The following is a 143,563-nucleotide window of genomic DNA, read 5'->3' as shown; positions in this document are numbered from 1 at the left end:
GAAATAAGGAAGGCACTCTGGAGTGTGGATGGGAATAAATCCCCAGGCCCTGATGGTTTTAATGCCAAATTTTTAAAAACTTCTCGGGCTATTATCCAGAGTGATTTTGTTAAAGCAGTTTCAGATTTTTTTCAAATGTTCAAAATTACTGGGTCAAGCTACCAGCACTGCAGTCACTCTGGTGCCTAAAGTGCCTAATCTCTCGAAGATGGTTGAGTACAGACCAATCTCCTACTGCAATATGCTCTACGAATGTGTCACGAAGATCTTAGCGAACAGATTTAAAGTTATTTTTCCTGATTTCATTTCAAAAAATGAGTGTGCTTTTGTTGAAGGAAGGAAAATAGGAGATAACATTATGCTTGCACATGAGCTTGTAAAGGGATATCAAAGGGAGTGTGGCAAACCAAGATGCGTAGTGAAAGCTGACATAATGAGTCTTTTGTGATGCAGCAGTCTCCTCGGGTCCCTCATTTATGCAGTCTTCAAGGTTCACCTGAAGAAGAAGAAGAAGAAGAAGAAGAAAGAAAGAAAGAAGACAGATCTGAAACGGGATGGAAGTCAAGCCGGGTTGAAACGGGATTACTGGGAGCAAGACAGGTGGATTTAAAATCGATCCAATAGGAATGTGCCATGTCATCGAATAAACGGCCACGTCGCCGAAACGGACGGCGTTAACTCCACTTAACGGCTACTTGACGGATAGGACCACTGGTATCACTTTTCCAAAACTTTTAGAACCAGTGCTGACATTTTTTCCAAACTTTTAGGACTTGATTTTTCGAAGTGAAACTTTTAGGACTCAATGTCAAAAAATACCAAATAATTAGGACCAACAGTGTCATTTTCCCTTCTGGCATATAACCAACGCATGTTAATATCTCTATTTCTTCTTGTGTCTTATATGCAAAATTTATTAAGAATTATAACCGAAAAAAAAATTCAAGAATTTGATATTTTTCTTTATATATAAGAGCATGTCCAAATTGGGTGTAGCCCGATCCCATTCCGGAGCATGTCCATTTTCACCGTCACCGTGCTGCTGCTGCATGTCCCATTTTTCAAGGGGCCCAATTTCGGTGGACGTGGCACCAAGGTAGATCCCAAAAATAAGACGTGGGACCGATCATAGAACATGCCGTAAGTTCTTTGGGTGAAAACTAAAATAATGGGCGGGGTTTGTCTTATTACATGGTCCCTAGCTTGGCCTGCACAGTGAAACCAAAACCAAAAACAAATGGACCCCCGATACATTCATCTATTTAATATTTGAATATTATTCATGAATTATTATTACCTTAATTTTTATCAGTTCCTAAGTAGTTAGTGATCCTGTGTTCACTCACATCTGCCACGGATATCTGTACTTTTTTCCCCAACAAGAGAACAATGCATAGTCAATCAATAGTGATTAATCACTAAATGCTTCCCATTAATTAATTTAAATTTTTTCGTTGTACGAAGATAAAGTCTATCCATTACGAGAGAAAAGTATACTATTAGTCCAGTAGGTTTGATCACTTTTCTATTTTCATCCCTTTTTTTTTCGTTTGCATCCTTTACTTTACATTATTTTTCTATTTTAATCATTCCATTAACCTTTCCATTAAATATATTGAGTTGGTTGCCATGTTAGTGACATATCATCATTTGTTTATTTCATCTTCCTCCAATTTGAAGCAAACAAAGCAATTGAATCTAGCTAGTGAAATTCTTAGCGGGTGAATTGGGACATTCACCTTGTTCCTCTTCCTATTTATCTTAACAATTTCTCAATAAAAAATTCAAAAACGCAAAAAAAGAATAAGAGGAAAAAAGTAAATAAAATAAAATAATTAGAGAAACAAGAAGAAGACGAACAACCACGATATCTCTTCATCTACTTCTTCACAGATCCACCGAAAAATTGACTTGGTGATTTCCTGTACTCTATATTATACATAAGTATTTTCAATAGTCCACATCTAATGCAAAGAATTTCTACTCCAAATTATACATTTATGGAAATTCAGTTTCACATCGCACTTCACCAAAATTATAAAAAGGAGAAATGGCAAAGGAACAAAATTATAAAAAGGAGAAATGGCAAAGGAAGAAGTTGATTTCAAACATTCCTTCATGCTTCTCGAATTTTTTTCGCGAATACTTTTAAGTGGATTAATTACTGCCTGCTCCTTTGCCCCTTTCAAATAATTTTGGTGTTTCTGTTCGAAAAGTAATTGTATTGCTATTTAGCTTCTGCTATGTCTGATTCTGGACTAAGAGGAAGAAGAGACGTCGCTGCCATTGCTGTTCATCTTCTTCCTTGTTTAATTTTCTTTGTTTTTTAATTTTAATTTCTCTAAGAATTTTAAGATAAATCCTGAAGGATACTAGGATAAATGTAATTGGCTAAGATTTTTTAACTCGATTCATTTCACACCTTCCAATTGCTAGAATTTTTTTAATTGGAGAAAAATGAAACAGTAAAAAATTAATAATGTGTCGCTGACATGGTAGTCAAAGTAATCCAACTCAGCATATTTAACGCAAAAGTTAACGGAAGGATTAAAATAGAAATACAAAGTAAGATAAAGGATGCAAACAATAAAAATTAAAAAAAATGACAGAAAATAAAAAAGGGTAACCAAACTTACGGAACTAAAAGTATACTTTTTCCATCCGTTATTAACATAGACTGTCAATTTCATTGCCCTCTTGTGTGATGGTATCTGGAGCTTACAGTGTGTAGTTATTGGACGTGGCCCACATGTCACCCGGAAAGAAAAGAAATGTGTAGCGAATTTAATCCTATTTATATTTTTTTCAATCCAATACTCAAAACTCTTTGATATATTTCCTTTGTAAGGGAAACTCATAGAATTAGATAGTACTAGATGAAAATTCGCGCAACTGTTTATTAAAACTGGAATAAATATTTTTATTAAAAAAATTAAATCAAAAAAATAGTTTGAAATAGAAATTAGTTTAAAAATTCACTGGAGGCGAACCCGCACAATGTTGCGGGTTGGAAAGTTTTCTTTAATTTTTTATTCATCTTAATAGTTTGTGTAATAATTAATATAGAGCATAACTGAAATTAATAATTAAACCATTTATTTATAAAAAGTATAAACTCCCTATTAATGGTAAATAATATATGTTTTTCAAAAGATGATATAAGTTTATCATATATGATATCATTTTTCTTCTTATTTTATGGTATGTGTTTTCAATGTTTGAATGCGTTGATTCTAAATGTACTTATAGCTTTGCTCTTAAAAGAAATAGGTACGGATAAAATTTGAAAATAATATTAAGTAAAGGAAGACATGATGAACTTTAAAAAAATGAATTTGGTTGTAATTTATTAATATACGAAAATAAATTAACAACGAAATTAATTTTCATCGCCGGGTCTTCTTATATTGATAAATGGAGAAAAAGTACTACCTGTAATTCAAAACATATGCGTTTAATTAGCGTAATTTCTTAAGAAAGATACAATATAGACGAAAAATTTTTGTGTCGATTCATGAATATTTATAAAAAAAAATTAAGCATAAGATATATGTATAGCTTTAAAAAAAAGTAAAATAGATTAAAAGAATAGAGTAAAATGATGGGATAACTGGTCAACCATAATATTGATGGGATCATTTGATTCAGTTGGTCAATTACGTTACACCACTATTTTGTTGGGCCAAGATTAAAAATATTGGAACAAAAGAAGGAAAATAAAAGAAAAGGAAAGGGAAAAGGTTTCACATTCACATAATAAAATTTGAAAAAGAATATTACATATATTGTAATTAGTATATATAGCACTTCTAGTACGAAATTTCTTTTAATTTTTGTAAATAGAAGTTGGGATAAATGTATTTTTTGGGAAATAGTCCAATTATAACAATCAAATCATTTGACATAATGGGTTGACCGGATTACATAGTATTTTTACTCAAGTCAGATTTGTAAACACTAAAAAGGCATTTTCGACCTAATGATCGAATCATTTGGTATAATGCGTTGATCGAATTACATGTAATCTTATTAGGGCTAGATTGAAAAACGCTGAAAAGGCGTAACGCGTTGACCTTATGATCGTATCTTTGACATAATGCGTGATACAATTACATGGTATCTTCTTCAAATTGGATTTAAAAACGCTAAAAAGGGGAAATTTTTTAAAAATGAAAAATAAAAAAGGATTACGACCGGTTCATTTGGCGTAACACGTTGACCGGATTACGTTATACTTTATCTGAGTTAGATTCAAAAACACTAAAAAGGGGTGAAATTTATACCTAACGATCGAATCATTTGGCATAACATGTTGACCAAATTACGTGGATACTTATTGGGGTTGAATTTGAATTACTAAAAAAGCGCAAAGTGTTGACCTTACGATCAAATCGTTTGGCATAACATATCGATCGAATTACTTGATACCCAATCGTGAGGTATAACTCGTTCATTGAATCATGTGATAACTTTTGCGGATCGGATTTAAAAACGAAAAAAAAAAAAGAGTGGTGGGGGCTGCGGGTGGAAAAACCAACCCACTCGCCCCTACAAGGACACATACCCAAATGATTTCTCTGTATAATTCTACAAACTGAAATTCAACCAAAAAACAAGAATAAATAAATAAAATTGCTGAAAGTTAATGAAGAAAAGATCTCTATTAAATTATGAAATAAAAATAAAAAAGTAATATTCAAGTTATATAAATTAGAATAGTCTTACCGTTACAGAAATGATGTCCATAATATAACTCGAATAGAGATCCTGTCAAAATTATCAATATCAAAATTATCAATATCGAGTAAAGTTCATTTAGCAAATCAAAGTTGAATCAAGAAAAAGAAAATTTTGGAAAAAATTATTAAAACAATCAAAACATCATAGCAAGTAGTTTGAAATTTGTATTAAAAAATTCTTTCTATGAATCAGAATTCAACCATGAAAAAGAACTATTCGGAGAAGAAAGTGAAAAAAGAGATTTGGAATTATATATAGAATATTGTTCAACTTTAACCGATTCTTGGCTTGGTAGATGACTATGTATATACACAGAGGTTGAATTTGTCAAAAAACAATAATTATATATTTAATATATTTAATCTATATATATACTAACCATTATAATCTATATATTTTTAATTGAAGTGGCAACTATATATGTGCTATCTATATATTTTTTGTTGCGGCAACTATATTTTTTATATTATAAATATAGCAATGCAAATTATCGTAATGCCTTTATTGAGCTATATTAGAATAATCTAAATGTTGAAAGATGTATATGTATCATCTATATATTCTATTGTATATTTTGTTTCATTGTATATATTTCTTTGTGCCTTATGTCATATTTTATTCCCTTATGTGTATTTGATTGTGCCTTTATATAAAACATTTGTATATTTACTGCATAATAAATAATTAAATTTCCTTAATAAGAATATAAAAATTAAGTGATTTCCTTTCTTTATAAGAATATAATAATTTCCTTAATATAAATCGATGACCTAGCAACATAAGAGAGCTCCGTCTTTTATTTTTTTATGATAGGACGTCGTGAGAATTCGGCTCGTACTTTGTTTTCATATATATATATATATAGATTTGGGGAGGGGCAGGGATGAGTTAGAAAACCCCATTAAAATGAGTACTTTAAAAGTATATAAAAAGAGAAAGAGAGCTTAGTGTAGTACTTGTAACATCATCGATTAAGAAGTCAAGAAGGTTTGGATTCAATTCTCAATGATCAGATTCCATTGACAATATATTTGATGCTTTTTTTTTAATATATATATCCTAATAGTTCTATAGTCTTCCTTATAAAACAAAAGAGATGTAATTTTTTATTGTATGTTACTCCATATTTCACCATGTATTTATACATGTCTACCCAAAAATTATCCCTCATATCTTTTGTTTTTTTTAAGGAAGGGCATGAGTCTAGCATAATGATAAAAAACAAAGCGAAATAAAGGGATATATAAGCTCACCTATAAATGACTGAACTCATTTCGGTTTCTAGTCTGATACTTTGATTTTTTTGGATAAAAGAAATCCATGTATAGATGAGCACCGAAATTTAGAATCTCAGAATAATTAAATATGGGGCTAACCGAAATTTAGAATCTCAGAATAATTAAATATGGGGCTAAAGTTTGCTATAGTCAAACTCATTTCCTTCAATTTTTGATATTGATGCCTCAGATTTATCCTTCAGGTTCACGAAAGACGTACATAAGCGAACGGTCCTCACTTTGTGCTCAAATTTCGGAAAAGACATATGCCAGGAAGTTCTATGGTCCTGGAAGAACGGACCCCGATCCCTACCCCCCCGGCCGATGGATTTCGGTGGGAGTAAATACGGAAAGGTGAGGGCAACATCTTGCTTTACTATAATTTACATTCCATGAAATCAGGCCGCCGGGCCAAAGAGAGAGAGAGAGAGAATAATGGGAATAATGTCCAGCGAAATACGGGCAGCTTTTTGGCGCTATATGTGGCAATACTTGTTGCCGCTTTCCTCAATTCATTCACCTCTCCTCATCTATCACTGGATTTTCTGCTGTCTTTTACGCTTCTCTAGCTTCTCTTTAAATTCAGCCAACTCTCCTCATTTGAAATTCAGAGCAATAGGGCCCCTGATACATTGGAAGCCATACTCTTAAACGGTTGCCGTTAATTATTGCAACCTGTGGTAAATCATAACAACTAGAAGATCGCATGGAGAGTGTGCATCCATTCAACCATATGGTGAGTCCAGGAATTCAAGTTAAATATGAGCATTTTTCCTATAATTTTACCGTGCATGCATGTCACATACGATATGATACATATTTTAGTTGATTTTTTCTCTTTTTAACTCTTTATTTTTTATAGAATACATATATTGTGTGTGTGTGTATGTATATGCCCATTTTAATATCCACAAGGTATCCGTTCTGGGCTTAGTATACTTATAATTGCACCTGAGGGAGAGTTACGTTAATCGTTCGGTCTTTGTTAATCTTTTCCCCTAAATATTTTATGTTTGTCCTTGGGTCCGCTTTTGCTTTGGATCTCATATTAGATCCTTGATGGGCAAAAAGTCGATCATTAAGTAATACAACATGTTAGATTCCGAAATTCATGGAACCTCAATAACAATTAAAGAAGGGAAAAGGAAAATAAAGACTCTGGTCGTTCTTCTTTTATGTTTGTCGAATACTTATGTATGCCTTTTCATCAAAGTATGGAGAAGTTTTATGGATTCACCTTATCGCAATTGTTAGAAGTATGTTGCGTTGCACCCATGTGAATTTCATGAAATTGATTGGATAATGGACACCACATAGGTTTCATTCTATTTTAATCATTACGTGGATATATATACTAGGTAAATAAACTTAACTCATTTGTAAATATATCATACTTTCGTCTAGATGAACAGATTCAAGCAAATAAATCCCAATACAAAAAAAAAAAAAGTTTGCCACCCCCTTGCGCTACTCATCACTCAAATTATTTCTCTCTCTCTCTCTCACACACACAAACAACTTTAAGAGCCTAGAGAACCTGCCAAGTTTGATGTGTATGCCTTAATTGTCTCTTTGGTACAACACTAAAAGTTGAAAAATTGGTTCGAGCATTGTTAAGTTTTGAAATGTAAGTTTGTAAACACCTTAGCTTGAATGGTGTTAAAGATGTAATGACTTCTCATATACTAATTAGGTCACTTGTACTGCCACGGTTTGATCATAAACTGATGAATCGGTTGAACTAATTTTGCAGGGCAATTGTTAATTATCTGGATCAGACTCAAAGCTATATATGCTATGATTTGTAAATGGTAATTTTAGACCTGCCTGGCTCCCTGAATGCCATCTATGAAGAATTGCCAAAGTAGGGGTTGGCTGCCTTCCTACTTGGCATAAAGGGAGCCATGCAGGTCCTAGTATAATTTTTATCCTTTTACTCCTTATCCTATCATTTCATTGTCTATTAATTACTCTTGAAGCAGAGTACGACAACCTTCTCAACAACGGTACTGTTATTGCTCCAACAATGGAAGTGCGGTGAAGATATCATGTCAGGTTGGTTTGAGTATTCCCTTTAGGGCCAACGGCGGATCGTCCGGATTAGAATTGATATTGGAGAAATCAGGGCAAGAGATTGAAGGAATTATGTTGCTCCTCTTTAGTTCCATGAGAATGGTGTATGCTTCTTGGTTGGGTAATTTTCAACTGTTTATTGCACTTGTATGTATCTTTTTTGTTGTTGTTTTTATTTTATTTTTTATTTTTGTGAAAGTGTGAATCCAGCACACTGCCATAGAATTATAGTCACTCTTAGATAAATGTTGTCTTGCTACTTTCTCAATTTGTGTCAGTCAATCAATTTCGAACTTTATGTCCTGATGAATAAAAGTCCATCCAATCAATACTAGTAGAGGTTTCTCACATCAAGCCTAAAAGACTCGAAAGATCCAAAGACTCGAAAACGAGAACAAAGATCAACTGAAGACAAGGAAATGCAATCGGTAAAATGTGCTGTGGTAACTTGAACAGAGACGACGCAGCAAAAGTGTCGCGGCAACTGCCGTGATGTGCCACGGCAAGTTTGACTGAGAGTGAGAAAATCTTCCGATTCAAATTCCATTTCGGTGCGATTTCGTTGTAACTCAAAATCTTTTCGAAGGAAAAATCTTCTTAAGTTATCTTGTCCATATCCTTAGAGATATATATATATATATATATATATATATATTCTAGGATATATTCTTAAGGATTTTTAGAATATTTGATATTATGGAGGTGGGTCTTGTAAACTCTACGGGCCGTTTGGATTCAGAGTTAAAGTTACTTTGATTTTGATTTTAATTTTGATTGTGGAAAAGGACAAATGAAATGTAGTTATAAATTTGACTTGGGAAACGTGTGTTTTTGTTGTGTAGTGTGTTGAGTTAAAGTTAAAGTTAAAGTTAAAATCAAATTCTTTGAAAACAAACAGGGATAAATAGAAAGAGTCTTAGAGCACTGAGTATAGTGAAGATCGTGAGAGAGATCTTAATGTAAGACTTCATGTCGGTGAGAGTGAATCGGGTTTGGGCTTGGGAAATACAAGTGTGACCTCATTGTAATATCCTTTGTGCGATCTAGTGGATACTCTTAATTCCGACAAATTATTCGTGTGCCATTTCTATTTTGTTTTTCTCGTTTCATCGAAACGGTTGAATTGCCTCTAGGTCATACCAAGTGGCATTAGAGCGAGGTTGAAGATAGCGGCTCTAAGGTTCAACGTGGAGAAATTCGATGGGATGAACAACTTCAAACTGTCACGAATCAAGATGATGGACCTTTTGGTCCAACAAGGACTAGAGGAAGCACTGAATGGACAAGCTAGCCTGCCAGAGAACCTGTATGAGGGGAACAAGAAGTCGATTATGGGCAAGGCACTGAGCTCCATATGACTAAGCCTCTCTGATAAAGTATTGCGGTGGGTATGCGACAAGGACGCAGCGCTAGAAGTGTGGGAGAAGGAGTGAGCGTTGTATATGATGAAATCATTGAACAATAGGTTGTACATTGAGCAAGCTTGTACCAGCAGAAGATGAGTTCGAGCACCTCCATGAGTGATCACATTGACATGGATTGTGATGGATCTTTAGAATGTCAATGGCAAGGTTGAAGATGAGGATCAAGTCTTGTTGCTGTTATGCTCTTTTCTGAAGTCCTATGAGATTTTCGTTGACATTATGCAGTTTGGGAGGACCAATATCATCTTGGAGGACGTCACAATGTCATTGAACTTGAGAGAGTTTAAGAATAAGGTAAATGAAGTCTAAGCCCAACGAAGCGATGCTGAAGGGCTTATTGCGAATAAGAGATCACCTGAGAAAGGGTACCATAGCATGGGCAAGTCGAAAGGCAAGAAGCTGATTTGTTGGCATTGCAATGAAAAAGGCCATCTTAGAAGGGAATGTCCCCAAAGGAGCAAAAAAGTGTTGGCAAATAGAGGCGCGGCTGATGGGAGCAAAGGAGAAGGAGAACTCCTAATTGTTGTAGCTGATGAAGGGACTGTCAGATCGAACTGGTCAAGTATTTAGATTCTTGATTCTGGAAGTACCTACCATGTGTATCATGATAATAATTTGTATACTACTCATCAATTGATTGAGGATAGTAAAGTTTATATGGGCAATTGTCAATCATGTGAGGTAATCGGGATTGGCGAGAGTAGAATTATAGTCCATAATGGTAGTGAGATGGTTCTATTTGATGTAAGGAATGTCCCGAAGTTAAGGAAAAACTTGATCTCTCTTGGTACTATTGAACGGTCTGGATATAAATACAGGGCCTAGGACGGAGTCATGAAAGTCTCAAAAGGTGCTCTCGTAGTGATGAGAGGTGTTGTTGGGAGGATTGTATGTCTTGCAAAGTAAAACAAATTTCACGTCAGCAAGGACTCTCGAGGAAAAGTACAAGGATTTTGTTGGGTACAAAAGGATGAACCAGTGTGTGGAGTGCACAACGGTTGGCAAGTCCTCGAAATCCCTCGTGAAAAGATATGTTGTTTTTTACAAAGCTACCCCGACCAAGCAATGTAAGAGCGTATCATGAGTGAAGGTAGAGCCTTGTGCGAAGGCGACTGTCACGACCCGAAATTTCAGCTAAATTTCCCTTATATTTCTTTGATACCCGTTACCACATAACTACTAACATAAAACAGGTTTTCAATGGACTCTCAAAAATATAAAACTAAGCTCTAATATGTATATACATCTCAAAAGGGAGTAATTTTCTTTCCTCAACCAATCACTAAACCAAAACTAAACATAAATTTCAGGTCGTAACATATTCAATTACATTCTATGCAAAAAGAATATCTATCAAATAACTAAAGTCTCTACCTAGTTCTCCGAGCTGATCCCCGACATCAAAAAGTGATTCATCCGCGCAGCTAGACGCTTATCTGGAAAAATATATGCAAGGTGTGAGCTGCATCTCAATGAGTACTATATTCCAAAGCAAAATGACTTATTATTAAATAAATATTTAATTACAGACAACCAAATATTCAAATAAATAATACAATCACATCCAATCTAATTATCAGCTCACCACACACATACACAGTGTATATATAAATACAAATCAAAATAATAATTATTCCCAATATAGTAACTAAATTTAAGTTTTACTAACAAGACACACAACTCTTCTAATTATTTATTTAATATCCAATATCACATAAACATCAAATATCCATTCATTTCCACAGAAACTCATAACACAATCACTTGACAAGTCAAACTCTAGCAACAACACAGCTTTCATAGAATAATTTTAGATAATCACAACAATCATCACATTTTCAGCAATCATACCAGACAAACAATATACAATACAACTAATTAATATAGCCATAGGGTTGCATTCCCTCGCAACAGAGTTATAACGGTACCGTGACCCCGCACATCTCATTCATATCATCCTCAACTCTCAATATTCATATCTCATAAGCGGGGGCCGCCTATTAACCTCTGGCTGTAAGAGTTGACCTCAATTTGTATTCCGCCGAGTCTTAGCGGCCTATCAAGTCCCTTTTTCTATTCCGCCGGGTCCAGCGGCCGATCAGGCCCCTATTTATATTCCGCCGGGTCCAGCGGCCGATCATGCCCCTATTTATATTCCGCCGGGTCCAGCGGCCTATCATGCCCTATTTGTATTCCGCTGGGTCCAGCGGCCGATCTGGCCCATTTTGTAATCCGCCGAGTCCAGCGGTCCCATGGCTATAGTCAAACCACAATCACAATCATGATCACTTATAACCATACCATCTCACGTTGTCAGCACCCCATTTTGGCTCACCGATTCAAATTACATTATCAGCAATGATCCAAGCTATGACTTGAGCAGAGTACACAAAAACGGCTCAACAGAGCGGAAAATCATTATTCATCCTCAAGTCGGCAAAATTGAGCAAATGACCCATGGATGTGACAGAAGGACTCCAGGGATCACCAAAAGGCAACAAAGCGACCAGAGAGCTCAACAATGTCCAAAACCGGCATTTTCAGTATATCACACGGACGGTACTATTTTCCGATAGTTCACTTGATCGTCGGAAGATAGCCAATATTAGACTCCAAAAATGCACTCCAATGCCAAACAGATGAAAAGTGTCCCCAAAGGCATTTTGCAAATCATCTGCTCTATACAGAACAATTTTCTGTATACAAACAACTTTTCAGTGGAAGTCCAAAAATACCGGTTTCTCGGAGAAAAGTTAATTCCAAATATCAGACGCGGTCATGCCCCACAAGCATACAGAGCATGAGCAGTGCTTCGGATTGTCTCTTAGAAGTCACACAGACACTTCAAATGACTTCCGAGCGGCAAAACTAGCATACACCTCTTCCAAAGAGCATAGCCGGAGACTAGTCTAATGGAATTACGGCAAACGAAGTTCATACCACATTACCCTAAAAACTCTAGCAGACATTCACAATTGGGCAAAACAGACAGCAAAACCCTTTTCAGTTTCCCGAGTAACCTCCGAGGAGCGGAAACGGGCATTTTCAGTGAAAATACATATCCGGAGGTCCTTTTTACGGAAACTTGACGCCGGATGTCTACCCTACACCATGCTAGCCTTCTCAAGGCTCAACGTGAAATTGTCGAAATAAATCACACGACTCATCTAGACCTCCCGAGCAATGCTTTAGAGGTCTCAGATACACTTTTCAAGTCCTTGGAGATCTAATCTCGACAAACAGAGATTACAATAATCTCCGAAGTACCCAAGCAACTCAGAAATCATTCTGAGAAATCCAGTTTCGGCCTCCTAGGATGTCTCCGGCCCCACGTTAGCATTACCGGCTTAAGGGACAATTGTTCACGTTGTCTGACAATTTATGTCAAAACGACCAACGTGAGATGCAGATACAAGATATGCTGTCAGAAGCGGACAACTTCGCTTTGGTCACCTGCAATGAGCAAAACCGGCTTTCGAGCCTCATATGGACCCGAGGCATTTTTCCACGAAAAGTGTCAATCTTGGGCTTATTAAATCCGTTTTCTCGCATATATCGACAATTCGACGTTCAATTTGAACCACGAGCTTCGAATGCGCGATCAATCGAGATTCGAGCTTCCTCCTGACTCAACTCCAACCCAAGCGGGACCCACGACATCTTCTTCCCTTTTGCTCAAGACAAAGCTAGCCAAGTTGCATACAAAATATCTAGTTTTCTCCTTCTTGCGCTCAACCATCACTATCCATGCATTCAATGCTCTTAACTCTTCTCCATGAAGAATCCTTGGATGACATTCATCCTTATCTTGCTTAGAAAATTCGGATCTCCCTAAGCCTTGCCTTAATCAAGCTTTTCTTCACTTAATTGCTCATTAACTTTGCCTATATATTGCTCCAAAGTGATTAAGCTAATCACTTCTCCTCTTGCACACTCTCTCCAAGCTTTCTCCCTCAAGAAAAGCTCTCAACTCCATAGCCAAAACCAACAAGCTTCAACACTTCAAAACCAAGAGAGAAAAACCGAAGAAAACCCGAAGAAAGTTATGAGTTTTCTTAAGTCGAAAGCCGATGTTCATCATCCCGATTTAAGTTCAAAAATTCTCAAACTCCATGGACCACATGTTTTGGACCCAAGGAGTTCATTTATGAACCTAGTTTTTTGGTTTGAAGTCATTTGCTCATCATTTCAGGTCATTTAGGTGATTTCGGGTGAAGGACGTGCTCTCGGGTGAACAGTACACCCGTAGCCGCACAGACGCGCACGCCCAGGCGCCCGCGCACGCCCGTGCGCCTGCCCGCGAGCCCCGCGCGCCTGCCCGTGCACTCCAGCCGCACGCCTCGTGCGCCTAGCTCCCCGAATGTGCATGCCTTTGCACCCGAGCACTTTTCCAAGCGTTCAACCGAGTCGCCCGACTCTCGAACACTTCCCCGACTCTTTCCTCGTATCCCGAGGCTAGTTAAAACTTTCTCGACTTAGAGAAGTTAGAACCTTTTACATTATTTGCATGGCTATGGAGTAATATGGCGTTTTATGCATATTTAACTTGCAAGACTTAATTTTTATACACTTTCATGTTATATTATGCATGTTCATCATCATATAACATGTTAGCATGTCGGGAAATGTTTGGATCGACCCTTGGAAGACCTTCCCGACCCGAAATAAGCAAAAGAGCTCTCGGGTTTGCCTCAAGAAGAGGTGACCGAGGCTTGGCTTGCTTTCCTCGGGTTAAGATCGGCCTTCTTAGCCCGATCCAAGCTTGACTCCCGAGTTTTCTCGTGTTTTCTTACGTGCATGAAGTCGGTATTATTTTATCGATTCCTTAAATAACTTGTTTGTGCATGTTTGCATGTTCGAATGCGTTATTCAAATCATGGCAATACCAACTTTCGTTTAATCGTGTCGTTTATCATGTTTGTCATTTAAGCATGCGAGAAATGATTCGAAACGAGACGGAGAAACCTCGTGGAACCCCATTCGGGTCATGAGACCTCTCGGCTATCTCCAAGGAGAAGTAACCGAGAGCCTCTTAGACTCGTATGGGTTGCATGAGGCTTCCTCTTCCCGTTTTGAGTTCGTTCTCGGCTTTCGTGTAATTTGCAATTTACATTATCGTCGCAATATCGCATGAAAATGTCTTTTCAAAACAAAGCATGCATGGATTCGGGTATCGATGACTCATTCGGGTCCATTCGGTTAAGAGGGTAGTTTCGATCATTGGACCAAATTATCCTCGATCCTTATGGAATCGTCTTGGTCTTCGAGTCGCGAATCGTTTTCACAATTAATGCATTCGGCACAACCCTTAAGCATTAATTTCACGAACGGGTTAATCGGGACGCTCACGTGATTAAACCGACTTCACAATGATAAAGTTTACACGAATCGACCATTAACTGATAACTCACGTCGATGAGTTGTCAAATGACGTTGGTGCCCTTTTCAAACTTATCAATTTCAAAACCCGAAACGCGCGGTCCGATATAGCATGGACGTTTGAAAAGGGCTTATGTGTCTTAACTTGAGTTTTTACTTGATTCCAGGTAACTCAGGTCAAGATACAGAAGATCTTTTTATATCACTTCCGGGCAGATCGACCGGTTCTTTGGTTTTTTCGGGGTTCTTGCACAACCCTGGACGATCCAGGGAACTGGTTGACACCGGCTACAGGCCGAGGTGGCCCACACTACGATGTTTCCCCTTTTCTGAAAACAATTTTCAAATAAAGGGCAAAATCGTCTTTTCACAATTCAGCGACACCCTTAGAGTTAGCATGACAGAAACACTACAGTACGGGATAAGAACGGACTACCTGTTCAGGTGCAGGTTCATCTGCATAGCCTTTTCTTGTCTAACTGATGAGTTTCTATCATCCTAACATAGACTCGGGTAACTAGAACGGTTATCTCTGTCAGAAAACACGCAAAATGCTAATTAACATTTCACTCGACCTAACCAAACACTAGATAATGGTTAGGAGGAATTCTAGATTCCAAATCTAGAGTCAACACACGAGTTTGGCTAATTCAATGGAAATTCAGTGTCACAATACAGAACAACTGTAAAAGTAATCCACACACATGAGATTTAACTCTCTTTGTCAAGTTCTCAAAACAAAGCCGAATGCTAAAACATTGGCACGTGCTTGTTTGTCTAGGGTAGGATTTGCATGCCAAAATACCCCGGATTAACAACTTGTTAAAACACGTACACTCGATAATAACAAACACCTTGTCTGTTATGTAATTGTTGCGTGTTATCTTTCAACACTTGTTTGCCATATGGGTCGAGCCTAATCCCTAGGCCGAATAATATTAGGGTTCAACGCCCTAATCATCGAGCACAGGGTTCAATGCCCTAATCAACACTCACAGGGTCCAACGCCCTATTCAGTGAGAGCGTCCATTGAATTTCAATTCTTCGGTCTTTTCCCTAAACTCACGCTGAGTTAGAGTGGAATAATAACCGAACGTGAAACGACTGGAATTCGACCCTTTTGTAATTTGTATTTATTGTTTTCGAGAGCGTTGTAAGGATTTTATTTTGTACATTTATTTTGTAAGAATTCCAGTCGGTGAGCGAACGGTCCGAGAGTCGAATTAATCGAATCGGTTTAATGCTTGCCCAGATACAAGTAAATCCAAGAACTCGCGGTTCTGGTTCAAGCAGGGATTAAACCTCCATGGTTTGATGAACTGTATCGCAAGATTGTGAACCAACTCCCCGACATACGGGTTTACTTCTCTCTCGGCTTCTCAACCGACATCGTTTAGTTTACCGAATCTCCGGTGTCAAAACGTTTGAGCCGAGTGCAACTTAATTCAAGCGGAAAATAATAAAACATGCAAGCCTAGCAAACCAGAGTACCGAAAGGGCGTGCGGGATATAAGCCCGCACGTAACATGAGCCCCCGAACTCGGACTTTCCGGTTCCGCACAGATCAATGCCTTAACAACAACTAGGTGTTCCATACCCCTAGACCCCGGGTAACTTATCCACCCTCGACCTTCGGGTCGTAAGATGATAAGTGGCGACTCCTTCTCTCACGCGTGTCCGTCACGCGTCCCCATGGGAAGGTGGACACTCCCAAGCCGCGCGATCCAAAAGTGCGCATTCGGGCCCCGACGAGAGTCCACATTCGAGTCCGTACACACATCATACATCATTATATCCAAGCATAATCCCAATCACATCACAATGGCAGCACATTACCATCACATATCTCATACACAACCAGTAAACTCAATCACAACGCATTATCTCAAATCAAAGTGAAACATACAAGACAATACCTCTCAAATTCCATCACGGAACATAGCACGACCAATTCATTAATCTAACTATCACAATATTCATCTTATCAATTTATATAATTAGAACGCATCATTTCACAAAAGACTAGAATATTAACATAACACACATACATATATATATATATATATATATCATTTCATAATGGAATAAGGTACTCACCTAACACCAAAAATTATTCACCAAACTTGACCTTTAGGATGCACAATATTGGTGCTCTAAGCCCCTATCAATCATAAATATAGTTTAGAAATTAACTTAGATCTCATAAATTATATTATCCACTGGTCCTCATACCAAATCACATCACAATGACATTAAAGGATCGAATAAATCTAAAATAGAATGCACCATTAGCATCAACCACCAAACACCCCATATAAAGAATCATCCTCTTAGAAATTCTCTATCCTAGCATATTTCATACTTTACAGTTTATCAACCTTAGTCAACCTATATAAGCTAATTATTAACTTAGAATATTGATAACCCAAAAATAGGTACAATAGGTTTAGTGGCCACATCCAAATACAAAGAGAAAGACAGCAATAGGTCATCCTCTACCTCTCTCACCAACTCATGTCGATATCTCTAGCTCTTCACGCTTCCCTTACTTCCATCTCACAATTCAGTAAAGCGCATACGAACGACAACTTTAATGAAAAATCAACTCTCGGTACAACTACTAAATCAGCAAGAACTGAGTAAATATAATTACATTTCAGCAGCATTAACTTGTCATAGCTAAGTTCACTAAACATTTAAATGAGCTAGTCTAAACTAATCCAACAAGTTCTCTAATTTATTCATCCAACTAATTAGTTGTTTTGTATTTCACAGCAAGAGCATAATTAAATAAATTAAGCTCAATCAAGAAGAATATTATAAGTCATCCCACGAATGGCTTTCTACCTCGAGCCCATTACACTCTTCACTGGCCCCGTTCTATTCATTTCTCTTCACCAAAGAAGCATAGACCGGATTCAGCTAATCGGCCACTTAAAGCAAACCAACATATATCATGATATAAATAAATAACTTCACTCCATGTGTGGATGTATGCAATCAACATCACTTGTTAACACGCATTTGACTCAACTAAGCGACATTTACCCAACTAAAAATGTAAAATATTAGTCTCAAGCGTTCGTAAAATAACATTTCGAACTTGAGAAGACGTAAATCAACTTAACAAACACCAACACTGACCAGCATGGTCAGCGTTGGACTCAAGGAAAGAAAATTCAATAAACCCACACATTATGAAAAATATGATAATTAACATTATTATTTCAGAAAAATCCCAAAAATTTACCTAAAATAGTAGATTCAGACACGAATCTATACTAACAGAAATCACTACAATCCGATGTCTGAGCTAGCTGGATGAGCCTCCCGAAGTTGCTGGTGCGGGCTGTTGCGAAACAGACCCGGACTGAGCAATGACCCAACTTCGGAAGCTCAGCTCTCTCTCTATAAAACTCCGAATACTATACTCTTGGAGTCTCTGGAAAGCTTATAGCGTGGGCTATGTTTTAGAAACAAACGGCACGTCAAAACATGAAGAAATCAATTCAAAAATGCAGGTCGAAGTTGACATTTCGTTATGATTTTCAGAAATTTAAAATCGCGATAACTTTCAAACCGTAGAACGAAATCCAATTCCGTAAAAAGCTACACATTTCAGATGATCAGAGGAGCTTGACCATATCAAATTTTCGAACTAATAACATCTACACATCAATCTGCCATTAACGAGCTTCAACCAAGCTTTCTTCCCAACCAAAATCCTTTGCTTAACAAGCTCTAAGGTCACGGTTGATTCTAGAATTTAGATAAATATATCCTTTAATGTAGTACCTAACGGAGTCCACCAACATGCAGAAACATTAAGTTGGTCCATGAATTTACCTATTTCAAATTTGCAACTCAACTGGCTTATTTTGTTTCATAAAAGAAACCGCATAAAAGCATCAAATCAAAACAATTCCAACAACACCAACTTGAACGCCATGGATGAAAATTTTCGATTTTGAGCTCAACTCCCTCTTAAGTCGTTCTCCTGGTCTCCATTACACTCCCGCATTCCCTATCCTCATCGCCCTCTTGACTTCCCTCGTCACTCTTCTTCGTAAGTTGCATCCTCGAGCTTTCTCAGTCGAGTTCTCGCTCCCTTTCTCCCGCCCTCTTGTTTTCTCACGGACAGAGCTCTCCCTCTCTGTGTTTCTCTCTTGCTCCGTTTCTTTTTCTTCGTTGTTCCTCTCCAGTGAAACCGAACAGAGAAGGAAGGGAAAAAAATAAATAAATGGATACTAAGGCGGTGGAAGAAGCTTGGGGGAGAGATGAGGGCCACGTGGGGTCCTCTGCTTCCCTTTCTTTTTATTTTATTTTATTTTATTTTTTGCCCCACTAACCTGATTATAATATATATATATATATGAGCATGTAAGTATATGTATGCTATTTGATATAAAAATGGGACTCTCACAATCTCCCCCACTAATAAAAATTTCGTTCTCGAAATTTATTTAAGGAATTAAAATAAAGATTATTAAGATTCATAGCACCCTCAGGTCCCCAAACAGCTTCTGTACTAATTCCTCCATAGCATCTTGCTTCCGCTGCCACTTTGATAATTCAAATGATCTGTAGTTAGGAGCATACCAAAAACAATGCACAAGGCCTGATGAATATGCCCCCACGAGACAATTCCTCGCATTTTTTTGTGAAGTTTTTTTTCCCTTGTTCTACGGAATACCTACTGCCATGTAGCGAAAACAGCCTTGGTCCAATATAAGCTTAATATAAATTCCCAATATGGAAAAGTCAAGAGAATCAATACAAATAGGAATCATATATAGCACAACCTTCAACACGACAGATCGAATGAGTATACAGAAGTCAAAACTTTAATCAATGTCAACCCAAAAGAAATAAATATTAAATATTACAAGTTAAGTAGAATACATGCAGAAGAATACTAACAATAACTTATCTCAACCTCAGTCAAGGGCGATCAAAATATCCCACTACATCACGGAAATCAAACAACACCAGTTTAAGAATAAGAGCTCTCAATCAGATGAAACTCTCACTCAAAAGAACCACAACTCATTCAAGGTCAAACATATATACTAACACCAAACACTATAATTAGGACATTAATCAAATAAGTCACTCATGCATCAAATCTAAGGTTCGATATCAGCAAATTTGTTTCACCTCAAGAGCAAAGGAATATACCATTAGATTACTAACAGTAAGAACAATCAGTCCCTAACATATATAGTCAAAAAGTGGTAAAAACTTCTTGAGAGCCGACCTAAGAGATCATTCAACTACAGAAACCAGAACCCTTTTCCTTTACCCAGATCTCCAACGGAAAATTATTTATTTTGATTCCAAAGAAACATGCAAAGGTTCCAATTTGTATTCCTTAGCAAAAACATAAATTCCTCAAAAATAATCAAAAAGTACAAAATAGAAAAATCATAACAAAAGGTATCTGAAATCATCAATAAGTTTCTCGGGGATCAACCGATAGATAAAGTCTACAGAATCTCCTAACCTAGGCTCTGATACCAAAATTGTCACGACCCGAAATTTCAGCTAAATTTCCCTTATATTTCTTCGTTACCCGTTACCACATAACTACTAACATAAAACAGGTTTTCAATGGACTCTCAAAAATATAAAACCAAGCTCTAATATGTATATACATCTCAAAAGGGAGTAATTTTCTTTCCTCAACCAATCACTAAACCAAAACTAAACATAAATTTCAGGTCGTAATATATTCAATTACATTCTATGCAAAAAGAATATCTATCAAATAACTAAAGTCTCTACCTAGTTCTCCGAGCTGATCCCCGACATCAAAAAGTGATTCATCCGCGCAGCTAGACGCTTATCTGGAAAAATATATGCAAGGTGTGAGCTGCATCTCAATGAGTACTATATTCCAAAGCAAAATGACTTATTATTAAATAAATATTTAATTACAGACAACCAAATATTCAAATAAATAATACAATCACATCCAATCCAATTATCAGCTCACCACACACATACACAGTGTATATATAAATACAAATCAAAATAATAATTATTCCCAATATAGTAACTAAATTTAAGTTTTACTAACAAGACACACAACTCTTCTAATTATTTATTTAATATCCAATATCACATAAATATCAAATATCCATTCATTAGCATTCCACAAAAACTCACAACACAATCACTGGACAAGTCAAACTCTAGCAACAACACAGCTTTCACAGAATAATTTTAGATAATCTCAACAATCATCACATTTCCAGCAAGCATACCAGACAAACAATATACAATACAACTAATTAATATAGCCATAGGGTTGCATTTCCTCGCAACAGAGTTATGACGGTACCGTGACCCCGCACATCTCATTCATATCATCCTCAACTCTCAATATTCATATCTCATAAGCGGGGGCCGCCTATTAACCTCTGGCGGTAAGAGTTGACCTCAATTTGTATTCCGCCGAGTCTTAGCGGCCGATCAAGTTCCTTTTTCTATTCCGTCCGGTCCAGCGGCCGATCAGGCCCCTATTTATATTCCGCCGGGTCCAGCGGCCGATCATGCCCCCATTTATATTCCGCCGGGTCCAGCGGCCAATCAGGCCCTATTTGTATTTCGCTGGGTCCAGCGGCCGATCTGGCCCATTTTGTAATCCGCCGGGTCCAGCGGTCCAATGGCTATAGTCAAACCACAATCACAATCATGATCACTTATAACCATACCATCTCACGTCATACATCATTATACCCAAGCATAATCCCAATCACATCATAATGGCAGCACATTACCATCACATATCTCATACACAACCAGTAAACACAATCACACCGCATTATCTCAAATCAAAGTGAAACATACAAGACAATACCTCTCAAATTCCATCACGGAACATAGCACGACCAATTCCTTAATCTAACTATCACAATATTCATCTTAACAATTTATATAATTAGAACGCATCATTTCACAAAAGACTAGAATATTCACATAACACACATACATATATATATATATATATATCATTTCATAATGGAATAAGGTACTCACCTAACACCAAAAATGATTCACCAAACTTGACCTTCAGGATGCACAATATTAGTGCTCTAAGCCCCTATCAATCATAAATATAGTTTAGAAATTAACTTAGATCTCATAAATTATATTATCCACTGGTCCTCATACCAAATCACACCACAATGACATTAAAGGATCGAATAAATCTAAAATAGAATGCACCATTAGCATCAACCACCAAACACCCCATATAAAGAATCATCCTCTTAGAAATTCTCTATCCTAGCATATTTCATACTTTACAGTTTATCAACCTTAGTCAACCTATATAAGCTAATTATTAACTTAGAATATTGATAACCCAAAAATAGGTACAATAGGTTTAGTGGCCACATCCAAATACAAAGAGAAAGACAACAATAGGTCATCCTTTACCAATCTCACCAACTCATGTGGATATCTCTAGCTCTTCGCTCTTCCATTACTTCCATCTCACAATTCAGTAAAGCGCATACGAACGACAACTTTAATGAAAAATCAACTCTCGGTACAACTACTAAATTAGCAAGAACTGAGTAAATATAAATACATTTCAACACCATTAACTTGTCATAACTTAGTTCACTAAACATTTAAATGAGCTAGTCTAAACTAATCCAATGAGTTCTCTAATTTATTCATCCAACTAATTAGTTGTTTTGTATTTCACAGCAAGAGCATAATTAAATAAATTAAGCTCAATCAAGAAGAATATTATAAGTCATCCTACGAATCGCTTTCTTCCTCGAGCCCATTACACTCTTCACTGGCCCCGTTCTATTCACCTCCCTTCACCAAAGAAGCATAGACCGGATTCAGCTAATCGGCCACTTAAAGCAAACCAACATATATCATGATATAAATAAATAACTTCACTCCATGTGTGGATGTATGCAATCAACATCACTTGTTAACGCGCATTTGACTCTACTAAGCGACATTTACCCAACTAAAAATGTAAAATATTAGTCTCCAGCGTTCGTAAAATAACATTTCTAACTTGAGAAGACGTAAATCGACTTAACAAACACCAACACTGACCAGCATGGTCGGCGTTGGACTCAAGGAAAGAAAATTCAATAAACCCGCACATTATGAAAAATATGATAATTAACATTATTATTTCAGAAAAATCCCAAAAATTTACCTAAAATAGTAGATTCAGACACGAATCTATACTAACAGAAATCACTACAATCCGATGTCTGAGCTAGCTGGATGAACCTCCCGAAGTTGCTGGTGCGGGCTGTTGCAGAACAGACCCGGACTGAGCGATGACCCAACTTCGGAAGCTCGGCTCTCTCTCTATAAAACTCCGAATACTATACTCTTGGAGTCTCTGGAAAGCTTATAGCGTGGGCTATGTTTTAGAAACAAACGGCACGTCAAAACATGAAGAAATCAGTTCAAAAATGCAGGTCGAAATTGACGTTTCGTTATGATTTTCAGAAATTTAAAATCGCGATAACTTTCAAACCGTATAACGAAATCCAATTCCGTAAAAAGCTACACATTTCAGATGATCAGAGGAGCTTGACCATATCAATTTTTTGAACTAATAACATCTACACATCAATCTGCCATTAACGAGCTTCAACCAAGCTTTCTTCCCAATCAAAATCCTTTGCTTAACAAGCTCTAAGGTCACAGTTGATTCTAGAATTTAGATAAATATATCCATTAATGTAGTACCTAACTGAGTCCACCAACATGCAGAAACATTAAGTTGGTCCATGAATTTACCTATTTCAAATTTGCAACTCAACTGGCTTATTTTGTTTCATAAAAGAAACCGCATAAAAGCATCAAATCAAAATAATTCCAGTAACACCAACCTGAACGCCAAACGCCATGGATGAAAAATTTTGATTTTGAGCTCAACTCCCTCTTAAGTCGTTCTCCTGGTCTCCATTACACTCCCGCATTCCCTATCCTCATCACCCTCTTGACTTCCCTCGTCACTCTTCTTCGTAAGTTGCGTCCTCGAGCTTTCTCAGTCGAGTTCTCGCTCCCTTTCTCCCGCCCCCTTGTTTTCTCACGGACAGAGCTCTCCCTCTCTGTGTTTCTCTCTTGCTCCGTTTCTTTTTCTTCGTTGTTCCTCTTCAGTGAAACCGAACAGAGAAGGAAGGGAAAAAAATAAATAAATGGATACTAAGGCGGTGGAAGAAGCTTGGGGGAGAGATGAGGGCCACGTGGGGTCCCCTGCTTCCCTTTCTTTTTATTTTATTTTATTTTTTGCCCCACTAACCTGATTATAATATTTATATATATATATATGAGCATGTAAGTATATGTATGCTATTTGATATAAAAATGTCACTCTCACAGAGACATCTTGAAACAAGATGGAGTTTGGATACTCGCGAATGTCTTAAGCTCGGCCTATGGTGATAGGAACTGTTTAAACAACATCGTCTGATGTGAGGCGACAACTCATATAGAATGAGCTTACTATATACTGGCAGGGAAAGCATTTAAAACTGCTAAATGGGATTGAGAACTTGTGATTTTAAAGAATGTTGAAATCATGGCAAAGTCAGCTTGTCTCAAGGTTAGTGAAAGTTCTGCTGAAATTCCTACGAAGCCTAACACCTTTGAGAAGTCCAAGGGGGACTTGGACTTGTTCGGGGTGCGCAGATGTTAAGGTAGAGCTTGTGAGGGCTGTGGTTGAATATAGAGTTTGCAAAGCTAGATGGTGGTTTGGCTCGAGGTGAGCTAAGGTGGATATTTGTTGGAGGTGCCTCGCATCAAGGCTAAAGGACTCAAGAGCCCTGATGACCCGGAAATGAGAATGAAGATCAACTTAAGACAAGGAGGCGTAATCAATAATGCCGCAGCAACTTGAACAAAGTTGATGTAGCAAAAGTGGTGCGATGTGCCGCAACAAGTTTTGCCTAGAGCGAGAAGATCTTGCGATTTGGTTTTCATTTTAGTACAATTTTGTTGCAACTCATAATCTTTTCAAATGAGAAATTTTCCTAGGTGGATTTGTAATATCCTTAGAGATAAAATATTCTAGAATATTTTCTTAGGGATATTTAGAATCAATACTATGGATGTGGGTCTTGTAGACTCTTTAAATTGAAACAGTTTTGGGGCACTTAGTACGGTGAAGATTGTGAGAGAGAGCTTAGTGGAGACTTCATCTCAGTGAGAGTAAATCAGGTTTGGACTTAGGAAATACGAGTGTGACCTCGTAGTATTCTTTTTCATGCGATCTAGTGGATATTCTTTATTCTACCAAATTATTCGTGTGTCGTTTATATTTTCATGTTATCATTTGATCGAAATGGTCGAATTGCTACAAGATCATGACAAGCAGCTACTGTGATAGTGATCACCTGAAATTTGGCTTGTCTAATATTACATGCTCCATCGTTGTACCTTTTCATCTCTATTCATTATAGTGGCTTATTATTGCCAGCACATTTGTGCGCTTAATTTAAGAGTTACATTCTTATTTAGAGCGGCAACTTCTCTAAGTCTTATCCTTGGGAACTTTGTGTTTTGGAACTCTGCACTCTTATGATTTAAATATTTGTGTATCAACTTACTTTGATAATGTTGCAACAACTTGAAAAGATAATTCTCCACATTGAAATCCGAGTGCCTTCATGTAATCAATAAGTTTCATAAGACCTCTGTATCTAAGCTTGTTTTTGTCAGTTGACTTGCCTCTTTCTCTTATTGGACTTATATAGTGTTTGGTCCTTTGCTCTTCATGGCATATATACTAAACCAATTTAATATATATGCTATCTCAATAATAGAATGACATAAATAATGCATGTGCAACACACTTGCCTATAACACTAGTTATACCTAAAAGCATAAACTCTAATTGTTTTTTCTACATATTTCACAAATTATTATTTTTAGACATAAATTGACCAAATTTCGTGATACTATCAAATCTATCATGACTCAGATGTTTATGCATTCTAGCTAATGTGTCAGTTATTTTTCCGGTCTTCAAGCTGAAGTGGCACTGCCACGTCATCAAAATGTTGTAAACTTATATTCTCTATGTAGTCTCCGTCACTATTAAGTTGGGTTCTATATGGCGACAAAGTTTAGGAACTTTGTGTTCATTCATATTCCCTATTTCTTTGGCTTTGGAGATAATTTAGTGGTGAGAATTTCACTTATTAGCATTTATATTTAGCTAAGAACTGCAACACCCATCAATCAGTATTGGATGGATAATGCTCTTATCGGATTTGACGCGATGCAATTAGTGTGCGAAGGATTGTTCTATGTTTTCTGAAAGTACAATATTGTACCTTCATAAAAACTTTGATTTCACCCATCGATCAATATTGTATTTTTTGGATCATTAATGAGTCAAAAAATTAATTTTCTATATTTTTTGATGAAATGTGGGCCAGCCCACAAGAACAATGTAATGTTGCATGTTGTTGGGTGTATTTTACGATGCAAATCATTGACAATGTTTTACTTTAGAGCCTCGAATGACTTTAAATCTCATTTCTTTATTTTCTTCAATTGTGGATCCCCATTAAATTCATCTTCTTTTTTAGGTTGACAGACACTCTTTCATACCAGCTACGTTGATTTCCACCCTAATAAGAATGTTGACTTTTGATTAGTTTACAAAACAGTTTGGTTATGGAGGGGAGTTTAACTCTACTTCATTCTATTTAATTCCATTTTACTTTTTTACTTTATTCAATAACACAGTAATTACTTTTTTATCATTATCTTCAATATAATAATAAATTCTCTCACGTACTTTTTCTTAACTATTATTATAATTAATTTTTAAATATTAAATTCTCTCAACTATTCATTATATTTCCTCAATTTAATAACACAATCATTACTTTTTTATTATCTTCTTCAATTTAATAATAAATTCTAACACATATTTTTTCATAGCCATCATTACGACCCCACATAAATAAAAATAATAATATTTGGAGTGGAGTTTAACTCCACTCAATTACCAAACGCCACCTAACTGTTGGAGGCCATTACCACTTCTTAGTCAATTACTTTTGCTTTGAGGATGGAAAATCATGGTGTGAGGCTCCTCGAATTGGATTGTGGGTTTGTATAGAAACTCTTTCCATAACCCTCCATAATCCAACCCTTCATCACTCGTCATGGCCTGCAATCCAAACAGCCACTTAACGAACCAACATGTTATTATCTCCTTTTCTCTTTTCGATTTGTCACCAGTAGGGTTGTAAATGAGAAAAGATGATTTGCGAATGGTTCGAGCCTAGCTCAATCTTAACGAGCTCGAGCTCAAATCTGCTCAATTTGAGCTCGCCAATCAAACGAGCCGAGCTGAGCTCAATGGTATTCGGCTCGAGAAGCTCGCGAGCCTAAACGAGCTTTTATTTTATATAATAATAATAATAATAATAATAATAATAATAATAATAATATCGTTGGATACTTGGACTATATTCGATGATATTATTTGTTGTGTGGGTTCTAAGATTAGAATTATTAATTTTGTTTTGAAAATGAGCCTAAATGAGCTCGAGCAAATTCAAGCATGTACGCGTTCAAGCTCATGAGCCCATATGAGTCGGGCTTTAGCAGCTGACAAGCTTTAAGAAATTGAAAAATATGATTTCTTTACTTTTTCTAATTTTAGATATCCAAAATAACTTTTAACAAATCATTATCAATCACATTAATTTTTTTCGATGTGAACTCTGGTACCTGAAAGTCCAATTAGACCCCAACCAATCCAATCGATCCAAGTTAGCCCACTAAGGGGTAAAACACTCTCAGCGTGAATGATCACATTAATTTTAATACACTAAATGAAATATTGTATGTTGTGATAAATTCTCTTGCTACAAAAGAAATTGTCAAAAGAAAAGTATATTGTGATAAAAATGTTAAATAATACTCAATGAAGTTTCTTAATGCATATACGTCTCATATATGTAAGTAAAACATATATGTATGTACATACATATATCTTCAATGTTACGTGAGCGCCATAGATCAAGGTTCTTACAATTACTAACATATATGCATATACATATTTTTAGTATCGTGACACGATAAACGCTATAACCAACATTATATAATGTGATAATTATATTTGATTAGATATATAAGTTTGTCATTATAAGTTATAAGATAATGTGACCATACTTTCTATTGTCACGATATATTAATTAAGACGAGCTTGTCTTGACAAAACTCGCAATAAATCGCCGCTACTTTCGCGACATAAAATCTTATATGTTGTTGTGAAGCTTGTCCCCTGGTCTATACAAGAGACTTAGTTCGAGCCTCTCTAACGGGACTTCTATATCTATATATGCCCACTTATTTCCCTTCTCCTATCCCGTGTGAATCCCACCGAATGGGTCTCCTTTGTAACCAAGAAAAGAAAATAGCGATGTTACATTTCACAATATCCTCACAGTGATCTGTTTCATTTCAGTATTTAGTGTTGAAGCTTAGTGTAGTAAGTGTTTCCTTTCCTTAAGGAGCTTTTGTTGGACGCTACTACAGTCAAATCTTAGGAAAATTACATGAACGAAACTGATCTTAAGCATGTAATTCGAGGTCTTGCTATAAATTTTGACTCAAACAGTATGTAGATTGTCTATATTTCTCAGAACGCATTTATTTACATGAATGTAGTAAACTTGTTTGCATCACCCTTTTCAGTACCTTCCTTTTGTAGATGCTACGACCTACTACACCATATACTTAAGCCTACACCTCCGACTTGCCACAAATCCTATGCCTACCATCAATGTCTTGCTGCAAACAATCTCGTTTGAAATTGGTGAAGCTCATCTTAGAATGACAAGGTACATGGCAATCCATACATAATATGTAGTTATTGCTCATGCATTTCATCAACCCATCACCATCAGCCAAAGGCGCCTTCATATGCTTCGATCTCCCCCTTGATCCGCTACTCCCTGATACCCGTTCATTAGCATACTTTAGCACGTCTCTCTTCGACATCAAGTAAGAGCGCTCACCATATGGGTAGAAAATCCTTTCCCTTGGTGGAATAGATGCTTCTCTTATTTTATCTCTCATATGTGACACTTTGTCTAGTTCGAGAAACTTTTCACAGCTCACGATTGTCAATTGAGAATCACATTAGTAGTTAGGACATTTCGAGGCCACTCCTTCAGTCAACTTCGTGTCCACATGCCCCTTCATGCAAATCAAATAGAACATGTGGAGGCACTCATCCACGGTGAGCACGAGAGATGCATCTACCTCTTCAAAACATATCATACACAACATCTTCTCTTTAGGATTTTCTCTGGTATCTAACAGTCATGTGAGTGGGAATTGAAATTTAAAAATTAGCATAAGCAAGGACTCAAATGCTACAGCCTAGGGATTGAAAAGCGCACAAAATAGGGACATGGACTCAAATGAACAGATTGACAAAACAAAAGGATCCCACACAGTGAATGTACGGAGAAGGAAATGTGCAAGTTTTGATAAAATACAAAAACCAAGATCAAGATCGATCAGCAAGTATGTCAAGAATCGATATGGGCTACTAAACATAAAATCAAGCAAAGAGCCACCCCGTGAAGTTACGTAAGCTTCGTCTTTTCTATCAAGGAAAAGTAACCAATCCTTTCTGGCCACTAAACATACATGTATGTCATTCATTGTCGTAGCCCAAGTAGGCATCCTAAAGAGGAAACTATCACTGTCATCCCTCTACTTGTACAATGCCATCAATTTAGTCCCTATACTAATTTTGCCACCATTTTAACCCAACCGTTTTCATTCCGCTTATCAATATGGTCCTTGACGTCAACCGACTTAACGAAATGCTCACGTGGATGCCTAGCTAGACCTGACGCCGTCAATGAAATTGTTTTTTACTCCGGAGGCACAAGCCATGCATGAAACGACACCGTTTTAATTACCTCTAACCGTACAACGCTTGAAAACACCACCGTTTTGATTGCCCCTTCTCGAGCAAAAGCCCTAAAATCGAACGGACAACCCTAATTTTCCAAATCGAGCTTCTGATTCTGAACCCTAAATCCCAAAATCATCTGATTTTGAACCCTAATTCCCCTAATTCCCATATTCTTCTAATTCCGAACCATAATGCCCAAAATCCAACCCCTTTTCTATCGTTGAAGACGACGTTGGAGCTGAGGATGAGCAACCAGTCTCGATCCGACTCTCCTTGGAGGAATTCAGGAGGTTCGTATGAACGGAGCAGCTCGAGCATCACCGGAGCACCAAGATTCTTCCGCAATTGCGGCCGAAAAGCTGTGAGGATGATTAACACCAATGCAAACCCTGAAAGGCCATTTTTTAGATGCCCATTTTGGAAGAACGAGGCAATGTGCTGTGGCTACTTTGAGTGGAAAGATCAGTTGATGAGCACTCCAAATTTATCCCATGAACAGAGAGTGGTTAATCAACTAAGGAGGAGGACTGTGCATTATGAGATAAAGGTGAAGAAACTTACTTGTGTATGTTGGATTTTGGCAATGCTGGTGGTGATGTTGGTGATGTTGCTGGCCATTGTCGTTCAAGGCTGTGGTATTCTGAGGATGGGTGCTGTTTGGTTAGGCTTGAATGGGTAAAATAGGTTGCTGCATTGTGATGTTGGTGCTTTGGTAGTTTAGAAGTTGTTGTTAGGGTTCGTCTCTTGGAATAGTTGTTTTGGTTTTTGCTGTTGGTAGATGTTCGTGGAATGTTGGAATAGCTGTTTGCGACTGCCGCAAATGAGGCAGTATATTATTGTAGCCATTCCAACTGTGTTATATGTAACTTATGACGAAGTAATGGAAATCGATTATTTGGTGCATATTCTCTTCTTTTACCTATTCTCTTCTTTTACCTGACTAGTTGTAATTCCAATGGTCTGCCCTGCATTATTCTGACGTTTTAATTTAACCTGGACAAATGCAAATGCAATTGCAATGTTTTAATACTTTTACCCTAGCAAATGCAATGTTTGAATGGTCTGTTGTGACCAGTGTGTTACGATTTTGTTATGTTACCTGGCAGTGCATGTTCTGTTCATTTGCCAAAACTCTATTATGTTACCAGTCAATGACTGTTATGAGCAGTGTACTACATGTCTGCTGTATTACTAGCCTCTATGTTACCAACTTGTTCCGGTTCTTTTGTACCAGTTTGCTACCAATTTTCAAATGGTCTGTTGCCAATCAATTTTGGTCCTTGTATGCTAGCAGTTTGCTATGAGTTTGTTACCATTGATTGCTGCTCTGTTACCCGACCATTTACCATTCCAATTTGCTAGCTTTTTACTGTTATGTTACCTGACTATTTGCCATACTATTACTGTTCTGTTACCCGACCATTTGCCATTCCAATTTGCTGCCTTTTTGTTGTTCTGTTACCTGACCATTTGCCATACTATTACTGTTCGGTTTACCCTACCATTTGCCATTCTAATTTGCTGCCTTTTTGTTGTTCTGTTACCTGAGCAGTCAGCCTATTTGCTGTCAGCCTACCAATGTTCTGTTACTTCTACCTGACCAAATGCAAATGAGGGAGTTTATTGAATACAGAAAAGAACATGAACTTAATGTTGTCATTCCAATGGTGGGTCATATACAAAAAGGATTTGTCAGCTTATAAAGAACGACACAAAATGCATAACTTGCTAAGTCTATTCCTGATCTTGCTAACCTGACCATTTCCCATAACTTGCTAAAGAACCCAAACCAACAAAAAAACCCCCAAATTAACTTGCTAAGACTACTACTTATCTTTCTTATGTGCTTTCCTACTTGTTCTCCAATCAGTGTTGATTTGCTTGCTGGACTTTCCTATTTGTTCTTGACTGGAAGAACCCATCTTCTTCATCATACTCCTAGTGACCCTACTTGCTGCAAGGAGAGTCTCCCTAGTGACACTTTCTTGGCTAGGTCTTATAGAAGATGTAGGCTTGATTCTTACTGGAGCATTTGGTGCTTGAGGTGAAGGTACTGATGGAGATAATGCACTGTTGAATTGGGACAGTTGCAGTTGAGGACTCAAAGAAGGAGAAGCAGGCTTGCGTGGAGGTGGTCTTATTGCGGGTGGAGATAGGAAGCTAACATGTGGAGAACCATATGATGCATAAACAAATCTTGGAGGTCTGTACAATGGTGGTATTGTTGCAGGTGGACTTGGGAAAACTTGTGATGGTCTGACCTGTAGAGTTGATTTACTCTGAGGTGTTGGAATGAATATAGGGGCTTCAACTACAAATTTGCCTTGCACCTCAACAATGTAAATGTATTCAACCAACTATTGAAGTACTCATTCAACCTTTGCTTAAATATATGCATTTGCTACTTACCTTGTCATGTGATGGTCTGATCTGTTCTAGTCCTTGGCCAGCAGTACCCGTGGACTGATGAAGCCGAGATCCTGGTCCATCATTATCGTTGATAGATATTCCCTGAAGAAAATCTCGTTAAAAAACATTTACACCAATCAATTTTACATATTACATTCATGTACACAAGATAGAGCCTTACCTTTTCCTTTGGGTTATTTTTTGCCATCTTCCCTTTCTTTTCTTTTACTGTTGTGCCAGTGCACCTCCTACTATTATGGCCCTTTGCACCACACTTTCCACATGTTTGGGGTTTGCTCTTCTTGGCCTTGTAAGGATTCTCTGGCACATCATTGCCCTTTCTTCTTTTCTTCTTAGGTCTGACACCACCCCGAGTATACATTGGAGATAAGATAGTCTCGTGGTCAATCTTATCCCATTGATTTTCTCCCCTAACCGGCATGATGAATGGCATATATGTTGTTTGCCATGTCTCTTTGGAGTAATATTGGTGGACATAAACTTCAGGGTCTATATTGTTGTAACGTAAACATGCCACTGCGTGTTGACATGGAATCCCACAGAGGTCCCATTCTCTGCATGAGCAACTCCTCTCTTTCAAGTCCACCACATACTTCTCATGCTGGCTAAAAATATGTTGAACTTAGAATATTGTATTGTCTGCATCTCCAGCCCAATATGCATGCCATGAATTACTGCCAACTTTGCATTGCTCTAGTTTGCTCTGAGCAGCAGGAGTGATAGGACCCTGATACTTAGCCACTTGGTTTCTGTTTTTGTTCATCTTTGTCATCATATATGTCCTTATATCTTCCAGCAATGTCAATATGGGCTTGCCACGAAACTTCACAATGGAACCATTAAACTGCTCGCACATATTGTTGAGCAAAGATTGATTCTTGCTCTTAGTAGGAAATGCTGCCCTTGTCCATGAGGTAATAGGCAGATTGCTCAAATAATTCCAAGCAGCCACATTCAGTTCTTTTACCTGAGCAAAATTCCTTTCAAAATCTGCCATTATCTTAGATTTAGCACAATCCCACACTTTACTTCTCAAACCTGCATTGGGCCAATGTTTCCAAATAATGGCTTCCAAGTGCTTAACACAAAACCTGTGATTAGCTTGTGGGCATAACTCATGCAATGCTCCTTTAAGTCCCTGCAAAACCAAAGCATAGCTAGCTTAGAAATAACATACCAACATTTAATAATAGCAAAAAATTAACAAACAGTTATTGACAGTTATTGCTTTGAACTCCCATCCATTTACCTTCTACATATCAAAGATAAACTCCCATCCATGTACACTTGGGTGCCCTATATCCTCAAAAAGTCGTGTAAGAAAGAAAGTCCAAGTCTCCTTTGTCTCCTGTTCTACTATAGTATATGCAATCACATAAAATGCATGATTTGCATCTTGCGTGACTGCTGTTAGAAGCTGGCCTCCATAATATCCTTTCAGAAAGCATCCATCAAGACCAATCAAAGGTCTGCAACCACTTAAGGCCCCTCTCTTGGTTGCATCAAAGCAGATGTATAACTTGTCAAACCTTGCAGGAGAATAAAGGTCAGGTCTTTCAAGTCCTAGCTGAAGAGTCGAACCGGGATTGCTTCTCCTAAGTTCTTCACAATAATCCCAAAGTTTTGTGTATTGCTCTTTCTCTGATCCTTCTATAAACTCCTTGGTAATATGCAAAGCTCTGTATAGCTTAATTTCTGCCACCTGAATATGGTATGTGGTTGCCATGTAGGCATAAGCATCAGCTGCAGTCATCTTGGGTGTTAGTCTTAGGATATCCACAAGCTTCTTTGCAACCCATTGCCTGTCTGCTTGAGGGAGTACCAGCTTCCTGCTGCATTTATGGTTTGAATTAAAATATTTCACCTGGTAACACCCATAAGCTTCTGCCCAGGAACATAATATCTCCCAATCACATTCCTCACCACAGCACCTAACCTTGCATCTCACTTTGTCGTTTTTCGAAAATTCTATTGGTCTTCCTTGTGCAATAGTGTAGTTTCTCAAAGCCTCCTTAAACATATCTAAGTTGGGAAACAACATGTATAACTCCAAATTAACATTACCCAAGCATCAACTTGTCCCCCGATGTAGGCCACATGTGGTTCAGTTTGAAGGACACCCCCACGATGAAAAACTAAAGTGTAGAACTCGAAGCCATCTTGCGCTACCATACTCTGTTCAAAAATTGAAAACATAGACAAACACAGTTAAACACAATAAAGCAAGGCTTCTTTTACCAAATAAACACAGTTAAGCACAAAACCATCACATGCTCTGCGGCCAAAGAAACTGGACAGTAAAGCAAGTGTTTCATATTAGATCAACACAGTTAAAACACAGACAAACACAATTACAAAAGATAACATAAAACAAAACCCTCACATGCTCTACAGCAAACGAAAAAGGCAAAGGAAAAGGAAAAGGAAAGTAAGCATTTTTTCAAATAAACACAATAAAGTAAGTGTTTCTTATCAGATAAACAGACTTATCAATTCATAACTACCACATTGACATCAACAAAGCAACCACATTCCAGTCCGATGAAGAATCTGGGACCACAAGCACAACTCCTTCACTGACCTTGATTTCTCCAAAGGCGACAGACACCACAGAGAGAATCCGACTACTTTCTCCTCTCGAGCAATTTTGCTACGAATATGTACACGGAGATGGTTATCAGAGCTCTTCGTCACCCAAATTTTACACATCTCCTTTGTTCATTTCGACAATACAAAGCTAAAAATTGAACAGGACCCTTCACTGACCTTGATTTTTCCAAATGCGACAGACATCACAGACAAAAATCGATTACTTCCTCATCTCGGTGCTGCGAATTTGTAGATGGAGATCAGAGCTTTCGTCACCCAATTTTCGCGCCAAGCATGCTTGGGCAAAAGCTTGCCTGTTGGGATGTCTGCTTAAAAACGGTGCATTTGAAGCTCTAGAGTAAAAAACAATTTCGTTGACGGCGTCAGGTCCAGCTAGGCATCCACGTGAGCATTTCGTTAAGTCGGTTGACGTCGAGGACCATATTGATAAGCGGAATGAAAACGGTTGGGTTAAAATGGTGGAAAAATTAGTATAGGGACTAAATTGATGGCACTGTACAAGTAGCGGGATGACAGTGATAGTTTCCTCCATCCTAAATTATTAGTTCTGGATAAACTGGGTGTAATATGCTAGGCATACTCTCGCTCTTGATAATACAAAAGATTTAGATTTGATTTTTATTATGGGAATGACCATATCCCTTTTATCATTTAACAATACCAAATTCTTTTTTTAGTTTATAAAGGAGATCTACAAATCTAATAAAAAAATTATAAAAGGGATATGGTCATTCCTATTACAAAAATCAGATCTAAAACTGTTGTATTATTGAGAGCGAGAGTATACCCAGTAGACTACACTCTGTTTATCCAAAACCAATAATTTAGGATGCCCATTTAGGCTGTGACAATGAATGACATACGTGTATGCTCAGTGGCCCGAAAGGATTGGTCATTTTTCCTTGACGGGAAAGACGAAGCTTACGTAATTTCACGGGGTGGCTTTTTGCTAGATTGTATGTTTAGTGGCCCATATCGGTTCTTGACATACTTGCTAATCGATCTTGAACTTGGTTTTTGTCTTTTTTTCAAAACTTGCACATTTCTTTTTCCGTACATTCACTGTGTGGGATCATCTTGTTTTGTCAATCTATTCATTTGAGTCCATGTCTCTATTTTGTGTGCTTTTCAGTCTCTAGACTATTTTATTGAGTTTATATTTCAACCATTATCTCCATTTTATTTAGCATTTGAGTTCCTACTTATGCTAATTTTTAAATTTCAATTCCCACACATATAACTATCAGATACCAGAGAAAATCCTGAAGAGAAGATGTTGTCTGTGATATGTTTTGAAGAGGTAGATGCATCTCTCATGCTCATCGTGGATGAGTGCTTCCACATGTTCTATTTGATTTGTATGAAGGGCATGTGGACATGAAGTTGACTGAAGGAATGGCCCCAAAATGACCTAACTACTGATGTGATTCTCAATTGATAGTCGAGAGCTGTGAAAAGTTTCTCGAACCAAACAAAGTGCCACATATGAGGGATAAAATAAGAGAAGCATCTATTCCATCAAGGGATAGGATTTACTACCCATATGGTGAGTCCTCTTACTTGATGTCGAAGAGAAACATGCCAAAGTGCACTAAGGAATGGGTGTCAAGGAGTAGCGGGTCAAGGGGGAGATCGAAGCATATGTAGGCGCCTTTGGTTGATGGTCATGGGTTGAGGAAATGCATGAGCGGTAACTACTTAATTTGTATTGATTGCCATGTACCTTGGCACTCTAAGATGAGCTTCACCAATTTTAGACGAGGTTGTTTGTAACAAGACTTTGATGGCAGGTCGAAGGTGTAGGCTTGAGTATCTAATGTACTAGGCCATAGCAGCTACAGAAGGAAGTTTTAGAAAAGGGTGATGCGAACAGGTTTAATCCATTCATGTAAATAAACACTTTCCGAGAAATATAAACAATCTACATATTGTTTGAATCAAAATTTATAGCAAGACCTCGAATTACATGCACAAAATCAGTTTCATTCGTGTAATTTTCCTAAGATTTGACTGTAGTAGCGTCCAACAAAAGCTCCATAAAGAAAGGAAACACTTACCATGCTAAGCTTCAACTCTTTGTACAGAAATGAAAGAAATCACTGTGAGGATATTATGGTAACATCGTTGTCTTCTTTTCTAAGTTACAAAGGAGACCCATCCCGTGGGATTCACACGAGATAGGAGAAGGGAAATAAGTGGGTATATATAGATATATAAGTCCCGTTAGAGAGGCTCGAACTGAGTCTCTTGTACAGACCAGGGGCCCAAGCTTCATAACAACATATAAGATTTTATGCCCTGAAAGTAGCAGTGATTTATTACGAGTTTTGTCAAGACAAGTTCGTCTTAATTAGTATATCGTGACAATAGAACGTATGGTCACATTATTTTATAACTTATAGTGACAAACTTATATATATGATCAAATATAATTATCACATTATATAATGTTAGTTACAACATTCATCATGTCACGATAATGAAAATATGTATATGCATATATGTTAGGAATTGCGGGAACCTTGATCTATGACGCTCACGCAACATTGAAGATATATGTATATATATACATATATGCAGCGTATATGCGTTAAGAAACTTCATTTAGTATTATATAACATTTTTATCGCAATATACTTTCTTTTGACAAAATTTCTTTCGTAATAATAGAATTTATCACAATATACAATATTTCATGTAGTGATAGCTTAGTATTAGCTTAAAAATGTCTCATATAAATATCATATTATCAATTAATCTAAGAGAACACTTTGATAGATCAGTAAATTTACTTTTTATCTCATATTTATATTATTATTTTCATTTATTTCTTTGATTAGTATTATTTATGGCATGTGACTCCTAAATTATCATATGATTATATAGTAGGTAGTCATAACATTGTTTGCTACATCATGTTTTCTTTTTTTTTAAATAAATATGCGTCTTGATATTCAAAAACCCACTAAGCGCTTATAAAAGTCTTCCAATCATGAGTTTCTCTATTCACAAGACTCAAATTCAGGTTTTTGTACAAGGGAAATAAGTACCGAATCATTTCAATCAATCCGTATTAGTTTTTTTTCTGAGATGATTACTCTAATTATGAAATTAAATTTTATTTATTGCATTTATTACACAATATGATTTGCATTGAAAACATAATTATATTTAGGATAGCTGTTGTTTGGTCTTCTCATAGCGAAGCACGAGTGTTATGCTAGTAACATATCACAGCAAAGTACACAAACTAAAATATACTAAAATTAAATTATACATAAAAAGATATAACTAAAAGAAACTTTGAAACTCGTGAACAATACAAAAAAAATTAGAAATTTAATAATAGACAAGAAAAATTACATGTAAAATGAAACTTGGATAATTTCACGAACTACTAGAGTATGTTTCTCTTTGGAGCCCTATATTCCACCCCCTTAAAAAGAAAAGGTATGTTTTTTCTATATTATTATGATCTTGAGATATGCATATTTTGGAAATTATAAATTGAGAATACTCCTCCAAAATTTGGCTTGAGTCCGAAAGCTAAAATTTAATAAATTTCAACAAAAAAGAGTATAGAGCAATGGTGCACGCCTTTGCCTGTTAATCTAGAGATTTCAGTTTTGATACTGATGAAAGATTATTCATACCATTTTATTAACTATTGGATTTCACTTTCATTGTATTATGTCATAGATCTCCTTTATAACAGAAAAAATAAATGAAATTCTGCGTAAACATACACAGTTGAGTGGAGAGAATGATCAGGAACAAATCTATCATAACAAAATAACTAGTCGCTAGACCTGCGTCTATTTTTGGTAATAAATAATATTAAATATTGATAGGATAAAATTTAAAAATAATTTTTCATTTTGTTCTTTTGTATCATAATGAATTTATCACATATTTGTTAATACAGTGGATGTGAATGGATATTTGATTATGAGCTAAGGGGAAACTCGGGGAAACTCATGAAAGACTCTAATTGGACGAGAGAATATGGTAATATAGAAGGCCCTCTAACTATGCATGTGTCGAAATAATAGGCAGTTAATTGGATTAACCTTAGTGGAAACTCTAATGTAACTAACTCAAGTGGCCTTGATACCCATGAGTTATATGATTGGCGAGATGCAGCCAATATTACTAGAGGGAGTTGTTTTCAGTTGGGGATTTTCGTTTAAAGGAAAACTAGGAGATAATCTTCAGCAAAACCTATCTTTTAGGGGAACGAAATCTTCAACAAAATTCTATATCCAACAACTTAAGCCAACAAATCAAGCTTGAATGATAAAGAAAAAAAAAAGAAAAAAGAAAGAAGATGTGATTGACTACGGAAGAAAAACAATCCTACACTTTCAAAAGGTTATTTCTTTTAAATCTGATCAGTTAGTTGAATCCATTCTAGAATCTTACCAATACTATCAAATGCCAAGGCTTCACATTAATTAGAACTCAATGTGGACAAATGCGCCACAGACCGATAACAAAGAAGCACTCCAGGGACTGTTTCTTCTTGATCCATCGTCATGAATATGACTAGTAGACCGCAGATGTCTTTATTGAGGAGAGAATGTCGTCTTGCTTCCATTGTCTTCCTCTTCCTTGCTTTATTTCATGTCCCAGCATTTGCAGCCAAAAAGGTTTGCTTTACGTATCCCTGTCAAGGTACTTTGCTTCTTAATATGCCTCGTAGTTATATATTTGGCTAGCTATCATGGATTTGAATAGAAGATCCTTTTGGTAGAAATGGTTCTTGCTGGAGGCCAAAAAAAAAACTTTATGAAAATTTAGCTTTTTCCAGAGACTACTTTAGTTTGATCTCTCGGATCCAATCAATGGAAGCATAATGCTTCTGCCAAATGGATGCATTTGGAAATCGTATGTGAAACGCAATCCAGCTTACGTACACGTGAATGAATAAAAAATAAACAAGAACATATCTAGTCTTGAACATTTTAATGGAGAGGAGATTTCTAATTGATTTGCATGTATATGCTAATACTAAAGTTTTTGGCGAGAAGTTATCCTGGTTTGTGTATGTGGTTGAAGTCATATATCGTGTACATGGGATCACATCCCCATGGCCGTGATGCTTCCCCTGAAATGTTCGAGAGGGCGACCCAGTCTCACCATGAATTCCTTGGTTCATTTCTTGGAAGGTACTTTTGATTTATATATACTAGGGAAATAGCCCGCACTTTGTTACAGGATAAATTTGGGTGCACTCGTGAATAGCCTATGATATCGTGCATTTGAATCAATAATAGCCACTTTGAGGCAAAATTTAATGTATTGATTAGAGACATTATAATGGAGAAATATTATCACACCCCAATAACATTAACTTTATCATTATTTTTCTTCTAATTTTATATAAATAAAAGTGACGCGTAATATATTATAAAAAAAAATGCATGTGAGTATTAAAGCGGTAGCATGCTCTATTTGTTGCATGATTTGACCTATTCTAGTTAATTGTGTAGAGGTAAAGTTAAATGAGGGGTATAGAAAGTTCGCAATGAAAGGGCAAAAAAGGACAGGTGGCGTCCTCTCCTTGAGATGGACCTGTTTTTCATTATTTTTAATAAAATTAATGATGATGGTGATCATAATAATAATTCCTTTATTTTGTCATATATATATATATATATGCCGATCATCATATAAATTTTTTATAGTCACCAGTGCAAGTCCACTGAGTTGCTGCAAGTCGTTGTTTTAGTGGTTTCTCATAGTAAAAATTGGTCGAGCTCTTTTTTTCTTCGCATTGTTTGGTAAAGTCATTCATTAATTTGAAAGAAAACATTGGCAGAGCAAGAGATAATTTGTTTGGTATTACTTAGACGGCCTGTGCAGATAACCCAGATAGCATACATGTATGTATACATATATATATTTATACGATTTATATTCATATATATAGCCTGAAGTGGTTTTCTTTTTTCTTTTTCCATAATTTAATGCAGTCCCCTTTTTTTTTTGGGTGAACTCTTTAATGCAGCCATAAGAAGGCAAAGGAAGCAATTTTTACTCATACAATAAGCATATCAATGGCTTTGCAGCCCACTTGGAGGAGGAAGAAGCTGCTGAAATTGCAAGTAATAGATCTCACTGCATACTACCAAATGTTTCCAATCTTTCTTAGATCAATTTATTAAAATGATGTTGATAATAATAATTCTATCATATTCCTCCGAAACCTAGGATGTTTTGACATACTTAACATTTGATTCGACACTATGTACTTCTTCCTCATTCAATGGGTGATCAGAATGTGTGACCTAGAATGTTTTGATTCAGATATATACCAACAACGACATCGACAGAAGGTTGTCCAACTGATTTATTGTTTTGTTTGGTCGATTATCTTTCTGTCCTTAAGTTTATTTATTTAACCTGCTTCTGCTCCCCCAAGCCTTTTTCTTATTGTAATTTCATGATATTTAATTAGCTAATGCTCAAACTTATGCATGCACAGATCACCCCGATGTTATTTCGGTGTTTCCAAACGAAGCGAGGGAGCTGCACACGACCGATTCATGGAGCTTCATGGGATTAGAGAACAAAAATGGGCAGATTAGTTCTAATTCTGCATGGAATTTGGGGAATTTGGGAGCAGACATCATCATCGCTAACATTGACAATGGTTTGCTTCTCTACCTTCCCAGTTTGAATTTTTTTTAAAGTAATTTCGACCTGCTGCTTTGTTTTTGTTCTCAATTTTTTCTCTCAAGTGTCAAAAACTTTGCTAATCGTTACTCAACTTTCTTTACCCGATTTTCTAACGAAACGAATTGTGAAAATATAGTTCATACATAGGGCAAATTCTAAGCAGCCAATAAATTGTCTAGGCCATTTCATGATTTTTTTTTTATTACAATAGAAGCCCATGAGTCTAATACAATGAAATAGACATTTTAAATTATTTTATACATTCAACTTGGCTATTTCAAACTAAATTCCTTAAATTTCCAACTTTCTCAATTTGTCCTAAACATTTTGGTACTGTAAAGTGGGAATCTCATACACGATGGTTATGCGGCTTTAATTAAGAGTGATCTAAAAAGATCATTTTGATTTTTCTCTTTGTTTTTCAATATAAAAATGCCCATACATTCCTTGATGTTATGCGAACATGGCAGGCCAAAATTATGGCCCGTTTGGTTTTGCAATCAAGTTTTTAAAATTTTAATTTTAACTTTAACTCTAGTCACTATACAACAAAAATCAACAATACAATTATTACTTTTCCATTTTTTTTCAATTTTTTTAACCATTCAATTCAATTTTTAATACTAAATTCTCTCAACTATCCATTACCTTTTTCACAATTCAATAATACAATCATTACTTTTTTTCAACTATTCATTACTTTTTAACACTTTTTCTCATAATTCAACAACACAATTATTACAATCTAATTAAAATTAAAACTTAACTCTACTTAACTCTAAAACCAAACACACCATTTAGTGTTTCCAATGTAATTTCTCTTATTTCTTATTTCTTTTTAATTACAAGGGAGGTCCATTACAAGGGAGGTCCATGAGCCTGGTATAAAGAAATAGAAATCCTAATATCTAATAAATGGACACGGTGATTATAATGAGTATCGAGCCTGAAACCTTTTAATTTCTCTTATTTCTTTTGGTGTGATGTACTAAGCCATATTGCAGTTTTCTCGTGATTTTAGTGTAACCAAACTGAGCTTTGCTGCAGGTGTCTGGCCCGAATCAATGAGCTTTAGTGACCATGGCTATGAACCCGTTCCGGCAAGGTGGAGAGGTTATTGTCAAGATAGTGCCTACCATGGAGTTTCTTGCAACTTCATGAGCTATCTCAATGGGTCTGTTTGATGAGATTTTTTCTTTCAACAATATTTCGATTGTTAGTACAATAGATAAGGACGGCTACCACAAATAATACTGCACCCATGATTGTGATATATCTATTGCTTCTTGTTGCCGTATGGTGATGATTTTGATGATCTTAGAGGGGTAAACTCGCTTCTCATTGCTGTATGCAGGAAGCTCATTGGAGCGAAGTACTTTAAAGAAGGCTATGAGGCAACGCATGGGTCGATGGACCCGCGGATGATGACCCCACGTGATCAGGATGGGCACGGAACTCATACCCTGTCAACCGCTACCGGCAACTTCGTTCCTGGAGCAAGTGTGCTTGGAGCGGGCATAGGCACAGCCAAGGGTGGGGCCCCATGGGCCCGTGTGGCCTCCTACAAGGCATGCTGGCCCCCTCTAAAGACCGGTACATGCTACGATGCGGATGTGCTGGCAGCTTTTGAAGAGGCAATCTATGACGGGGTGGATGTGCTCTGTGTATCGCTTGGCAAGGACCTCGTAGACTATTTCAGAGATTCGTTCTCCATCGGAGCTTTCCATGCAGTGAAGAATGGGATAGTTGTTGCCTGCTCGGCAGGCAACTCTGGCCCTGATCTTGGCACAGTCATGAATGTCTCGCCATGGGTAATTACTGTTGGAGCAGGTACACTCGGCCGGGAATTCGAAGCGTCCATAGAGCTTGAGCTAGAGACAAGGAATGATGATTTGTATTTCAAGGGGCTAAGCCTCTCCAAGCCCTTGCCAGAGAGGAAATTCTATGACCTAATCGCTGGTGCACATGCTCGAGCCGCTTATGCTTCCCCTGATGACTCGTAAGATGAAAATCTCATTATTATACATGATCCATTTATAGATATACATATTTTGATTCTAGTTTGACTACCCTTCTTGCTATAGAATGGCATTGGACAAACTCTCTCTATAATACTTCTTTAAGTATAAAATTGTTCGATGCAGGGAAAGGCTCTTTTAGTTTTGTCGAACTATCTTGTCATGTATAAACTATTTAAAGTATGCTAGTTTCCCATGGATTCGATAATCTGCTCTAAGCTACTGTATAATTTAGTTCTTGAAGTCGTAATAATAAAGGCACTACTCATCGTTTTGCTTGTGGTTTAAATGTTGGATAGCGCCTTTTGCAAGCCAGGAACGCTAGATCTTGAGTTGGTGGAGGGTAAGATTTTGGTGTGCGTAACAGGCCAGATAGACAGAATTGAACAGGGTCAATAAGCAGCTTTAGCCGGTGCTGCCGGAATGATTCTCTGCAATAATTATGACTCTGGTAATTCAGTATATGCTGAACCCCATGTCCTTCCCACGACACACATCAGCTATGAGGACGGAGCCAGTGTTTTTGCCTATATGAACTCGAGAAGGTATCTAATGCCTCTTACTCTCTGTGAGTGCTCGGCTATGCTGCTGTTTAACTTTATCAATAATTAACAAAAATATCTTTGTTATGGCAGCTGCGGGTCTGCTTTTCTCACATCTCTTGTTCTTCTTTTAACTAGTACCAGTGGCTTGCTAAGTTAGAAACCATATCACATTTTATAAGCTAATTAGATGCCTTCTCATATATCAGATAAATAGATCTCTTGCTTCTCAGGTAGGTGTCATCATTTCAGAAATTGCCTTTTCTCGAATGTATACTTAGAATGCATAAAATAATGAACAGTTATCCACGCGCATACATTACAAACCCAACAGCATGGACAGGGTACCAAGCTCCAATGTTAGCAAGCTTCTCGTCCCGGGGCCCCAACACAGTACATCCAGAGATCCTCAAGGTTTGCACGCTTCAAAATCATGATGAGTTTGTTCTCATTCTCAATAATAGCAGATAGGATCGAAGAATTCATTTATTAGCAAACCTAACCCATGTAACCTTTTTGTGCAGCCTGATATTATTGCTCCGGGAGTAAACATCATAGCCGTCTGGTTGAGTTTAATGTTGACTCAGGCACATCTATGGCTTGTCCTCATGTTGCTGGAGCTGCGGCACTTCTCAAGTCACGGCACCCAGACTGGAGCCCTGCTGCAATCAAATCCGCTCTAATGACCACAGGTGAGGAACTGCAATTTCAGCATTTGTTTTTATCAAACCCTTGGATGGACTAATATATCATCGAAATGATATTGATTTTCGTCCCAATGTTAATTCCATCCATAGGGAACATCCGCCGTTTTTCTTTTTCAGATCGATTCTCAGCTGCATTTTGTAGAATAATATGTCCTTGTACTTATACGCGCATCACATTTCTCTCAATGTATGAGCAGCTACCCCATTGGACTCAACGGGTAATCAGATCCTCGATGAGGCCTCCCAATATCAGGCACGCCTTTCCACTATGGGGCAGGGCACTTGGTACCCAACCGAGCCATTGATCCAGGGCTCGTGTATGATATGAACATCAAGGATTGCCTGAACTTCCTCTGTGCTGTGGGCTATGATCAGGCGGCAATACAGAAATTCAGCAATGGGCCCTACTGGTGTCCCAATTATTTCAGCTTATTCGATGTCAACCTACCCTCTATTATCAGTTCCGGACCTTTCACGTGGCCCAGTCACTCTCCGCCACTGGTTGAAGAATGTGGGCGCCCCCAGTACTTATGTTATAAATATTGAGCCCCCCTCCAGGAGTTTATGTCTCAGTTGAGCCAGCCACTCTGACTTTTTACAGAGTCGGCGAAGAGAAGGAGTTGGCTGTGACCCTGCAAACTCTGCCCAACGCAGTTCATGGCAATTCATTCGGACGAATAGAGTGGAATGATGGGGTACACACTGTGAGTAGTCCAATTGCGGTTGGTATGTGATCAATGTAGGTACTAAATAGTATATTGGAAAGGAAGGATTGGTAATTAGTATTAGGAGGAGAATAATAAAGTAGGCTACTTTATTTAAACTTTTTGGCTTATCCTTAGATGGTTCTTAATAGTGAAGAGGCTTTCTTTGTCTACTGAAAGAATGAGAGGGGACTTCAATTAAAAACGTGCAAATAGGTTGTTTTTCTCTAATATTGAATGTAAGACGTCCATTTTCGCCCAGAGATGTTCGGATGGCATGTTTATATATGATGTGAAGCAGAAGGTGACTCAAGCTGAGGTCTCCGATCAAGATAGACTCTATAAGATGCTTCTATTTCTTTCTGCTAAACATCCCGAATGATCAGTGCTCATTAAAACCAACATATCGATCATAGTTTCAATCGTAATGTCAAATGATTCTCTTCCACATAGTCTCCATGGGATGTTAAAATGCATGAAATGGGCTTCTGCCCTACAATTGTGTATTGGTGAATTTTTAGTCTGTTATCCTTAGTGTGATCTGGTTATCTGCTAATTTTTTTCCCTCGAACTATATATGATAAGGAAAAGAAAAGAAAAAAGAATCATTCTTATAACTCCCGAAAGACCAGAACAAAGTTAGCAGATATTAGCCTCTTCCCCATTGAAACGGCTAAGGATTAATGCTAATATATTGCTGAACTCAATAATTGTTGTCCAAACGAAATGGTAGCTGGGAAAGAGAGACCGCTCGTGTCCTGCTACATGTCACGCCATGAGCAAGTCTACAGGGCCTATAAATTGACTGTTCAAATCCTAGTGGAAGATGTGCTAAGGATCATTCACAATTGAACAGATAAGAAGTCCTGGCAGATAGATCCATGCTGCCGTAACTCTTGAGAATCAGGGTACGTTTTAATAAATACCAGAATGTGTCTTTAGAGAATGAGAGAGATTGATTCCATTCTTGTACTAATGATCATTTTCATTTCCTAGCTAACTTCTCTCTCTTTCGATACAGGACCGATGAGAAGAAACTTACGAATTGCTGAATTTGGTTGACGAGCTCGATGATGATAAGTGGACCCATCTCCACTGATCGAGCTTCACAGGAGGGGCTACTCCCAGATGGTTGAGCAATTACTAAACCAACGACTAACACTGGCAGTTATACATGATGAAGATATGAAGACAAACCGCTTCATGTTGCCGCATTCAAAGGGAAAGAAAACGAACATGATGAAGAAAATCCTTGAAATATTTCCGGATTGCTATCATTCATGGAGTGCACAATCCTCGTCTAGAGCATGATAGCCAGTCTTGGTCGTTGGTTTATCAATTGCTCAACCATTTGTGAGTAGCCCTCCTGTGCGGATCGGTGGAGCGGAGTCCACTTATCATTGTCCAACTCTTCAACCAAACTCTGCAATTCATTTATGCTAGGTTTGTCTCGCCATAATGGAATAATTTATGAACGAAATGAGTACATAGTACGCATTAATAAGTAATAGTATTATGTAAAAGAATTAAGACTAGGGCTTTTACCCTGCGTTGCATGAATTTGTTTTGATATATCCAAGGTTGTTAGAATCGTGATTCTACCTAGAATCGGTCGATAGTCATAGAATCGTGAATCGTAAGATTATACTAGTAATTAAAAAAAAACAACACACACACACACACACACATATATATATATATATATATGTATGTATTATACCAAATCCCATGTTAAAAATAGTAGCAGTAAATAGCAAATGATAAATCTTGTTGCTTCCTACTTCGTTTGTCAAAATCAAATGGTGCTTAGTCTTCACAAGAGAGCACTTGCACTATAATAATCTCCAATAAAAATCGATATAGTACCGTGATTACGGATCCTGTAGGCGAAGGTGTTTTTCCTCTCGAACTTCTTCTTGGTCTGTCCTTTCTTGAAATCATCTTTCTCTACACCTACAAAAGTCGAAAAAAATTTCAACATAAATCATCTCAAACCAGACGGTAATCAGGAATCGCCCGGAACCCAATTCGAAACAGTTTCAAAAACTTTCTAGTATTTTTGTCACCATGACAAGATGTCGTTGTCAGCACCTAATTTCGGTCCACCGGCTCCAGAGGGACAAAATTGTTATTTTTGCCATCCATTGGAGGGAAATATTTTCAGCTAATCTCTCAAGCACGCACGACTCCTAAAAATGGGGAATTTTCATAATTTAACACCAATTTTATGATTTTTCAAGAAAATAATGCTATTTAGGACTTCAGTGGATTTCGCGCGTGTCAGCGTTAATTTTCATAAAATTAAGATCGAAAAATATTTTTATTGCATAACGTTAATCCATAAATTTTTCTGAACACAATGCCGGTCTTGGATTATTTTTTCGACATCCAATTGTAACGACAATAATTTTGATTTCTACACGCGTTAAATTTGAATTTCTAAATCTGAAAATAAAAATAAAAAATAAAAAAATTGTAGAGGCAACGGTCAGGAGTTGACCGTTGCCCCTCATCCCCCTCCTTCCCGCCCCCATCTTCTTATTCTCTTTCCTTCTTCTTCCCTTCGGCAGAGCTCTTCTTTTCTTTTTTTCTAGGACCACACATCCCGACTCTCCCAGCTGAATCTCCTCACGCTCCCTCACCTCTAGCTCACAGCTCGTCCTAACCACTCACTCCCTCAGCTCATTCGGCCCGAAACCCAGCCACTCACTCCCTCAGTGGCTCGAAACCCTAACTTCCTCTCTCTCCTTTAACTTCTTCTCCTCAGCTGAAAACGAAAAAAAACTCACGGAAACCCTAATGAAAAAGGGCTAGACGGCTCCCTCACAGCTCGGGATTCCCCTTAGCTACCGAAACCCTAGCCGCACCCTTTTTTCTTTCTTTTCTTTTTTCCTTTTTTCTTCTTCTTCTCTCAGCCAAATAAAAACGAAAAAAAAAAAAAAAAAAAAAAAAAAAAAAAAAAACCTAAGCTCTGCTCTCTCTCTCTCTCGCTCCGATAGCTCGGTGACTCCCAAAACATCCAAAAAAACCATAAGGCACTCTCGAAAAAAAACCCTAGCCGCCACAACTCCCTCATCTTGAAAAAAAACCCACAGCTCCTCTCCTTCACCTCACTCTCACTTATCCGAAAAACCCTAAGGGGCCTCTCGAAAAAAACCCCGGTGGCCTCCTATCCTCTCAAGCCTCATCCGAAAAACGCTGGCCGCAACCTTCCCCACACTGCTGCTGCTGCTGTGTCTGCCTTCTTGCTATTGTTGGTCTCTGTTCTTCCTTGGTTGCCCCTCCATGAAGTCCCGAGCTAAGTTTCCCTCTGTACCTCTCTTTCTCTTGTTTATTTTCACGTACAATCCCCACTAATCATTGCTATGGCTGTCCATTTCTTTTTTCTTCATAGGTTTTTCTATGCCGTTTGTCGAAGCTTTAAGGATTTCGCGAGGTTTACGCGGTTCATCTAGATAACAACTCGGGAGAGGTAAGATTCCTCACTTAGTGGCATGCTTAGGGCTCCATTTTTGCACATTAATGCTTGCTTGGATGATGATAATGCGGAATGAATGTTCGTGGATTGTGTTGATGAACGGAATAATTTTTAAAACTCGTTTTTATTAACTTTCCAGTTTGTCTCAGTTCAGTCCTTGAACTTTCCAACCTTTAAAATTTGTTTCAAACAAGTCCAGGGCCATTCTTAGCATTTTCCGATCAGTCCCTGAATTTTTCAGAATTTTTAATCATTCCAGAAAACTTTTCAATCTGTTTCAGTTTAGTCCCTGGAACATTTTCCACTTTTTCAGATAAGTCCCGAACATTAAAATTCGTTTCAATCGAATCCTAGGCCATTTTTAACACTCTCAGTTCAGCCACAGAATTTTTAGGTTATCCAAATCAGTCCAGGGAACTTTTTCATTTGTTTCAGTTCAGTCCCTGTGACATTTTCTCACTTTTTCAGATCAGTCCCGAACTTTCAAATATGTTTCAATCAGGTCTCAGACCCTTTTTAATTTCTATTCAGCCACAGAATTTTTCAGACGTTCTAAATTAGTCCAAGGAACTTTTTAAGCTCTCTCAAATCAGTCCCCGAAATTTCTAGCCGAATTTCCAAATCAATCCTTGTTCTTTCAAAATTATTTTTAATTCGATTCTTGAGAAATTTATGAGATGTGCATTATGATCGTGGTAATATATGATCGTGTGCGACCGTATTTTATGTTTAGTTTTGATCGGACGATAAATCGTAAGTTAAATGCATTAGATTTAAATAAATCGCTTTATAAATCCCTAATTTCTAAGGCAAATGATACATCAAAATGGTTTAATTAATCACTCGAACTTAAAACCGACGAGTTAATTTTATTGTGATCATTTTGCCTATATTCGTGTGCTTAGAATGTTTGAATGTGTCTTGGATTAAAACTTCACATGAATCGGTTTAATCACGTAAAGTCAACTAAAAGTCGGATTTAACCCCAAGACGGTCGGAAATTAGAGTTTATCGGGCAGCCCACTAATGGCCATTCCGACGGCTCGAAATCCATAAACTAAAGCATTCTGTAAATTTTTAATTAACTTAGAATCCCACATACGGGACAATCAGGACACTAAAGTTGGCTAAATTAAATCACTTGACTCATTTAAATGAATTGCACGAACCGATTGATGTGTGCCACGTAATCTTGATTTTCCACACACACACACAAATATTTTTCGGGTCAAGGGCATGACTATCGGTTCTTGACCCGCCGACATCCTAGTAGAGTCCCGTGCTCCCATTTCCCCAAATTTGTGTTTATGACGGGTTAAAAATACGAAAAACAGATTAATCTCAAACTCGGCTTAAATCAAACATGGACAAATAGTCAAGTAAAGGGTTAGGTTTCGGGTTTTAGGTGAAAATACTCTTAATATGTAAAAACCATATTGTCACGATACATAACAATATAAAAACAATCCACACATTCGAGACTTGATTACAGACATTGTCTTTGTCAGGTCTACTAAAATAACGTCGAATGCTACATGTCCTCTCTATCATCCCGCTTGTCTATTTAGGGTAGGATTTGCATGCTAAGATACCCCGATTAATAATTGGTTAACTTACGTAAATTCGACAATAACAAAATATCATTGTTTGTTTATTTGTGCTTACTTGTTACATTATTGCACATGTTTGTTATGCGGATCGAGCCCGATCCTTTAGGATACGATTTACACGAGTCCAGCACCCATAACCGTCAATCACGGGGTCCAACGCCCCCATACACCGAGTGCGCATCTTAATTTAATTTTCAGTCTTTTCCAAACCACACGATAAGCACGAGTGGAATAATGATCGAACGCCAACCGATCGGGATTCAGTCATTGTAATTTGTATTTTTATTTATTTGAGAGAACAATGTAAGGGCTTATGTTGTACATTTATGTAAGAATCCTGGTCGGAGAGTGGACGGTCGGAGTGTTTCTTCGAATTTATGGTGTCAAAATAGGTGAGTCAAGTGCAACCCTAAATCATGCGGTAATAAATAAAATCACAAACCTAACAAGTTAGAGTACCGAAAGAGCGTGTGGGATATATGCCCACACGTAATAGAACCCCCAAATTCGGAATTTTCGGTTCCGTACAGACCATTGCCTTAGCATACTAGGTGTATCCCATACCCCTAAACCCGGGCAACTCACCAACCCTCGACCTTCGGGTCGTAAACAGGTAGTGCGCGACTCCCTCTCACGTGTGTCCATCGCGCGTCCCTGGGAAGGTGGACACTCCCAAGCCGCGTTGCATAAACGCGTGCATGTGTGCCTCGACGAGATTAAAATTCGGGTGCGCACAGCTTGGCGACTCCACTAGGAATACTTAGAGGGTTCAGGTTCGTCCCCGCTTACTTTGCTTGCTTGTTTATTTACCGTTTTCTGCAATTTCCCGCTTATTTACTTTGCGCATCTTTATTTAAACACTTGCATTGCATATCACGATAGCTCTAGGAACCTATGGGTCGCGTCCCACGACCGATGATAGGAGCATAAGTTAAATAGGGGTTCCGAGTAACGGTTCGTCGTACGGTTGGACCGTCGATTAGGCCCCAAAAGAACCATACTCGATTTCAAGGAATTCGTGCCCTTGAGTCGAGAGCCCCCATCCCTAGATAGCTCGGTCCCTATAGTACCGAAACCATGCATCGTGTCGAGCCTCCATGCCATCCTCTAACCCGGCTTCGATGAACAGTCCATCAAGTCGGTCTACGTGCCACTTGAGTCTTTTCTGTTTCAAGAGCGATGTACCTTATAATTTATACTAAGCCGTGGATATTTACTTTCTTCGCACACATGCATCGTATGTTTTACAAAATTAGGGTGTCATTCATAATGACGAGTCCTAAGTCGGTCTTTCTTTCATCTTGGTAAGGGATGCTACATTCGACCTCTTGTTCGCGCCTCAACAAAGTCCATTAGCACACGAGGATCCCACTAAGCCTCCGCAAACCAAGACCGGCACACTTGCCAGGACATCCCCTACTTCAGGCACAGCCACCATGGTTGACCTCACCAACAGCAGGATCGATCACCTTCGCCGATAAGCTGCTGAGAAAGATGAGGAACTCACCGACTAGTCACAACTTCTGAAAGAACTCCATCAAACCCGCACTGAGCTTCAGAGACGCAATCAAGAGTTGGCTCGAAAGAGCGTCACCTTGGAGAGGTCTAGGAAGAGGACCCGTGGAGGTCCGCATACATCCTATGATAGATACCTCTAGGAGGTCTCGGCCTAGAACCGATGCTTTTCGAAGCGACGCTCGCTAGCGCCCCAAGCGTAGTGGTAGATCAATTTAGGATTTGATTTTACAAAATTTGCATTGTACTTCGAACCTTCTAAGTCAATGTGAACGACGATATTAGCTTTTCAAAATTCACGCATCACATGCATTCCATTTAGTTATTATTTCTCACAGCAACTACCCCGCATTCCAGTACTACAGGTGAAACTAACCAATAGAGCGCCACCGCGCGACCAAGCGCGTCCCCCCCATGCGACCAAGAGTGTTTCTCTGCGTCATGCAAACACATTCTGTACCCATGCACACACCCTCAGTGCACTTCACACATTCTTCAATGTGTATGCACGACGCCTACCAGGCCAGTTCGCTCCCCTACACACTTGCATTCAAATTACGAATAGTTTTTGTTCCCCCATTGCTTTTCCTCTTCCCATTGCAGGAAATAACCGACAAGAAGGCAACTTGAACCTTGAACGACCACAATCAAGACAACGATCACTCTCCGTCCAGCTCCTTAGAACTTCGACACCGAGTCCCAACCATTCCTCCACAATGATCGCAAATAACTGCTCCAACAGACAGAGCATGGCCCAGCCCACCCGCCGCGAAAGTCATTTGCATGGTTGCACCTCCAACCGAAGGATGGTTTCGGCCCGCCCTCCACTGTTGCGACCAACTGGCCACTGGGGCAACATGTTCCCCTTTCTTAAATTACCCTTTTTAATGCATTCCCAAATGGGCTCCCGGCACGAGCGAACCCTTCAAGGGGCACGAGGACAGTCTCGAAAGACGTCCCATCGGTTCTGTCGAACCTGTTCGACCTGCCTATCCTCATGGAACCCAACTCCTCGAGCCTTCCCTAGGACGACTGCGCATGCCTACCCGCACTCGGGGAAAGTACTCTTATACGGCCCCCAGTTACGGTCTAACCACTCCAGGGTGGTAATGACTAGATTCCCGAAAAATGACTGTCCCCTACGCGCGACACCCCATGGGTCACGCGTTGAACAAGAGGATTTCCCATGGGTCCACTCTACATTTCTTACCGCATACTTCACCACACAATCACCTAATGCATCATCTTCTTTGTCGTCTTTCCCAGGGACACGCCAGTCATAGGCGAAGAACGATGCATGGGTTCACACCTTCCCGAGAACTCTTATCAGGTCTTTCCCTCTATACTTCGATTGGGAAAGAGCCCGATGAGAAGGTACCCCCCACGAAGCCGAAGACGGAGACGATTGAGAAAAACAATTCAACATCAACGCAAACGTCTCCATCAAGATCGAGCAACACCTCGGGGAAAGTCGGGCCTTCACCACTGCAAAGGCCCACCACCGACAACATGTAACAACAAGCCACGGGGCAGGACACATTCGGCTTCAAGAGCGTCTATCCTCCAAGGGACACCCTCCACGGGGGCAACAAGACACATTCGGGAACGGCGATCGCACAAGGCGTCCGCCACGGACCACGTCAACTATAAAAACTTGGGCATCCCCATCCAATATTCATTCTAGGGCCACCTCAGTCTCCCCTTCCTTAGGGCAAAACTTTATACTTTTCTTTTACTTAAAAAATAGGGGAAAAACATATGTAAAGTTTGCAAGGGAGAAGAGACACTCGATTCGACTTCTGAATGCACAAGACATGTTCTAAAACCCGGACCCCACTGACGAGACCGGGCCAAGGACACATCAAGTCTCCATGAGACAACGCGAATCAAAGCACCTACAGCAACGTAAAGTCGGGAAAAGCAAATCCAAGGGTCACGAACAGACCTTGATTTCGAAAAAAAAAAATTTTTGACTCAAATAGGCAATAATCGCGACTCCTCAATGGAGACACAATGTAAAATAGAGCAAACTCGGGAGCCGAATTCTCTAGACTCTTCTTCCCTGCAAACCTGGGAGACAAAAGAATTGAGTCCACTAGGTTGAAAACCCCCATGGGGCGGCTTAGGAAAAAGTTAGGACAAAAGAGAGGCACGATCGAAAATCCCAAGGTGGGCAGTCGTGGCAAAAGAATAGCTCATCCCCTATAGGTTGAGAGGTGCGATCGAATCCCGAGGTGGGCGACCGTAGCAAAAGGAAAGAAAAGTGAGAGAAAATTAAACCGAATTGTCACCCTAAAAATAAAAAGGCTCAATAATAAAATAAAAAATGAAAAATAAAGAGAGAACGAACAAATAACCAAAAAGGGGCAGAGGCGTCCCCTCAGCCACCACCCCTCTCGATGGAAAGTGGAGATCCTGCAAATCAAGGTATGGGTAGGGATGGCAATTTACCTAACCTGTGCGGGTACCCAGCCTAACCTGCCCTGTTTGGGGCGGGTGTTATCTGGCCTGCACTAAAACAGGCCAAGCATGGGCATGAGAAGAGATATACATGTACACAAGTTAGGTAGGGCCTGGGTATTTCTTGAGACCTAGCGCGACCTGCATTGTTATATAATATAATTTTAATTTTAAAAAGTATAAGTAATACGGTATTATTATTATTATATTTCCCTGAAAGCCCAATATGTAATGTCCATCTTTTTACTTTCTTTTCCACTTCCAAATCTCTTTCTTTTTTCTTTCTTTTTCTTTGAAATCTGCAAATCTCTTTCCATTTCTTTCCTTTCTTTTTTTTCTTTTTTTTTTGTTTCTCTTACATTTTTTTCCTTTCGCGGCCTCACGCTCCTGCTCTTGCGGCTCGTGTTCATCTTTGTCTTTCCTCACCTTGTACGTCTTTGTTCCTGCCCATTCCCACTCGTGCTCGGCTTGTCGACCTTTCGCGGCTCACCACCTCATGCTCCTGCTCATCCTGTTATATAAGGGTTCGATTGGTTGTTTCGAACCTCTAATGCTCCGGCGATTTTAGGGTTTGATTTGATCAACTGTTTTGAGCCTCTATTGTCACCCTTGCCCTCTTTCTCGGTCTCTTGATCGATTTTTTTGTTATCACAGGCTCAGCCTCGATTCTTTGTTTCTTTGTTCTCCGTTGATGTTCATTTCGTTCGACATCAAAACTTTTTTTTTTCATGTGTTGCCTGCCCTGCTGAACAGGTTGGGCTGGGCCAAGCTGAGCCCACTATGCACAGGGCAAGGCACGGGTATTTGAGGCACAGGCACAAGCCAGGCCAGGCCTGAGGTCCAAAAGCACAAGTCCAGTATGAGCATTGAAATATCGGCCCTAACCTGGCCCGTTGTCGTTCCTTGGGGTCAAGCACCCCCAGAGATCACCACCAACAACTCCTCCACCCCACCCCCAAGCCGAAAGGTGGTTAGCGGGGACATCGTCACCCCCTTCTCCAATCATAATTGTCTTCTTTTTATTTTTTAAATTTTTTTGTTTTTATTTTATTTTAGTTCATTTTGATATTTTAAATCGATTTAAGATTTAAATTTTATTTATTTAAAATATTTTTATTTTTACTTTTCTTAATTTATTATATTTTATTTTTTGTGTTTATTTTTATTTATCTCATTTAAATTGTTAATATCTATTTTAAAATCATTTTAATTTTTTAATTTAATTTTTAATATTTTTAAATCTGTTTTTATTTTTTATTTACTTTTAATATCAAAAGTGTCACGCCAATCACTACGAAGGAGTTAAGTCAAAAAACCTGACCCTTCAACTTTCATGAAGGTGCCATGTTAGTAACTTATTGATGTTGTTAGTCGAAATTGAAGGTTTGTGTAAGATTGTTACAGTTTAAAATTTTCTGCACTTAATTATTACAATTTTTGAATTTTTGTACTGAAGGGTTACATATCTATAAAAGATTTTACACCAATTGTGAAACTATCTCAACCGTATCGCTTTCCCTCTGGCAACTCAGCGAGCCACCTTCGCCTCCTTCCTCGCCTTCTCTCTGTCTAATTCCCAGCCCCCGATCTCCCTTCTTGGCAACTCTACCCTCCACCTTCCAGACTCTTAGTGAAGACGCGACATCTTTCTCCACCTGCCCTTTCTTTGCCCCTCTCATTCTTGTGCATCTATCTATCTATTTATTTACCTATTACTTCTATATGAAAAATGTGGAGCTATTTCGTGTCTTTTCACACGTAGGGCTTCCACTCCTGAGTTTTCACACTTACACTACCCGTCCTTGTCCTCTTATTTGAAAAAAATCACTAAATAAATATATCATCTTGTTATTGGTGCCTTTTCACAGTAAATTTTTCAATTGATGCCCGTTAATCCAACTTTTCACCTCCACTATGATCAATTTGTTCTCTGTAAAATCATATTTTCTGTTTGCTGGAATCAGTTGGTGCCTTAATTCCTTCGCAATTAAGCTTCTCAATTTCTTGCTGTAATTTGGGTTCTTTCTATCGCGTTATTTCCGTGAATTGCTTGGATTATAATTTTCTTATTCTGTTTGTTGGTGAATAAAATTTTGTCAATTTTTAGGAAGGGCTGAGATTTCCTCACATCTGATTGCGTCTGAGCATTGGTTTTTAGGGTCATTTATTTTAAATCAAAACAACATAATTCTTTTAATTAAAAAAATATAAATTTCATTCAACGGCTCATTTGTTTGTTAATGGATATACACATGATTTTTCTATGAAAAATATCATTTTCAAAAAATATATCATTTGACAAGTCTACTGAAACGAAAATTTAGATCATCTAATTATATCTTGCTAAAATCTTTCTCACAGTTTGACGATACTTTCCAGAGGATCTTATCTTATCTTCATTTCCATTATCTTTGGTTTGTGGATTAAAGGATGTGAGATTTTAAATGGAAATTGGGGAGTAACCATTCCGTTCTTTGGCGAGCAGTGTTATCAGTGGTTAAAAGGAACTGGAATTATATGGTGAAGGGATGCCGTGAAGGGTATTCCTTTGCGATGACTGGGTTGTAACATGAAAGTAATGTGTATGAAGTTTCAGTTGATCAACTTTCTCTTGCCATATGCTGAATTATTGTTCAACAAGAAGTTGTCTAATTGTCCCTGACTTTTATCTTCGTTCGATTCATTCAGGTTAGAGAGACCGAAATAATCGGCGCTTACAAATATGCAATTCCGAAATTGGAGAGTCTGCAGTGAACACCTCCTGTGGATATTTAAAGAAATTTCTTTTGGATATTTGCACCATTCCTGACTCCTCCCAATTTAGTACATAACTAATGTGTCATAGACTCCTCTAATTTTCTTTTTCATACGCAATTTTTTTTTATCCACTCAGTAAACCTTGCATATTAGAGACAATATCCCTGATTGAGATAATTATTTCATTAAATTTTTTTTAAGTACAGTTATTCCATTTAATAATTGACTCTTCCCTTTCAATTTAAAATCATGAATATCAACTGGACGCATGTCTAAAATAGTACTCTTATCATGAGAGCATTCTGGAATTATATATATATATATATCGCATTATGCATTTCATATTTTTGCATTCTGATATAATGTAGTCTCTTAGTCTCATTGTTTAATTACAAACACTTTTATCCTGTTGAATTGCAAAGTCTAATAAAGAGTTTGTAATTGTTGATTAGTTGCAGAGGAACAAAGAAGATTAGTTATAAAATTCAAAAATTAAATTTTATGATATTTGTTGGGGTTGTGAAATATTGAGTTTTGATCACGTGCAAGCTACGAGTCTTGAGCTTCCACGAACACCCACAAACAACCTACTAAAGGGGAGGATCGAGGGGAGTCTTGATCTCCGTCTCCGATGCTTAAATGAGAGAGTGTATGAGAAAATAGAGAGAATTTAACTTAGACTTTAAGCATATGTCACAGGCACAGATTTTGATGCTCGTGCGGACGCCCAGACAACCTTGTACCGAGGCTCCCCAAGCCCGGCTCTCCCTAGGGTTTACAAGCTAACACAGATATTCCACGATAAAGAGCATAATACTCGGAGTACGTACCTGTAATATAGCAGCTTATATTAACACACGTACAATGAAGATAACCAGTACACAATTATTAGAACCTTACTATCGCACTTGGGAAGGGAACATAATGCCAGCTCATGACATTCTCCCCCACCCAATCCGCAAAAATCCTCGTTATGGCCTTGTCCACACAGCAGTCCCAACGCTTCGATGTCGCCTTCACCCCACACCACACCCACATAGTGTCAGTCTCTCAACAACTTTGCGTCCACTACGCAAAATCCCCCACGAACAAGGACATGGGGACACATCAGTCTCCTTGATTGTGCAAGCCTTTGTCGAGTGTTATTCGATATGTCTTCCCCAGCTTGTCAACCGATTAGACCGTCCTAGTGCAACGCCACGACCAGCTTTCTTACTGAATGAAGACCAGTGGCTCTCGACTCCCAAGCTTGGAGTCTCCATGCTTTCCTCCCGCAAGAAAGCACTTCCCTGCCTGAGCTGAAGCGTCCCGATGCTTGGCGTTGCGTCGCCATGGATTCCTTCTACCAGGGCCAGCTCTGATGCCACTTGTCACGGGCGTGCAGATTCTATCTAGTGCTCCCTTGGCCGTGCGGCCTTAGGATCGTATTTTAAGTCAACCTTGCACCTTTAAAGAGAAACTGGAGAGAGAAGCTTTGGATTTGTATAACTTCTCGTGTGTATTGCAAATGAGGGGAAGGCCCCCTTCTATAGAGTACAAAGCCACCCATCAACATTAATGCGGGGCTATCAACTACCAACTACCGATATTAAATAGATATCGATATCGGATATTGCAATCTACACAATATATTTGATTACTGATAACATATAGACTTATACACCAAATATATAATTAGAGATAATATAATATCCCACGGAGATATCAATAGAATATTGTTAGATAACATAGAATATATATGGATTTCATGAGTAGAAAGATATTACCAAAATGGAAAAGATCGAGATGGACCTGAACCTAAAAATAGGGTTGATTTTCTGGTCCCTAACATAGTCCCCTACTCCCATGAGCTGTAGAGGTCATCGGAGTGGATCAGTTCATGATTGTCGCTATCGCGTCGTGAGCGACGTCTTAGCGTGAAGGTAGACTTTGTATCGCTTGTTCAATCTTGTGAAAAGAAAATCCCCCCTTGGTTATCTGATGTTGTCGTTTCCGCGAAGGAAGACTCCGTTCTTGGTTATCAAACGTTATTGCTCCCGCAAAGAAAAGCCTCACTCTTGGTTATCGAGCATTGCTACTTTCTCAAGGGAAGCTCCACTCTTGGTTATCGAGCGTTGATCGGCTCTTGGTTATCGGGATATAGTCTTTGGTTATCGAACTTAGCCTTTGGTTATCAGACGTCGCTCCATCCTTGGTTATTGGATGCTATTCATCCCTTAGTTATCAAGATATAGTCCTCGGTTATCGGACTCAATCGAGACCCTTGTTTATCGGGTTTGGCCTTGGTTATTGGGCAGAATCATTGTTAGGAGCGTAGCCCCCAGCGATCATTGCCAGAAGCGTAGCCCCAGCGAAGGAGATGTTTAAGTATGTTGCTTTTCTATCCATAAAGAGTTAGCAAACCATAACAAAGGCCTCATAATCCAAATAAGAATTCATCAATCAAAACAAGTTAACAACCATAAGACATTAATATTCCTATCAAGTAAGAAGGAATAGACTGTGATAATAGGTTAATAGCTTTAATTAATCACTCCTTGCAAAGTGTCTTTGCGTGTGTCCCACTACCCGTGATCGTGAAGGGGCCCTTCCGTTTGGACAAAGGACTTGAGGTGCCCCTGTTGGACCAACTTTTCAATTTCAAATTTGAGAGCGTGATAACGCTTATTGTCATGTCCACATGCCACGTGAAACCTCTATTATTTGTGGGCACCCGAATTCCATCTCGTCGAGGCACTCGTGCGCACGCCTGATGCAACGCGGCTTGAGAGTGTCCACCTCCCCGGGGACGCACGACGGATGCACGTAAGAAGGAGTCGCCACTACCTGTTTATGACCCGAAGGTCGAGGGCCTGTGAGTTGCCCGGGTCTAGGGGTATGGAATACACCTAGTATGCTAAGGCAATGGTCTGTATGAAATCGGAAATTTCGAATTCAGGGGTTCTATTACGTGTGGGTTTATATCCCACACGCCCTTTCGCAGATAATCCTACTAGGTATCGAACCTACGACCTCTAGGTCAACAGGCGAGGGCGTGCGCCACTGTGCTAGACTCTCTTTTTACTAAATGAATTATTAAACTGTAGCATTTTGGAGCTTTCAACTTGTACACTTTGAACATATAAGTATCAGAAAAGTAAGATCAGACGACTCGGACGATTCAATGGGAACTTTTCTTTTTTGCTGTAAATCCTTGTAGATCTTGTAACAGATCATCCAAGTGGCTTTTGATACCATGGTGAACAAAATATTATGTGATCGCGACCAACGTAATATTGTTTGACGGGCAGTTTTTTCAGTTGGGATTTTTCATTTGAAAGAAACTAAACGAGATTTTCCAGCAAATGTATCTTTAAGGGGAACGAAAATCTTCCACAAGATTCTATATTAATAACAACTTAATGCACCCAAAAAACAAACTTAAATGATTTGGGTCGTGATTGACTACCCAAAAAAAAAAAATCTGATCACTTAGTTGAACCAGCGATTCTATAGTCTGACCAAGCACTATATCAAAAGCCAACCTTGGCGTCAGATTAGAACTCAACCTGGACAAATGCTATGCTCCTCTGACTGACTGCGGAATTACGTACAAGAGCAGCGAGATCAGTGAAGAAGTCCTCTCCTTCTTGTTTGATTGATCGTGAACATAGTCTGAAGACTGTCGATGTCTATGTTACGGAGAGAATATGTCTTATTACTTTTCTTCCTTGCTCTATATCATGTCCCAGAGTGTGCCGCCAAGAAGGTTCTTTTTATTACGCACCCCTGTCTATTGACCTTGCTTTCTTAATATATATGCTTCAATCCATATATGCACATATTGAGCGGGCCAGATTTGGTGAAATACTGAAAGGAAGCGTAGTTTGAAATTGGATGCTTCAGCAAAATGAATGCAAAATTATGTTGGAAATTGCATGCGAAACGCACACCAGCTTTATTTTAACATGTCAATAGAGGAAAAATAACTTGAAAATTGATACATTACGTGCTAGCATGTGCAATCTGCTCAAGCTAATAAGAATACATTCTTTATATGAATGTGTATTCTGATATCGATTCTCGAACCTCTCTAGGAGATGAGACTTCTCATCTGTTGCAAATATATATATATATATATATATATATTAATTATATAATTTTTTTCCAATACCAAAGTTTTTGACAAGAAGTTTGTTTTGGTTTGTGTGTGTGGTGAAGTCATATATAGTGTACATGGGATCCCATTCCCATGGCCGTGATGCTTCTCCTGAAGTGCTCGAGAGGGCGACCCAATCTCACCATGAATTCCTTGGTTCATTTCTTGGAAGGTAGTTTCAATTAATTAATCGTAGTAAGAGTTACTTTCTCGAACTTGGATTTTTACCGAGCGAGTTCCACCCTCGACCACCTGGGCTGCTATCCTATCAGGCTGGATGTCCTCGCATTGCTGACCCCTTTTTTTTAATATATATTGTTCATTTGCTTTCTGTGATGCAGTCAAGAGAAGGCCGAAAAAGCAATATTTTACTCATACAAGAGGCACATCAATGGCTTTGCAGCCAACTTGGAGGAAGAAGAAGCAGCTGAAATTGCAAGTACGAATGTTTGCATTGAACACTACTGAGATTGCTTTCCAGTCCTCTTTTTACCAGTCATTGAAGAATTCCTTTTTTTGCATATTTAATCAATGGTCTGAACCGATGCAGAGCATCCCAGTGCCATTTCGGTGTTTCCGAACCAAGGAAGGAAGTTGCACACAACCCATTCATGGAACTTCATGTTGTTTGAGGATGGTAAAGGCGAAATAATACCAAATTCTGCATGGGATATGGGCAGATTTGGTGAAGACACCATCGTTGCTAACCTTGATACTGGTTCGTCTCTCTACTCAATTTCTCATCTAATGCATTTTTTGTTTATATATTATCTTTTTCTAACTATTGTTTGGTTGCCTTCTGTTTCAACTTTTCGACTAACTATAGAAATCTTTATTTACTCGGAAAATAGTTGAAAGTGGATTGATGGACTGGAGTTGTAACTTAACTTGCACATAGAAAGATTACTTTTGACACAAACAAATGTTCTTATTTCAAGATTAGACCGCTCTATGGAGTTTTTTGTGTGCAAAATAGTCCCTAACTTGCCAAACCTTAAGTACCTCAACATGGGCTATTGCTTACATGGCCTGAACTAGAATATGCATAACTAGCATCAATAATAGTAGATAGAATGGAAATTAGAAAAGCAGTTCTACCAAATTTTTATTTATTTAGATTGTGATCTTGAGCAAATTTTCTTGTTTCTTTATGATCATCTTCCATTGTAATAAGATTTGGTTGTTCCATTTAGGTGTTTGGCCTGAATCATTGAGCTTCAATGACTATGGCTACGGACCAGTTCCGTCAAGGTGGAGAGGATCTTGTGAGAATAACACTGCCTCTGGAGTTGTCTGCAACAGGTCATGCGATCTTCCTTTTCCTTTAGTTTCCTTCCCCTCTTTGACAAATTTTTCTTTTGATTCTCACTGGTGAGAATCGAACCCAAATCTCTTGGTCTCACGCTGAGAGCGAGGATACTGTACTCACATAAGTTACAATATAATCTTACCTTAATTTGCACCCTTGTACAGGAAGCTCATTGGGGCAAAATACTATTCCAAAGGCTACGAGCAGTATGCGGGGCCGATTGACCCGTCAATGAAGACCCCACGGGACTACAATGGACATGGGACTCACACCCTGTCAACCGCCGCAGGCAACTTTGTCTCTGGGGCGAAAGTGTTTGGATTGGGCAGAGGAACAGTCAAAGGCGGGTCCCCACGTGCCCGTGTCGCATCCTACAAGGTCTGCTGGCCGCCTGCCAAGAACGGAGAGTGCTTCGATGCGGACATGCTTGAAGCCTTTGACGAGGCAATCCATGACGGGGTGGATGTGCTCTCAGTCTCTATAGGTGGGGACCCCATTGACTACTTCAAGGACGGTATCTCAATCGGGACATTCCATGCTGTGAAGAATGGGATCGTCGTTGTCTGCTCAGCGGGCAACTCAGGACCAGATGCTGGCACAGTCACGAATGTCTCCCCTTGGATAATCACCGTGGGTGCTAGCACGCTGGATCGTGAGTTCCAGGCCGATGTAAAGATCAAGAAAGGCGCCCATGGTGAGCAGTTCAAAGGGCTGAGCCTCTCCATGCCGTTACCTGAAGATAGGTTTTATCCCCTCATCACCGGAGCGCAGGCTCAAGCAGCTAATGCTTCTGCTCTTGATGCGTAAGACCTCATTATCGGAATCTATTCATTATTAAAGAAAAATATGTCTCTCCGGTCATTTATTGCATCCTACAGTTTTAAGTCATTGTTTTGGTTCATATAAAGCACCGCGTGGCTACTAATTTACTTGTTTTGCAGAATGTTGTGTAAGCCAGGAAACTTGGATCCCGAGAAGGCAACGGGCAACATTGTGGTGTGCCTGAGGGGCCAGAACGCCAGAGTGGAGAAGGGCCGGGCAGCAGCTCTAGCTGGTGCTGCCGGGATGATCCTCTGCAACAACAAGGAGCTTGGGAATGATCTTATCGCCGATCCTCATGTCCTTCCTGCAACACATATCAACTATGAAGATGGCACTGCCCTCTTTGCCTACGTAAACACCACAAAGTATGTTCTCCTTCCTCTCTGGGCCAATATTGGCAGGTTATCTGTTCAAATTCTCGTACTCCAAGGTAACCGTCCTCCAGAATATAGATTACATATTCTCCGTATTATGGTCTTTCTGAACAGAGATCCACGCGGATTCATTACCGCTCCAAGAGCAGTAGTAGGCACGAAGCCAGCCCCGTTCATGGCGTCCTTTTCCTCTAAGGGTCCCAACACCATCACTCCAGAGATCCTCAAGGTTCTCATATAAATTGAAATCAAGTTTCTCATACTTTTGTATATGCATGCTTTATATAGGATAATGATATACCTATCAGCAATTATTCTAGTCCTCCGGTTCCCAAATTAACTCACGTCGACTGCTTGTGCCAGCCTGATATTACTGCTCCAGGAGTAAACATCATAGCCTCTTACAGCGAAGCCACAAGCCCGACGGGCTTGCCCTTTGATGACCGTAAAGTGAAGTTCAATGTTGACTCGGGCACGTCCATGTCCTGTCCTCATGTCTCTGGAGTTGTCGGGCTTCTGAAGACATTGCACCCAGACTGGAGCCCCGCTGCAATTAAATCCGCCATTATGACCTCAGGTATAAACTGCAGTGGAACAGTTCGTGGCGTTAAATCATAAATGCAGTACTCCAATATTTTCATATTGACATATGGTATTATTTTCCGGAAACTTGTGAACCAGCTAGGACAAGGGACAACACCATGAAGCCAATGCTCGACGGGTCCTTTGTCAAGGCAACACCCTTCAGCTATGGGGCAGGTCACTTGCGACCAAATCGCGCCGTGGACCCAGGCTTGGTCTATGACATGTCCAGCGAGGACTACCTCGACTTCCTCTGCGCACTGGGCTACAACCAGACAATGATCCAGCAATTCACAGACGAGCCCCACAAGTGCCCTGATTCACTCAGCCTGTTTGATGTCAACTACCCGTCATTCTCAGTTCCAAACTTCTCGGGCAAGGCATCGCTCTACCGCAGGGTGAAGAATGTGGGTTCCCCCGGAACTTATAAGGCTGTAGTCCACCATCCATTGGGGGTGTCCGTGTCTGTTGAACCGACCCGTCTGACTTTTGTTAAAGTAGGTGAGGAAAAGGAGTTCAGGGTGGCTCTCCGAGCACATCGCAGGATCCCGAGGGCCGTTCATAAGGTGAATGTCACAACAGAGGAGTACGCATTCGGAGGGCTAACTTGGACGGACGGGAAGCATTTCGTGCGGAGCCCCATAGTAGTTGGTTTTCCCAACTAGAAGATGTCATCAGGGATCTAAGGTAGATAGTTTAGGTTTCTCATTTGCAGTTCACTGTATTTGCTTAGTCTATAGCTGGTAATGTTATTTGGGATTTTATAACTGTCGCTTTACTCGAGTGAACTAAACAGTTGGGATTGTGTGAATTTGTTCAAGATTGATTTGAAATGCCAGTTTGATCAATTTCCATTAATCCCCCCACCGAATAAAATATGAGAACATATCTTCTAATCCCTTGGTATATATTTGGGTGAATTACATCATGGATCCACGTGGCAATGCCACATTCGATGATAATTAATCAGACACAGGTCTATCAAACTCCAAATAGGAAGAAAGAAATTAACAACAAAAATGTAAAATTGCAGTTTGACCCTTGTTTGGATGGAGTGAAATGGAGGGAAAGAAAAGGGAGGAACGGGGGGATTTTATACGGAGTTTTCAAAATCTCCATACCAATTTTCCTCCCTCCCTTTCCTTTCAAATTCCATACAAGTTTCGCACCCCTCTCTTTCTTTTCCTTCCATTTCCTTCCAGTCCAAACAAACGATGAAGGTAACCTGAAGCTACAAATTGAACATGTGATTGACGACAACCCATTTCTGACCTCATCGAAGGCAGCTGCCCAGCCACAACCCACCATCCCCCCAGCAACCCGACACTACGTACTAATGATGAGTTGGCCTTTACCTTCCCGCTACAGTCACGACCCCTCTCCTGGCCATTGCAGCAGCAACCGCCAATGGAGCATCCCCATCTCCCACCCGACAACCACTGCAGCCGAGGGGAGGGATCGCACTGCCGGGTTGTTTGGGGGAGGCTTGGTTCCTGCTACAAGGTTCATCGAGGGCAGGGATCGCGCTGCCAGGTTAGTGGGGAAGGGGCAATCACATCCTTTTGGAAATAATCATGTTCCTTGGAAAAACGTAAGATTGTAAATGAGAATGGTTTTTAACCTTTTCTCATATTAAGGAGGACAAGGGCATTTATGGAGAAACGGTAAAATGAGATCCGTACTTTTATATATTGTATAGATGTATAGATGATGATGATGACGACGATGATGATGCGGATGATGATAAGTTATGGATTATAGAGTTTTTGCCATTTTGTATGGATCTTGAGGTTTCTTTTTAGTAAATTATCAATTTGATCCTCAACATGTTAGTTTGTCATTATTTTTTCCCTTTAAAGATTTTTGGAAACCAAATGGTCCTTACAATCTTCATTTCATCGGACAATTTTGTCCTCCGTCTAAACAACCGTCACAAATTGCTTATGTGTCATTTGATAGTTGATAGCAACATTAGTTCCCTTTATATCCCCATGATATGCAGTTTCAAATGTATCATTTTAATCTAGTTATAGGAGGATAAAGGGGAAGGGCGTTGTTGTAATTACAAAAGTAAGGGCATTTTTGGAATATAAATGTGGAGAAACCACAAATTGACCTTTAAACATTTGAAAGAGTAATAATAAATAGATAATAGATTAAATTAGAATGTATATATGTACACATAAAACTCTTCCTCGAGTAGCCATTCCCCATTCCCCATTTTGCCACAGTCGTCATATGCTTTAATAGAATTATCATATTCCTTAAAAATCTTAAATAATATATATATATATATATATATATTATGGTTGCACAAATTTACAATTAATTTAAATTTCCCTTTAAAGAAATAATTTCACAAATATTTAAAATTTTGATTTGCAATAATAATTATATATATATTGATTTCTCTCTTTATAAACTCCCTTTGTCTTGCCAATATGCTATAATAACTTCTCTTTTATTTGTTACGAGTTACGCTTTATTTTAGTAACTCATACAATAATGAAGTCATAAATGTATAGATATATGTTTAGGTGGGCTCTTTGACTTGGGTCTAGGGTCATCTCCAGCTTCTGCAAACTACACTAGACCTCTAGTAGTGCTACGCTGACGGGACCAGTACTTGCATTGGTTGTTCAATTTGCCTGATATGTTTGCGGTTGAACACGAGAACTCGAACATTGCATAGCAGGGGGTGGCCCTGCTATGCAATGTTACCATCATTGTTGCCCATATATAAATACAGATATAGATATAGTGATAGATCCAATTTATGTATCCCTCAAGAAATTATAAGAATATTTTTTTATTATCTGAATCTTATCAAAAAGTATTTTTAAAAAATTAAAAGATCATTTTTATGTTATTAAAAATGCCAAAATACTCAAGAAACCCGAACATTTTTTTTAATTTAAAAATTCAAAAAGCTTCTGCTTTACTATGTCTTTCCGTAACTAACAAGCCTCATGTGAAAATTAGAAAAACATGTTTGTTTCATCAGAATCTGTATCATAAAATACAATTTTCAAAATAAAAAGAAGAATACTTTTTTATTAAAAGTATTAAAAAATCGAAAAAAAATCGAGAAAATTTGCATTTAACAATTTGGGCATTCTAAGTCCACCAGGTAGGGTTACAAGTGTCTCTGCTTTCATATATATATATATATATATATATATATATTTTACTTTTAATTGTTAAAATTTTGTTAAAAAACTTAGAAAACTTAATGTATTTATCTAATTCACAAATTCATAAAAAAAAAGTGCTTTATTAAATATTCTCATAACTAAGAACAACCGACAAAAGTGCTTATTTTCTTATGTTAGACTGAACAAGGAAACCAATTTTCTTTTGCGCTAGTGTTGATTTCGGGAAGATAACTTGCATAAGGGCTCTGACAGTTTCCGTCCCTACGGGCAATCGGCAGCCTTGCACTGGCTGCATAGTCATTTTCCGTTGCAGGCTAACACAACTAGCTAGAAAGTGGCCAATAAAACCTAAGAGCTCATCAGAGATGGCAATGGACATCTGATCAAGCCAATCCAATCCAGCTAGAGCAGCCCTAGCAGGGTCGCGGGGGACTCCCACGAATTTGATTGTTATGCTATCATTCGATTGATGGCTTGTGGGAGGATATAATCAACACATTGTGTACCATCTTGTACTGAATGATCAGTAAAATGTTAGAAACGTGAAATCAATGGCAACGAGCAGAGCTCCAAATATTTACACATCCGGAGCATGAATCTCAAAACGAAGTCGATTGAAGAGATCATATATATGCGGGTGTGCCAGTATATGTATCATTGATCTAGTTACATACCTGTGGAAGCAAGGGCTTAATTGCTCTCGTCTCTGATGTGGAAGATACTAGTATCTACGATGAATGGCGAGTTATATCTGTGCAAAACGAGCTTTGCTTTGTCAATGTAACGCTTCAAGAACAAACAAACACAGAAATCCTCCTCCATTGATTTGCTCAATTTATATGTCTCGGTCTCCTTGTCTCTCTCTATCTCTATCTCTCTCTTTATCTCTCTCTCTCTCTCTCTCTCTCTCTCTCCCCCATCTCTCTGTTGATGAGTGCATATCCACATTCTGCGGGTGATTAGAGAGTTATGGAGATCCATTTCGAAGTTTATATTTAGGAGGAAAGAGTGTTTCTCGTTCTAATTCATGTCTCTGCTTTGTTTGTCTTCATTCACTTGATTCCCCTATTTTCTTAAAAAAATTAATTTCCCATAGAAAATGATATTACATGATAGCACATGCTCTCATCAGGTAAACAATAGTTTTGAAGTTCGATATTCGTAATGAAACTATCCGTATTTCTTTATTAGTTATTAGGATTTCTACTTCATTGCATTAAACTCATGGATCACCCTTGTGACAAGAAAAATAATAACAATAATAATAATAATTTCCCAATATATAATTCATATTTTCATGAATTTTTTTTTTTTGGCTATACACGGTCTAATTGAACAAAGTAAACTAAACATATATGCAGACACTCCCAGATCAAGCTTGGACAAAGTTCACCGTCACAAGAATACAACTGAACAATTCCAGGGGCGCATAACATCTCAATGATCGAGAATGGCAATGAATATATTGAGTCGGCAGACCGAAAATATAAAGCATAGCCACAGAATATCTACGATATACAAAATTCTCTATCCTCAAGACATATGGAATAGATATTCTTACCTCGCCTGGTCAGCAAAGATCAGAACTTTGATTTCGAAAACCTGAGGGTATCATTTTCAAAGCATGAGTTTCTATAGATCTTTCACCGAATTCATTGCAGTTGCGTGGCCCCATTCATCAATGGCTAAGATTTTGTTCAAGCAACGGCTTTACATATATGATATGATGTCATATGAATTGAAATACTTGTATAAACCAGTTCCTAGAATATGGGAAAATAGTAGGAAGACTTACAGCCTTTCTGGTATCAAAAACCGAAATAGGCTGCTAAAAAATGGCATAACCCCTATATATACTCTAATATCTGATATCTTCAAGTGAACAATGAAACTGCTGAAAGCATCCCGCGCTCTACATGCAGTGACTTCATCAATGGGCCACAACTACAAAAATCTGTGGGGGTATTGGTTGGTATAAGATTTGGCCATTAACATAGGCCGATCAGTAAGAAATGAAGAGGTCCCATGAAGTCATCCTTGGAGGAATAGTAACAGTCAGCAAGTTTTCTTCCGTTCTGAACTTGAAACTTTCCTCTTCAGAGTTTACGAAGCAAGACTTGGGTCTCATATCAGAAAATGCACCGAAGGTACCCGAGCCCCTTCCTTTAATGCATAGTACCAAACTAGAGGTAGATTTCTCATTACAAGATTCAACTGCCTCGACAGCACCACCCGAATTGTACATGTTTGTTAATCCAATCGGAGCAAACCGTACCTTCTCGTCATAAACCTGGGAAAAATCCATACCAATTTAAATCTTCAACTCAATTATCGAAAATCCGGACTGCATAGGCTGCTTGACTGCTTTTATGGGAGACAGACCTCTCGATGTCTGTTCCAGTTTTTATTGAAAAAGCTGAAACAGCAGACAAGTTGGCAAGTTCGTGCCAGTTTTCTCAGTATAATGCCTAATTCCTGGTTCTAGCCAACCTCTTTTGTCCTAAACATTATGTTATTTTCAGAAAATTTGATCGATCCACTGAGCCCCTGGTTACGCCTATCAACTCATGGCTTTGTCAGTTCGATGCTTAGTTTAGTTCGGAAAACTATGCTACGAATAAAGAGATCCACTATCCACGAGTTATCAACTTTCAAGTAAGTGAGAGCTAACCTTAATAGGAGAAACGGTGAGGACATCACACTGAAGAACTCCCAATCTGACATTCATCGATTCTTCCTTCAATAGTCGGCTTAGAGAACCTACAATTGTTTGCAGACATACATGAATCATAATTTTACAAGCAATGGGTCTTTTCAAGCAATATATTCCTAGTTAGTATTTGAGAGACCTGCTTTGAAGGAATAAACTGCAGCATCCCCATTCCATGAGTCCCCAGCGACCTCTTCAAAGTACTCTATATCAGTCAAAGATACCTTTCCAGATATCTCGGAGATGTCTTCATTTTCCTTAACTGCAATTTCCATCCCAGGCCAGCTTCCCGCTCCTTGGCAGTTAAACAAACCAAGAACTCCTGTGCAGTTGTTTAAGTTCCAGATCTTCAGAAGACTGCGCATGAAAGAATCAAAAGGCTTTTGTCAGTAATGCCACAAGACATCTCAACATTTCTCACAGAAGAAGAAGTATGTAGAATACATAGATAGTATCACCTCATTCTATCCATGACTGGGTCATTGAAGAGGCAATCCCGTGAAGGTCTTCCGGGGTACTTTGCTCTCAGTACTGACCCATCAGAAAGTACAAGCCTCTTGAGTATCTCAAAATCATGGTGCCCAGGTTTATCACTGTAATAATGTTATACAAATAACTACACAGTTAATCAGGCTATGACCAATCGAATTATGAGCACAAATTAATTCAAAAAAATTGCAAAAATCTGGTTAGGTTTACTCCTATTAAAATGTGGCTACTCCCCGCTATATAACTACTCTCCGCTTCAAGGAAAACCGATCATTTAGAACCTGGGCTCTATACATGGATTCGATAACAACATGCTTGTGCTATCCTTCATATTTTCTAGTGCTTGTGTGATGGCAAGTGTTTTGCGACAAATATCACCTCCCACAGAAGCTGGAGCTTTCAAAATGATTTCTTAAAAGAACATAAGAATAATTATTCTAACCTCACATAGACTCCACATCCTCCAACTGCACGAGCAGCAGCATGGTACTCAGCTGCATCATGGAGGCTCTGGAATTCGTTTATGGAATTAGCAAAATCACATGACAGTGCCCAAAGCATTAGAAAGATAGAAGACAAAGGGGATTAAGATAACTCACGTAGAACATGTCCCAGTCAGGGACAACAACTTCCCCAAGGAACATGCTGTTATATGCTACAGAAACTATGTGCAGAGTCTGTGTTGTTGGGTTGTTGGGGTAATAGTCATCAGAAGCTCGTGTGATCGCGCTCTGTTTGCAACTGAGACAACCAAGGCAAAGCCAATCAGAATGGACGGCAGAATTTTCTAAAGGGTCCAGAACGGATTTCTCAAACAAGTAAAACTTTGAAGTATGTAGTTACATATCCCTATGCAGTAAAATCAGTAAGCTTTTCCACTTAATTTATTTCATGCTTCACAGTTGAATGTGCACCAGATTTAGCCAAGAAAAAGCATTTCATCATGCATGCTTAAAACAGAAGCTCTTTAGCAGTGTACGATAAATCAGAAGATCATATTTTCACTTTTAAGAATATCAGAAACACAACTCAACAAAAGCAACTGAATAGTACTCCAGAAAACCATTTCAGAAACTTTATCATTTCCCAGAAAACAGTAGAATAGTTTCACAAACAACACCATTTCTGTGTTCCTGTTCTAAATAAACACCCAAGAAGGTCGAGGATAATCCAAAAAGGAAAAAAGAAAAAAAATGCTGGAAAGAAATGTGAGTGTTTAAGTACAGTACTGGTAAATGGAGTCTGTGCTCTGACCCATGCAGCAAATTATGCTGTTATCCTGAAAATTGGCTGCAATGGACTTCTCGAGAGCCTCCTGGAACTGTTTTGTGAGCGAAACTCTGCCCCCCAAATCGGTCCCAATAGTCTCCAGTATGTTCTGCACATCCACCTTGACCCCGTCTACATTCTGAGAAACCAAATAGCTGTGAAGATCATCATAGAACTGAGAGGCTGCAGCTGGATCCAGTGTTCCAATCCCATACTTCTCCATACAGTCCATTGCTATATCCCTAGTGTTAGCTAAATTTCCCGGTGATTGAACCGGGTATCTCATTACAGGGCTGTATTTTTCTGTCCCAGAAACTCCAGGAACAAGGCCTCCCCAGTAACCCAACAATGCATGCCACACATAGACATACCTGAAATTTAATGAAGATAGTTTTTAAATAGAAGTTCTAAAGCTAGGAATGTGTAATTCTTGAAGAATTATTTCTAAGAAGTCAACAGATGAAGATGTGGTCATGGATTTGTTATTTAATTGGTATGCAACTATAGAAATTTTTATTGCAATGAGAACAGAGACAACACAAGAGTAGGATGTCACACTGAAATATAGAAGTACACTAGTGAAAGGTTTTCCCTTTCATACTTGAGCCCAAAAGTTGCCTTATAATGTGAAACAAATTCCTTTAGATCTGTCGGTTCGGAGCTTGGAGCTCCAATTTCTTGTCTCCTGAACTTATGGTTTTCCTTAATGCTGAGCAATCTGCCTCCGAACCTGCAGTTAGGAGAACGCATTGAGTTGATCCACATTTAGTAGATGGAAATGACACTGTTGAGTTTGGTATGAAGGGATGTGAACATGATGGAACAAAATTGCTGTAAAGTAATTAAATCATTAAAATTTCACTTCCACTTCACAACTTGGCCTAAAAATGTACTTACTGCGATCCTTCAACAAATGGTTCTCCCTCTTTCTGGAACTCATTACTTGTATCTTGCCAACCGTCATCTATAATTAAAAATTTTGCTGGTGTGCCTCCCTCCGATAGACTGTGAGCAAGGAAATAAACTTTTACAAGCTTCTTTTCGTGAAGAAAAGTTGTAAATCCTCATTATCTAAACTTAATAATACTAACAGAAAAAATTAAAAAACAAAAAATAAAATATGTGTGAAGGGTGCAGGTTTTAAGAGAGGTGTACAGTGATGAAGATAAGATCTAAATGGGCCCAGGAACAATTCAGAGCAACCATAGAGTTATATATATGCTTTTATACTAGTCCTAAGAAAGAAATTTAAAATGTACTTACGACAAGAATCTCGAAGTGCTCAACTCTTAAGCTAATCTCAAACTGATCATTCATTACGCCAATATGTTCCACATAATTACTGGCATACAGAAAACATATACGAAACAAGCTTTTAACTAATGCACCTATTTATGTATGTTCATAGTATACTCAGCTAGCAAAAGCTGGAGATTGATCCTCTTATATTGTGGAGAACATCACTTAGCTTTTGTTTCATTTGCAGTGTAAACAAGGCAGAAGACATTCATAGCAATCTGAGAGAACACCTTTTAAGCCCATCTGTAATTCCTTCGGGATTGACATCATGGTAGAACGCATCCCAAGTGCACCAACCAAAACAATCTAGGATTCCAGGCATCTGCATCAGAAAGCCATCAATGATAAAACATCACAACTACAAACTCTTTCACTTCTCTTGATATAAAAAATGGTAGGTGTCATAGTCCCCACAAAAATTTAGGCTCCCTTGCCTGTTTTGTTTCTCGAAGTGAAAATGTCCCCATCTGTTTCTCCACGAGTCTGTATTCCAACTGAAGCTCGTAAGAGAAATTTCAATTACTCGGAGGGAATGACAATCAATCAAACCAGATATCCACAAGAGATTAGCAGCCTAGCCAGGTTTCAAATTACAGCCTTAAGCAAAAAACCTTGCTCAAAGCGCCAACCTACTTCATTGATTCCTTCATCAGATCAAAAGGATTGTCTCCGTAATTTACGAGAACTGCTTTCTGGGACGCTTTTGTGACAGTAGCAGGATCACCTATAGAAATTCAAAACAGTCCACATAGTTAGACTGAACAAGGGATATGTGGAAAGCGGAAAATATAATAAGAGAAAGTGCTGATCACTTTTCTCACTTTGAAAGGATTTAGTATGTGGGTACGTTATGAGTTAGAGAAACGATGGATGGCATGAAAGTTGTAATGATATATTACCGCTCTCAATGCAAAGTTCCAGCTCGTCTGCAGAGTTTCCCTGCAAGCTGCTCCTGAAATCTCCATCTAACAAGGGCAGCAAAAGAACATAAATGGGCTCATCTAATGGTTCATGTTCCTTTACTTCCAGAAGTAACATTTGAGTCTCGACGGGAATGTCCCTTCCTGAGTCCCCGACTCGCGGCATCATCCACCATATTTTGAATCTATAGAGGCACAACAACCTCACATCTCTGCGTTGCTCGCAGACAAAACCAAGAATTCTGTTATTTTCTTTCGGAAATCGAATTAGGCATCTACTAGAAAGGTAGCGATGACATGAGGAAATGGTAGGAATTCGCATAGCTATACTCCCAGATGCTAACCTCACGGGTCGTGAACATATTCAAGTAACGTGGGAGTTCTTAAATATATTGTTTCATTCATGCAATGGCAATCGAGACACTTTGGCATCGCCTCCGAAAGGAAAAAACCAATGACAATGCGAACCATAATTGTATCTCCTACTACAATTCCACCATCACACTGATCTTACAAGATATACGAATGAATGTATGACAGTCTAAATATGACAGTTATGAGACTGAATTCCAGCAAGAAGCACGAAAAGCTCCAACCCGCATTAACATAACCCAATTGTCACATAAACTGCAATCATAATCATCTTCATGGCAATGAGACAGAAAGAAACAGAGTTGGGTCGAGCTTTCTTACTGAATGAGCCCAAGCTTGAACACGTGTCTGGAACCCATAATGGTGGAGGTGGCCCCGACAAAAGCCGATGAACCAGTCAGCGGAGTCACGACGATGTTGTCCGGTACGCCGGTCAGCACATCCTTGCCGTCCACACTCAGAGCTCCATCCTTCACTGCGGGCCTCGTGCTCAGGAACATAGAATGCCTCAGAATCTGCCCCCATTTCTTCTGAGGAAACCTAAGAGACAGAGCCCCAGTTGAGAAGAAGCTCTGCCTGCTGGCCCCGAGAAGCTGCGGAGTTCTCTGGCGGCTCGAAGGAGGAGCAAGAAACAAGGTGGGTGGTGTCGGGGTACTACTTGTGCAATGGCTTATCATCATGGGTGCTCTGCTCTAATCAAGAACTACTACTACTCGCTCTGCCTCTGGGAAAGGAAGCAAAGGCAATGTGGTTGGAGTGGAAGAAAGGGGTGTTGGTTTTCAGATAGAAGAGGATCAGTTGGCCATGGCATAGCATAGAGGCCACATTTAAGGGGTTTGGTGGTGGGGAGGGGACAGCCTCTCATGAATATGGAGCTTTTTGGGCTGTCATGATCGTTTTCAATCTAGGCTCTTGGCTCCCAAAAAAAAAAATATATATATATATAGATAAAAATAAAAATCTTGGCTCGTGGTGTTACATTACAATATTCTCACGTTTTTTCTTCTTTTTGTTTTTTTTAGGTAATACATATCATCACGTTTCTTTTGCTTTTCTTTTTTTTCTTCCTTTTCTTTTGTGGGGGACCAAACAAGGAAAAGGGTCCGTGCAAGGCAGGATGGACGATCTCATTGGAGGACGGATGGGAATTTCTTCTCAATATCAGATTGCTCAGTCACTTGTCACTTAACCGCATAATTTTAATATATTTAAAAGTGAAAATTTGATCTGATGATGCATTCACGGATTTCCACTTATAAGAATTGTAATTGATTATTACTTATTCAATCAATTAATATTTTCTCGAATATCAAAGACAGAACGAAGTGATTATTAACCTCTCATATAGAGGTCGTTCTTATCATAAGCATTTCACAGTGCTCGAGTTGATAGACAATGAAATCTAAATCCCATACAAAAATTCTTCAATTTTCCCTTGCCTGTATGGGACGAATCCCGCAAAAGAATTCTTGAATTTTCCCTTATGGAACGATTCGGCAACCAATAGTTTTTCTCTCTCTCAACACAAAGCGAGGCCAAAATAGATTTTTAGGACTAGTACTTAAAAACTCAATGGATCTCGATTAATTCTTTTGAGCCGATTCAATCTATTAACTGATAAAACTCCCCCGGCATAATATTTTTTTAATTGTTATATATCTTTTTTTCCTGGTTTAGAGCCAAACAAATTTATTTATTTGATTTAGAAAAGTCGCCCTCATATAATAGCTGCGGGTCATGCACTCTGCCGTCACTTCAATTTTCGGACAAAGCAGTCGACCATGTGCCAGCCGCCGGCCACCTTATGAATTCCTTCATTTTTTTTTTTTTTTGCTGCAAAATTTGCACTTGTTTACGCCCATTTTTCGAAAGAGGCCGGCAGGCCTAATCACAATTAAAAGAGTGTAGCAGGATGCGAGAGGGCTGACGTCAAGGGGAGGCTTGAAATCCAACTCAAGAACAAGGTCGCCCCCGTCGCTACTATTTCTGTTTGTAGGTTTAGGCGACATGGCATCCGAATGAAGCCATACTCAACTCCCCTCCCCTTGAGGACTGCTAAATGGTCTAGCTAGAAGGAAGAGACACTGATGGCATTGAAAAAATTATATGTTGCGTTTGGTAACGGAATAGAGTTTAATTTAATTTGATTTCACGAGATGAATACAAAAATAATTGAAAAAATTTATTATTAAAATTAAAGAAAAAGCAAAAAAAAATAATGAGTGTACCATTGAATTAAGGAAAAAATAATAAATAATAAATAATTAAAAGAATTTAATTTTAAAAAAATTAACTGTTAATAAAAAATATATGAGAAAAATTATTATTAAATTAAAAAATAAAAAAAAAATAAAAAAATAATGATTATGTTGTTGAATTAAAAGAATAATAAAATAGAGTTAATGGTGAATTTAACTCTGTTTTCAAACCAAATATTTCAATCAGAATCCAATTAAGTGGACATTTCATCGGTCGGTCGGAAAAATTTACATGAGTTTTTTCTTTGTTTCCATCATCCTCGAGAAAACTAGCAAATTGGTCATTGAAAGATTTTAAAACTAACAAATTACTACTTGAAAGAATTTTTCAAACAAAACGATCATTCAAAGATCAGAATCCATAATGTTTTGCTACCACCTTCAAAATTCTGTTAGTGCCGTTACGGAAAATGACATGAACGCTTATGTGGCATCTAGTGGACAAACAGCTCCTATTAACGTGACACTTGCTCAAGAGCGACGTCGTTTGTTCTCATTAAAAACCCGACCGTTTATAGAAAAAAAAAAGTTACATGCCCAAAACGACGCTGTCCTCACTCCACTCCCCTCCCCTAACCGAACGACGATGTCGTTCCTCTCCCCCGCCCCCACCGAACAATGTCATCACCATCATCCCCTCCCTCCTCCATTTGCAATCAAATTAGGGCAAGAAATCAAAATTAGGGATTTCTCCAAAGCCTCTCTCAACAAAGATGGCCCAATTTCTCTTCTTTCTTTTGGGTTTCTTTATTTTTTCAAGAAGTGAAAAGGACAGAAACACTTCACAATCGGAGAGCAAAGTTCCCACCGATTGACAGAGAAACTGAGCAACCAGAAAGCGAGCTCTAATCAAGTCAAATCGAGTGAAAGTCGACTAACCTCGAAGCAGACAAACCAAACTGCCGTTTGACCTTGTCGATTTTAGTACAAGTGAGTAAACGACAGTGCCCTATCAAAGCCTCTCCAACCCACAATCGTTAAGAACAGGGGCGAGAAATCCATAATTTTGATTTCTTGCCCTAATTTTGATTGCAGATGAGATAGCAAGGAGATGATGGCGACGACATTGTTCGATGGGGGCGGGGGAGAAGAACGACGACGTTGTTCGGTTGGGGGAGGAGAATAGGGCGAGGACAGCGTCGTTTTGGGCAGGTAACCTTTTTTTCTATAAACGATCAATTTTTGAATGAGAACAAACGACGTCGCTCTTGAGCAAGTGTCACGTTAATCAGAGCCGTTTGTCCACTAGATGCCACATAAGCGTCTAGTTGAATTAAAAGAATAATAAATAGAGTTAAAAGTTGAATTTAACTCTGTTTTCAAACCAAATATTTCAATCAGAATCCAATTAAGTGGACATTTCATCGGTCGGTCGGAAAAATTTACATGAGTTTTTTCTTTGTTTCCATCATCCTCCCTAAGATATGCTTTAACAGACTGGGCAAAAACAAAGGAAACTAAGGGACATATTTTACAATTGAACATATTAGAAACCACTGGATCTCAAAGAAAACATATTCCCAACTCGCTAAGCCTCCTACGTACCTGCATAGCCCGTGATAACAAATGGAACTCCCTGAGCCTCTTTATTACATACCATATCCCGTGATCCCATGCGGGTGCACTGGAGGTACACCGATCTCCCCTGCCCTTAGCTTAGATTCCCCCCAAATCAAGGGCACACCACCACTTGGCTCCATACCCATCATCCTCTTCTTCCCACCGATTGGGGAGTCCTCGAAAGCCAAACCACCAGGACTCTCCTGGGAGGTAAGACAGCTCTCGGTGGAGCAGTCGGCCCTCTGAGAATGCAGGCTCGGTGGGACATCTTCCTCTGTCCCATGAGCAGGGCCCACCACATGAGGGTAGAACCCAAGCGCATCATTGCCTCTTGCAGGAGGCTTCGTCTCATATAATATCTGCAATGATTTCTGGCCATCTGATGATGTGTCTGGGAGTGGAGCCCCGATGAATTGTTCAGCCAGCATCTTGCAGGCCCTCTCAAGCATCACCATGTAACTTCTCTCCGCATCCACACGTATCTGCAGGTGCTTCTCAACCTGCGGAAACAATAATGAGATTGGGTATCAAAGCCGGGCAGGACCAGTCTCCTAAGTTGGACTAGTTCCCACAAAAAACCAGATATGCAGATGAACCGAGTCAGCAACTAACTGCCTAAAACCGATCCATTTAAATTAAACTTGGGTTTTCTTAATGAATTATTTTTGTTGCTTGCTCTTAAAACCTATTGAAAGAATCCTACTGGACAAGTTCAAGGAGGAACAGATAGTTTGTCTTAACTCAATTGCTAAACTAGTCATTGGGCAAAATAATCGCAATAACTCCGAGAATTAACCAGAAACAGAATGACTCTTTGATCAAAGAAAAAATCAAGTCACTGCCAACCCAGGGCAATTGTAGGCACCTGGTGACACAAGAATTACTTCGATGATCCAAACAAGAGGGAAGGGAAACAGAAAAATCAGAGAAAAATTACCTCGACTTGAAGATGCAATTTACTCTGCATTTCCATTTGTGCCCTCAATGCCTCTTTGACTTCATAACCCCTATACAGTACACTCCCATAAAGTTTTTGCTGATAATGCAAAAGCAAATCACGAGCACAAGAAAATAAAGAGACGAAGGGATACGAGAAAGAAAAAGAAAGATTAGTTCTTACTCATTGACATCAGAGGAAGGTAAGCTTGGAGAAGAATTACCACTCCCAGGGTTATCTAGAAGGTAAGAACCTGACATTCCTTCCAACAAATGGCAAAAACAAAAGGTACAAGGTATGGAATTTAATAATTGATGTCAACAACTAAATTTCTCAAAAAAGCCGATCCAATTATAATCATATGATGATCATGTACCATCTTTTGGTGAGTCACCCATGTCTTTTCCTGATTGCTTGCCTAATCTGTACTTCTGCAATTGGGGGAAAAAAAAGCATTATAGGAAAGTTCATAACTTCACCTAATCTTCAATAGCTGAATAACAGAGGAGAAATTCCAACGAAAATGAGACCTGGAGGTGACTCTTTAAATGAAAGAGAGTGAGGCCTTTCACATTCATTGTCCGCATGATAGCTTTTGGAGTGGCTTCTGCAGAAATATCAGCAAATTCATTACGGCAGATGTGGAGAGGGAAATGCGGAGAGGAACAATAAGAAAGACGGAAACTCATAAGTCGAGAATGTGATTAATTGGGGTATGCAAGATACTAATGATTGACTCCATCAGGAAATGCATTCACTAAGCATTATCAAATTCAAAGAAATCTAAAATTTACAAATTACAATCCAAGCGAGCCTGCCAATATCTGGATTTGAATAGCTATCCTTGTTAGATCACAATCGAATCATAAGACAACATTTACAATAGCTAAACATATAAATTAATTATCAAAATTCAATCATCCATGAACACATGAAAACAGGCCACAGCTTTTCTTCACCAAAATCAGATAATGAGTTCAAGCAGGGGGGCAAAACTTGCGCCATCCGTTAAGAAATCTTAGAAATAGGGCATAGTATCAGCATGAAGCATAAACAAGACAAACATTAAGGAGCACGCAGAAAGAGACAGAAATTAATACTATCATCAGTTTGTTCTACATCTTTGAGTGCTGGTGGTCATTCAACTCATAGATCAAGTTCAGATATAACAAGTTTTGAGCTTTGACTAACAAGTCGACATAAATGAAGGCTATGAAGACAACTGTTGAGCTTTGTCTCAAGCTGGACATGCAGAACCAACTTCAGTGTTAAGACTGGTCTTTATGGGCTTCAGCAGGCCAAAAAAAAAAAAAGCCCACAAAAATTGCAGAATATGTTCAAATGATCCTGATCTTAGAGACAGACACTACGAACCAAATCAGGCTCCTGGCCTCATCCTAAGTCATCAATGGTTTCTGACACAATCTAGATCCTTTGGTGGGTCTCAATCTTGGGATCATCACTTCTACAGTCTAAACAACCTTTAGCATCAAGTGACTAATTAAAATGTTGCAACTAGCAAAACCCTCATAGCTTCAAGAAAGTTTTTGCTTCTTTGACAGGTGTGGCAACTAAATACAAGGACTTGAAACTCAAAGAAGGCTTCCTATAGTCAATCAGGGACAGTAAAGCAAGGAGGTGACTACAGAATATGTGATGCCACAAGTTATCTAGAATCATCTATATGCAAATTGATTGATTGTTTGCTTAGCCAAATCACTTCATACATTAGGTACCTCAAAAACATGATTTTCCACAACTTCTCATTATACAAGGAGCATAATCATTGATATCATTTATATTTCTACATTGGGAAAATGAAAGATTAGATGCCTAACTTACTGAGTGTATTAAGCCTATTTTGTGATGCATATCAGAGTAGCAAGAAAGGAGGAGGCTGAAATATGAAATAGCAACAAACTTGACCTTCCATAACCATAAGATGGACATTTTTTGTAGTGCGCAATTTAAAGCATACTTGCTTTAAAGTTACATCAAGTTCAACAATCTTGCAGTGAACTTTCGAAGTCATGAAGTTCGCTTTTGTTGGTTGAGAGAGATCTAGCATCTGTGGTGCAAGAAAGCTATCAACTAACTAGGAGTTGGCCAAAGAAGGGGAAAGAAGCAAATAGAAACCATTTGAAGGAGAGTTCAAATAGAAAAGAGACTGGTGGCATTGTTAAGGTTGAAACTACAACATTCTTCGGACCCTTAAATTGTAAAATTCATCACTCCATCTTAATATATTTAATAAGTCTTTTAGAACCTCTTTTATTGAAAATAAAATGTGCAATAAGTGGAAGATGCAGGGGAATGAGTACACAGCTGACATGCTGTTGTTGGCATTGGACAGCTATGAAATGGTATTAGGAGTGCAGTGGCTATCCACCTTAGGGGACATTCTATGAAACTTCAAGGAGTTACAGATGAGAATTAAGTTAAAAGGCAAGGATAGTCTGTTAAAGGGGGGTGATGCTGAAGAATTAAAGAGTATTGATGGGGAGCAAATGGAAAAATTACTGCCGAAGAAGGACCAGTTAGCTATGATCCAATTGTGCAGCCTGCAGTTGGCTGACTAAAGTAAAGTACATGTTAATAGCAGTGAGGGGAAGAGCATGGATCCAGAGCTAGCAGCATTACTCAAGGGATTTGAGGACATTTTCGAGGAACCGAAGGACCTGCCTCCCAAAAGGGCTCAAAACCACAGAATTCCCTTGAAGAAGGCATCACAACCTGTCAACATCAGACCCTACAGGTACCCTACCCTGCAGAAAGACATCATTGAGAAGATGACAGCAGAGATGATGGAGGCAAGGATCGTTCAGCCAAGCCATAGTCCATTTTCATTCAGCTGCCACTGTGGCTCAGGCCTTCTCATATAATGTATTTAAATTGCAATGCATGCCCGAATCAATTGTGAGTGATAGGGACCCTATATTCCTAAGTAACTTCTGGCAGGATCTGTTCAAGTTGCAAGGACTGGCTCTCTTGGCTTCTTCTGCCTATCATCCTTAGACAGATGGATAGTCAGAGATAGTCAACAAGTGTTTAGAGACTTACCTGACTGGGGACAGACCTGCTTCTTGGGCCAAATGGCTCTCCATGGTAGAATGGTGGTATAACACCACATACCATAGTTCCACTGGATTGACTCCATTGGAAGGCTTGTATGGGTTTCAGCCTCCCCTGCATGCCATACTTTCCTCATGATTCTGCAGTTGCAGCAGTGGATACACATATGAGGGATAGAGAAGGCATGATTCGGGCCCTCAAACATCATCTTCAGAGAGCTCGGAAGATGATGAAGTTACAAGCAGACAAAAAGAGATCAGACAGGAAGTTCTCTATTGGGGATATGGTTTTTCTCAAGTTGCAGCCTTATAGGCAAGGATCAGTCACTGCTAGAGGCTCTGAGAAGCTGTCTCCTAAGTACTATGGCCCTTATCAAATTATGGACAGAATTGGGAAGGTGGCCTACAAACTCAAATTACCAAGTTCAGATCAAGTGCATCCAGTGTTCCATGTGTCTCGACTTAAGAAGGCTATAGGCACAGCTACCTGTTCTTCAGAGCTGCCTATACCCTATGACACTTCGGAATGCAGGCCTTTGCAACCCCTGGCCATACTGGAACGTAGAATGGTGAAAAGAGGTAATAAGGCTACAGCACAGTTGCTCGTGCATTGGTCTAACACCTCTTCAAATGATGCCACTTGGGAATATGCAGATGAGTTGAGATTGTGTTTCCCTCAGTTCAGGCTTGTGGACAAGGGTCTTGAAGGGGAGGGGAATGTCATGGATTAGAAGTTAAAAGGGTCAAACTGTAATAAAATGGAGATGGGGGTGAGTGTAGAAAAGTAGAAACATATGGGGGTATATTTTAATTTGTCTTGACTTTGTTAGTTACATTGGGGAATGTGGGCATGAGTGCTCATCAGATCCAATGTAAAAAGCTGCTGATGTAGAACGCTATGATCATGCTATGAAAATACAGAAAATTGCCTCATCTCTCTATTGCTTTCTCTCTCTCTCTCTCTCTCTACATTCTTGCTAGGATTCTTCTTCTCTTCCTCTCTTCACCGTTCTCTGCTACCCATCTCCACCCTTCCATTCAGTCCAGTTCATTACACAGGTCAAAAGAGTACCCATTCCACTCCAATTTATAACCATTCTTGAAGAAGAGAAATCTACCTAGGCTCCTTGCTTTACCACTCTACCTTTTCAGAGGATACCAAAGATCTAAATTCTCCAACAGTTTAGCACTCCACAAACAACTAATCTGGAGCACCTACAACACTCCCTCCCACTATTTCCCGTGATGAAATGCCTACATTTGCTATCAAATTCTCACTCAACCGCCATTCACTCCAAGAATAACGTTGGCGAAAGTTTCCTTCACTCACTCTTCCTAACATTCCTCCAAAATTAAATTTTTATGGGCAAGGGATGATGGTGAGGGTTCCGCTAGAATAAGACCCAATTGGAAGGTTAATGAAAATAACAGCAGCAGAAGTTCAACTGTATCAGCTGAGCTCCAATCGACAAAAACACAATGTAAAGAACCGATTTTTCTGTCACCCACAAAGAAACCAAACCAAATGAGGTATCCTTCCACATAATGCATACATTCAACAAGCCGACATGAGCAAATTGAAATGGAAATCATAGGAGAGCCAAAGGAAAGCAGAGAAGAGGGGACTGACTGCTGGCTCCTCCGAGTTGAGTGACGGCGTCAACGAAGCGTTCGTGGAGGTCAGCGGTCCACCGGAGGCGGGGCTTGGGGTCGGAGGTGAGGACCAGACAAGGGTCTCCTCCGGCTCCTCGACTGGGGCCTCCGCCGCCGCCGACGACCTGCAGGTCTTGATCTTGCCCGATAAGCCCCTCGTGGGTCTGAATCAGCCTCGGAAACATCATTTTCCTCTTCCCAAACAAACAAACAAACACCTCCTCCCCGCCGCTCCTCCTCTTCCGACCTGCTCAATTGTTGGTCACTCGCCACAGCCCTGCCCAAGCCCCAAAGAAAGAGCAACCCAAATGGGCAGCGAAAGGAGGGAAAGGCCGAAGCGGGGGGAAGAGAGCGTCTGCGAGAGGGACGGAGATGAAGATCCCCACAGAAAGCAAAGCAAAGCAAACCAAACCAAACCAATGAGCAGCGGTGCGGCGGTAGAGCAGTAAAAGAACAGTAAAAAGAAAGATGTGACCCACCCAAGCCGTACAGTAGAAAAGGTGAAAAAGTGAGACTTTTGCCCGCACTGTACCCTCAGCTGGCATTGGCAACGCCATTTTCGGGATTTATCGCCTTCTGCTCGACCGATCTCCTCCCCAACCTCACTCGCATTTTAATTTCTTCCTCAGCCTTGGGCAGGCATTTTCGACATTTTAAGCACACTGCTTGAATGCCCTGTCTTGGCATGACAGCTGCCGCGTCGTGTCATAGTTAACTAAGCTAATTCAATGAGATTTCATCGTGCTGCAATGCACCTGTCTTGGCATGGCAGCTGTCGTGTCGTGTTGTGTCGTGTAGTTAACTAAGCTAATTCAATGAGATTTCGTCATGCTGCAATTCAGTGACCGATGGTCTGGTCCCAACGAACCGCTTCACTTCAGATGAAAAAAGGGCAACGTTATTTCTCTTGCAGAACAATGCTAGTCTCGTGAAACCGGACATATGCCTTGCTGAGCCAGATCGCACTCGTTTCTGTTCTTAATTTAATGTGCCGCGTCGGTTTTATTCTCCTTTCGTTGACATTGGCTGGATGCAATAGATCTAAAACTCTGAAACGATTTCGGGAGGTTACTCTGCACTTCAATGAAGGGGCGGTCACCCTTTAAAATTTCCATGCCTTCAACAAATTTGCATGTAATTATATAAATTTTGATAAAAATTCTTTACTTTCACTCTCTTAAGTCTTTTTTGTTTTTTAAGGATCTCACCATCTCTTAATCAAGGTCCTTCATCCTTCCCTGTTTAATTTCTTCGTCACTTTTGGTATAGTTTCATTGACTTTTGTTAGCTCCTATTAAAATAAAATAAACCGACACTTTGAAGTTTAGTTTTTGATTTGGTTGCTTGTGGCCACTTAAGCTTGACGAATAGTTATTTATAAGCAAAACTATACATTTGATCCTCTAAATTTGAATATTTTTCTATTTTAATCATTTTTTTAATTTTTTTATCATTAGATACTATATTTTTGAATACTTTATCTGTTTTAGTCTTTTTCCTTTTTTTGGTTCGTTTTCATCCAATACCTTTAATTACTTTTCTATTTTCATCATTTGATCAAAGTTTTTATTAGAGAAGATTTTAACTTTGATGCTTAACTTTTAAAGTTATTCTTTTATCCTCATTCTTTTTTTGGTTTAATTTTTTCTTAATATTAAACATTTTTTTCCTTATACTTCTACCCCGTAAATTCTCATAAAAATGCCCTCTCGATATTTTGAAATTTATAAAAAAAAAATTATTATTTGAAATTCAAAAATAAAACAAAATCTATCAAAATATATTTTGCGATGGAGGATGGCAAATTGAGAGGGAGAGAGGCGGCGGTAGCCGGTAGGAGACGAAGTAGCATTACCACCTTGGGGGAGGTCACCTTAAGCCTATACCTCCATCCACGGTTACACTTACAATATCATTTCCTGCATCAAGGTTTACCATGTCCTTGCATAGTGCATTGCTACAAATATCATAGGTGTGGTTCTTGACTATCTAACTACAATCGTCTTTATTTTTAGTGTATTTTTCGATTTCTTTACTCTCAAATTTGAATACTAATTCTCTTAACACAAACCGCCATTACCCTTATCAAGATTGCTTGTGACCTAAACGCTCATTTTTGCTCATTCTCTTTAGTAGATTCACGATTTTTTTATTATTATTTTGACATATTTTGTTTTATTTTTGAAATTAAAATAATAATATTCTTAAATTTAAAAATGTCGTGTGGGCATTTTATGAGAAACAAAATTTTTAATATTAAGAAAAATTGAACAAAACAAAAGATTTAGGATAAAAAGTAACTTTAAAACGTTGAGGACTAAAGTTAAAATCTTTTATAGTAAAAAATATGATAAAATGATGAAAATAGAAAAATAATCAAAAGTATTGGATGAAAATGAATTAAGAAAAAGAAAACGGGCTGCAATAAAAAAGTAATCAAAGATATAGCTTCTAAACAATAAAAAAAATGACGAAAATATAAAAGTATTCAAATCTAAATGATCAAATGTATAGTTTTATGTTATTTATAATATACTCAATATTAATATAATCAATAAAGAAAACAGAGAGAGGTGACCTGGCAAGGCCTGTCGAAGCCCCCAAAATAAAATCGGTTTCCCCAAAACTTGTAGTAAGAAAAGGGTGAGAGCCGAGTCGAAATCCCAAAGGAGGCTAAAAGATTCTCTAAACCAATGAGCTAGCAAAGTAACGATAGGGGAATTTTGATAATCAAGAAACTAAATTGCAGCAAAAACAATTTAAAAGTGCAAGGGAGAGTAAGTAATCAATAATCGAGAGACGTATGACTTGAGTTCGAAAACCACCTAGCGTTTGGTTGATCATAGAAGCATCAGAATGTAAATTTCAGCAGCTAAGATTCGATTCCCGCGACCGCAAGGAATCAACTAGCATCTAAATTCTAACTAGTCAAAACACCGTCTAACTAGTAAGTTCATCAACTAGTTAACAAGGTATCAACCGATTCCCTAATTAACTAAGCGACAGCTTTAAGCGCAAGGATGCCTTAACCTGAGCGATTAATTGATTCATCAATTAATTGACTCGTCCTATCATTCTCTAACCAATTAGGGCAGCAACTACCGTTTGTTCCTAATTAGTCTTGCTTCGAATCGATTTCTACAAACACCGTAGTAGTCGTCGATAAGCTAATTTACAAATATCCTATTCACAACCATGACAGAATACTTGTAATGATGACATCCAAGAATAAATAAGTGCTGAAATCGAAATATTAAAACCTGCTCCTCACAACCAAACCGTGAGGTTTCCGTTCTCAAGTCAAACGAAACAAATTAGCCACGCATGGCTATGCAGGGATCCATGAAAACTGATGATCGTTGGAGGAACACTCCGCAGCCGCCAGCCTCCTCTCCCAGTTTCTCTCCACAGAAAACTAAACTTCCAGCAAAAAAAAACCCTAAACCTAAATGATCCATAGGTTTTTATATCTCCCTCAAAAATAGGAAACAAATAATGAACATATCTTAAAGATTTCCTAAAAAACTCCCATTGTAACTGAAAGGGAATTCTAAGATTTGCAAATAAATCGAGAATTGATTCTAAACTCCCTCTCGGATCGGTTGTGCACGTGGTGCACCACTAACCAGAAGTCCTTGTATCCTTGCAAGTTCCATCTAGATACTTCAATGGTCTCCAATTCATCCCGAACATGCATCAAATTGCCTTCAATTCTTTTCTTGGACAATTTTCCTATAAATCGTCATCCAAGCATCAGATACCATGAAAACAACATAAAACCGAGTCTAAATTTTACCCATTTCATGGACAAATCCTCTCTTATCAAATTCCCCCACACTTAAACATTGCTCGTCCTCGAGTAAGATATCAAAGAAAAATCTAGCTCCCTAGTATTAACAAGACGATACATACCCAAATGAGTATACAACTAAATCATTTGAGAGCATAAAATTGCATAAATGAACTTCCCTCTTACTCCAAGAAACGTCGCCTAACATGTTGACATAGTAAATCCTCACTAGGGATGTGTATGCGCTCTCTCTCAAGTGTTTAGGCTATGTGTTTGTCACTCAAATCCAATTTCATGAGCATGCACTACCATAAGCTTGCTTTTACATCTCATCTCCATTATAAATAACTTGCAAGACATGAATCTGAAGGACTTTTTTCTGAATGTAATGTAGCTTGGACAAAAAGAGGTGGAAAAATTCAGGTTCATATAAGCACAAGACAACCATAAGAAAAGCAGAGCATTTAGACTACTAGAACACGATTCAAACAAATTAACACATTTCTCCCTATATTCCAGATCCCATGATGATGTGCAATTGATACCGATATGGATGAGCACCTTTTTTTCTTCTTTCTTTTGATCATTTTCATTTGCAGCCTTTCTTTCTTCTTCTTCTTTTTTTTTACAGCCCTTCTTTCTTTTCTTTTTCTTTTTTTTTTAATTTTTTTTTTTGAATAAATAACTTCATCTCATTGTTCTCGCACACGAAATATTCACCACTCATTTCCCCCATTCATCTAAGCTAAATGCTCGACTTTCCTTATGATCATGAAGAAAAAAGGAACATGGTTTTTCTAAAAAGACGTCTTGTGCATAGTTTAGGATAAGGCAATATGGATGAAGAAAGGAAAGGCTTACGTCACCAAGGCTCGAAGGGGTTCACTAAGGGGATAAACATGATGGGCAGGTTGTTTGGCTCAATCGATAATCCTATGCCTTCATCATTTCCATGCTTGCAATTAAACAAATTTCAACAAGATTCCAAGCAAGTTCTAGAGTACTTAATCATGAAATGACACATTCAATCAAAAAAATTGATTGATAGAGAGGTGTATCAATCATTGGCCCAAGACCTCACATAGGTGTTTTTTTTTATTACTGTATCAACACGCTTCGGTACCGGATTCACAACTCGAGCTATGGGCTAATTCTCTTAGGCAATTCATCTATCACATGACTTAGCTAATCTCACTCAAACATGTATAATCTTGCTAATCATATGGGGGTCCCTATCATGCAAATGTCATGAGTATGCAACTATCTAGAATGCAACATGTGAATGTCAATGAGAAGTAAGTGATATGCATATAGAATAAAACCCCCCACACTTAAGACGCAAATGGTCCTCCATGTGGACAACACAACACAATATGCAAGATGCAAACACAAACTATAAAACAGAATGAGATACACAAAGACTCCCCTACGACTGGTGGGGCTGTGGTGACGGTGATAGGGATGCGTTCCAACATCCGACCTTGGTGCCTCTGTTCTTTCTCGTAGCGGTCCAAGTGCGGGTGTTGGATCGCCATGGGTAGCTGGAGAGTTAAGCGCTGCGGCAGTAGTGAAGAGGTAGGAAGTGGACTGTGTTCCTAGAGAATCGGATAAGACTCGATCAGTGCAATGTGTCCGCGTAAAAAAAAAAAATAAATAAATAAAATAAGGGAAACTAAAATAAAATGGAAAATTCAAGATTGGGTTGCCTCCCAATTAGCGCTAGTTTAATGTCGTTAGCTCGACGATGCCGTTGACCTGCTAATCCATGTAGATGGGGTGCGATAAACGCATTTCTTCCAATAGAGACACTGCAAAATTCTCGACAAAAGGTTTCAATCGATGTCCATTCACCTTGAAAATTTGGTTCGTCTCCAAGTTTTGAATTTCAATAACCCCATTAGATAACACATTATAAACCACAAAAGGACCTTTCCACCGGGAACGTAACTTACCGGGCATGAGTTTCAATCTTGAATCAAAGAGTAATACCTTTTGGCCAATGGAGAAATCCTTCCGAAGGAGTACCTTGTCATGAAGCAATTTAGCGCGTTCCTTATACATGGCTGCATTGTCGTATGCCTCAAGGCAGATTTCCTCCAGTTCTTGCAACTGGAATTTTCTTTCCTCACCGGAACGCCTCAAATCCATATTGCATTGTTTGACCGCCCAAAAGGCTCTGTGCTCAATTTCAACCGGTAAATGACAAAGCTTCCCAAAAATCAAACGGTACGGTGACATACCTATTGGAGTTTTATACGCAGTTCTGTAGGCCCAAAGCGCATCATCCAATCTCAAACTCCAATCCTTCCTTGATGGGTTGACCGTCTTCTCTAAAATGCTCTTAACTTCCCGGTTGGACACCTCGGCTTGGCCATTGGATTGAGGATGGTACGTGGTGGCTACACGGTGATGGACTCCATACTTCTTCATCAATGCTTCGACGGAGCGATTGCAAAAGTGGGTTCCTTGATCGCTTATGATGGCTCGTGGAATTCCAAACCTGCTAAAGATGTTAGACTTCAAGAATCCTACAACAACTTTAGCATCGTTAGTCCGAGTAGCTTTTGCTTCAACCCATTTAGAGACATAATCAACGGCAAGCAAAATGTAGTTGAAACCAAATGAACTAGGAAAAGGTCCCATGAAATCCATGCCCCAAACGTCGAAAACTTCACAAAATAGCATGGGCACTTGAGGCATCTCGTTCCTACGAGATATATTCCCGACTCTTTGACACCTTTCACAACCCTTACAAAATCCATGTGCATCACGGAACAACGTTTCCCAATAGAATCCACTATCCATAATTTTCCTAGCTGTTCTCTTGGGCCCAAAATGCCCACCACATGCATATGAATGACAATGTGCTAGGATGGAATGAATCTCATTGTTGGGAACACAACGACGTATGACTTGATCGCTACACAACTTCCATAAATATGGTTCATCCCATATGTAATATCTAGAGTCACTACGCAGCTTGTTCCGTCTTGCCTTAGTTAATCCAGGGGGAAATGTACCTGTTACAATGAAATTTACCAAATCGGCATACCAGGGTTCTTCTCCTTGCACGTGAAAGAGGTGTTCATCTGGGAAGGAGTCGGAGATAGGAAGGGGTTCCTCATCTCGCACAAGTCGGCTCAGGTGGTCTGCCACAGAGTTCTCAGATCCTTTCCTATCCTTGATCTCTAAGTCAAATTCCTGCAGCAAAAGGATCCAACGAATTAACCGAGGTTTGGACTCTTTCTTGGCCAATAAGAACTTAAGTGCAGCATGATCAGTAAACACAACAATTTTCGATCCTAGCAGATATGATTGAAACTTTTCTAATGCAAATACAATGGCCAAAAGCTCCTTCTCTGTGGTGGAGTAGTTGCGCTGCGCTGCATCCAAGGTTTTGGAGGCATAATAGATCACATGGCTGCGTTTATCCATTCGTTGCCCCAAAACAGCTCCTATAGCGTAGTCGCTTGCATCGGTCATGATTTCGAAAGGGAGCTTCCAGTCAGGTGGTTGGATGATTGGAGCTGATGTAAGGAGCTCCTTGAGCTTATCGAACGCTTCCCTGCAATTCTTTCCGAATACAAAATCAGTGTCCTTCTGAAGTAAATGACACAATGGTTGAGCTATCTTTGAAAAATCCTTTATAAATCGCCGATAGAAACCTGCATGGCCAAGAAAACTTCGAATACTTCGAATGTTAGATGGGTATGGCAGATTTAAAATTAGATCAACCTTGGATTTATCAACTTCAATGCCTCTAGAAGATATCACATGACCTAGAACTATACCGTGAGTCACCATAAAATGGCATTTCTCATAGTTAAGTACTAGGTTCGACTCAATACAACGGTGCAAGACCTTGGACAAGTTAGCTAAACAACGATCAAAAGAATCACCATGGACTGTAAAATCATCCATGAACACTTCTATGCAGTTTTCTATCATGTCAGAAAAGATACTCATCATACAACGTTGAAATGTTCCAGGGGCATCACACAATCCAAAAGGCATACGACGATAAGCAAAAGTACCGAACGGACAGGTAAAAGTTGTTTTCTCTTGGTCTTCTGGTGCTACCACTATTTGGTAATATCCCGAATACCCATCGAGAAAACAGAAGTATGACTTACCAGCTAGCCTTTCAAGCATCTGATCGATAAAAGGCAAAGGAAAGTGATCTTTCCTAGTAGCCGCATTAAGTTTTCGGTAGTCAATGCACACTCGCCACCCGTTCTGCACTCTTGTCGGAACCAACTCACCCCGCTCGTTTTTCACCAAGGTGAGTCCTGTTTTCTTAGGAACCACATGTATCGGACTTACCCATTGACTGTCAGATATGGGGTAGATAATTCCTAAGTCCAGGAGCTTAAGTATTTCCTTCATAACGACTTCCTTCATTGTTGGATTAAGCTTCCTCTGTGGGTCTCGCTTTGGTTGTGCATCTTTCTCCAATAAGATTCGGTGCATACACACAGAGGGACTTATGCCTTTGATGTCTGCGAGCGTCCATCCAATGGCGGTTTGGTTCTCTTTCAAAACCTGAATTAGTTGTTCTTCTTGTACCTTTGTTAGTTCCTTTGAGATGATGACTGGTAAGGTCTCCTTTTCACCCAAATAAACGTACTTCAAATTCTCTGGAAGCTTCTTCAATTCTAACTTGGGGGCCTGCACAATAGAAGGGAGAAGCCGATCGGTGGAAGTCGGTAATGGTAAAACTGAACTTTCAAACCTTCTCGACACATCTATAAGTGATTTTAAAGGCTGAATTGAATCTTTTGCTCTTCCATCTTCTTCCCATTGGGCATCATAATCCTTGTTTTGTTGGATTGCCCAATCGACCTCTTCCTGCACAAAAATCTGTTCTGCCACATCTCGAACAAACGAATCAATTACATCAACACAAGATATAGATTCCAAAGTATCTGGATGTCTCATAGCATCGAATATGTTGAATGTAATCGTTTCTTTATCAAATTCTAAAGAAAGTGTCCCATTATGCACATCGATTTTTGTTCGGGCCGTTTTCATGAATGGCCTTCCAAGCAAAATGTGTGACGAGTTAGAATTGTGCTTGTCACCCATGTCAATGATATAAAAGTCTACGGGAAAGATGAATTCATTGACCTTAATTAACACATCTTCAATCATTCCCTCTGGGTATGAATTAGACCTATCAGCAAGCTGAATGATAATTTTAGTGTCCTTCAAAGGCCCTAAATTCAAAGTCCTGTAAATGGATAAAGGCATGACATTTATGGATGCACCTAGATCTAGCATGGCCTTCTCAATTCTTTTCTCACCTATAGTGCATGGAATGGTAAACATACCTGGATCCTTGCACTTTTGTGGCAATTTCCTTTGGATGACGGCCGATGCATTCTCCCCTACACTTATTTTTTCGCCCTTACTCAGTTTCCTCTTGTTGGTGCATAATTCCTTGAGGAACTTAGCATATCTGGGCACTTGTTTGATCGCGTCGAGTAGAGGAATGTTCACTTCTACCTTCCGGAAGGTCTCGAGAATTTCTTGTTCCGCTTCCTCTTTCTTAGCTCTCGCGAATCGACTTGGGAATGGTGGAGGAATGACTATCTTTTGGATGGGAGTGTTAATGATGTCTTCCTTCGTCTCGTCGACCGACTTCTCTTTCTTTGTTTCACCCTCATCAATTTTGTCTTGTGCCCGATTTTTAGAAGGAACTGCAGGTTCCAACACCTTCCCACTCCTTAGCGTGACTGCACTTGCATTCTCCCTTGGGTTTATTTCCGTTTGGGATGGTAGCTTCCCTTTCGCACCTTCTAGTTTGCTTACGGTGGTGGCAAGTTGAGACATTTGATTCTCCAGATTTTGAATGCTCGCCCTTGCCTCTTTTTGAAATGAAAGGGTGCTAGTTGCTAAGCTCTTGACGATGTCTTCCAATGATGTCAAAGAGTTTGATTCCTGGTTATGTGGAGGATCGGGTTTCTTATATCTGAAAGCTTGTGGTGGTGTCTGCTGATTCTGCTGTCCATATCTCAAATTGGGGTGATCTCTCCATCCCGAATTGTACTGATTGGAGTATGGATCGTACCGCCTTTGCTGATTTGAGAACCCGCTAATGGCATTTGCTTGCGGATCAGGTTCATCTTGTAGCTGTGGGCAAGCGTCGGTGGCGTGGCCTTGGAGGAAGCATATGCCGCATTTCTTGGTGTTTTGTACTTGGCCCAATACCACTTGCTTCATCAAAGTTGTTAATTCTGATATCTGGCCCTCTAGGCTCAAGCTTCCCACCTCGTTCACTCTACTGGGAACTGAATCTTGTCTACCTCCAAATTTTTGAGAATGAGCTGCCATTCTAGAGATCAAATCTCGAGCTTCACGTAACGTTTTATCCTCTAATGCTCCTCCACTTGCTGCCTCTAATAAGGTTCTATCCATAGGGAGCAAACCCTCATAGAAATACTGGAGCAGGAGCTGGTCTGAGATCTGATGATTGGGGCAGCTCTCGCAGAGTTGATTAAACCGCTCCCAATATTCATATAGCGTCTCGCCCGAGAATTGTTGAATGGCACCGATTTGCTTTCTGATGGTGCCTAGCCTCGAAGCTGGGAAGAATTTTTCGATAAATTGTCTCTTCAGATCGTTCCATGTAGCGATGGACCCCGGCGGTAAGTAATAGAGCCAATCCTTGGCCTTGTCAGCTAAGGAAAAAGGAAAAGCTCTCATCTTAATCTGCTCCTCTGTCACCCCTCGGGGTTTCATCGTGGAGCACACGGTGTGGAACTCCTTGAGATGCCTATGTGGGTCCTCTCCTGAAAGTCCGTGGAAGGTAGGTAGAAGGTGTATCAGCCCTGATTTCAGCTCGAAGGCGGCCTCTGTTTCTGGGTATGTAATACACAATGGTTGTTGGTTCAAGTCAGGAGCTGCTAGCTCCCTCCATGTTCGTTCTCTAGCCATTGTGGTTGCAGTCAATTCTTGTTCTTCTTCACTCTCACTGTCGTCGAAAGAAGAGGTTGGCTCCACGAGCCCGTCGGCTAGCCTTTTGGCTCTTCGATTCGCCCTTGCGGTCTTCTCGATCTCTGGATCAAAGATAATTTCACCTGTACGAGAAGAACGGGGCATATATTAGCTCAACAATTAAGAGAATTAAATTGCCTCCCCGGCAACGGCGCCAAATTTGGCAAGGCCTGTCGAAGCCCCCAAAATAAAATCGGTTTCCCCAAAACTTGTAGTAAGAAAAGGGTGAGAGCCGAGTCGAAATCCCAAAGGAGGCTAAAAGATTCTCTAAACCAATGAGCTAGCAAAGTAACGATAGGGGAATTTTGATAATCAAGAAACTAAATTGCAGCAAAAACAATTTAAAAGTGCAAGGGAGAGTAAGTAATCAATAATCGAGAGACGTATGACTTGAGTTCGAAAACCACCTAGCGTTTGGTTGATCATAGAAGCATCAGAATGTAAATTTCAGCAGCTAAGATTCGATTCCCGCGACCGCAAGGAATCAACTAGCATCTAAATTCTAACTAGTCAAAACACCGTCTAACTAGTAAGTTCATCAACTAGTTAACAAGGTATCAACCGATTCCCTAATTAACTAAGCGACAGCTTTAAGCGCAAGGATGCCTTAACCTGAGCGATTAATTGATTCATCAATTAATTGACTCGTCCTATCATTCTCTAACCAATTAGGGCAGCAACTACCGTTTGTTCCTAATTAGTCTTGCTTCGAATCGATTTCTACAAACACCGTAGTAGTCGTCGATAAGCTAATTTACAAATATCCTATTCACAACCATGACAGAATACTTGTAACGATGACATCCAAGAATAAATAAGTGCTGAAATCGAAATATTAAAACCTGCTCCTCACAACCAAACCGTGAGGTTTCCGTTCTCAAGTCAAACGAAACAAATTAGCCACGCATGGCTATGCAGGGATCCATGAAAACTGATGATCGTTGGAGGAACACTCGCAGCCGCCAGCCTCCTCTCCCAGTTTCTCTCCACAGAAAACTAAACTTCCAGCAAAAAAAAACCCTAAACCTAAATGATCCATAGGTTTTTATATCTCCCTCAAAAATAGGAAACAAATAATGAACATATCTTAAAGATTTCCTAAAAAACTCCCATTGTAACTGAAAGGGAATTCTAAGATTTGCAAATAAATCGAGAATTGATTCTAAACTCCCTCTCGGATCGGTTGTGCACGTGGTGCACCACTAACCAGAAGTCCTTGTATCCTTGCAAGTTCCATCTAGATACTTCAATGGTCTCCAATTCATCCCGAACATGCATCAAATTGCCTTCAATTCTTTTCTTGGACAATTTTCCTATAAATCGTCATCCAAGCATCAGATACCATGAAAACAACATAAAACCGAGTCTAAATTTTACCCATTTCATGGACAAATCCTCTCTTATCATGACCTTTATGACGTTTTGGGATTGTTAATGATGCGTTTGGTTTCAGAGTTAAATAACTTTGATTTTGATTTTGATTTTGATTGTGGAAAAGGACAAGTGAGATGTGATTATAGATTTGACTTGGGAAACGTGTGTTTTTATTGTATAGTGTGTTGAGTTAAAGTTAAAGTTAAAATTTTGACTTGGAAAATGTGTATTTTTATTGTGTAGTGTGTTAAAGTTAAAGTTTTTTGTTTGGGAATCCAAACATGGCCTAAATGACATAATTAGTCAACTCCGCCTATCGAGATTGAGATGGGAAGATCAATAATTTGCAGCTACCTGTGTAAGGGCTCCGCTTTAAGATTATTGATTGACGATTGATTAAAATATTTCATGCTCATGCTAAACCTTGCTCATGTTAAGCAATGACCGAGGCATGAACATGTATTTGTGGTTTTCTGAGTAAGCAATGATAGTTAGAACTTGTTTGGATAAGAGCGAAAGGGAGGCGAAGGGAGGAAAAATTGTAATTTTTTTTTTGATGAGGTGTCTGTTGACGTATAATATTTTGATAACGTGACAAGCTTATGTGACATTTGTAAGATATAAATAATTAAATTAATAAAAATAAGAATAAGAATATCTTTTTTATAAAATTCAAATAAATTAAAAAATAAATTAAATTTGAATAAAATGGACAAGAATAATAAAATATTATTAATAATTTTTTGAAAAATATAATTATAGAAAATGACATAAATTATTTTAAAATATTAAAAAAGATAAATTAAATAAGCTCCAGAGACTCCGCTGGGCCGAAATAGCGATATGGCCCACGAGCCCCCGAGCGAGGAATGGCCCAGCTTTTCTCTTGTCCAGGTAATTTAAAATATTACTTTCCCTTATGATGACGGATTTGACAGTTTATAATACTGCGAATATCTTGCCCCAGCTCCATTTTTTGTTTTTTTGGGCTTTAAATGTAATTCTTTCACCAGCTCCTTTCTTTGCTTACATGTTCATGCACTTGAATTGCACGTACTCACCCATGCACATACACTACCCTCCAGAATTACACTTTTGCATATATTTCAAAAGAGCTATAACGAATTATTGTAGATTGTCTGTCGGACGGATGAGAATCTCGTGAATTATTACATATCCTGCATTGGCTCGGAACAGTACATATTTTCCGCTGCTGCCACTCTCAAGGTTATGAATCAGTCAGCCAGTTAAAAGGCGGGAGTTTCTTATTGAATGACTGCTCCAGCGTGACCCAGTCACCCAGCTGATTGTAACATAGAAATTTTCCAACTGTAATTCAGACAATACTACTTTTACTCTGAACAATCTAGAGAACCCTCTCCATCATAGATACTTCTCGTGCCTCATTACGAATAACACTCCATGAACATTAAGGACTGGACGGGTGGCAGCAAATGAAAATAGCACAATCTTCATCTTCCCTCCCCGAAACAAGTATGTTCATCCGAACCAAAGTAACAATCACAGGTTGCGCTGTTCTGGATCATTTTGCCATTGCTCCTTCCACACAGATCCCCATATGTCGTGGTTCTTGGCATACATATGAAGACAGTAGCAAGAACCAGCTTAATCTTGCTCACCCCTGCTGCTGCTGTTGCTGTTGCTGTTGCTGTTGCAACTCATCGCGTTCATGATTGCAGTACAATCATCCAGTCCTCAGTCATGGGGTTTTGATCTAGTCACCTTACAAGACAACCCCTACAACTCAACAGACAAAAAATGCCTCCAAGAACAAGAGGCACACTTTTGTACCACCTGCATGTACTCTTTGTTTCGGGTTAGAAAAAGCTTATTCTACACCCCCTATATGACTGAATAACTAAAAAGGCCCTTCCAACAGCAGAAACTTTTATCCAGGGTTATGTATCTAATCAACCGTAAAATTAGAAACTTAGATGCATGTGATATACCGTAAAATATAATGCACAACAGGCCAGTTTTACTTTGGAAACTGCTCCTCATCCTTTTTGGCCAAGCATACAGGTTAGAAAATGCCTGGCTACTGTTCTTAAAAAAATAATAATAATAAAAAGCCTGGCTACTTCTGACATTCATTTTTCGTATTCTACCACCAGGCCAAATTATTGCAGTTTTCAGATGAAAATAAAATATGACAGAATAATCATGACGGGATTTCCACATGCACAACAGAATAAAACGAACAAAAAGGTATTTTTAAAGTAGAATGCACTACTTGCAATTGCAGTATAGATTTGTATCCATTGAATCAATAAGTTGAAAAGAGTCCAAACACCACAACACTGAGAAGCTCTTTTGTTCAGGAGCTTACAGAGGGAATCTCAATAGCAGTAGAAATTGGATTTGGAAGACCATCTTTGTTCAGCTGATGGATAGCACAGACTACAGATGATTTTATAATGAGAATACTCTAAATATAATGTTCATAAATTAAAAGCAAACAACACTTAAAACTTCAAGTATTTTTAGAAGTAGCCAACAGAAAGTACTAGGGCAAAAGCAAGTAGCAAAAACATTAGCTCCTTTTGATGATTTAAAGGTTCTGGTTCTTTGTAGCAATCACAAATACTGCATTTGCATGACCTCTTGAAACTTCAGAACAACCACCAATGCAGTACTAAACTGATCCACCTACGTTCAGATCTGCAAAGTGAACAAGTATAACATAAAACAAAAAACTTTTATGTCGTTAAAATAAAATTTTTAGAAGCTGAATCATTTCAAAATAATAATGTGGCAGTGGAATTTAAAAGACTTTGCCTTTCAATGACCCAGTAGTATTAATCAGATCATTACTTTAAAACTAAAAGGAATTACACAGATAAGTTACAAAGAAGATGATTTTTGCCCAAAAAATTACTAAGTCAATAAGAAGCACAATTATGTGAAAACCGGAATCAGATTAACCAAAAGCATAGCTGGCATCCTGACTTTCACCATGGCTTGTCTGTAATCCTTCAGGCCTATCATTCAACTGATATGCTACCAAAAGCATAAGAAAATAAAAGAAACAATTTTCAATATATTTTCTGTTATGCAGTATGTGTTGGACATGCCTCCTGGTTTCCTACTTGAAAATTTGAAGTGACAAGAAAACTCTTGAGAGAAGCATGATTTGAACGATAGAATGCAAAGCATCCTCCTTCCATATTAAGCCTCCAAAATTTAACTGAACTAATTGACCAAGCTAGTAGCGTGCAACTACGCAGGACCTAACTATGTGGTTTTTTTTTTTTGGGGGGGGGGGGGGGGGGGGGGGAACGTATGTTTGACTTTTTGATTGGTGACTTCTACAACTGTAACAGGCCATTCTGCAGACACCCATGTAATGGGATTGAAAAAGGGCATAAACCAAAACATTTATGCGGGTCTTCCTTCCCTAACAATGCTACCCTTCCTCCAAAATTGAATGAAATTTATTCAAAGAAACACCTTTACTCAATAAGCACCTTTTTGGGTCAGAAAACTAATCCTAGAAATAGACACTCGTTTTACAAACAACTCAGCCACGTTAGCAAATAACACACTGCAAAACAAATGGATGAGGGCAGGAAATGTAACTAAAAAATAACTTGATTTTTGTAGATGGTGAGTACTGTACCTTCTTGGACAGGACCTAATGACCCATGTACGGCCCAGTGCTTGGATATTGTCCAGAATGCTGCCCTCTCAGAGGAGCAGCTTGCCCAATCTGCTGCTGGGTTGGATATGCAGGTTGAGCTCCATAGGCTCCAACCACTCCTGGGCTAACCTGGCTCCCATATGCTGCCTGCAGTCCATGTCCTGCACCTGGCACGGCTGGGTTCACTGCTGTGGCTGTTCCGAGGGAACCCAGCAAATTACCAATGCCCAACCCTGCCCCCTGAGTTGCCAGCAGAGCTGTAATTGCCTGCCCTAGTGCTGGGCTCAGAGCTGGTGCCGCTGCTGTGGCGCCCTGACCAATCCCAATTGGGGGCGTGCCAAACTGCCCCACAGCCCCAGCACCGTATCCTGAACTATCAGCTCTCTGAAACTGTGAAGTTTGTGCATTCTGACGTTGCTGATTGTGCTGAGACTTCCCAGGTTTTGGCCCATCGATGGCCTTCTGACAATGCAAGATATGCCCCTCAAAGTTCTTGTGGGGCTCCTCCAGGGCTTTCTTTGCACTCTCTATATTCTTATAGACAAACAAGCAGAAACCTTTTGGCTTCCCGGTCACCTTGTCAAGCCCCAGAGGCCCATCCTCAATCTCACCATACTTGGAGAAGAACTCAGTCAGCTTCTTTGGGTCCAATTCCGCTCCAACATTGCTGACATAAATCTTCCTTTGGGGGTACTCCGGCACAGGCTGTGCAGGAGCTGCGGCCTGTTGATTAGTGGGCACTGGCCCAATAGACGCTAGCTGGCAAGCAGTCATGCGGTTCCCAATCTTCTTCTGCGGCTCCTTAAGCGCATTTCGGGCACCACGGCGAGACCTGAAAAGGATAAAGCCGTAACCTTTCGATTTCCCTGAAATCTTGTCGCAGACGGCCTTGCAATCTTCAATCTCGCCATATTGTTTAAAGGCACTGATTAGGGTTTCAGTGTTGGTATCCCAGCCCAGTCCATGCACGAAGATCTTGCGGTGCACGGGATCCTCATCGGCCATCTTCCGTATGCGTTTGGCAACATCTCGGTGTCTGCTAGCAGCTTCAAGGAGGAGCGCAACCAGCTGGTCCTTGCTGAAAGGTTCGAGAAGCTTCTGAATAGGTTCTTCATCTTCATCGCCTTCTTTTTCCTCTTCCTCCTCCTCCTCCTCCTCCTCCTCCTCCTCCTCCACCTCCTCTTCTTCCACCTCGTCCTCCTCTACTTGTTCGTATTCATATTCCTCTTGCTTGGGGTTTTGGTTCACCACTTCTTCCTGTATCTGTTGCTTCTTGGTGGGTTCCATTGTTTTTGACGCCGACTGCTTTCTCTTCTTAGGCATTGCTGATTAATCAACCAGCAGAAAGGGGGATTTCTTCTCACAGAAGTTTAAAAGCAATTGCTTCAGCAACAATCAGAGATGCTAACATGTCAGACAGAGAAGGGATAAACATATGAACTAACCAATAATAGAATTTATATATATACACACACACACCCTCCAACGAGGGAAACAGGTTTCGATCAGATAAACTAGCAATACTTTGAGAGCTTCTAGACCAATTATTAGCTTAAATGGCTTGAGAAATCAAGAAGTTTCTTCTTTATACAGCCTATTAGTAAAGACAATCATCACCAGAGAGAGAAAAGAAGAACCCAACTAGCTTAGTATCAATTCATAATGGCAGATTGAAAAACAAGAAGAGACCATATCACTGACATCGTAGAGGGAAGACATATACTTGGCAGAGACCATAAACACAACCAGACTGAAAAGAAGAAGCTTTACATTAGAAACTCTTCTGCCATCTGTTCACTTGCCAATTCTGGTCCAAATTTGAGACCGGTATCAGGTCTGCTTCTATTCCGACCAAAATTGCATTTCTGGGACCAATCGAAGCACAAATCAGACTGAAGAGAACAAGAGATTCTCGACCAAACTTTGGAACTTCTATCCGGAAGATCAAATGGCACGCAAAGCATCGATTCTCAGAATAGATTATTGAGAAAACAAAGAAGAAGAAGAAGAAGAAGAAAACCTAATTCTCAATTTGCCGTAATTTGCAAGATTCTCCAATTGGGAACCTCGGGCACTTCCTCAATCCAACCCCACCAACCGGCGCTGTCTGCCAGCGCTCAGATGCCCCAAATGCCTCCCGATCGAATCGCCGAGCCGAGCCGCAAGGAAGAGGGAGAAAGAGATTCAAATGCATCAGAAGAAGGCTCGATTGATTAAGGTAATTTTCACTATTTTTTGAGTTTTTTAGAATAAATTTAAGAACTTTTAAAAATACACAGATATGAATTTATGGGACCATTAATTACTTTCTTGATTTTTAAATTTTTTTAAAAAGAATTTTTAATTTTTGTTTTTAAAATTTTTAAAGGATACAAATATAGATTTATGGGACTAGTTATTCTTTCTCAAAAAAATTTTAGCTTTTTTTAGAAAATGGACTTTCAATTTTTGTTTTTTCAAAATTCTTAACATAAATATAGATTTGCGGAATATTATTTCTCGACCTTTTATTTTCTTAGAAAACGAGTTATTTTTGTTAGTTAAAATACAGATATACACTTATGGGGCTAGTCATTTTTTCCATTTTTTGGATTGAAATTATAAATATTTTATGAGAAGAATTAGATAAAAATAAATCATGTAATATCATAGTTGTTTTTTAAAAAACTAAATTAGATTATTTCTCATTGATATTTTCTTTTTAAAAAGAAAATCAAATTTTCTTTTATAAATATAGATTTTGATGTATTATGTATGATACATTATAAGCAGTGGAGGTACCACAAATAAAATGTGACTGATTTGCCTCTAATAAATATTACTACCTCTAGAGTTCTTCAATTTTTCGCACGCAAGAGAGTTTATTTTTAGTACATCTGCAGTTATATTCCTAAAGGTCAGTTCTTTAACTTTTTCATTTTTCTCACTTATAAACTTTGGCATAATTTTTAGGTTCTCCAAATATTATGTATGTGGTTAGTATAAAACCCGATATAACGCTATATGAATCTTAACAATGTTGAAGACAAAAATTCATATTGCTTTGGTTGGAATTTTTTTAAAAAAAATTATGCAAAATCTTGACAAGATTGGATTTTTCAAGAATCATATTTAGTCTTATATATCTAATGGCTTCAACAATTTATAACACATTTTATATAATAAATTTAGCTAAAAAAAAGATTACATTTTATTCCACGCAACGAACAAACTCCACAACTGCTAAATAATCTTTCACGTCAATCTAACTCTTAAACCAAAAACTAATATAGTACGTAAATTACTATATGTCTACTTTCCTATGATCAAATATACGCACCAAATATCATAATCTATTGTATTAGTACGTATGCATATATATTATAGAACTACAGGTCTGAATTTCCAAGTATTTTTACATTTCACGTAATGTAGCACTCAACTAACCAAACATTCCCTAACACTATGTTTAGATATTCTTCATTAAGGGTTCGGAGGGGGAGTTTGGAGGCTTATGAAAAACTAAGAAGGGAAAGATTTTGAGGGGTTATAAAAGGGTTTCAAAACCCTTGTTTGGATAGAGTTCATTAAGGGATCTAGAAAAATTTGATTGAATTTGTTACTTTGGATTTATTTTGGGGTCGAATTGTTAAATTATTATTTTTTAAATAAAGAAATGCACAAAAACCTCTTGAACCTCGCAATTTTGAGGGTTTGAAATTATGGTAGTTGGAAGTGTTTCAAGCCTCTCCAAGTCAAGATTATTGGGGGGGAGGGATTTATAACACCTCCAAACCTCTCCCCTTCTTTCGAAAACTCTTAAACCCCTCCATCCAAACATAATGTAAAAGCGTATGGAGATTGGCAACTTATTTGCCAAAATAGTGAGGAGGGAGTATCAATGGCCTGTTTGGAAATGGACATAAATTTTAAAATTTAACTTTATTCCCATTGAAATAGGTAAAAGACAAACAAGTATATTAGTGAAATATATATATTTCAGTGTGGTAGTAATAATGGGGTTGAGGAAAATAATAAAAAAGTAATGATTGTGCAGTTGAATTGTAAAAAAATAATAAATAGTTGAAAAATTTTAATATTAAAAAATTAAATCAAATAGTAGTTAAGATAAAAAAAAATTAAAAAAAGAAGTAATTATTGTACTGTTAAATTGAAGATAAAGTTAAAACCAAATCAACACTGGTGTATTTGGTTTTAGAGTTAAGTAGAGTTGAGTTTTGATTTTAATTGAGTTATAATGATTGTGTTGTTGAATTATGAGAAAAAGTGTGAAAAAATATGAATAGTTGAGAGAAATTAATGATTGTGTTATTGAATTGTAAAAAAAAGTAATGGATAGTTGAGATAATTTAGTATTAAAAATTGAATTGAAAGGTTGAAAAAAAAAGTAATAATTGCATTATTGATTTTTATTGTGTAGTGAGTAGAGTTAAAATTAGAGTTTAGTTTGTTTGGTTTCACGAATAAATTTTAACTTTACTTCACGTATCTTCAGTTCAACAACACAATCATTACTTTATCTCAACTAATCATTATTTTCTCTTAACTATTCATTACTTTTTCACATTTTTTCTCATAATTTAATAACACAATCATTACAACCCAATTAAAATCAAAACTCAACTTTACTTAACTTTAAAACCAAACACAGAAATCTTGATTGCAAAATCAAATGGGCTGAGTTATAGAAGGAAGATGACTTACAACTACAAAAATAAAGGGGGACATTGCAGACGGACTACAAAGTTTAGGGGGCTTTCTGCAATTTGCCAAGAGGGGAGAACGGGAAACCAGAAAGGTAAGAGAAACTGAGAAAGACCGTCCGACACCCACTGACGTCTTGCCACTGTCAGATGCGATGCTCCCTCCGCTCGCAGCCTCGCAGAAAAGGAATAATGTTGTCATATTTTTCTTCTTTATTCAACCATGACAGCGGGAGAGAGCACAATGGCGACCTCAACCTCTTGCGGAGAAGCAGCTGAGCTCCTCTCCCCTCACAACGTCAGGGGCCTCCTCGACTCCGTAGATGCTTTCCTCTTTGACTGCGATGGTACACTCAATCCGAATGCTCTTAGAAATCGTTCTATCCCGAACCTTCAATCGGTTACTTTGCCCCTTTAAACCAATTGAGCATCCGATGTATTCAGGTGTGATCTGGAAAGGAGACACTCTCATCGATGGCGTTTCTCAGACGCTCGACTTGCTTCGTTCAAAGGTGACCGCCCCTTCAATGGCATTCCGATTTTATTAGTTGAAGAACAGGGGAAGGACATTGGATTAAATGTCCTGTTAATTCTACCTGTAAAGGTTGAATCCTTCGCTTCGGACGTTATATTTTTCAGGGGAAGAAGCTGGTTTTCGTTACGAATAATTCGACCAAGTCGAGAAGGCAGTATTCCAAGAAGTTCCATTCTTTAGGAATTTCGGTTAGTGAGGTGCGTCTCGGAAATGCCCATGAGATCCTTTCTCTGTGTAAAATTATTTGTGTAGCTCTGATTTTCTTAAATGCTTGTGCAGGATGAGATTTTCTCCTCATCCTTCGCTGCAGCTATGTACTTGAAAGTTAGTAACTTCCCGCAGGATAAGAAGGTTGGTGTCTGTAACTCTATGCTCCCCCACCATTTTGAAATGTTTTCTGTTATGATTCAGGTAAAGCCTGGAAGATGAAAAAGATGTTGGCATAGTTTGTTTATGTAAGGACTAAAGAATGAGTATCTAATAATTTTCTGCAACTATTTTTTTCATTTACGGATGGATGTTCAGTTAGTGCTTGACCGTTTTCCTCTGTCAAAATTGGATGACTTGTGTTCGGTTTAGGTAGTTATGGAGGATGTTTATTGCTAATAGTTAGTTTGGCTGAAGATCTGAAACTATCTTTCAACACTTCTTGTTTTACTGCAGTATTGTCTTTGCACCGGCTTTTAGTTACAAGAAGAGTCGACGAAATAGTATTTTCACTCGTTAGGTGAATCTCACTGAATGTTTTTTTTGCCCAGTGAAGAGATAATTATTTGCATAAATCATATTTTTGACTCGTCTTTTTACTCTTCAGGTTTACGTGATAGGAGGGGAAGGCATACTGGAAGAGCTACAGCTTGCCGGATATACCAGTCTTGGTGGCCCTGTAAGCTTTGGATCCTGGTTACTCTTACTTTTACAGTCATCTATTCTTTAAGTATTCAACTTCTATTTCCCATTTTCCAATGTAATGCATATATCCAGCCACTTAATCATCAGTGATTGATTCTGCTGCATTTTGTTAGTAAAGTAATGAGTTTTATTAATTGCTTGTCTCTCTATTGTTTCTGGAGAGACTCTACTCACTTTAATGTTTTGGTGGATTTTTATGTCCTGTACTTGGAAGAGAACTGAACACTTTCATTTTCATGATAGCTCTTACTACGATTTTGGCCATGCTTTGACGTTAGCTGTTCGGATATTAGGCATGCTAGTTAGCGTTTCGTGAAAACGACATGCCAATTAGTTCATACTTATGTTTGTAGTAACTGGTTTGCTGTGATTGCTAAGACACTGATTAAATTTATTTGCAGGAAGATGGAAAAAAGTTGGTGGACCTGCAAGCAAATTCCCTGTTTGATGATAAAATTGTAAAGTTTACATCTATCAGTTCAGTTCTTCAGGCAGTTAATTAGTTGGCTTGAAGGACACTGCAACTTCTCATTCCCAGGTTGGAGCAGTTGTGGTTGGGCTAGACCCATACATCAACTACTACAAGCTTCAGTAAGAGTCCAGATACCTTTACTCTGTTCCTTTCATGTTATACCTGTTGAATTTTCCATGCAATTGCGAAATTCGAAGTGCATAACTCCTAACTATACTAAACGTTGGCAATGAATATTTTGGATGTTAAAACTAATTGTCAATGCTAGCTGCAGCTCACTAGATTTTTTACATTTTTTTTTTGTGCATTCTTCAAAATTGATTACAAATTTCCTCAATGAGAAAAAGAGATGCTGAAATGCATTTCTATTCCATTGTGATGATGTATTTAATCATGACGTAACAGGTATGGAACTCTATGCATCCGCGAGAATCCCCAGTGTCTTTTCATTGCCACAAACCGTGATGCAGTTGGACATATGACCTCTTCACAGGAATGGCCAGGTCCTTCCCTCATCTCCTATCTTCTTTTGGTGAATCTTATCTATATTTATATGATTTGGGCTGACATGTTTTCTGTTTTTGCCCCAATTTCAGGTGCAGGGTGTATGGTTGCTGCTGTCTGTGGTTCAACCGAAAGGCAGCCTATTGTTGTTGGGAAGCCTTCAACCTTTATGATGGATTTTTTGCTACAAAAGTAAGAAATTGCTGAGCTCGTGTTTTTGATGGAAATGGAAATTTTTCTTTTACCTCATGTGGAGCACATAACATATTAATCAGATTTAATGATAAAATGATATAGTTGATAATCAAAGGAATACCAAATTCCAGGACTTGGATAATGGCATAGGAATAGAAAATCGGAATTTGACGCTAGCCTCGATACATTTGGTGCAAGTTTTTTTCTCGTTCACACTTTTCACTCAAACCTGGTTGGTCAAAGTCAATCATGTTGAAAATTAAAAAATGGTGGTGCAAACAGTCTTTCAGATATTTTACGCGAAGTTTTTATACTTAAAAAATTACTTTGTGTCATTTACTGTGGATTTGAAATTTTGATATCAGGACCATCCAAAATCCAAGAAAAAGTAATACGACAAAACATACTGGGGGTTTACGTAACTTACAGAAACTAATGTGAAATAAATGTGAAATATCGCTATATGCTCCTGATAAGGAGGGAGTTCGATCCATACTAACTTCGATCCGTACATGTGGCAACTACCACAGGTGCCGTCCAAGTAGATCATTTCGTCCATCCTAACTTGCTTCAGCATTTTAGGGTACGTTTGATTCGTGGGATTAGAATAAATAAAGAATAGAATAAACATGGATGAGAATAGATAGGGAATAGAATAAAAATTCTGATAAATTTTTTTTGTTTGGTTGAAGGGAATAGTAAAACTAAAAATTATAATTCTGATGTTTAGTTAAGTTGAATAATGAATAGAAAGAACTGAATATGATAAAAAGATAGAAATGCTCTTCATATAAATATAATGGGTTTTATAAGATAAATAGATAACTTTAATGACAATTTTTATAATTAATAAAAAATAAACACTTTAAAAAATGTAAAGAAAGTAAATAATTTCTAAAAATTTAAAAATTTAATTAAATTACTAAAAATTGTGTTTATTAATAAAATTAATTATTTTAATAATGTAATAAGCATAATTATCTATTTTTATAATTTACAAAAATATAAACATTTTAAATAATTGAAAATTAAATAATATTTACTACTTAATATTTTTAATTAATAAAAATTTTTCAATTATTAAATAATTTGTGAAATTAATTATTTTATTTAATTTCACCGCCCTCCAACTTCGCCGCCCTCCTAACTTCCCTGTCCTCCAACTCGTTGCTGTCCTATTTGGTGCATCCCAGCAGCACCATTCGTGGCCTCTAGCACCATTCGTCGCCTCAACTTCGGTTCAGAAAGGAATTTTAATTATTTTTTTAAATTTTTAGTTAAATTTGCAAGGAAATCCGAAATTGGGAGGAAAATTTCCTCACAAAATTGGGAGGGATAATGGCCGACGCAAATCTAGTGAACATAAAGGTACATTCTCGAGTGATTATGATGAGAAACAGATACAGTGCAATGTTCATCCCAATATAGCTACATATCAACCTCTTATCCAAACACGATATAGCTACAATTTCATTTTTACTCTAACACCAATTTCCCAAAAAACTCCACGAACAATGTAGCAATTTCCCAAAAAACTCCACGAACAAGTTTACCTTGTTGTCTTGCTTCAGCGATTCGCAAGGAAATCCTGCACCATTTCCAAGCAATATTCTGGCTCGGTACCAAAGAAAAGTAGGATATAATTCGGATGGTTACTGAACTTTTGAATAGCCATGCAAACTTGTGCTGAAGTCAGACCATCAACATTACGAAGAGCTCTCGGAAGTTCAAGGAACTTCTCTTGATAAATGTCTGAGTGAACACTCTTTGAGATCATCATGCAAGCTTCTTTCATTTCGGTTGCCATTGTATCCAAGCTCTAAGAAATTATGGAGAAGTCAGATTCACCCATTTTCCTTTTCTTTTTTTTCCCGCAGAAGCACTTGCCGTTGCATCTGTAGGTGGTTGATGAGCACGCGAAACATCTCCCAATGTAGGGGTATTGGCATTACCATTGGCAGATTCATTTGGGTTTGAATGATTAACATCCGCTTCTTTGGCTACTCCAGTTAAATCTTCAATCTCGAGCTCTTGCAGAATATCTTCAACAGCTTGAGCATCTTTTCCAGTAGCTCGACCCTTCGCATATATCATAGATAATTCTTCGAAATGGGGAAAACTTCTCAGTTTAAATGGAGCAGCTTCTTTGTGAGTCTAAAAACAGAAAGAATCGAGTGTTAGTAACATTATATATAAACATAACGATAGAGTATCGAAATAAATAGATGATGTCTTTATTACCGCTACATAAGTCTCCCAGACATCGTCTTCCGCCATGACCATCTTCCGTGTTGAGTCCCATCCAAAGCCAATTATATTAAGCATCATATCATACACGATAGCCCATTCCCTCTTTAATGTCTTCAATCGAGATTCAACGTGAGGTCTCGCCTTGATACCACAATTCGTGAGCTTTTCCAATAACATTTTCTCAAGTTCTGGCAAGTAACCAGACTTAAACCCTGTGTCGGCATTGTGGGTGCCCATATTCCGTTGGTCAATCATGCAAGAGATGAGGACTGCATCCTCAGGTAATGTCCATTTCCTTTTGCCACTCTTGCTCACCTGGGAAGTAACAGAAGCAGAACTACCTTCCTTTTTCTATACCAATAACACATACATGAAATGGCAATAAGAACTTGTATTTAACCGAATATATGCAAAAAGGATACATATGTACATATAATATGGAACATAAGATTTTCAGAAAATCAAACCCAAAGTGCATTGAAATAGATTCATAACATTGTCTTCAGAAAGCAATGACAATACAACATACAATCCCAAGCAAATCTATCTAAGTAGTAGATGAGTTCTACTCATTAAACATCTCAGTTGCCAACTCTTTTCTCCATTTAGTTGGTCTTCCATAGGATCAAAAGCCATCTCTCTCCTAATGAAATTATGCAATAGGCAACAAGCAATTATAATTCTATTGTGAACCCTAACAGGACAAAATGACGGACTTCTAAGAATCGTCCATCGAATCTTAAGCAAGCCGAAACACCTTTCAATAACATTACGAGCAGAGGCATGTCTCAAATTGAAAAGCTCATTATCATTTCTCGATCGATGTCCTTGACGCCACTCATTGAGGTGATACCTTTGACCTCTAAAGGGTGCCAAAAAGCCCTCACAGTTTGTATAACCAACATCAACGAGATAATAACAACCTATATTCAAAAAGAGGGCACAAAAAAAGCTTGATTACTTTGTATGTTATTAAGCTTTTCATTTTTAATATTAAGAACGTCAAAAAATTATTATACTCACCAGTTGGCACCCTAAGTCCATGTTCCCTAGAAATAGCATCCCGTAATACCCTCCCATCAGCTGCAGAACCCTCCCATCCAGGAAGAACATATGCGAATTGCATATATGGAGTACAAACTCCTAACACATTGGTTGCTATGTCATCTTTACGAGTTCTGTATCTAGGCTTATCAACCTCGAACACTCTGATTTTGATATACGTCCCGTCTAGAGCACCTAGACAATTCTACATTGAACCAAAATGTAATGTTAGCACCATATTAGCTCCCTAAATTTACAAAATTTGACTTTTGTTTAGGTACCTTAAACCACTTCCATCGTTGATCCTCTGAATTACCAACTATTGGTTGGGGCTTCTTATACAAATGAGCTTGTAGACGTAAAGTGGCTTTGAGAACATTGTGGAAATATCGGCCTACAGTTTCACCCGATCTACTAAACTAGTGTTTAATGACTCGACTCTTAAAATGATGAGCCAATACATATAAAAACATTGTCACTTGTTCATCAACATGCATATTTCTTGTATTTTTCAGACCCCCAATTTCTTGAAGCATATGACACAATTTAAAAAATGCATTCCTATCCATTCTTAGTTGTTTAGTACAAGTAACGTCATCCGCATACACAAGCCTCCTAATATGATCCCTCTTCCTATAATATTTTAACTCATATGACCTATTGCTTGGTTTAGGACTATATAGATCAGCTAATTCTAACATTATTCCCATCAAACCCCTTACTATAGTACACATTTGAATACAGAAAGTTAGAGCAACGACTTTCCTCTTCTTTCTCTTACTCTGCAAACTCAACTGATCCATAACTGCAAAGTGTAGTCGTACAAGAAGAGCCTTAGTCGCAACCCATGTATTTTCAAATCAACTATGTAAGATAACACTACAGCATAACCAGCAAACAACTCACATATCCATAATTGAATCAGCAAAGTCATATCACAACTTCTATAAGCAAGCACAATCAGCAACACAGTACGAGTTGAATCAACAAATACATATCCCAGTTCAATCAGCAAACACATATAAACTAAATCAACAAATACATATACTCGGCAGAATTTGATAATTCTAAAAATGTGCAGAAGGAACATAAATCAAAATGGAAGGAACTAGCTGACATTGTCGACAAAATACCTAGGATAAAGCTGTCGACTTGGAGAGGGATCGATTGGAGGTCCTCTCTGTAGAAAAGGGAGTCAGGAACCGGGACAGGGACGGAAACGGCTTGGCTAGCAGAGGCTTCTCCTGCAAAAATGAACATCGAAAATCACAAAGCGAAAATTGATTGAGTTTGAGCATACTAATACGCCAGTGAAATTGAAGCATCGAAGCAATGAGAAGAAGCTCAAACAGACAGAAATGGCAAAACGAAGGATCTATATTTCATTTCAACTCAATATATATATATATATATATATTTGCAGTAACACAATAACCATCGATAAAAAAAGCAGAGAATCCATAGAACACAAAATCCATAACCATGACCATAACCATAACCATAACCCAAACGGAACGTCTTGACTATTAGCTAACGAAACAGAACGCCACCCAACCATCGAAAATCACAAAGCCTTCGCTAGCCTGATTGCTTGGCTAGCAGAGGCTCTCCTGCAAACGAGTCGAATTAAACAAGAAGAAATCAACACTGCAAAAGAAAGTGTAGAAATCACCGAAGATTTGAACTCTACTTTCTTCGGATCAAGGGACGTCCGCCAGCTTTCGTCTCTCCTTCGACTTTCCGACTGGCAGTGGAGTGGCGGAGATCAACATCGCAACCCTTTTCCTCTACGAGACGACCGAATCGACTGCCAAAACGCGTTTCCTGGATGAGAAATTGCCGCCTTTCGCTCTGCTAGGGTTTCGAATGTTCAGACGAAAAGGAGAAATGTCGACCTTTGAAGCTGTTTTATGGGATGGCATGAGATTGTAATTACTTGAAGAAGACGAGGGTATTTTTGTCTTTCCGAGTCCATTTCCGGATCCGGCACAACTAATCTGGACCATGCTGGGGGGCTTACTTAATCCTCATATAAACCGAGTAAGTTAGCCCGGTCGGAATACTTATTCCGCAATCCTGCGAACCAAACGCCAGATTAGCTATTACGTACGGAATAGCTAATCCCTGTCCGACCTAATTCTGTGAACCAAACATGCCCTTAAGGGCTAGAACCCTCTTCATGTTGCCACTGAAGAAGGTAAAATAGAAGCTCTCTTGATTATGGTTCGTAATCCACTTTTCAGGTTTTCGCATGTGAGCAGGATTACTATGGAATGCATTTTGCCACTACTTGCTTTCTCATGGGCGGCTCCCGTAAATGCATTCCTTAATAGTCGACTTTAGGACTGGCAATTCGTAACACGATATGTTGACACGACATGGATACGACACGATATTAAATAGGTTCAGGTTTGTTATTTTTTATATTCGGTGTAAACGGATTCAATCGGTTTAAACACGATTAATAAGCGTGTCTTATAGAGTTAAACCCGTGTAATTCGATTATATACGATTAAATATATTTATTTAGATGTATTTAATCGTGTTGTTATTATCGGATAACCAATTAATTCATTATACTTAAAATTACAAAAATATCCTTACTAACCATTATCGGCTAATTCTGATGCACACAGTTCATTCCTTCCGCCTCTCTCTTCTATCAGTTCTTCTACTTCTTTCTTTCTCGACAACAGTCAGAGACTCAGTCAGAGAGAGAACTCACAGACGACTCAGACGAGACGGAGACGACCTCGAGCCCTCAACCACTCCAGGTGCCACGGCGATCCCACCCCAACGTGACGCCGGCGCCATTGTGATCTTACCCCGACGGTCGTGGCCCTCCCATACCCTCTGAAGGCTGAAGCACATACGACTTCCGACTCCGTCCCTATGGTCTCGCTCATGCTCCGACGCTCCTCCATCCTTCACTGCTCTCCAATCCGAGTCTCTGACGTAATTGGTGAGTTCTCGATTCTCAATTGAAGCCCGATTGAAGACCGATTGCACAGCCCTAGCCATAATTTCGATTTGAGTCTTTCTCTCTCTCTACTCTCAGTCAATTGAAGCCCGATTGAGTTCTCAATTGTCAACTGAGCCCTAACCTGATTGAGTCTCCCTCTACTCTCAATCCATGTTTGATTGCACAGTTGATTGAAGTTCATCCGCCTCCAGCCCTTGTCCATGGTATTTACCCGCGTTTGTACAATTTCATCTTTGTTGCAACATTTGTACTCTACCTTTGTGTAGAAATTGACTATAATTTCCTTTGAGCTTCTGAGATAAATGCGGATGGACTACTTAATCTATAGTATATATATTGTAACCGGAAAAAATCTATAGTTTATATATTTAATTATATGGTTATGACATCTAATATGTATCTAGCAAAATTATGTGACATTCTGTTTGCAGGATTTGATACCTCCTGAATATCTGGATGAACTGTTGCTGTTGCAAGATAAAATAGCTCCATTTTCTACTAAGATTGCTTACATACAATAGAAAAAGGAGCTTAACTTGCCTATGATGAGTTATTTGCAGAGATTTCACCAGAGCCTATAGCAGCAGCATCCCGCAGACAGGTCTTAATACGACAAATCATTTCATAATCTTTCAGCTCTTTGTTCAGGATGTACTTCTTTTATTTAAAATGACTACATAAATTATTTTTCCTTACTGTAAAGGTGGAGATATATGCCCCGTCTATTCTCTGCCTATATTACTTCCTCAAACATTAATTTTGTTCTCCCAAGCTTGCATGAGCTTTGCCAGTAAAACTTTAGTAGCTGATACGGATATAAACAGGTTGTGACCGACTTGTAAAGCTCAACTTGCACCCTGAAAATTGGAAGTATTTAGCCTTCTATGAAGATGGAGGGATGAAATTTTTTGAGGTACAACTATTATCTTTCTCTTACTTTTTTTTTAAATGAGACAGGCTTCTAATTTTAGTGACGCTGACATGCTTTTTCTTTACGAAATAAACTGAAGATGGAAAAAATTGACGAGCGTGTCTCAAGATTATATGCTTATTATCATATTACCAAAGGATCATCATTGCAAGACCACATATACAACAAGATAAACGAGAAGATTGACAAAGTGAACCAATTGAATTAGTGAAATATCCTGGAATGATCTAACCTAAAAATCTAGATTTTTTTTATCATGTCCCCAAAATAGAGCCATTCACCACCCTACTCAATCATAATACAAAAGTCTCCACGCATTCCAAATATCTTTGAGTCAAATTCCCCGTAAAAGTCGCTAAAAAGCATTAAGTATGGAGGCGTCTGGGGTTCCGCGAACGGAACCAATCCGCCACCATTTGTAGCCGTTAGATAAGAGTATTTAATCTGGACCGTCCATGGCATTTACAGGCTGATTCGATCGCTGGTTTTAATTAGTTTTTTTTAAAAAAAAATTTACGAAGCTTCTTCAAGAAGCTTTATGTCGTTTCCTCTTCCAGTCTCTCAACCACACCTCTCTCTCCATTGTAGCCGTCTCTTCTGCTCTAATCTTCTCTTGTACACTTGAAGGAGTTATCGGGCTTTGACATTATGTCATAAGTTAGAAAAGGAGGGTCAGTTTGTTATAAAAGAGAATAGGGGTCGAGAATGGAAACAAATATATGTTTGGGGGTATATTTCAGAATGTCTGACACGGTCAGTTACAAGAGAGCGAGAGAGGCATGAGTCAGTCGATTCCTTGTATAAAAGACACTGATGTAACCAGTTTCAGATCATCCATGAATGAAAAGATGCTTCTCTGATTATTCTCTCTATCATTCTCTGATTTCTTCCTCTTTTTGAGTTATTTCTGCCCTTCTCTCCTACCTCTTGCTTGTTCTTGCCATATTGGGTCTGGTTCATCACAAGTGGTATCAGAGCTTCCTTCCTGGCAACAATGCCAATCGGAACTCGTAATCAGGGGATAAGTAAGCTAACGGCTGCACTGGAGGAACAGGATAAGGCCATGGTGGAGCTCAAGACTCACACTAGTAGCCGAATTGATCAGCTCGCAGAGATGATCGGTGGGCTCACTTTACAACAGAACAAGTTGATGGCTCAACTACAGTCGGGTAACTCTGAACCTCCCTCCCCCTTTTCGACTGGCTTAGAAGTGGGACATTACTCCACTACCACTAGAATTGGCAAGTTAGAGTTTTCCAGATGCTGTGGTGATGGAGTTAAGGAATGGCTATATTGGTGTGAGCAGTTTTTTGAAGTGGATGAAACACCTGATGATGTGAAGTTGAAGCTGGTAGTCATTCATTTAGAAGGAAGAGCCCTGCAATGGCATCGGTCTTATATGAAGTCGCTGGGGGTATAAGGGAAAATTGTGAGTTGGAAGGAGTATGTAACTGATGTAGTTTCCAGGTTTGGTGAATCAGGATACGAAGACCCTATAGCTGACTTGAAAAATTTCAAGCAAGGTGGGTCCGTTCAGGATTATATGACTGAGTTTGATGCCTTATTGAACAAAGTTTCGGTCACCGAGACTGATGCCCTTAGCCATTTTCTGGGTGGGTTAAGAACTGAGATTCAATTACCCATTCGTATGTTCCATCCCACCTCACTGTCTCAGGCCTACTCCCTGGCCAAGCTACAAGAATCCACCTTGCTGCCCTCCATAAACCTGGCTCTTCTGTTCCAAAACTACGCAACATCTTCTTAAGTAACAATCACACTTCTTCCCAAAACACTCCAACAAATACACTCAAAACTAGTCTACTTATCACCTACAAAAACAACCCTGTAACCAACCACAAAAACACAGGTAATGGGTTACTGCCATTACCCACTTTTACTCCCTATAGAAACACAGTACCACCTCATACCCGTACCCACAAAACTCTTACTCAGAAGGAAATGGATGAGAAAAGGGCTAAGAACTTTCGTTTCTGGTGTGATGAGAAGTTTGTACCTGGACATAAATGTTCTAGAAGAGGGGCATTACTGATCGAGGTAGAGGCAGTAGAAGGAGAATAGGAAGGGGAGGTAGAGGAAGAGCAGGAAGATGCATCACCACATATATCTCTGCATGCTCTCTTGGGAACTCGAAGTTTCTAGACCATGAGGGTAGTGGGAACAGTGGGCAAAAAGTTGTTGCACATACTAGTTGACTCAGGAAGCACACATAATTTTTCGAATGAAGAAATGGGGAGAAGGTTGGGCTATCAAACAAAATTGGTGCCTGCTGTGAATGTGGCAATAGCTAATGGGAATGAGTTAAAATGTGAAAGGGTATGTAAAAAGTTCAAATGGAGAATGCAGGGCAATGAGTATGAGGCTTATATGTGTTATTACCCCTAGAGAGTTATGACATAGTATTAGGGGTGCAATGGCTACCCACCTTAGGAGACATTGTGGAATTTCCAAGAGCTGCAAATGAAGTTTGTGGTAGGAGGCAAGGAAAGTATGCTGCAGGGGAGAAATTATAAGGAGATTAAGACTATCGGAGAGGAACAAATTGAGAGACTATTGGGAAAGAGGGACCAACTGGCCATGATTCAGTTGTGTACAATAGAGTTGGCCCGCTCTAGTAAGGTGCAGCTAAGTAGTAGTGACAACCACCAGACCAAAGTTGGAGCCACTGCACAGGGAATTCAAGGACATTTTTAAGGAGCCTAAAGGCTTACCTCCCCAGAGGCTACAAGGCCACATAATTCTACTAAAGGAGGGGGCATAACCAGTAAACATCAGACCCTACAGGTATCCCGCACTACAGAAAGATGTTATTGAAAAAATAACCAGAGAAATGATAGAAGCAGGTATCATACAACCTAGTTATAGCCCTTTATCATCTCTTGTGGTGTTGGTGAAGAAGGGTTATTCGTGGAGGATGTGTGGATTACAGAAGCCTTAACAACCTGACCATTATGGACAAATTCCCTATTCCTCTGGTGGAAGAGCTATTAGATGAGTTGCAAGGGTCCTCAATTTTTTTGAAGATTGCCCTGAGGTCAGGCTATTACCAGATTAGAATGTATGAGGGAGATGTACATAAGACAACTTTCAGAACTCACGAGGGGCATTATGAGTTTTCGTTATGCCCTTTGGGCTCACTAATGCACCCTCGACATTTCAAGGTCTGATGAATGAGGTGTTCAGACCATATCTCAGGAAATTTGTATTGGTTTTCTTTGATGATATTCTGGTGTTCAGTCAAGACTGGAAGGGGCATATGGAGCATCTGAAGAGGGTTTTTGTTCTGCTTAGAGAACATTCCCTATTTGCAAAGCAATCTAAGTGCAGTTTTGGATCCCTATTTGCAAAGCGATCTAAGTGCAGTTTTGGAGAGGATAAGGTAGAGTACTTGAAGCATTATGTGTCGGCTGCAGGGGTGTCAACAGATCCTAGGAAGTTGAGGATAGTACAAGAATGGCCCTTACCCACTACTGTGAAATAGTTAAGGGGATTCTTGGGTCTCACAGGATATTATAGAAGGTTTGTGAAGAACTATGGAAGTATAAGTAAATATCTCACTGATCTCCTCAAGAAGGACTCTTTTAAATGGAATGAAGCAGCTCAGGAAGCTTTTGAGAAACTCAAGAAGGCCATGACCTCCACACCTGTACTAACAGATGCTTCTGGGGTGGGGATTGGGGCTGTGTTACAACAAGGAGGGCATCCCATAGCATATATCAGTAAAGTGCTAGCCCCTAAACATCAAGCACTCTCAGTGTATGAAAGGGAATTTTGCCATACTTTATGCAGTTAAGAAGTAGAGCCATTACATGAGTAGGAGACATTTCATCATAAAAACGGATCACCAAAGCTTAAAGTATCTACTAGAGCAAAGACTCAACACCCCTCTTCAACATACATGGCTGGCTAAGCTATTGGGATATGACTATGAGATAAGCTAGAAGAAGGGTAAGGAGAATGTGGTGGCTGATGCACTCTCACGCATATCAGGACATGAACATTTTTCTATGGCTCTTTCTGTAGTGTCTCCAAGCTTCTTCGACAGGATTCAAACAAGTTGAAGTTCAGATCACAAGACACAACAGCTCATAGCAGCTCTAAGGGAGGAACCAGATTCTCACCCAAAGTTCACATGGCAGGATGGACAACTAAGGAGAAAGGGGAGGCTTGTAGTGGGAAATGGCACTTCTTTACAACAGGACATGATTGCAGCCTACTACTCGAGTCCAATAGGTGGGCATTCTGGAGCTCAAGCCACTACGAGGAGGATTACAAGTCTGTTGTATTGGAAGGGGCTATGGAGACAAGTCAGGCAATTTGTGAGAGAATGTCAGGTATGTCAACAAAACAAGACAAAACACCTAGCTTACCTTGGTCTTCTCCAACCCTTTCCTATGCCCATGTTAGTTTTTACTGGTAGTACCATGGACTTAATGGAAGGCCTCCCTAAATCTATGGGAAGGGAAGTGGTGTTTGTGGTCATTGATAGGTGCACCAAATAGGCCCACTTTATAACACTTCCTCACCCTTATACAACTTCAATGGTTGCTCAAGTTTTCCTGAACAACGTTTTTAAACTACATGGGATGCCTGATACGATTGTGAGTGGTAGGGATCCTTTGTTCCAGATTAGATTTTGGCAAGATTTGTTCATGTTGCAAGGAGTAGAACTACATGCATCTTTTGCATACCACCCTCAAACTTATGGGCAATCTGAGGTAGTGAACAAGTGCCTAGAGACTTATCTGAGGTGTATGACAGGAGACAAACTATTTATGTGGGGGGAAGTGGATATCTTTAGCCGAGTGGTGGTATAACACTACTTACCACAGTTCTACACAGTGTTATCAGAATCGGACCGAATGATGAACCGGAAGGGGTATGGGTTTATGAATTCAACAGGGGGTTCGATAGGTCGAACCGCACGTTTAATTAAAATAAAATAAGTATTCATATTATTTAAAAAAATTATGATAATTATGATAGAAGTATGATGATTTCAATGAAATATAAGAATAGTGTAAGAAAATGTCTATATTTAATATTTCTTACTCTAATATAAATGTTGGATTTTAATAAGTACATTAAAATGGAGTTAAAAAGAACAAGAAGTTAGTGATGGCTTGGTTGGTAGCATGCTAGTATGGGAAGTAAAAGGTCGTGAGTTCAAATCCTAGACATGGTGCTGGTTCCCGATCCGATCCAGTTCTGATAACAATGGTTCTACAGGAAGGACACCATTCGAAGCTTTATATGGATTCTTGTCTCCACTACACATGCCTTATTTGCCTAATGACTCAGCAGTTGCTGCAGTAGATTCATATATGACAGATAGGGAAGGTATGATTCGAATCCTTAAGCACCACTTGAAGAGGGCTCAGGACAGAATAAAGGCACACGCAGACAAAAAAAGATCTGAAAGAGAAAACTCGATGGGAGATTGGATCTATTTGAAATTACAACCCTACAGGCAAGGGACAGTGGTTAACAAGTCCTCAGAAAAGCTCTCTCCCAGGTTCTTTGGTCCTTATGAAATTGTGGACAAGATTGGGAAGATAGTATATAAGCTCAGATTACCACCTACAGCTCAAATTCATCCAGTCTTTCATGTTTCTCAGCTCAAGAAGGCTATTGGAACAGCCAACTGCTCGACTGAGCTACCAATGGCCGACAACAGCTCAGGAGATCAGCCTAAACAACCTGCAGCAGTACTAGAGCACAAGATGGTTAAGAGGGGCAACAAAGCTGCAGCTCAAGTATTGGTGCATTGGGTCAACACATCCCCAACTGAGGCGACATGGGAATATGCAGATGAATTGAGGTGGCGTTTCCCTTAGTTTGACCTTGAGGGCAAGGGTCTTGGAAGGGGGAGGGAATGTCATAAGTTAGAAAAGGAGGGTCAGTTTGTCATAAAAGAGAATAGGGGGCGAGAATGGAAACAAATATATATTAGGGGTATATTTTAGAATGCCTGACACGGTTAGTTACAAGAGAGCGGGAGAGGCATTAGTCAATATATTCCTTGTATAAAGGACACTGATGTAACCAATTTTAGATCATCCATGAATGAAAAGATTCTTCTCTGATTATTCTCTCTATCATTCTTTGATCTCTTCCTCTTTCTGAGTTATTTCTGCCCTTCTCTCCTACCTCTTGCTTGTTCTTGCCATGTAGGTCTGGTTCATCACACATTACTGGGTGGGATTTCCTTCTGCTTGGATTTGCATCATCTGAAGGTGCGATCTTTCCCTAGGTAGTTTGATTCAAATCTAGGGTTTATGAATTCTCGAAACTTTGCTTCCTTCCCCCGTGCATGTTATAGTTGCAGGAGCTGCATTCAACTAGAGGAGGAGTCCTTAAACTAGTACAGATTGGTCTTTTACTAGCAATTGCCACAATTTTCGACGTCTCTTATTCACCCAAAAAAGATCTCCTATCCGCTTTCTCCTCTCAGTTTGAACAGAGCTCCTTCACCGTTTCCATATTCGCCCATCTCCACCTCCAGCACCACTCTACTCTCTGTTCGCCATCAACACACAGGTTCTATATCCATTCTTTGCTGCCTACATGATTTCTTCGCATCAAGTTTCATCTCCTTCTCCATCTCCGCCATCCCTTTGCTCTTCCTTCTTCTCATTAACATGCCAATGCCGCATGTTCCAACTCTATCTCACTCTCGTAGCTTTCATCTCCTCTATGGCTTCACCTTCCCCTCAGGTTCGATTGACATCAAAATTGCCTCCATTAATATGTATTGTACCTCTGCTGCAGGTATTTTTAGTGAATTTGTGCATTTTTATCAAACATCAATTAGGTTTTGTGCCTCCTTTCCTACATAGGTTGAGATTTCAATTTTTGACTATGTTAGCATTTGGTTATGTTCTGCTGAAAGTTTAGATTGGAAGCCAAACTGTTCGATGAAATGCCTGGATGATTTTATCTAATTTTACATTTATACTTTGAAGCCTCGACTTGGATTTGAACCTTGGACTAATTTTGAAACTGAAGTTACTACGATCGATGTGGGAAAACACCACTTGAAGGGAAAAACTGATCTTCATTTAATAGTAGAAGCAACTTTTCCCATGCATAAAGAGATTTAAGAAATTCATGATCTCTAAGGGAAGATCACCGAAATCTTAGTAAAAAATGTACATTTACTTGGATGATTTTTTTTTTGAAGATGTTAAACCATTCATGCATAATGCATCCACCAAGGAAAAAATTGGGCAAACTGTAAAACTACACACCTTGAAGCTGTTGATCTTTAGTCTCACATGGCAGTAGGCTCACAGTCCCATGCTTCAACTTCCCTTTCTCTAAGAGAAACCTCAATTGTGAAAGAATTAGTGATAATCCTTAATTTATTGTAGAAACATGAAAGAACTGTGAATGATTCATGTACCTGCAGCACCAACCTTGCCAACTTTATGCAAAGAGTTGGCAAGAGCTAATTTTCCAACATTCGGAACCCCAACCAACATCATTGTTATTGGAGAACTAGAGTAGTTTATCTTCTTCAATTGTCTCATATGGGCTTGCAAGAGATTAAGGAACTGTACCGTGCGGAATCGATTAACTTAATGATATGAGAAATTATATTGAAAATAAGAAATTGCTGATATAAAATCCACATGCACCGAGAAATTAAAGAGTCTCAAATCTTAATGATCAAGAAAATTCCTCCTAATATACTCAAAAGGGGTCAGGAGTTAAATACTTATAAAGAGCAATTAAAGTAAGAATTATTTTACGCATTTATATTAATTGAAAATAAACAAAGGTTAGTAGAAAACGAAAGGAAAATTTTTTCATTTATATGTTAATAAAATTCCATTTTTCTCAATTTTATATTTTGTCACCTGGGTCATCAAAAGTTCGTAATTTTTACGTATGAGTAGCATTGTTATCAAAATCGGAGCGGACTAGCCGGTTTGACCAGTCGGATCGAGAACCGGCATCATGTCCGGTCCGGTTCGCCTGAAAACCCAAAATGCACATTTGAACCGTCGGACCCATTGAACCGGTTGATTTTGAGCAAAATTCCATTGAACCGGTCAGTTCTATGGGTTTTATGGGTTTACTATTTATTGTAAAAATTGTTTGGTTGTGTAAAGATTTGAACTCATGACCTCTTACTTCTCATACTAGTATACTACTAACCAAACAACCACTACTTTCTTATTCTTTTAACTCTACTTTTAAGTACTTATTAAAATTCAATATTTATTTTGCAGCAAGAAATATTAGATATATTTATATTTTCTTACACTATTCTCATATATGTTTGAAATCATCATACTTCTATCTTAATTATCATAATTTTTTTAATAATATGAATATTTATTTTGTTTTAATTAAACATGCGGTCCGACCCATCGAACCCCCGATTGAACCCATAAATCCATGAACCTATACCCCTTCCAGTTCATCATTCGGTCCGATTTTGATAACACCGATGAGTAGTTTTATTATTACTTTTCTATATTGGTTATTATACAAAACTAAACAATTCGAATAAAAATTTTTCAATCCGCAGAATCGTGGAACCACACCAGTAATTAATAATTTTCTAGAAGGTAAACGGCGTGCTCGCCCAGTGACCGGCGCGGCTTGCTGTCCGACTTCATGGCTTCGTGCTTCTGCTAGTGCTCCCTCCCACTTCACCCCCGATCGTCGACCAGCTGCTGTAGAGTTCCTTCCTCCTCCACCGGGACCCAGCTACTGCTCCTGGCCCACCGCCCCTACCAGCTGCTGTTCCAGCCTCCTGTCCTGCTCTAACCCGACCAGCTACAGCTGCTGCTCTGCCTCCCCCTCCACCTCGACCGCCTGCTGCTGCTGCTCCAGCTCTAAAGAGAATCGAGAAAATTGAAATAGCACTTCATCTTCCCGTACTCGCTGGGAAACGAACTCAACGTAGCAGGAGCAGTGTCAACGTGTTCCACTCGGGGCGGGCAGCAAAATTGTATAAGCAAAAATATCGAACGTAAAGGCTCAGACTTTTTTTATATATTGACGGCGATTCTTCTTCGGTCCTAACTGCTTCTGGAATTCCTAAGTTGGGAATGGGAATGGCAGCGGTGACGGCAATTTTGGCTGGGAAGGTAGGAGGCGCTGTGCAACAAGCATCAAGGAATCGGGCGGCAGGATGGTGGTACGACCCTCACATGGCCGCGGCCTCACGCGCTATAGCTGAACGCACCCCGCTGGTCGATCTCATCCTCGAAGTCAGAGATGCTCGGGTCGGGTATCATGTTCTCTTTCTGTATACCTTTCTGAGTACTACTGCGTCGAGACTCTGTTGTGTTCGTAAGGGTACCACATTGCACCAATCTTACCGTCCGTTGTAGTGCTAGTTAGGTATTGGGTTTATGTGATTATTAATCTTACTGCGGCGTTCAGGTGTTTGATGAAATGGCTCGGTGATAAAATTGCTCATCTTTGTGCTTCAGTCAGTTCTCTTTGTCATCTATGTGATGGTTATATGCCATTTGGGCTCCCCTATATGTTGTCCTTATCTTATACGATGAATGAATTTACCATCCGTGCAGTTAGTAGAAGGAGGAATACTGAGAAACATTTGAAGCAGTTTCTGAAGCAATTCCGTAAAGAAGAAAAAGAACGCTGAGAAAGACTCACTCCTTTCATTCTCTTTTCAGATTCCATTGTCGTCTCAGTTTGATCAACTAAAGGACCAACCACCTTCATCTAAGCGAGTTATTGTGTTGAACAAGATGGACCTTGCAAATGGGGCAGAGGTCAAGGTACTTCTAGTCAAAAATAATTTTTTCTTTATATTTTAGTGTGTTAAAAAATTACAAATATGAGAGAGAAATAGGAAAAGTTTATGTGTTTCATTCTGATGTGGTACTCGGGTGCCAAATGACCTTTGGAAGACTCGCTTGATGCTTTTTTCTTTGGATGATCCATTACATAATGCCAACGTTTAGCATCCATTTGGCATTATATAATGAAATATGACTTAGGCTTTCAGCTTGTGTTAATTTTGTGGTCTACTTTTGCTATAACGTAAATGTACAATTCAAACCATCTGCTTCTGACTCTGAGTTCTTGTCGTTGCATCACATGCACACCTATGCTATTGAAGGTTTCAGATTGTGTGATCACTTTGTTTTATTTTTGTTAAGAAGGTATGAAGCAGACATTGATTATGTCAACAGCAGTGGAAATAATCCAGTTTTACATGGCAATTTTACTCTACATTGAACCCATTCTTTCCTAACAAACAGGATACCAAAGCTAAATTTTCTCTTTCCGACTTTTGTAAAGATTAGGAGGCTATTATCTATCAGATAATGCGCGCTGACACTGATATGTTATGAATGTATTAGCTTTTTGCCTTGTAATGGTTTTAATCATGCACCATCGAGATTCACATGCTAGAGAAGTCTCTAGCGTATATGTTTGGTCATCACGGTAAATTTTTGATTTACTGGCAGTATCATTTTCATATCTGCAGTTCATCATTGAGCATGTTACCCTTACTTTTATTCTTGTCAGGTTCTCCGAGAAAGCGTAACTCTTGAATTTGTGTTAATTTATAGGAATGGATGAGTTATATGGAGCATCAAAAGCAAATATGCTATGGAGTCAATTCCCATAACAGGGATAACATTAAGAAGGTAATCATTGCTTGCTTTCTGTACTTGAGAAACCCAAACAGCCTTCTTTGGATTGAAATTGGTATTCTCAGTCCTCCACTACAAGAATATAATACACAACTCAGCATGTTTAGATCTGATCCATATCCTTGACCCTTCAAACTTTTGACTTTTGAGTATATTAGGAGGAATTTTCTTGATCATTAAGATTTGAGACTCAGTGCATGTGGATCCTATATCAGCAATTTCTTTTTTTCAATATAATTTCTCATATAATTAAGTTAATTGATTCTGCATGTTGCAGTTCCTTAATTTCTTGCAAGCCCATATGAGACAATTGAAGAAGATAGACTACTCTAGTTCTACAATAACAATGATGTTGGTTGGGGTTCCGAATGTTGGAAAATCAGCTCTTGCCAACTCTTTGCATAAAGTTGGCAGGGTTGGTGCTGCAGGTACATGAATCATTCACAATTCTTTCATGTTTCTCCAACAGATTAAGGATTATCACTAATTCTTTGACAATTGGAGTTTCTCTTAGAGAAAGGGAAGTTGAAGCATGCGACTGTGAGCCCACTGCCTTGTGAGACTAAAGATATCAGCAGCTTCAAGGTGTGCAGTTTTACAGTTTGTCCAGTTTTTTCCTTGGCGGATGCATTATGCATGAATGGTTTAACATCTTCAAAAAAAAAAAAAAATCATTCAAGTAAATGTACATTATTTACTAAGAAGATTTCAGTGATCTTTTTAATATGTCCCTTTCTTCATTGCCTTAAAGATCATGAATTTCTTAAATCTCTTTATGCATGGGAAAAGTTGCTTCTGCTATTGAATGAAGATCAGTTTTTTCCCTTCAAGTGGTGTTTTCCCACATCGTTTGGGGTCTGATGAGAAAACTATACCATCTTTGCTATTAAGTTGTAGATCGCCAGCAATCCAAATGTATACGTATTGGATACTCCTGGAATATTGCCTCCCGTGATCAATGAAACTGAGATATGCTCAAAGCTAGCTTTAACAGGTAAATGTATAATACTAATATATTTCTGTTTTTCAACCCCACGATCATCAGCTTTGCTGACAATTCCATATGGTATAGCTGAGGCGACTAAGGCTCCATTCTGATCATCTGAGATTGGATGCAGGAACCATCAGAGATTCTTTAGTTGGTGAAAAAGAACTTGCTATGTACTTTCTATCGATGCTCAATTCCAGTGAAGAGTACAAGAAATGGGCTGAGTTGTCAAGCGCTCAAACAGGGAGAATGTTAGCAGATTGTGAAGCAGCATGTGCAAGTAGCTCAGACCTTGACATGAAAGGGAAAAGACGGTACCCATCAGATCACACACAGGTCCAACACCCTTCCCTTCATAACCTTCGTATGTTCTTGCTTATGTTTCAGACAGAGAACCAATTGTAATATGCTATGCTATGGGCTTTAATGGGTTCAAAAGTGGTTCAAAGCAGATACAGGTGTTTCAGACAGCAGATTGGTATGGCCAGTCTGAACAGGAACTGCGTTCGATGGGTCAAAATTGTAGCTTCAATTTATTGGAAGGGGCTATGTCTCGGTCAGACTAGTCCAACCAATATGGCTTTTAAAGTATCGTTAAGAGTCCAGATCCGGAATATATCTTCATTTAATTAAAAATGTGCGTTATAATTTTCAGACAAGTCTGATTCTTTCATCTGATGTTAAACTGTTCATTTTCTTTTTGTGGGCAGGATTTCATAGTAGATGATGTCCGCCGCACTCTTTATGAGGAAGCCTCATCATTTCAAAGAAAACTGGCTAAAAGTAAGGATTGTATGAGACTAATCGAGTTGCAACTGGAAGCCTTACCTGAAGCTTTTCGGGTTCCGCTAGAATTCGGTGATGACTCTTTTGTCAAGGTCTCGAAAAAATTACTGAATCTGTATCGTACTGGGAGGTTGGGACATTACACTTTGGACTCAGTTCCAAATCATAGTCATTTGATTTTGTAGTGTAATCAATAACCCGAGCCCTTGGCAAGATGCATCACAGAATTGAAGCTTCACCATTTTGAGCTGCCTAACCCGGCCTATTGGGGAATAGAGAAGTGTCAGAATTGCAATTTCAGGCAGAAAAATAACGAAATGCAAGAATTGCAGTTTTCCTCCGTTAGGCTGGCATTGGTCCAACCAAAAGCTTGGTGCACTGGGATTGGCTTGTGTAAATACTCCTTTTAAAGAGGCTCAATAGGGAAGTTTATCTCTTTATCATATATAATAATACAAAAATTAACGTGAGTTAAGTTCATGTTGGATGGGTTTTATCTCTTAGTAAATTGATCTAGATCGACTAAATTAATCAGGAATCTATTGAGTTTTCGGATATTAGGAAACACACCGAAAATATAATAATAAGAAAACAATAAATTACTCTAGAAAAAAACAGGTCCAGTACAGTAGTTAAAGCTTTTGCCTTCGCCTTCATCTGATGATAAAAAGGTTTCACATTTAATTTTTCCGATAGAACTATTCATACCTTTTTAGTGGAAAATGAAATTTCAATTTTTATTTTTTCAAAATTCTTAACATAATATAGATTAGGGGGACATTATTTCTCGACTTTTTGTTTTCTTAGAAAATGATTTTTTTTTTGTTATTTAAAAACATAGATATAGACTTACGGGACTAGTCATTTTTTTTTTCATTTTTTTGGATTGAAATTATAAATATTTTATGAGAAGAATTAGATAAAATAAATCATGTAATATCATAGTTGTTTTTCAAAAAACTAAATTAGATTATTTCTCATAGATTTGGTGTGTTATATATTTGCTTTTTAAAAAGCAAATCAAATTTTCTTTTTTATAAATATAGATTTCGATGTGTTATGTATATTATATTATATATGATATATTATAAATAGCGGAGATATCACAAATAAAATGTGATTGATTTGACTCTAATAAATATTATTACATCTAGAGTTTTTAATTTTTTCGCACGCAAGAGAGTTTATTTTAGTACGTCTTCAATTAGACTCCTGAATATCAATTCTTTAACCTTTTCCTTTTTCTCACTTATAAACTTTGGCAGAATTTTTAGGTTCTCCAAATATTATGTATGTGGTTAATATAAGATACGATATAACACTATATGAATCTTAACAATGTTGAAGACAAAAATTCATATTGCTTTGGTTGGAATCTTTTTTTAAATTCTTATGCAAAATCTTGACAAGGTTGGGTTTTTCAAGAGTCATATTGAGTCTTATATAGATAATGGTTTCAACAATTTATAACACATTTTATATAATTAAATTAGCAAATAAAAAAGGAGTACATTTTATCCTGCGCAACGAATAGACTCAACAACTGCTAAATAATCCTTCACATCAATCTAACTTTTAAACCAAAAACTAATATAGTACGTATATTACTATATGTCTACTTTCCTAAGATCAGATATACGTACCAAATATCATTATCTATTATATTAGTAAGTATACATATGCAATAGAATTACAGGCCTGACTTTCCAAGTAGTTTTACATTTCACGTAATGCAGCACTCAACAAACCAAACATTAACTAACACTATGTTTGGATATTCCTCATTAAGGGGTTCGGAATGGGGGTTTGGAGGCTTATGAAAGGCTTACGAGGGAAAGGTTTTGAGGGGTTACAAAAGAATTTTGAAAGCCTTGTTTGGATAGAGTTTATTAAGGGATTTTCTATTTGTCATTTTGGATTTATTTTATGGTCGAATTGTCAAATTATTATTTTTTGAATAAAAAACTGTATAAAAATCTCTTAAACCTCTAAATTTTGAGGATGGAAAATTATGGTAATCGGAGGTGTTTGAAACCTCTTCAAATCAAAATTATTGGAGAGGAGGGGTTTAGAACACCTCCAAACCTCTCCCCCTCTTTTAGAAACTCTAAAACCCCTCCATACAAACATAATGTAAAAGTGTACGAAGACTGTTAATTTATTTGCCAAAATAGCAAGGAGAGAGTTTAAAAAGTTATGGATGGAAGATGACTTACAACTACAAAAATAAAGGGGGACATTGCAGACGGACCACAAAGTTTAGGGGGCTTTCTGCAATTTCCCAAGAGGGGAGAATGGGAAAGCAGAACGGTAAGTGAAAGGCCGTCCTATAAAGGGAAAGGTTTTGAGGGGTTATAAAGGGATTTTGAAACCCTTGTTTGGATAGAGTTCATTAAGGGATCTTCTATTTGTCATTTTGGATTTATTTTGTGGTCGAATTGTCAAATTATTATTTTTTGAATAAAAAATGTACAAAAATCTCTTAAACCTCCCAATTTTGAGAGTTGAAAATTATGATAATCGGAGGTGTTTGAAACCTTTTCAAATCAAAATTATTGGAGAGGAGAGGTTTAGAACACCTCCAAACCTCTCCCTCTCTTTCAAAAACTCTAAAGCCCCTCCATACAAACATAATGTAAAAGTGTGCGAAGACTGTTAATTTATTTGCCAAAATAGCAAGGAGAGAGTTTAAAAAGTTATGGATGGAAGATGACTTACAACTACAAAAATAAAGGGGGACATTGCGGACGGACCACAAAGTTTAGGGGGCTTTCTGCAATTTCCCAAGAGGGGAGAACGGGAAAGCAGAACGGTAAGCGAAAGACCGTCCTATATCCCCTCGCGTCTTGCCACTGTCAGATTCGATGCTCCTTCCGCTCGCAGGAAAGGAATAACGTTGTCGTCTTTTTCTTCTTTATTCAACCATGACAGCGGGAGAGAGCACAATGGCGACCTCAACCTCTTGCGGAGAAGCAGCTGAGCTCCTCTCCCCTCACAACGTCAGGGGCCTTCTCGACTCCGTAGATGCTTTCCTCTTTGACTGCGATGGTACACTCAATCCGAATGCTCTTAGAAATCGTTCTATCCCGAACCTTCAATCGGTTACTTTGCCCCTTTAAACCAATCGAGCTTCCGATGTATTCAGGTGTGATCTGGAAAGGAGACACTCTCATCGATGGCGTTTCTCAGACGCTCGACTTGCTTCGTTCAAAGGTGAATGCCCATTCAATGGTATTCCCATTTTATTAGTTGAAGAACAGGGGAAGGACATTGGATTATATGTCCTTTTATCTGCTGTAAAAGTTGAATCCTTCGCTTCGGACGTTATATTTTTCAGGGGAAGAAGCTGGTTTTCGTTACGAATAATTCGACCAAGTCGAGAAGGCAGTATTCCAAGAAGTTCCATTCTTTAGGAATTTTGGTTAGTGAGGTGCGTCTCAAAACTGCCCGTGAGATCCTTTTTCGATGTAAAATTATTTTTATAGCTCTGATTTTCGTAGTGCTCGTGCAGGATGAGATTTTCTCCTCGTCCTTCGCTGCAGCTATGTACCTGAAAGTTAGTAACTTCCCGCAGGATAAGAAGGTTGGTGACTGTAACTCTATGCTCCCCCATCATTTTGAAATGTTTTCTGTTATGATTCAGGTAAAGCCTGAAAATGAAAAAGATGTTGACATAGTTTGTTTATGTAAGGACTAAAGAATGAGTAGCTAATAATTTTCTGCAACTATTTTTTTCATTTACGGATGGATGTTCAGTTAGTACTTGACCATTTTCCTCTGTCAAAATTGGATAACTTGTGTTCGGTTCAGATAGTTATGGAGGATGTTTATTGCTAATAGTTAGTTTGGCTGAAGATCTGAAACTATCTTTCAACATTTCTTGTTTTACTGCAGTATTGTCTTCGCACCGGCTTTTAGTTACAAGAAGAGTCGACGAAATAGTATTTTCATCCGTTAGGAGAATCTCACTGAATTTTTTTTTTTGCCCAGTGAAGAGATAATTATTTGCATAAATCATATTTTTGACTCGTCTTTTTACTCTTCAGGTTTACGTGATAGGAGGGGAAGGCATACTGGAAGAGCTACAACTTGCCGGATATACCGGTCTTGGTGGCCCTGTAAGCTTTGGATCCTGGTTCCTCTTATTTTTACAGTCATCTATTCTTTAAGTATTCAACTTCTATCTCCCATTTTCCAATGAAATGCATATATCCAGCCACTTAGTCATCACTGATTGATTCTGCTGCATTCTGTTAGTTAAGTAATGAGTTTTATTAATTGCTTGTCTCTCTGTTGTTTCTGGAGAGATTCTACTCACTTTAATGTTTTGGTCGATTTTTATGTCCTGTACTTGGAAGAGAACTGAACACTTTCATTTTCATGATAGCTTTCACTACGATTTTGGCCATGCTTTGAGGTTAGCTGTTCGGATATTAGACATGCTAGTTAGCGTTTCGTGAAAACGACATGCCAATTAGTTCATACTTATGTTTTTAGTAACTGGTTTGCTGGGATTGCTGAGACACTGATTATATTTATTTGCAGGAAGATGGCAAAAAGTTGGTGGACCTGCAAGCAAATTCCCTGTTTGAGCATGATAAAACTGTAAAGTTTACATCTATCAGTTCAGTTCTTCAGGCAGTTAATTAGTTGGCTTTAAGGACACTGCAACTTCTCATTCCCAGGTTGGAGCAGTTGTGGTTGGGCTAGACCCATACATCAACTACTACAAGCTTCAGTAAGAGTCCAGATACCTTTACTCTGTTCCTTTCATGTTATACCTGTTGAATTTTCCATGCAATTGCGAAATTCGAAGTGCATAACTCCTAACTATACTAAACGTTGGCAATGAATATTTTGGATGTTAAAACTAATTGTCAATGCTATAGCTGCAGCTCACTAGATTTTTTACATTTTTTTTTTGTGCATTCTTCAAAATAGAAATTTCCTCAATGAGAAAAAGAGATGCTGAAATGCATTTCTATTCCATTGTGATGATGTATTTAATCATGACGTAACAGGTATGGAACTCTATGCATTCGCGAGAATCCCCAGTGTCTTTTCATTGCCACAAACCGTGATGCAGTTGGACATATGACCTCTTCACAGGAATGGCCAGGTCCTTCCCTCATCTCCTATCTTCTCTTGGTGAATCTTATCTATATTTATATGATTTGGGCTGACATGTTTTCTGTTTTTGCCCCAATTTCAGGCGCAGGGTGTATGGTTGCTGCTGTCTGTGGTTCAACCGAAAAGCAGCCTATTGTTGTTGGGAAGCCTTCAACCTTTATGATGGATTTTTTGCTACAAAAGTAAGAAATTGCTGAGCTCGTGTTTTTGATGGAAATGGAAATCTTTCTTTTACCTCATGTGGAGCACATAACATATTAATCAGATTTAATGATAAAATGATATAGTTGATAATCAAAGGAATACCAAATTCCAGGACTTGGATAATGGCATAGGAATAGAAAATCGGAATTTGACGCTAGCCTCAATACATTTGGTGCAGGTTTTTTTCTCGTTTTCACTTTTCACTCAAAATTGTGCTCCTTGAAACGAAATTAATCTGAATCCCATACCTGGTTGGTCAATGTCAATCATGTTGAAAATTAAAAAATGGTGGTGCAAACAGTCTTTCAGATATTTTACGCGAAGTTTTTATATGAGGAGTTTAAAGAATTAAGACTTTGTGTCATTTACTGTGGATTTGAAATTTTGATATAAGGAACATCCAAAATCCAAGAAAAAGTAATACGACAACATATTGGGGGTTTACATAACTTACAGAAACTAATTTACTTTAATGAAATCTCCAATATTTCCTTTCTGGAAAAACACCTGCGCAGAGCTTTTTTAATTTTAATCAACATTTATCTCTTTAACGTGTCGATTATTTTTATTTTTTTCCTTTTCTAATGGAATATGTAATCTTCAAATATTGACATAGTTGTAATAGGCTTTCTTTTCCATTCGAAATTATGAAACTCCATTGACGGGCCAGAAAAGGTTTCTAGCATGTGCCAGATAATTAAGCAGGATGTGATAACATAAAACTTCTAGTTGGTTTGGATCAGATTTGGAAATTCTAGCGCATATGAATATTGAATGGAGCTCATCTCCTCAAGAACGTCCTACTGCTCTACCAATCTAAAATCATATGGATTCGTCGTTTATCCCATGACTACACAAAACTGATATTGCACTGTATCCCCTTCACTTTATAGTTGATCAGTTGCAAATAGAAAATATATATGCTAAGTTCAACTTCGCTACATGTTTGCCATGAAAATGCAACTGACCTAGTAATTTCAAATTCGAAGCCAGCATTATGACGCTTTCTCTTTTCAGGTTTAATATAAGTGTCTCTAAGATGTGCATGGTGGGTGACAGACTGGACACTGATATCTTATTCGGGAAGAATGCTGGCTGTAAAACTCTCCTTGTGCTTTCAGGTACATTCTCTAATCCTGGTGTCAATAGTCCCACTTCAACAAGAGATTTGCCCCTTCTCATCTGATTATGCGTCTGCGATGCACATGTAGCTTGTTTGTTGGCCTTTTGATGATTATAGCAATGTTGGAATTGCAGGTTGTACGAGTTTATCGACTCTGCAGGACTCATCAAATAAAATTCAGCCAGATTATTATGCAGAGAAGGTGTCTGACTTACTTCAATTGTCGGGACTATAAGCCCGTCATCATAGTAATTCTCCTATAAACTAATCTTTCTAGCGAGCATACTCAGTCCTCTTATAATTGTCAATTACCCATTCTTGGTCGAGCATGCTACCTTAGCACGCCTTCGCGCTTGAATAGGTTACATGCCATCTTTACTATTGTTCTACTAATAACAAAGATTTGATCTTTACCTTCTCCTTTTGAAAAGACTTGGAGTTACGGAAAGGAGTATCAATTGACTCTTTATAAGAACCTAACTTGAAAAAAGATATTGGGTTCCAGTCTCTTTAATATTATTTTGAGAATTGCCTTATATCGCTTAAAAATAAACTAAAATATTTTTATCGATGCTTGTACTTTTACATATGGGGGGCTCCTCTCTTACCTGGTAAGGCGACTTCTACCGGGACAAACTCTGGCATTGCGATTCTAGCATTGTGATTCCTAGACAATCCAACAAACACTCGAGAATAATGACACTACCCTTCATAGAGCTACAAGGCTGGGTCTCCACAAAGTGTTAAAAAGCTACTAGAGCGTGCCGTTACTATCGATGCGTGACAAAATTACTATGTGCAAAAAACTACCTGAAGAGTACAACTCTTCATTTAATTGTTTGCGAAGGTCATGAAGACATTGCAATCTTTTTGCTTTCTTATCACAAGGATATGGACATAAGGTTCATATGGAGAAACTCTGCTATAGGCAGCAATTACAAGAAAAGCAAGAACCACTACCAGCACGATGGTCTAGTGGTTAAGTATCAAGTGCTTCATTTGAACATCACGAGTTCGAACCTCACTTGAAGACGTAGAGCTCGTCACTATAAGGGTGTATTATGAGATGACGGTGGCCGACCCATAATGCTTGATCCAGTGGGCCTTGGACTTAATTTACTAGTGTGTTGGTGGGGATCACAAGTTGGGCTAAAGTCTTAGCGAGCTATGGTGAAAGGAGCATTCCGTAGCGGTTAGGTTTTCTTAGTTGGGGCAGCCACAACGGATTAATAACACGACCTAACCTTTTTAATTATAAAAAAAATACAAGAAAAGCAAGAACCTGACATGCAAAATATAAAGAAATGCTAATTACACCCCAAGGATTTTGAAGGCCAAAGGGCACAGTGCTGCCATGTGCAGTTCTTTAAGGCCTTAGGGGTTAGTTAGCAGTACTTTAATTAGCCGTACAATTTTTTAATCTAATTTTAATCCTTTCAGCTTTCTCGTCATGCATGCTGAGCAAACAATCTTATACTAAATGTTCGATATTTGATAATGTGGGTCTTGTACATGCAACGATGCAAAGAATGTCAAGTCTAGCTTCTAAGAAAGACAAGCATGATGGAACGCCATTCAATTTGGTTATCGTAAGTGACAATTTAGAGTCGATATTAGTGCAGTTTCTTGATAGAGATGTGCCTAGTAAATAGTATGTCACAGGTTGATGCATGGGGATGGGGATAGCTCAAAACCTCAACTCAGCATTGAAACAACCTCAGATTAAATGCCATTTTTCGATATCCAGTGCGTTCCTCCTCCTTAATGCCTCATCCATACTAACTTTGATCCGTACATGTGGCAACTACCACAGGTGCCGTCCAAGTAGATCATTTCGTCCATCCTAACTTGTTTCCGCATTTTAGACACTTAAGGGCTAGAACCCTCTTCATGTTGCCGCTGAAGAAGGTAAAATAGAAGCTCTCTTGATTATGGTTCGTAATCCACTTTTCAGGTTTTCGCATGTGAGGAGGATTACTATGGAATGCATTTTGCCACTACTTGCTTTCTCATGGGCGGCTCCCGTATATGCTTTCCCGAATAGTCGACTTTAGGACCTGCAATTCGTAACACGACATGTTGTCACAACATGGATACGATATGGTATTAAATGAGTGCGGGTTTGACATTTTTTATATTAGATCTAAACGGATTCAACCGGTTTAGATACAATTAATAAGCGTGTCTTATAGAGTTGAGCCCGTATAATCCGATTATACAAGATTAAACCTGTTTATTTAGATATATTTAATAGGGGTGTGCACGGATACCGGGTATATACGGAACCGGTTGGAACCTACCCGTTAGGGTAAGGTCCGGGTAGCTCGTATTGAAAATATGGTAGGGTCCGGGTATTAAAATAAGGAACCGGTAAAAATCGGTTCCGGTTCCTGCCTATAGGGTACCCAGAACCGGAATCAGAACCGGTACCCGGAATCGGATATTTATTTAAAAAAAAAGAAAAAAAGAGTAAAGTTATTATCTTCTATGCATTTGCAGAAAAGAAAGCGGATGAACTCAGCAGAAATAATTGAAATCTAATCTCTGTTAGGGTAGGTTCCAGGTAGCTCGTATTGAAAATATGATAGGGTCCGGGTATTAAAATAAGGAATCAGTGAAAATCGATTATGGTTCCAATTCCTGCCTACAAGGTACCCAGAACCGGTGCCCGGAATCGGATATTTATTTTTTTTAAAAAAGAGTATAGTTATTATCTTCTATGCATTTGCAGAAAAGAAAGCGGATGAACTCAGCTGAAACAACCGAAACCTAATCTCCAGTCTCCTTCCTCTTCTCTCCGTCTCTTCTCTAATCTGAGCAATCTCCATTCCGTTTCTCGATTTCTCTCAACCCCGTCGTCTCTGAGACTCCAACTCTCTCGTCTTCATCTGCTCTCCCTCTCGCTCTCTGTTTTCGTCTCCAACTCTTTAGGGGCTCCCATTCGTCTCCGTCTCTCTGCCAAGGAAAAGTTCAATACTTTGAGGGAAGCTGTTGTCTGTTTTGTGACAAAGTTTTTGTCTATGTGTTCTCTGTTTTGACGAGAGAGAGAGAGCGAGAGAGAAGGAAGGGCAAGTTCAGAGGGAGAGAGATATAGAGCTGCTATTGTTCTGTCTTCTGCTGTCGTGTAAGGGAGAGCCTGAGCAGAGAGGAAGGAGGAGAAGCTGAGAGTGAGATTGATGGAATGGTTGCTGTGCACAAGAAGAAGAAGCAAAGGATGAGAATCTGTCAATTCTCCTATAAATTCTGCACAAGAACTGCTTGATGAAATGTTTATTTTAATATGGCTAAACAAGTTTTCAGTTTTTATTAATTTTGGATGTAAGGATTGCTCTAAATATTATCCTGTAATCCGGGTTATTAGTTATTACTGAAACTCCAGATGACCCTTTTAAGTGTTCTAGAGCTGTATATCTGAAGTGTCATGGACATTCTGAGAATTTCTTGTTGAACTCAGTTGTTTTGTATCAATGCATCTTTGTTGATTCAAGAAACGATATTATTGTCATTCGATGATCACTAAAATTGAGATTGCAAAATGTGGGCGAGGGAAGGTCAGGAGCTCCTTTGATGAGCCTTGCTTTCACTGATCGACAAGAGGATGAAAGAGCACACTGATGAAGTGCTTCATGCTGTCAAGTGTCCATGGTGTAAGCGCACAGCTCACTCAACTTGAGAGCAAGACGCGTCGAATGGAGAGCAAGACGCGTCGAATGGAGAATGCAGTCGATGATCACAAGGAATCTCTTAACTATTACCATGGAAGGGCCTATGGGAAATTGCGGGAGCTTGAGCATCTGTTAAGAAAGGTATGCTTATCAACTTGTAATCTCAAAGTTTTGTTGTGTGTTCATTTTCTCTACTAAGCAATTGCACCGAGAACTGCTGCGTACTTTGATATAGGAGCGGAACCTATGGTATATTACAAGTTCTAACAGGTACTCGAAACCTGTGGTATAATATAGGTTTCGGGTAGGTTTCGATTCCAGAATTCAATAGGGTAGGGGTACAAGGTAGGGTCCAGGTATCGTGAAAATAAGAGGGTATTCGGAACCGATCACCCCTAATATTTAATTGTGTTGTTATAATCGGATAACCCATTAATTCATTATACTTAAAATTACAAAAATATCCTTACTAACCATTATAGGCTAATTCTGATGCAAGCAGTTCATTCCTTCCGCCTCTCTCTTCTATCAGTTCTTCTCTTCTTTCTTTCTCGACAACAGACAAAGACTCAGTCAGAGAGAGAACTCAGAGACGACTCAGACGAGACGGAGACGACCTCGAGCCCTCAACCACTCCAGGCGCCACGGCGATCCCACCCCGACGTGACGCTGGCGCCACTGTGATCTCACCCCGACGGTCGTGGCCCTCCCGTACCCTCTGAAGGCTGAAGCACAGACGACTTCCGACTCCGTCCCTCTGGTCTCGCTCACGCTCCGACGCTCCTCCATCCTTCGCTGCTCTCCAATCCGAGTCTCTGACGTAATTGGTGAGTTCTCGATTCTCAATTGAAGCCCGATTGAAGACCGATTGCCCAGCCCTAACCATAATTTCGATTTGAGTCTCTCCCTCTCTCTCTCTACTCTCAGTCAATTGAAGTCCGATTGAGTTCTCGATTGTCAACGGAGCCCCTAACCTGATTAAGTCTCTCTCTACTCTCAGTCCGTGTCCGATTGCACAGTTGATTGAAGTTCGTCCGCCTCCAGCCCTTGTCCACGGTATTTACCCACCACATTGACGCCTTTGTACAGTTTCATCTTTCCTAGATGCTGAACTTTGTTTTGTACAATTTCATCTTTCTTTACTCTTTCAGACATATATAAAGGTTGCTCAAGCTGTTTCTTCACGGCCGGTGAGTGAGGCTATCCTTAATTTAAGTGGGCTAGTTTGTCTGTTTGGTTTTCCATTTTTCCGGATTTTACATCTATTTTGGAAAGAATCGCTGTGTTTTCAGGGTATAAAAGCTTTTGTAATTTCTATGAATGGTTAGGCAATGATATCTATCTTTTGCAGGAGAAAATGTAACAGTTTGCCTTTATTGCAACATTTGTACTCTACCTTTGTGTAGAAATTGACTATAATTTCCTTTGAGCTTCTGAGATAAATGCGGATGGACCACTTAATCTATAGTATATATATTGTAACCGGAAAAAAATCTATAGTTTATATATTTAATTATATGGTTATGACATCTAATATGTATCTAGCAAAATTACGTGACATTCTGTTTGCAGGATTTGATACCTCCTGAATATCTGGATGAACTGTCGCTGTTGCAAGATAAAATAGCTCCATTTTCTACTGAGGTTGCTTACATACAATAGAAAAGGAGCTTAACTTGCCTATTGATGAGTTATTTGCGGAGATTTCACCAGAGCCTATAGTAGCAGCATCCCACGGACAGGTCTTAATACGACAAATCATTTCATAATCTTTCAGCTCTTTGTTCAGAATGTACTTCTTTTATTCAAAGTGATCGCATAAATTATCGAACCTTACTGTAAAGGTGGAGTTATATGCCCTGTCCATTCTCTGCCTATATTACTTCCTTGAACATTAATTTTGCTCTACCAAGCTTGCATGAGCTTTGCCAGTAAAACTTTAGTGGCTGACACAAATATAAACAGGTTGTGACGCTGAGGGTTGCGCACTGCTTCCCATGTTCTTGATTTTAATTTTCATTTATTTATTCCTTTTAATTTGGTTAACTGAAAATTGAAAATGTGGACTTTAATCCGGTTCAATTATGATTCCAGTTCGCAAAATCTCTACCCTTAAATATAGGGCCCTTAGTAGTTCAAGGGAAACTTGGTCCACACCAATCCTTACTATGCACATGCACGAGTTAGCTTGGCTGGTTTATTTGTTTTATTTCTTTGTCTCGCCTTAATACGTGGCGCGCTGTTGTTTACAGATATACATATTTAGTGGGAAAATAGATATACCTCTCTGTTGGAGCCAAACGAAATTGTAACACACATGGATCTTGAAGACGATATCCTGGGTAATAATGACATTAAAGATGTTAGTTGGCTGTGTCATCTCTCAGAGTCTGAGTTGGTAAGTTGTAGTTTTTTTAATTGATTTTTAGTCTCACGGGAACTCCCCTTGAATTAGACAGCCATTTGGGTGAATATGTGAGTTGATGTTCAAGGGTTCTGCAGGATTTTTTGATGAGCTTGAAGATGTTAGTGATTCAAAGAGCTAAAGTGATCGGATGTGAGGAACTCGCAGAGAAGTTTGATCTGAAGACGCTCCGTGCCCTTGGTATGTTCTGATTTGGACCTTGTTACACTATTAATGAATTAAAGACCATTACATCAATTGGTGAACCCCCCTTGTATTGGATTAGAATACATTGTGACATTTGCTTTCACACCGGATGGATAAGTTGATCATATTGATTTCAGGTGCTTTCTTGTTGATGATAGGATAGTCCCTATGATTGATAGGGTGAGTGCTGCGGTGAATAAATTGCATTTTCTAGTTGTAGAAATAGTATGTATCCTTATCTGCTAGTTGATATTTGAGATGCTAATGTTTAAGGTCATGAGATCACCAATTGTGGAGCCTTCTTTTGTTAGCAAAGTAATAGTAGGAGGGCTAGTTTCTTCATCTTATAGTATTTCCTCTATCTTGGCGTGTTACCTATAATGGAATGCCTCTGAGAAGCCCGTTTAGGAAGTGAAATAACATATTATGGTACAGGACAGGTACTGCAAATCGAAGCTTATTCTTCTAAATGATGGATGATGGATCTTTTTAAGATTTGTTGGAGGATAGCTCGAATATCATCATATTCAGAATTATTTGCAATCAAGGCAACCCTTAGTTATCTATTGCGACTTGCGTTTGTGGAATTCAATTCGCTTCCCAGAATTAAATTTTGTTGAAGAAATGGAGCCTTTAGTTTAGGTTATCTAAATTGACCATAATGTGATTGATATCGTCAATTCCTTTTTCGTTGCTTGTGCAGGTCTAGTTTTGATGGAACACCTCAAGGGAAAGGTCGATGATTCATGTCATCCACCAGACTTGACCAAGTTTGCCGAATCTTTTGACAAGTCCTATTTACTGAAATGTGATCTTAAGAATGTTATGAGCATTGAAGAGATGAAGTCATTTCTCTGCTCGGATTCGAAGAAGAGATCTGCAAAATCATAAATTTCTTTTACTGTGTATCATTGTAAGAAGAAATTTTGGTTGTAATGTTAAATGACTCGGTTGCTGAACGAATGTTGATGCAGTTATAGTGCCCTCTTGAGGTGCTCTTATTCCATTGAAAGGCTTAAAGAATGTCGAGAAGTATGATGCTTTTTACTTTGCGGTCCTACAATGAGAGAATTCCATGCCATTATTAAAGGAAATCGTTATGTATAACATCTTCTATATCGAGCCAAAGCGCTCTTCGGTTGGTTGTTCTTTCGACACTTTTTATATCTAATTAGACGGGGTCCTTGGGATGCCATCTTGTGACTGTCATTCATCTCTCTTTTGGAGCTCAGAGTAGAATCTGTTTCAACAATGATCTTTCTCCATTCCTCACCTATAGCAGCTTCTGCTACTTCTCCACTCGACATTTGCCAGAGCATCATCTATAGTCGAACAGGCATGGCATGGTCTGTTGATGACTCATGGCACAATAAAACTAGTTGACCTTTCAGTATATCGTGTATAGTTTTGATACAAATCAGACTGAGTCAGGAGGTCTTGGTGCAACTCCGATACTTAAGAAATTGAAAGTGAGTACAGAAAACTGACATGTTAGAAATGAACATTATGTTTAAACATATTGTCATTGCTGCTGTCTGATAATAAGACCGTAATAGTAATTTAATTAATGATTGATGTGACACATGATCTCAATACATAGGAATAATATAATTAAGACCACCTAAGTGTCAGAAATTTTTTTTTCTTATAAAGTATGTTGATTAATTGTATGGCATTAAGACCTTCATAACCGAAAAGTTTTTTTTTAATTTAATTAGGTTACTTTACCCAACCAATTTTTGTCGGGATATTAAAATATAAGAAAATTTTATTCGATTTCTTTAATAAGAAGAAAACCATTATGATATGCTAGGACTTGTTATATAGCCGGAAAAGTGTTATAAAAAAATTATAAATTATACCATAATTACAATAGGATTAGTGATTAAAATTCATGATGGGAAAATGTGAAGAGAAAATATGATTACAAGAGAAAAGTTTGTAATTGCGAGAGAGGAACTTATTAGAATTCATTACCAAAAAATTTATCAATGAATAAACCTTTACGGAGAAAAGAGGGAAATGGATACTTGAATTTATCTATACCTAAAAGAAATTAACTCATTTTATTATATTATCTATACTTTTCCAGTGTTGATTAGTTGAGATTTATGAATTTATTAGTTATGGTGTTGGTAAAAGTATGTATGGGTGAAAGCATTGAGGGATCGGTTAGAACTCAAAAATATTATAATGGAGGAAAATTCTTACACTTCAATAGTACTTACTATCAATTTCGTCGTTATTTTTTCCACATATTTTATATATAGAAAGGTTGCACTTAATATCATTTTTAGAAAAAAAGCCGTGTGAATATCAAAATGATATTCTGCTCCACTTTTATAGGGTGTGACTTGCTTTTGTCAATTGTATAGATAGATAATCAAGACACATTAATTTCAAAATTATATGGGTTAGTGAAAGAAAAAATAGAAAGAATTGATGAAAACGAAAAAGAATCAAAGTTTGTGAGTAAATTTAAAAAAATGAGAAAATAAATGGTTGGAAATGAAAAGGAATAAAAAAGAGAAGGGGGACAGGTGGCTGCTTATAATTTATATGGACGAGGATTAGTTCTTAGTATTAGGGAGCAAATCCACGCTTCGCACTGGGGAAGTAGATCGATAATAAGAATGATTATTATTTTATATTTTTCAATTTTCATATATATATATATATATATATAAATCTTATATTTTGTGGGACCACGAATTTTTTCATACTATTGGCCAAATTAACAGTTTTTATATATGCCTTATTATTTATTAGTTTCATTATTCATCAGATTGTATAATGCACATATATTTAGTGGCGTGGACATAACGAAAAATTGGCTGATTTGCACTAAAAAAGTGTAATGGACTAAACATTTTAGAATTAATTTAGCCAAATCTATTCATTTAAAACTCGAAATCAAATCTTAACATACTTATAAAACTTGCAATGCAATTATCAATGTTCTGAATAGGCATATAATATTGGAATTGCTTCTTACTATTACAAGAAAAATATTAAAGCTTGTTTATTTGTGCACCCTTTGATTAAACGGCAATAATATTATAAGTACATATATTAATTTATACAAATCCAATTTTCTAGTTAAGATAATATATTTGTAAAAATCATAAATTCTCAATTTGCGTTAAGTTTTTAGATCTTATTTTAAGTATTATAAAGTGATATTCAAGCCCATATTTCTTCCTATGCTTATTTTATTAATTTACAATATTATATATTCAATTATGTATCATATGGTATCTTCTTACTCAACCCCCATTCATCATTCCTTTTGCACATATAATCTCAAATAAATAAACAAATAAATAAAATTTGATATGCTTACAATTACAGTTACGTCTAGTATCAAAGTCACTCTATATCGATGTTATACACAATGTATAATTGTGATTTCCTATATTACTCTTCATATCATTTCAAAAAAAAAAGTTATTTAAAATCATGTTACCATACATTTGAATGCGTGAGAATTTGTCATATTGTTTAATAGAAAATTGAAATTGTTACAATGTTAGGTGCATTTATTAAGTGGAAGTTTTGGAGAAAAATTAGGTTTAATCTTTTTTGGTAGATAAAATAGATTTAGTCTATGTAGTTGATTTAAGTATATTTTTAAAAAACACAAAGAAAAGAAAAATGAATAAGAAAAATAAAGAAACCAAAGAGGTGAAATGTGGCTTCATAGTGTGCAAGAATGGCATCTATTTTAATTACATAAGATTTCATAATAGAAATTTAATTAATCAAA

The 143,563-nt window shown here is 38.5% G+C and overlaps 8 protein-coding genes, 3 long non-coding RNA genes and 1 pseudogene across 34 annotated transcripts; 7 read left to right on the top strand and 5 right to left on the bottom strand.

The window, feature by feature from the left end:
• The first annotated feature begins 6,639 nt into the window (after positions 1-6,639).
• On the top strand, positions 6,640-8,392 carry LOC116205968. Of its 2 annotated transcripts, XR_004156608.1 has the most exons (3): positions 6,640-6,753; positions 7,771-7,828; positions 8,000-8,392. It is a non-coding gene; the product is annotated as an uncharacterized LOC116205968 (long non-coding RNA). The 2 variants fall into 2 exon arrangements; XR_004156607.1 differs by having other exon boundaries at positions 7,771-8,392.
• Positions 8,393-20,320: 11,928 nt separating this feature from the next.
• On the bottom strand, positions 20,321-24,033 carry LOC116202907. Its single transcript, XR_004156166.1, has 3 exons — positions 23,776-24,033; positions 21,935-22,729; positions 20,321-20,739 (listed from the first exon to the last, which is right to left on the bottom strand). It is a non-coding gene; the product is annotated as an uncharacterized LOC116202907 (long non-coding RNA).
• Positions 24,034-39,442: 15,409 nt separating this feature from the next.
• On the top strand, positions 39,443-45,698 carry LOC116204212 (annotated as a pseudogene).
• A 15,324-nt stretch (positions 45,699-61,022) lies between these two features.
• Positions 61,023-65,391, top strand: LOC116204211 (subtilisin-like protease SBT5.4). Its single transcript, XM_031536288.1, has 10 exons — positions 61,023-61,103; positions 61,556-61,665; positions 61,835-61,932; positions 62,044-62,211; positions 62,687-62,795; positions 62,967-63,605; positions 63,744-63,989; positions 64,113-64,227; positions 64,362-64,575; positions 64,680-65,391. Exons 1-10 carry the CDS (start codon positions 61,023-61,025, stop codon positions 65,243-65,245), a joined length of 2,346 nt encoding a protein of 781 aa, XP_031392148.1. The 3' UTR covers positions 65,246-65,391.
• Positions 65,392-69,344: 3,953 nt separating this feature from the next.
• LOC116205076 (probable galactinol--sucrose galactosyltransferase 2) lies at positions 69,345-75,702 on the bottom strand. Of its 2 annotated transcripts, none has more exons than XM_031537534.1 (14): positions 75,116-75,702; positions 74,402-74,634; positions 74,136-74,226; positions 73,937-73,985; positions 73,733-73,824; positions 73,101-73,208; positions 72,760-72,933; positions 72,164-72,574; positions 71,534-71,675; positions 71,377-71,444; positions 70,904-71,038; positions 70,585-70,802; positions 70,407-70,495; positions 69,345-70,025 (listed from the first exon to the last, which is right to left on the bottom strand). In XM_031537534.1, exons 1-14 carry the CDS (start codon positions 75,472-75,474, stop codon positions 69,738-69,740), a joined length of 2,457 nt encoding a protein of 818 aa, XP_031393394.1. In that variant the 5' UTR covers positions 75,475-75,702; the 3' UTR covers positions 69,345-69,737. The 2 variants fall into 2 exon arrangements, with proteins under 2 accessions (XP_031393394.1, XP_031393395.1); XM_031537535.1 differs by having other exon boundaries at positions 72,805-72,933; positions 75,116-75,701.
• A 2,664-nt stretch (positions 75,703-78,366) lies between these two features.
• On the bottom strand, positions 78,367-84,722 carry LOC116204835 (protein PHR1-LIKE 3-like). Of its 5 annotated transcripts, XM_031537161.1 has the most exons (8): positions 84,251-84,389; positions 82,610-82,761; positions 82,190-82,314; positions 80,080-80,156; positions 79,926-79,980; positions 79,733-79,811; positions 79,550-79,619; positions 78,367-79,112 (listed from the first exon to the last, which is right to left on the bottom strand). In XM_031537161.1, the coding sequence occupies exons 3-8, from the start codon at positions 82,206-82,208 to the stop codon at positions 78,642-78,644; spliced, it is 771 nt and encodes a 256-aa protein (XP_031393021.1). In that variant the 5' UTR covers positions 82,209-82,314; positions 82,610-82,761; positions 84,251-84,389; the 3' UTR covers positions 78,367-78,641. The 5 variants fall into 5 exon arrangements, with proteins under 5 accessions (XP_031393021.1, XP_031393020.1, XP_031393019.1 ...); XM_031537160.1 differs by lacking the exon at positions 82,190-82,314; XM_031537159.1 differs by lacking the exons at positions 82,190-82,314; positions 82,610-82,761 and having other exon boundaries at positions 79,733-79,802; positions 84,251-84,722.
• Positions 84,723-89,821: 5,099 nt separating this feature from the next.
• LOC116204210 lies at positions 89,822-95,216 on the bottom strand. Its single transcript, XM_031536287.1, has one exon. It carries the CDS (start codon positions 95,162-95,164, stop codon positions 89,822-89,824), a length of 5,343 nt encoding a protein of 1,780 aa, XP_031392147.1. The 5' UTR covers positions 95,165-95,216.
• Positions 95,217-98,684: 3,468 nt separating this feature from the next.
• LOC116204042 (UBP1-associated protein 2A-like) lies at positions 98,685-102,347 on the bottom strand. 3 transcript variants are annotated; one of them, XM_031536081.1, is made up of 4 exons: positions 102,115-102,329; positions 101,865-101,959; positions 100,074-101,477; positions 98,685-99,115 (listed from the first exon to the last, which is right to left on the bottom strand). In XM_031536081.1, exon 3 carries the CDS (start codon positions 101,415-101,417, stop codon positions 100,089-100,091), a length of 1,329 nt encoding a protein of 442 aa, XP_031391941.1. In that variant the 5' UTR covers positions 101,418-101,477; positions 101,865-101,959; positions 102,115-102,329; the 3' UTR covers positions 98,685-99,115; positions 100,074-100,088. The 3 variants fall into 3 exon arrangements, with proteins under 3 accessions (XP_031391941.1, XP_031391940.1, XP_031391942.1); XM_031536080.1 differs by lacking the exon at positions 101,865-101,959 and having other exon boundaries at positions 102,115-102,347; XM_031536082.1 differs by lacking the exon at positions 101,865-101,959 and having other exon boundaries at positions 100,074-101,450.
• A 2,579-nt stretch (positions 102,348-104,926) lies between these two features.
• On the top strand, positions 104,927-109,400 carry LOC116202707 (phosphoglycolate phosphatase 2-like). The gene is made up of 10 exons (XM_031534312.1): positions 104,927-105,144; positions 105,242-105,309; positions 105,437-105,529; positions 105,612-105,683; positions 106,147-106,218; positions 106,646-106,702; positions 106,783-106,835; positions 107,122-107,219; positions 107,313-107,412; positions 109,293-109,400. The coding sequence occupies exons 1-10, from the start codon at positions 105,021-105,023 to the stop codon at positions 109,390-109,392; spliced, it is 837 nt and encodes a 278-aa protein (XP_031390172.1). The 5' UTR covers positions 104,927-105,020; the 3' UTR covers positions 109,393-109,400.
• A 3,946-nt stretch (positions 109,401-113,346) lies between these two features.
• LOC116204089 (DAR GTPase 2, mitochondrial) lies at positions 113,347-127,544 on the top strand. Of its 10 annotated transcripts, XM_031536158.1 has the most exons (13): positions 113,347-113,671; positions 113,768-113,895; positions 114,124-114,293; positions 114,517-114,605; positions 120,816-120,877; positions 123,181-123,883; positions 124,301-124,405; positions 125,207-125,284; positions 125,568-125,718; positions 125,805-125,875; positions 126,188-126,284; positions 126,409-126,614; positions 126,989-127,544. In XM_031536158.1, exons 6-13 carry the CDS (start codon positions 123,707-123,709, stop codon positions 127,247-127,249), a joined length of 1,146 nt encoding a protein of 381 aa, XP_031392018.1. In that variant the 5' UTR covers positions 113,347-113,671; positions 113,768-113,895; positions 114,124-114,293; positions 114,517-114,605; positions 120,816-120,877; positions 123,181-123,706; the 3' UTR covers positions 127,250-127,544. The 10 variants fall into 10 exon arrangements, 9 of the variants coding, with proteins under 9 accessions (XP_031392018.1, XP_031392017.1, XP_031392023.1 ...); XM_031536157.1 differs by lacking the exon at positions 120,816-120,877; XM_031536163.1 differs by lacking the exon at positions 120,816-120,877 and having other exon boundaries at positions 114,124-114,605; positions 123,181-123,627; positions 123,720-123,883.
• Positions 127,545-129,916: 2,372 nt separating this feature from the next.
• LOC116204090 (phosphoglycolate phosphatase 2) lies at positions 129,917-134,011 on the top strand. Of its 2 annotated transcripts, none has more exons than XM_031536165.1 (11): positions 129,917-130,112; positions 130,210-130,277; positions 130,402-130,494; positions 130,576-130,647; positions 131,111-131,182; positions 131,610-131,669; positions 131,750-131,802; positions 132,086-132,183; positions 132,277-132,376; positions 133,458-133,519; positions 133,656-133,865. In XM_031536165.1, exons 1-11 carry the CDS (start codon positions 129,989-129,991, stop codon positions 133,754-133,756), a joined length of 903 nt encoding a protein of 300 aa, XP_031392025.1. In that variant the 5' UTR covers positions 129,917-129,988; the 3' UTR covers positions 133,757-133,865. The 2 variants fall into 2 exon arrangements, with proteins under 2 accessions (XP_031392025.1, XP_031392024.1); XM_031536164.1 differs by having other exon boundaries at positions 129,918-130,112; positions 133,416-133,519; positions 133,656-134,011.
• A 2,227-nt stretch (positions 134,012-136,238) lies between these two features.
• LOC116204988 lies at positions 136,239-139,453 on the top strand. Of its 6 annotated transcripts, none has more exons than XR_004156430.1 (6): positions 136,240-137,327; positions 137,719-138,013; positions 138,187-138,242; positions 138,338-138,376; positions 138,759-138,928; positions 139,439-139,453. It is a non-coding gene; the product is annotated as an uncharacterized LOC116204988 (long non-coding RNA). The 6 variants fall into 6 exon arrangements; XR_004156429.1 differs by having other exon boundaries at positions 137,689-138,013; XR_004156433.1 differs by lacking the exon at positions 139,439-139,453 and having other exon boundaries at positions 136,239-137,327; positions 138,114-138,242.
• The last annotated feature ends 4,110 nt before the right edge of the window (positions 139,454-143,563 follow it).

Source organism: Punica granatum, chromosome 4 (assembly GCF_007655135.1).
Source record: "Punica granatum isolate Tunisia-2019 chromosome 4, ASM765513v2, whole genome shotgun sequence".
Lineage (NCBI taxonomy): Eukaryota > Viridiplantae > Streptophyta > Magnoliopsida > Myrtales > Lythraceae > Punica > Punica granatum.
This window is presented reverse-complemented; position numbering and strand designations above follow the sequence as displayed.

Excerpts from the sequence above, each read along its gene's own strand:
- LOC116204211 (XM_031536288.1), top strand. The coding sequence starts at position 61,023 with ATGTCTATGTTACGGAGAGAATATGTCTTATTACTTTTCTTCCTTGCT. Across the intron at positions 61,104-61,555 it reads CAGAGTGTGCCGCCAAGAAG|TCATATATAGTGTACATGGG; the intron begins GTTCTTTTTATT and ends TGTGTGGTGAAG. Across the intron at positions 62,796-62,966 it reads TCTGGAGTTGTCTGCAACAG|GAAGCTCATTGGGGCAAAAT; the intron begins GTCATGCGATCT and ends ACCCTTGTACAG.
- LOC116205076 (XM_031537534.1), bottom strand. The coding sequence starts at position 75,474 with ATGATGATAAGCCATTGCACAAGTAGTACCCCGACACCACCCACCTTG. Across the intron at positions 74,227-74,401 it reads GGAACTTTGCATTGAGAGCG|GTGATCCTGCTACTGTCACA; the intron begins GTAATATATCAT and ends GAATTTCTATAG. Across the intron at positions 72,575-72,759 it reads GTGTACTTCTATATTTCAGT|GTATGTCTATGTGTGGCATG; the intron begins GTGACATCCTAC and ends ATTAAATTTCAG.
- LOC116204835 (XM_031537158.1), bottom strand. The coding sequence starts at position 84,461 with ATGATGTTTCCGAGGCTGATTCAGACCCACGAGGGGCTTATCGGGCAA. Across the intron at positions 80,157-84,250 it reads TCAACTCGGAGGAGCCAGCA|AAGCCACTCCAAAAGCTATC; the intron begins GTCAGTCCCCTC and ends ATATTTCTGCAG. Across the intron at positions 79,113-79,549 it reads AATTGCATCTTCAAGTCGAG|GTTGAGAAGCACCTGCAGAT; the intron begins GTAATTTTTCTC and ends TTGTTTCCGCAG.
- LOC116204210 (XM_031536287.1), bottom strand. The coding sequence starts at position 95,164 with ATGCCCCGTTCTTCTCGTACAGGTGAAATTATCTTTGATCCAGAGATC.
- LOC116204042 (XM_031536080.1), bottom strand. The coding sequence starts at position 101,417 with ATGCCTAAGAAGAGAAAGCAGTCGGCGTCAAAAACAATGGAACCCACC.
- LOC116202707 (XM_031534312.1), top strand. The coding sequence starts at position 105,021 with ATGACAGCGGGAGAGAGCACAATGGCGACCTCAACCTCTTGCGGAGAA. Across the intron at positions 106,836-107,121 it reads ATCAACTACTACAAGCTTCA|GTATGGAACTCTATGCATCC; the intron begins GTAAGAGTCCAG and ends ATGACGTAACAG. Across the intron at positions 107,413-109,292 it reads ATGGATTTTTTGCTACAAAA|AAGCACTTGCCGTTGCATCT; the intron begins GTAAGAAATTGC and ends TTTTTCCCGCAG.
- LOC116204089 (XM_031536162.1), top strand. The coding sequence starts at position 123,707 with ATGGGAATGGCAGCGGTGACGGCAATTTTGGCTGGGAAGGTAGGAGGC. Across the intron at positions 125,719-125,804 it reads TGGCAGGGTTGGTGCTGCAG|AGAAAGGGAAGTTGAAGCAT; the intron begins GTACATGAATCA and ends AGTTTCTCTTAG. Across the intron at positions 125,876-126,187 it reads AAGATATCAGCAGCTTCAAG|ATCGCCAGCAATCCAAATGT; the intron begins GTGTGCAGTTTT and ends ATTAAGTTGTAG.
- LOC116204090 (XM_031536164.1), top strand. The coding sequence starts at position 129,989 with ATGACAGCGGGAGAGAGCACAATGGCGACCTCAACCTCTTGCGGAGAA. Across the intron at positions 130,113-130,209 it reads TTTCCTCTTTGACTGCGATG|GTGTGATCTGGAAAGGAGAC; the intron begins GTACACTCAATC and ends CGATGTATTCAG. Across the intron at positions 132,184-132,276 it reads CTCTTCACAGGAATGGCCAG|GCGCAGGGTGTATGGTTGCT; the intron begins GTCCTTCCCTCA and ends CCCCAATTTCAG.